We start from the raw sequence: 122191 nt of genomic DNA, 5'->3' as shown, positions 1-122191 counted from the left end.
TGCTCTCTGGGCAGGCCACGCATGGCAGAGGGATGCCAGCAGAGGTTGGGCTTTATGGTCATTGCAGTGCTTTACCACCCTGAGAAACTGCTCTGGCACCGTCATTTCTGGCACGGGCACTGGGTTGTGGCTGGGGGATGGTCCCAGGAAGGAGGGATGGCTGACAATCCTCACTCACCCTCACAGCCAGACCAGAGCAGCAGCCCATGGCAGAGAGCTGGGTCCTGTTGGGATGACACCCAGATGAATTCCAACTTCCATGGAAATCCAGATTCTTTCACACTGCGCATAGTCCCTGCCCAGGGTCCTTGATCCCCTGCAAACACTTCCAACTGCAGCCAGGAGTTCTGCTTTCCCCCCAACTTCTTCCATGCTGCTGGATCGATTCACAGTCCCCATTTCACTAGCTCTTCAATTTCTACCCTGTCCCTTAACCCATCCTTTGGGTTTGTTGTACCTTCCCTTTTGTGTCAGTGATACCTTCCACCACAGAGTGCTTTTCAGCCTTGGGAAAGCAACCCCCTCACAAGCAATGTTTAGCAACTGCTTTTAGATGCAGAGTGGGAGCTGAGATCTGTACATTCCCTGTCACCACAACAGGAAGGGATGAAATCCCTTACGTCCTCCAGTGATTAGATACCAGATATTAGTGCTTAAGTGCTTGTGAAGAGCTCTTTAACAGGGAAGAGAGGATGGTAAGAAGGAAAATAATGTCACCTCTCCAATAACCTTCTCTATATTTGGACTCTGTCTTTTACAGAAGCTGAATCATAAACTACTTCTCCTCTGACTGACAATTCAGAACATGCTAATAATACTATCTGCAGGTGATAATAGTGGATGACTAAATCAGAAAGCATGGAAGGTGCTAGAGAAGAAGGCAGAGGCTATAAAAAGTTTGTTTGCTATCACATTGTCAAGTGAATCCACAGAATGCAGAATTCTGCTTTCTTGCCACATCCAAAACCAGAAAGAAAATGCTTAAAAGATTTGTATGCATAATGGGCATGGGCCAAGTTTTCTCACAAAGGTCACTGGGACTGAAAGCCAGTGATTCCTTCTCACAAAAGAAAGACAAGAGAAGGGTGGACCTGGGACCTGGGTTCCCAGCCCTACACATGCACATACAGTAAAGAACTATAGCACCAAGGGTTGCAGCACAGGATGCCAGTCCCACCCAAACAATAATTTATCATTATTATTTATCTGTATTACTTCAGAGTCCCAGCTGGACACAAAACCTACATTGCCCTCTTCATGAAAGCCTTACACTTTAGGGGGGCTTAGCTTGTAAACTAGGTCAGGGATAAGGAAAATTTTGGATGGGGGTCTGGAGGCTGTCTCTCCCTGAGTCATCCACCACCATTTTTTGGCCTCCTGTGGGCAAAATGCTGTGTTTTTCTGCCATGTGGGTGCACAGATGCTCCCACAGCATGACAGGAATTACCTGCATTTTGGTCAGAGTAAGGGCATATCTGGTCTTATTACAGGGTGGCAATGGGCTGTGCCTGCAACTTTCATCACATACAATTGCTCATAAATATAGTCCATGAGGGAGAATGATTGCACTTGGTCACACCATAGACACAGGTCTGCTGAGGCCAGGCCCTGGGACTCCTGTCAGGTATACAGGATACCATATGGAGAAAAAGGGTAACATGAAACAACACTCAGGAGTACGATGGCTTCCGGTAACTGTCAGCTGTATTTTGTCAAAGTTTTGGAAACTTTGTGGCAGAATAGAATGTTAAGAAAGGATATGATTTATTTTTTATTTATTTTCTTTATTATTTTGTACTTTAGGGCTTTTTTAGTTTCTTGGAGAAAATGGGTGTCTAAAGGCTGACAAAGCAAATGTCAGACCTAAAACACAGAAAAAAGTTAATGGACACCTGGTATAAGTTGTTTAAATATTTGGTTACAGGAAAGGAAATTTCAACTCACTGTCTTTCAATTTGAGTTCTTTCAAAAATCCTTATACTTTTGAGGCTGTGTTATGATGTAGGCCATTAAGAAGTCCTGTATTTTCTCTTGATCAGTTCAGGTCATTCCTTAATTATATTAACTCCTTTCAGCCAGTGCTTTCCCTCTGTTTTTTTCCACTACAAACGTGTGTGTACTTATTGGCCCAGTACATAACCAAGACAGGTGTCCATGCAGCATGAACTTTATTTATAAAGACATAAATGTCACACTTCCTTAAAAAAAAGTTTAAATTAACTAATCAACTGATGAAAACTGAACAGTAATACTATTTACATAGGCCAATGCTCACCTTCCTTCACAAAACTTAAAGTGAATTCTCACTCGGAAACACAAACAATGAAATATAGAAGCACACTGATTGCCAGCAGTTTCCTTGTAGATAGCAATCCACATCTCTTACAGAATTCACAACTTACAGAACTTATATTTCTTCTGTAAATTAACCTAAATTATCTCTTTGGCACAGTCATAGGGATGCCTGCATTTCAAGGCCAGCACTGTAACAGACTTAGACACTAATGGCATTTCATCTGTATAAAGCAAATGATCCCCTCATTGGTGTATCCAGCAAGAAAGGCCTGCCCAAATATTAGATATCCTCTGACAATGTCTATACTCATCCTTCCTACACCTTGACTGAGTGACATTAACACTGATTCCATAAAGACAAACAGGAAGTTGCAGCTTCGACAGCATTCCCAAACACCGAGACAAGGACAGTGACCACTGATTTAACATCTACAGCGTACGAAATACCACAATGCCCGGTGCTGCTCAAAAACATGGGTTTAGATTTTCACCTGAATTTCTCAGCATTGTAATCTCCATTTCTCACTCCTTTGAAGCACCTTGGCAAGAAAATATCCCCAGAAAGTGTATTGGGAGTGTTTTAGAACCATTTCATAGGCTTTCCTGAGTGCACTTGCCTCAGCTTGAAGTCTACAGCCAGTCTACAATTTAGTCACAAAACGTCACTGTTCTAGAAATAAATCACTTGCAGGTCAGTCCCATCATTTGATCTCTTCAGTTATTCAAGTTAATATCAGTTTCACGTTTAAATGTTCAGATCTCATTTTACCATCTTATTAACTCTCTTCCTTATGCTAATAAAACCAGAGATATAATTAGTCTTCTACTCCAACAGTCCTGCACAGTAAAACTATCCAGTGTGGCACTTATTCCAAAAATTAAAGCTTCAACTGAGTTCCTGCTGTTAAAGAAATACACTTTACAAATCTTCATGAAAAAAGCCTATCTGGATCAATCAGAAGCAGTATACTACTGAACTGTACCAACTCCTGTTGCCCTATGCTGACTGTTTGATAAATAGGACTTGTAAACCAGAACCTGCTTCTAAATTTACATTTCCTATTTCTGGTATGTACAAAAAGATTCTTTATGAACTTGCATGTGGTCTTCTTTGTCACAGAAGTGCACTCTTTGACCTCTCTTCTGCTATGAAATTCTTTCCACCATGTAAGTCTCTGTGTCTCTATCAAGAATTAGGGATGACTTCCATCAGAACATTAAATTAGAAAAGTCACTTCAATGTTTGTAAATATGATCTTAAGCTGTCTGATTAGATATCATTCTAATAAACAACAGGAAACAGTCCTGTTTCTGTTTTGAAAGCAGAGTGCCTCAAAAGTAATTTCATGAGATGGTGGCAATTAGTGTCTTGTGTCATTGGGGAAATGTGTCTCTTTTCAATTAAATATGTCGTCCAGTCAGGAAGAACAGTGGTCGGTCCTCTTTGGCGTTGGCAGTCTGGAATTCGTCCCGCAGGCGGAACTGCCACTCATCTTCCAGCTCCAGCCGGACGACAGTCTGGCGGAGAGAATTGCGGTCCTGGCAAATCACACACAGCGTGGCACCTGGGCAAACAGTTCAAAAGGAACTCTCATGAGTATCCCCTTTGTTCTCAGATCACCCATCTCCCACCCCCCTACATGGAGAACTCCACTCATTTCACATCAGGAGAAAATTTCACATCAGGAGCTTGGGAGAAAATTAAACGGCTCAGGTAGGACTTGAGGAGAGCTATGTTCAGCTACCTATTTGTCAGGATCTTCTTGTGTAACTTGAGACACCTCATAATCACCTAGTAAACAGGACTAGAAGCACTTTTCAGGATCCCTAGGGTAGGAAAAGTAAAACTGGCAGGTCTAAGGAGGTCTGGCAGCAAACCAGATAAAAGCCCTACATCCATTCCTGTTGTAGCCCTCCTGATCATTACCTTTGTTGCGTGAAACCCTCACTCAGCAAAACCCACATGGCAATCACTGTGATGGCTGACTAAGCTCTTTGTGCTTTGCTGCCCAGAAATGTTCTAAACATGTCTTTAAAACTAATCACAAATTTTAGTGGCTTTTGGATTGGTAAACTCATGTCCTGGCAAGAAAGAATCTGGTTTGTGTGGCTACAGTCACAAGCAAACCCAGAATGCCAAACTAAAAAAATGATACTTCAGTAACCAATGCCAACTGTCCAGTCTGGCATGCTGATAACCACTTTAACTTGCATGCATGGCTTCATGGCTGCTGAGAAAAGTCCTCCTTTAAGAGAAAATATTTACCTCACCAGCATTCAGTAATCTAAATGAGAAATGGTGAGGTAAGTGGTAATGCCCGAGACAAAAAAAATCCTGTGAATATAATAAAAAGAAACAAGACAGAGAGTCACATGGTGTTTAATTCTTATGTGACCCATTAGAAAATCAAGCAGACTGCCAGGGGAGATGGAGAAATCCCAAAGCAAACATACTTTACGCTACATGATATAAAAATTGACTGGTTTATGCAAAATGAGACTGACTGGTAGCCTCTGTTTTAGCTGCAACGAAGAACACAGCAGTCTGTAACAACTCTGCCAGTTTCAAGAGGCACTAACCACGGTGCTCTTCCCCCAGTGACAGCTGAGAGAAACAAAGCCCCAGAGCACCAAATGCCCAGGACAGCAGCAGGAGGATCCAAAGGAAGTTTGCAATGGGACTGTCTGCAACACAAGTGGAAGTTACTTGTCTCCACTGCTGCACAGCATCATAAGGTTTGCATGGAGAAACTGGGTATCAGGAATAAATCGTAAATGAGCCACTTTCTATTTCTAAAAATAGGAAATAGATTTTGATAGATGCTTGTCAATCACCTATTTTCCATCAACATTTTAAAAAGCTGTAAGATCACAGTAGGTAAATGCTTCATGCATAAATACTCAGTTTTCAAACAGAGTAAGGAGTTGTGCACATACTCTAGGCATGATGATATGGATCCAATATTCCTTCTCACTTAGAAATCTGCAGAACTTATAGCACTGCTATATACCAGTTTACTACAGTGCAGAGCCAGCATGATCAAGTATCAAAGTTGGGACATATAAAGAAGAATATCAATACATGCATGAATAAATGCATATATATTAAATAAATATAATAGATTTAAAACACAGATAAAATAGATTTTCCCCACATTCTCAGAGACCATGTCACCTAATTCTCTGTAATAAAATTATTGCAGCTCACCTTTAAGAAAATGAAACTTCTTCAAGAAGCTAGCCACAACAAAGGAGTCACAGAGGTACAGCAGGAGACCACTGAATGTCAAACCAGAGGAACTGATATTCAGAGAATGAGGCCGAGAACTCACGTAGCAAACTGCAATCTGATTGGGAGAGAGTGGAAAAACATTAACATCTTTAGAGCTTCCATATGAAGCTTCCAGTATCTGCACTTGATTCAAATTCAGACTTTCTTTCCAACTCCAAATATTGTGAGCTTTATAGTTCCTTCCAAAACATAGCACTACTTATTAATAATATACATAAGCACAATTCATCATCACAATTGTTATTGTTATTGTTAATGTTGTTGTTATTGTCATTGTCATTGTTATTGTTGTTATGTTCAGATGTGATAGAGTTTGAAAGCTGCAGTAACAATTGCTCTCCACAACCATAATGCTGTGACCTGCCCTGCACATTTTATTTACATGTGAGTAAATACAATAACTCTACATTCAGACATGAAATGAACCCCTAGAAATTCCAAATTTCATTTACATTATGATTACTCAAGGGTTACTCAAGTCAGTAGAGTTATTCATATACATGAATTTATGAGGTTTCCTCTTGCCTAGTTTGTTTTTATGGCTACTCCTGAAATCTACTAGGAACAGGAATATTTACAGCACTCCTTCAGGATTTATAAATTCAGATTAAGGGTATCTTCCACACATGGCTTAGTTTCAAAAGTGCCACTGTACTACTTAGCCGGGATACATCCTCATCTGGCATGGATCAGCATGACTGAGTGGAGGAGGAAGGCTGAACTTCAGCAACTAAGACTCTGTACCAGTATTCCTATTCCATATTCCTTCAATCCTGCTGTATCATATTACAATTCAGGCAGCAATTCCAAATGAAAGTGAAATAATTTCCTGTGCTGAATGGGTTAGAGCTGAAAGGATGCAATGGATGAAGACAGTAACAGTACAATGCCCTCCCACAAAGCTTGTTTTTCCAAACATGGTGGAAACAAAAGCCTAAGAACTCAAAATGTTGTGGGAGCAGCATACATGGGAAGGTTATTACACAGCTCTTTGGAGGAGAAGTTCAGGAAACCCAGAAAGACTGAATTTCATTTAGTATTCAGTGAAGAGATAAAAACAGTCCTATTTTATTATGCAGGGTGTCCCCGACAAAGGAAATTATCCACATCTGAGTCTATTGATTCAGAAGGCTGAACAATTGTTTTATTAAACTATATATTACATTAATAGTATATTATAACTATACTAAAGAGATACTATACTGTACTATACTATACAAAGATACATACTAAAGGAAAACCTGTGACTGTCTCCAGACAGCCAGGACACAGATTTGACCTAATAGACCAATTAACATAAGCAACCATCACTAGAATCTAATTACTAAATCTCTTCAGGTAAACAATCTTCCTAACACATTCCACATGTGCTAAAACAAGACCAGAGAATAGAGATAAGAATTGTTTTCTCTTTCTCTGAGGTTCCTCACTGCGATTTCCAGGAAAAACCTGAGAGATAAAATTATGTCTCTTACTGTTCAAATAATGTAAATTCCACGCAGTTCCTCTCCCCTGAACCACACCACCTTAGCACCAAATTTCTATTGACATATTTGAGCTGAATTACGACCTTGGCTTTAGATCCAGACTCATCAGAGAGAGCCAACAGCTCCTGAGACTTAATGTCAGCATCTCCCATTCCCACTGGTTGTTTAATATTTGATTCTCTGCCTCAGCTTATCAGTCTGAAGTGAACTAAAACATCTGTATATTTGAAGTGCTTTCTAAGGGTTATCTAGTATTTGTAAGACCCTCTTGTGGAAATAATTTTCTGTAGGAAGAGCCAAATTATAGCAGATTGAGAAAGCACTTCACAGACTATATTAGTGTTTAGGACAATTCTGGGATTTCTCTCCATGTACTTTAGTTGAAGCCTCTGACAATATCTCTACAAGACTAAGAATTCGATTGTAACATTATAGAAATGTGCCTCATTCTTCAAAGGAATACATCAATAACCCATCCAAAACAGAGCCTACACATTTCTAGAGCTGCTTGGAGATTGTTTTGTTCAGTACCTGTGGTCCTAAGTTAAGGTAGCAGTCCACAGACAGCACTGGATGGCTATAGTTCTTCAGTGAGAGAGGGAAGAAGCGATGGCTGTGGTACTGGAGATACTTTTCAAGGAGCAACTGAGCAGGTGCTGCCAAGAAGGTGTTCTTGCTGTCAGGAGCACAAATGTACTGAGCAGGGGAGATTGAAACTGGATTGTCAGACACCTGTGAGGAAAAAATATTTCTTGTACAGATCAATCTTAATCCATCAAGCTGTGTGAATTCTGGTTTGTATGAAATACATTTCTACCCTACAAATCTAAGTTTTACTTAAGAAGAAAAGTTATTCAGCAAAAAATATCTGCTACCAAAACAGTTTCAGTTTCATAAAATTATATTTGTGTTTATAGACTTTGAGGTTCCTTCTTTGAACTCAAAGTACTCCTACCTATGAAGTCACATGAAGTTGCACAATTCTATAGCTGTAGATAAAATCCACATACTGAATGGGTACTTGGATTGCAAAGAGACACTTTATGTGTTTTTCAAGGTTTTGAAGGAAAACTAGTAAGGAAAATTGTATTTATGGGAAGAATATTGTGGATTTCAGAAAAAAAATACTGAAAAAAGCCCCACATGGCAGACATACCCCATTACAGGCAACAGATGATGCACCAAAATACCTCAGGTGTCCTAGTTAAAAAAGACAAGAAAGGAAAACACAATTTTAACAACAGTGCAACAGAGGTCTCAGTGCCCACCTTAGACTTTATGTGGAAGGATCGCTGTCCTCCAACTGCAATTTGCTTTTTCATGACACTGAAGTGGTTGAACCGACAGATGAGGAGGCCAGCACTGTGGACACGCAAGTTGAAGTCAACATCATCACATGTAAATCTGGAAAGAAAAAATCATAGCAGGTCCGAGGAATGTTCCTCATCACACACTGACCAATACAAGCACTCAGAGCCTTTGATCAGCACCACAGAAAGGACAGGTATCAAACATACTGACCCTCCACCAGTGCCTATCAGTCAGGGAAAGGGGATTCAGTTATCTAGTAATAAACTAGGCTAACATCAGTTTGAGAAGACCAGATTGAGGGAGGAAAGCACTTAGGGAGGGAAAGGATCAAAAGCATAAAGTGGAAAGGCAGTAAATTGCTAAGGAAAATACCCAGGAGTTAAAACATTTTTTTGCCTTTTACTACAATAATGGAGTCATAAGAAATTGCTACATACATTACTACTTCAAATAAAGTCAAGGAAATTATTTCCTTTGACTTCCAAGGAAAGGGATCAAGCCTTATGTTTGATTTATCAAATGCACAGAAGTATCTGACTACTCATTTTCCCCTCAGAATATGAATAGCTAGCAAGTTTTTCAATGTTCCTCTGCAGAACTAATGTAATTGTATTTTAGAAACAAAAACTATTTGAAGGCAGGTAGTCTTTATACAAGAGAACTGCTGAGACACAGGAAAAGATTAAGCAGAATGAGGGCAAACATCCCTCAGCTAAATTTGACCCATTTAAAAATATGAGGGAACAGAATAAAAGGTAAACTCCTAAAGCTGACTAAATTCAAATACTCTGATCTCTGGAAAATTCAGGATCAGTTCTTCAATTTGAATATATTTCTTACAAAGGAAACAAGATGATGTACAGAACGATTGGATTGACATCCAGAGCTTGAATTTAAGCTAACTGAGCAACCAGTGCAACAGCCAACACCAGTGAGAAACATGGCATTCAGTTATAAGTTTTTTAAGTTTTTTCTTTGATCTTAGCAATATCTACATGGTTATTTGATATCCCTGACTGTCACTGCCTCTGGGTTTTAAAATGTACCTTTTTCCTTGCCCAGGCCTGGAATGCCATACAATACTTCACAGTCAGCAGTACCCACACAGGATTACCCTGAGCCTCCTGAGGTTCAAAGACAGAGGCAGGAAATGGGTGGTGTGATGTGGCATTCCTGACATTTTAACATTGTTGCTTGTACTCATATCATTTTGCTTTATTGTCATTGTCTCCATATGCCCTTCATGCATAATGCTTCACAAGGTAACACACTTAGGCAGCCTGGGAGCACAGTTCTCTAATAGGAGATGCACAGGGGCAAATTTGTTCTTTAAAGATGTCAGGCTGGTGACAATAGAAATATAGAACATCTGTTTATTCAGAGAATAATGAATGCAGAATGCTTCTCTGCAGTTAGAAGTAAGCTTGGGCCTCAAAAGATATCTTCCTGAGTTAGCAGAGCTCTGAAAAGCACAGTGACTGATGTTCAGTTACCCAAGTGTAACTTACAGCCATTTTAATTACCTGGGCTGTCCCACACAGCTTACAGAAAACCACACATTTCATGTCATACCTGCCAGCCCCATATGGATGTCTTCCATTTTCTAAGGCACTGAAAGACCAGTTTTGGACAAGTGAATCCCACCTCTAGTGATATATATACACTTCATTCTGTTGTTATAAATGCATGTCCCTCAGAAATGGGAGGAAACACATAGTTTATTTCACACAGATCAGTGAAATTCTGTGAGACTATGAACCTAGTGAATACAGTTCTGTCAACTGTGGTAATGCTGTACATGACAAAACTAAAATCTGATATGTCCTCAGTGGCACAATAACTGAAAAAGTGGAATTTCTGAGACAGCTGAATGTGAGAAACAACCACCAATGTGAACAAGACTTATTTATTCTTTTCTTCTGATTGTCCTGATGAGCACTTATATGGTATGCTGCACTGTTGTGCTACTCAGGGTAAAAAGCCCAGATATATATATCTGAATGAGATTTGGTTATGCACCAATCATCCATATATTCCTGTTGCCTTTGGAAGGGAGAGCAGTTAGGCAGACAAGAAGAGAAGTACATTATTGACCAAAGGCCACTTGGAGTAGACCAATACTGCAGAGTACACTGCTTTCTATGTCTATCCTGTCACTTTGTTATCACTGTTTTACTTGGAACTATAGAAATTAATGTCTTTTTCCAACTTCTGGCAGCCTGGGAAGGATTTGAATCACCAGTAAGAAAACAAAAACTGTCTGTATGCCATTCACAACTTCCCTAAAAAAACAAGAGCTTTGTTTAAGCTTTGCTGCTGAAAAGTGCTACTGATTCACTTACCTGTTCTGATTGTACTGTACATTCTGTGTCAGATCCACATTCAGCATGATGAAGTCATGCACGTGGCAGCAGGAGAATGGTTCCTTGATCTCAGCACTGTTTGTTTTACTGGACCATTTCCTCATTCCAATTAGGGCATAATGAGTGACATTGGGAGTTGCTTCAATGTGTTGCAGAATTTGCTTCAGGGAAACATTCCTTTCAGTCCATGTATAGTCACTACAATAATTATGAAAATGTGTTAATTTTAAAATATATAGAGAACATTCGGAATCTCTTTCTGCTGAAGAGCAATTCTTAACAGCTGGAAGTTGTTATGACTTTCAGGTAGATATCTTCAGTGTTGTCTTACTTGACTGTATTTTTTTGTCTCTCACTATAGTTAAAATTACTAGTGCTTAGGTGGTAGGGACTGGTATGACAGATCTGTAATTTAGTCTACATCTCTCAAAATATTCACTCAGATATGTAAACTTTTTAAGTTACCTAGATAATATTCCAATGAATCTTGGAGAGTTGCTGACTTGTGCCATAACTTGAGCACAAAGTATTAAGATCCTTCTAGCCCACCCCTGGAGTCCATAAATGTCAGTTTTCATCGAGTGTCATTCTCTCTGAAAGTCTGCTGTAAATTCTGCATAGTCTATTCATGGAATAGATAAAAAAATCTAGCACAAACATTATTCTAAAGCAATGAAAACAAAAATGCTAGTTCAGGAATTTGGGGAACTCATAAAGGAGACAGACTGGGACTGACAGAAGAGCCAAAGGAAATCAGTTGCACAACTTGCACAGAACTGTCATTTAGCTTTCCTAGAAAAATCTGGTGAAAAATTGACATGTTGTCCAGTGTATCAGGGAGTGTTTACAGAGTCTGAAATCTGCATTCCAAGTAACTCTAGCTTGAACAGCAACGGTTGCAGGGCACATAAATCCTCAGGGGACAGGAATAAACAACACGCACTACACTACGTGCTGTGCAAAGACAGATACCTAGGAAAGTGCTCTCCTTGGGCAAACAATTCTCTGCTTGTACAGGGTAGAAGTTGTAGTGTAGCAAACATAATTTCAAAATTACATGCAGAGAAAGGTTAAAAGAGATCAGATGAAAAAGCATATATTTCACTATTTACCTTCTCCTGTCTCCTGAACAATCAACTTCTACTGCGTTCCACATAACACAGGAGTCATCTGAAATGACAATGAAAGGCCAAATATCCTGGGGCTTTATCCCCAGCTCTTCCTGCCGATTCCGTTCGAGCTCCAGGTTATGATAGGACAACTCCTTAATCAGGAAGTGTGCAGCACCTGAAACCATGGGCATAAACCACCAGATTAAAAATAGGGGCAGAAACTGTTTGCTTTTAACTCAGAAGCCTTTTGAAGTGAATATTTCTGCACAGACAAGGGTATAAATCACTCTGAAGATTTTAACCCCATCACCACCCACAGCCAGCTTGCCAAGCAAGTGACTTAAAGAACCACATTGGCAAGGATGAAAAATGATGCCTGACTTCTGTGGTAAAGATTTTCTAGTGTCTTAAGGATTTAGTGACTACTTCTTTTCACATGACAATATTTGTGTTCATTAGCATCTCTAGGTGCAAAGAGTTAGAGATGCTGACTGACCAGCTTTCCAGTAAATGACATTGGAAATTGTCCCTGATGATCTACTCTGAATGTTTGTCACTACTGCTGTATATAAGGTGTTCCAGCAGCACAAGAAAAGGGTTGAATATTTCACAGATGTTATATTAGCAGAACCTTCCTGAGGGACGGACCCAACCAGAGCATCACTGCCCATGCAAGTAGCACGCAACTTATTTCCACAAGTGAAATTGTGGAAATTGTGGAAATTGTGGAACTCCATCTGAGTTTTAACACCCTCAGCTTCTTTCAAAGACAATAGAAGAGTTAAGTATTTCTAGGGTGCAACTCACTGAGCTTGCTCTAGGTGTCCTGGATTAAGAGAAGTGTATCTTCAACTGTGACACTTTGTCTTCAGAGGGAATGCAGATCACCAGCTCAGACATCCTAGCTGCAAGCTGTGGGTCTACATTTCACTGTCAAATAGCAACACCTAAGGACCCAAGTTGTGTGTCCACATTTTTTAGAACCTCTTGTTACACTTACCTACTCCTGCACTGTTGAAAATGCTTGGAAGAACGAGCATGATGTGGTTGGGCCAATACTTCTTATATATGGCCATTTCGTACTCCTTGACAACTAAAACATGCAAATGACTGGCTCCATCCATTGCATGATATAAATTGAAAAGTCCATGTTCATGACGGCCAGTGGTGGGAGTGAAAGTGGGGCTTTTTATGTAATCTTCACTCTGTAAGTAAAAAGAAGTGTGAGTTTCTGTATTAATCTGGACAGAAAAAGGAGAAATAGATTCTTCAGGACAACAATTCAGATACACTAACACTAGACAAACTGACACATTTTAAAATTCCTTGACAGGAAAATAAACAATTTTTATAAGAATTGGAAAAAAGAAAACTATCATTTAGCTTAATTGACCAATGAGAGTGTGGTGGGATGGACAGGACTGCTAACCTTGGCCTGCCAAGTGCAGAGGTACCTTGAGGATAGATCTGCAAGAAGATTTAGGTCCCTATGATATAGGACTGCAAGAAACACCTTACTCCAAAACTACAGTACAACTCTTCTGACTGGAGCAAGAAAATAGAAAAAGAAGCAGAGGAAGAATCGTCCTTAAATGTCAAAGCCTCAACCAGGCCAATGGCAGAAGCAAGAAAAGAATCCACAAGGACCCAGCACACAGCTCTGACCATGTAGCCAAGCACAAGTTTACTGGGTGTGGGAGAGCAGGAGATGTCATTCTTACATTGCTGTTGTGTTACTGTCTTGGTTCTTCTATTTAAAACTTGAACTGGAGGGTGATATTGATTTATTAGTGTTTATTGGAAGCAGCTTATTTTCTCCAGGATAGAAGTGCTATACTGCTTACTGCTGCTCCATAAATTGCTTCAGTACTCCAAGCAGTGTGGCCTGAGCAAGGCACAGCTTCACCTTAGATGTGAGCATCAGGAATATCTGTAAAGATCAACATCTCTGCACCTGTGTGGCCTCACCTTGAATATTCTGTGCAGTTTTGGGCACCCCAAGATACGAAAAATATTAGACTATTAGAGAGTGTCCAAAGGAGGGCAGCAAAGACGGTGAAGGGCCTGGAGGAGAAGCTGTGTGAGGAGTAGCTGAGGTCACTTTTTCTCTTCAGCCTGGAGGAGACTGAGGGGAGACCTTACTGCAGTTACAACTTTCTCATGAGGGGAAGAGGAGGGGCAGGACCTCTTTGTGGTGAGCAGGGATGGACTTGAGGGAATGGCCTGAAGTTGTGTCAGGGGAAATTTAGGTTGGATATCAGGAAAAGATTCTTCTCCCAGAGCGTGGTTGGGCACTGGAAGAGGCTCCCCAGGGAAGTGGTCACAGCAGCAGCCTGCCAGAGCTCAAGAAGTGTTTGGACAGTGCTCTCAGGCACATGGTGGGACTCCTGGGGATGGTGCAGTGCAGGACCAGGAGTTGGACTCAATGATCCTTGTGGGTCCCTTCCAACTCATTTATTCTGTGATTCTGTGGTTGGAGCTTGTCAAACAGATACCTTTCTACAAGCATGACATGTAATTCTTTATACAGTCTTGAAGCTAAGATTCTTTAAAAGCATTATTTTTATATGAAAGTAACTAAGCATTTATGCAGCATAAAACAGGATATTCCACTGCTTTTTCTCTACAGAAAAAAATGCTTCCTCTTACTAATGGTATGATAAATGAAATCATATCTTTGAGTTTCTTTGCAGAAACTATTCTCACTTTAACATCTTAAACCCATAACCAAAGACCTTTTGTCACAGATAAGACTGTTGATACCAAAGGATCAACCTTGACTATGACCAAAAGATGGAGCTTTTTGGTGTCTCAAAATTTTTTTTCACGTATCCCTTTCTGGGAGAAAATACAAGCTTAGCATAAGGACAAACTTATTGTCTCTTGACAGTAGGAACAGTAGTACAGAGAATACTAATTCAACAGACTTTGAAATTGGTGGTGTCTCTCTCCCATATATGGCCACAAATAAAAATAATCCAGCTACCTTATCTGTGACTAGTGGTAGCCTCATACTTTCCAGCTGTCTTCCTGGTTGGCTAAAGACAAAATGATGCTCCTTGGATTTTGGAATGATAAAATGCAGCTGTATTTCTTCTCCCAGCATAGAATAGGAAAAGGCAAATGCATGCAGAGTCGACTCATAAATCTAAGGATGAGAAAAAATATGATAATTCCATTTAAAGTCAAACCACAAGGTCCCAGTGCAGTTTATATACATTTACAACATTGCTGAACAGATTACAGTCACTTACTGTATGACATTAGATTTAGCTTCATTATTCATAAGTGTTAAGCAATAATCCCTAGGCTAGAGCTTACACTAAAAAATACAGATTAAAGTGTTCCCTCTTTTGAAACTGTTGTTTCAGTTTCATCTTACAGATGGCACCAATACTTACAGGCCCCTCCTGGCTTTCACAGTAATACTGGCACATAAAAAACAGTATTTGCATTGCTGACACTTTCTTCCTCACATTAAAACAGGCAAGAAATTAGAGGGTCATTCTGAGTAAAAGCAAATTGTATACAACACACAGACTACTCTGTGCTGGACTACTCCTGTGTCAGAAGTAGCACCTGTTGCAGTCAGGTGCAAACTTTTCCACTTAAACAAAGCCCAGTGGAAATCTTACTGGGAAAGTAGTTTTACTTGGTAGTATATATGCAGATCACAGCACCAAATAAACTAGCATGAATGACACAAGGGTCGGTCCTCTGAGCCCCCCAAACTGCAGCCTAGCCAAGGCAGGCAAACCTCAAGAAATAACGAAATCTGTAAATCGGCTGTATTTGTACACATAGACAACTTCTAAGCCAATCAAAATACAGTGAATGTACACAAACTGTGTTTGGGTTGTGAATGCTTCAGCTTCTCATCTGCAGAGTAACTCCTGGAAATCCTCACCTGGTACCTGGGATTGAACCCCATGTACTGATGGCACTGCTCACAGTGATGGTAGGTGTTGTACGCTGCATACTTGGACAGTCTCATCCTGGTTGTCTGCCGGCACGTGTACATATCTTCCTGCCTCCTGCTCACTGATCTGTCTATAGAGAAAAGAAACAAATTAAATGTAACATATATTCAAGGATAGAAGGTATTCTCTTGTGACAGATTGTTTCTGTCACCGAAAGCAGCTTCTGGGAAAATGGCAATATAAAACACTTACAAAACAAACCATGAATTCATTCCGAGCACAGAATAATTTATAAATAACTACGTACAGCAAAGACATCTACAAGGAATTATCTACAAATTCATGATTATGGTAATTCACTACAGATTTCTCATAAGGCTGAGATGTAAGCAATGCCTGACCATTAAAAATTTCATTGTTGCTATTATTGGTAGAATGTTTACAAAAGCAATAAATAGTAATAAAGACCCTTACGACATTTGCCATTCTGTGACAGACATCACAGTAGATTATGTGAAATTAATTTGGCAATTTAGTGATGTTGCTCCTTCATGTATATCCATATTTTTCAAAGGATCCTCTTTGTGAGAGACTGAGAGAAGATGAGGTATATTTTCTGCTGAAAAGGACTTTTTTATTTAATCTTCCACTCAGATTTTCAGCATCAGATCAGGTTGCTCAAAGCTTTTCCTTGTCATGTTAAGTTTCAAAAATCACCAAGAGTGGAGCTTTCATAATCTCTCTGGGCAACCTGCTCCATAGTTTGACTACTTTTTATTCTGCAAATATTTTTCATACAATCTAATTGTAATTTCCCATGTTGCAATTTGTGTCTGTTGTCTCTTGTCCTTATGCTATGTATCTATAATAGTTTATTTCTATAAATTCCCATTAGGAAATTGAAGACAGCATTCAGATGCACCTGCTTGACGTCCCTAGATGAAACTAACCCAATTCACTCCAATTTTCTCCATATCTTAGTGGCTGCTCACTGGCCTCACTTCTCGATGTCAACGTCTTTCTCATATTGGGAAGCCTAAAACTTGACAGAATACCCAGATGTGGCCTTAGAGTTGCCATCACAGAAGAATAACCACTTCCCTTGACCTGTTGCTAGGTTATTAGTAAGCCATTGACCCAGTGGAGAACTGGTGACTCATGTTTAATTGTTGTCAACCAGCACCATCAAGTCACCTTTATCAAAGCTGCTGTCTCTAGTGCTGGCCCCAAACTTGTACAGCTGAATAAAGTTATTCTATCCCAAGTGCAAGGGGCATGTGGGATGAACTGTTCTTGAGGCTCCACTTCTCCAGCCTGCCAAGGCCTTTCTGAACAGCAGGGTTTCCTCCCTGCCACCCACTCCCACAGGCCTGTGCATGTCCAGCTGGCTAATTCAGAGCATCAATTCTCACACCAATACTCCAGGAATCTAGGTCTGAGCATGTTCATCTCAAGCTTTCCAAACCTAACCTAAAATCTAAAAAATAAACCTATAGATACTTTTAAATACAAAGCTAACTTTATGCACAGAAATCATTGCACTGCTACAGAGCAGGGCAATGCTACTTTATAAAATCATTCAAATGCACAAACTCATTGAGGAATTAGAGCTTTTTTAATGAAAGACTATCCATATACCTTAAGTAATTTATATGGGTCATACTCTGGTACTTCATCTGGAAAACTTGAAATCTTTTTTCACTATTACTTAATCAAAAGCATTTCTGGTATTTTAACTCTGCTTAAAAGTTTAACAGGATTCTCACATTAAAACCAAATAAATACATAAATGTGTACCAATCAGATTTTTAAAATTCTAACCTTCACTGTCTATAGCCTGAAGCTTTGAACAAATCAGACTCGCATCTTCATATTTTGGGTCATGGATGGTGTAGTCAAAAGGCATCTTCTTAAATGTCTCCAAATCTGGCCACATATCTCCAGGCTGATGGTAGTATTGATCAGATTCTTCTTTTATGTCTATGATATATCGAAAAATAAGAATTCAGAATTTTTTAAAGCTCTTTATATTACTATAGATGGTTTTGCTGTACCTATTATTCCTGGTCCATTTTTTCTTTCATTAGTCTGATGGCACAATATCATTATGCACCAAGAGGTAAACTTTTGCATAAATGAACCTTGCACCTCAATGCAACTCTGCCTTTTAAAATTATCTTCATGTCGTGTCTGACAGAAATACATCTGGGAACACAAAGCAGTAATACACTGTAAATAAAGCAAGTTTGGACTAAAATTAGATATTAGAGAGCAGAAACTCCCTTCCCTCGGGTAATCTTGTGTAATACGAAAACATGACATTGCTCCTCAGGGTATAAATCTGGCAAAATTTCAATGATTCCTTTTATGCTTTACCACAGAAGTTAATTCCAATTCTACACTGAAGACCAATGGTTGGATATCATTTAATATACATAAATGCTGTCGATCTCTTTCCACAAAAACCAGAGGTATATTCTTTGTTTAAATTCTAAACAATAGTAATATAAATAAAACAATAAAATATTTTATTTAATATTTTATTCTAAAATATTTTATTTAATATTATATTCTAAACAATAGTAATATAAATAAAATAATAAAATATTCTTAAGTATCAGTTGAAGATCTCAGAAAATTTTTCTTAAAGTATTTATATAATGTAAAGCAATTGCAAAGGTGATGAGGATAGAATAGGCATAGAATATACAGACAACTATATTTCAATTTAGCATAACAATTTTCTATTGTCTCCAGAATATTTTTATACCAGGAACTTACTGATGTTGATTTCTTCCTCATCATAAACATCCACTTCTGTCAGTCTAATCAGCATTCGGGACAAAATACTGAGGAACTGCAGGTAGGCACCTGTTTTCCCTATCTGTAAACATATAAATTAGAAAAAAAAAAAGTAAAATTTTGCTTTTCATCATGTTAGTTTTCCATATATCTGGAAATTGCAGCTGTGGTGAAACTGAATGTTAATATTCAGGACTTGGATATCTTTGTTATTTGTATATTCCTTGGCATAAATGAAGAGCAAAATGTTCAACAGTTTTATTCTCTCTGTGCAGGAGCTTAGCTGGAAAACACATTTTATATCAGAGGTCTAATTACAGGCCCAGAGACAAGAATTTTCTCTCCTGATGTTATAGGTTCTACACAGGCAATGAACATTTAAAAATCACATAGGCTCATAAAATGTACAAAGAACCCTCGAATTACAAGATAACTAAAGAATTATCCCAAGCCTTTCATTTCTATATGATTCACCAGTACACTGCCCGCTACTGAATTCAGTCACTCTCCTGAGGAGTAAAAGTGGCAACACATCCCTGGGAGAGCTCCTGCTGGCCACTTCCACTCCTGAAGGACATGGTATGTGCAAAAAATGTCCTGTTTTCATGCTGAAAATACAATATTTCCTTTCCAATCTTTTAAAATTATCGTTTAAAAGTCCATTTTAAAATTATCTTAAAATACAACTTTCTCCTTTCTTTTTCACCCCATCAACACAGTGTATAAATTTTCCCTTCACTACATCAAGAGTATTGCTGAAAGGTTTAAGCCACAGCCAGTGATTTATTCAGTGGGTTGTTCTGTCTTTCGCAGGTAGTTTGCTGGTGATAGCATCAAGTAAATAAGGCCATATCCAAGCAGGCCCCTTTAAAAACCATGATGTTGTGTGTGAGCAGGATGTACAGGGGAGGTTAGCACGTAGATCAGTTACAACACATTGGACAGCAAATGTGTGATTTCACAAAGGGACATCAGATTTTGGATTAGGTCTATATTACTACTGAATTGAAAACCCAGCTTCACTTCCATTACTGCTAGGACACGTCAGAAGCATAGGGTGTTGGAATTGCTAAACGGAGTATTTAAGTTACTGTTTTCCATCTATGACAAGAAAAATTTTCATTTTCTCTCAACACTTGAGGAAGGGAGGCTTTAAATTCAAAGCAAGAGGCATTTGCTTATTATCTGTTTCTCCTATCAGACTGCAGTTTGAACAGTTGCTTGCACAGGGTGGATAAGGGTCTCATTATCCCTGTTCTCTGTTGAGAATCAGATGTGAGCACACAACTCTGTCATCCTGGAGTAACACAGAAAAAAAGAGTAACTTCGAGTAGAGGAAATGACAGCATGGACTATAGTCAGGCCATGGACCAGATGTTTCTAACTCCCAGTTTTGTTTTTTATCTAAACTCCATTGAAACTGATGAGAATTTCTTACTCTGACCCTGGAACAAGGTTCTAAATTTGGAAGCAATAGCTACTCATTGAGGAGCTAAAACAAAACCATCTTATTTTCCCACATCTAAGGCAAACAAAGAAAATACTTTCATTTGTTTTCCTCATGTCTGAGATTACCTTTTTATTCTGTTATGAACATACTCTTTTAAAGTGCCTCTAATCATCTTTTCATTAAACACAGGGTAGCCTGACATATTAAGTTTCCAAATTTCAAACAAGAGATCATTTATCAAAAGCACACCTGTCTCCTTGATATTAGATATCTATATAAAAATTAATTCTTAATCTGTTTGAAGTATATACTTAGAATTGTCAACAGAACAACATGTTGAAAGCCTTACTTTTTCTTTTTGGTATGCATTAAAAAAGTTCTATCAAACTCATGTATTTCAGAATGTGTGTGGGAGTGATGAGGCTACTGCTGCGTGGTGCTGAGATGAAAAGCACCAGTTACCAGGCTCAAGGGTACACAAACTGCAGGGTCACGACTCAAAAATGCTGGAAACCACAGGATGACAAGTGCTACACCGCTAATCTAATACATGCACTTAGGCCACTGCATGCATTAGATCTTACCCAATCTCTATCTGTCACATTAAAAGCTTCCAATTCAGTACTGTGAGTTTTATGAACTGCTAGATATGAGCAATGCTGTGTGTAAAAAGCTGTTGGGAGCTTTCAGGAATATCTCCATGTTATTAGAATGTTTCCCTGCAGAGACTGGGCTGAGCACATGCAGCATTCATATTTGGACTCCATTCACTAGCACATTTTCCTGCATTTACTGCTCAAGAAATGAACTGGTGAAAGAGAGAACACCTTTTTCAGGTAATTTTGAGATTTTCAAAAAGAAAATGAGAAATTAATGACATCTCATTTACAATCAGCATTTACTCCAGAAGGGAAGAATCTTGAACAAGTGAACTTGTAACATCCCGAGATAGCTAAATGCACCTCTAAAACTAATTGTACTGTTTTATATGTGTACCATCTCCAGGCAAAATGGAATAGCACAGAGACTTTTTCTTTGTTTGAAAATAAAATGTGAAAATAAACTGAATAACAATCGGAAACCACAACTTCTTCATCTCCCCATCTTGCCCCATCTGTCACTACACCTTTTTCCAAGAGTTTGTGCACTGTAAGTAGCTACAAAGAGATCCTGCAAGCAAGGTATGCACACCTTTGAAGCATAATGCTCTGCATAAGGGGATCCTGCCCATCCCCTGTCTCCTAACTGCAATAAACAGGAGATCTGAAAAGAAAATTTAAAGTGGATACCTGATTGGTCTGCAGCTTTACATGGCTTTAGGAAAGTCAAGCACAATGCTGTGCTGATCCCAACTAGTGACTCTGGGCTAAGCATGATATATTAGTAATGACAAAAACTGGTAAGGAAGCACTCTGAGCAAGATGTTTTTCCCCATATCCTGTCTTTGCTCTGGATACCAAAGTTGCAAACAGATTAAAAGACTGAAGGAACCTAGAACTGGGGTGTATTTTTACAATTTCTGAAACAAAATGTACATGAGAGGGGCCACTATGACAAACAGCTCTGCTTTCCAGAAAAAAGGTTCCTCAAACATGTGGCAGTGCTCAGTGTTTTGTAAGATAAGGCACTTGGGGGGCAATATGCCCAAATAATGGAAGTATTACTCAATTGGTTCCTGTCTATCTGAGTTTGGAAGACATAAGTCTGAAGAATCAGACTTGGAAGAAGAAAATCCCAGAAGACTAAGAAATGAAAATCTCAAATCTTTTGAAAACTGATGATAACTAGGGAATTTGGGGCCTGATGAGATTTAGGGGGTTTGTTTCTATTTTCATCCTTAATGTCATGGATTATTTAGCCCTTAAAATACTAAGAATATGTTTACTCTGAAGCTCTTCATTTATGAGGAAGAGGAAGGAATATGAATTCAAATTTTTTCCTAAAGAAAATGTGACATATATATGAAGGTCTAGTTTTTATATGAAAGACATATATTACCAAAGAGAAGGGGAAAACTCTCCAAAGATTTTGACCACTGAACTCTGCTTGCCATAGATATCAAGCATAGGCTGCAAACCAACCAAAAATCTGAGAGAGAGCATTCCAGTGAGATAAACTGCATGTGTCCCTCCATGCATCCAGGGAATTACATTCAAAAGTGCTGTTGTAGAACAAGCAACAGTAATGAGCTTCCTTTTTAAACTTGTTCCAGATGCTGGACACCAGGACCACTAGAAGTATTTGATTATTCTTACATGTTGGTATAAAGCATCATCTGATTTCAGGCCTCACATTTGGAGAAATATGGCAAAAGGGGAAATAATTCCATAAGGGGAATTTTTCTATTCTAATTTCCAGGTAAGACGGTTCTTCACATACCATGACAGTGGTTTTCAAACTGAGGCCTGTGAATCAATGATGATTTGCAGAAAACATGCTGATGATCCACAGACAGTTGGTCAAATGTTGATGGCTCTTCTCCATGTTTCCACATGCTACATTCTTCTAAAATACAGCTAATAATAGATATATTAAATATTTCCCTAATATTTTTCTTATATAAGCTGAATGGTGTATACATTCATTGTAATGAGTTTTTAATAAAGTTAGAGTAATAAAATGGGCAGTAGTTTTCTTCTTCAGGAAGTGTCTTAAGACATGCTTGCTCCATTCCCTGGATGTGGTGCCACAGGACTGAGTTGTGCTCACCAGCAGCTTCCACACTTCAGGAAAATGCCAGTTCTAAATTGTAAAATCCAGTTAAAAACTGAACATACAAAACCCTGAATTGCAGTTTGGGGAACTTTAAGATGAATTTTCTGAGGAAAAAATACTTGAGGGAATTTAGAACTCCAGATAGGCATTTGCATGGGGGTACCAGGGAGCAGACGTTGAGCCGTAGATACGATACGTATTGCTCATGCTGATGTATATTAAATTATACTCACTAACCAATGGCTTCACTTTGATCATATGAGCTAATTACAGATAAATTAGTCCATACCTATCCAGTTTTTACTGCATTTCCTAAAGCCTATTGTAAAAATAAGACATTTCTTGCCTTCTAATGTACATAACTGTCCTTGTAAAAATCTGACAAGTCTTCCAGTAAAATATTTTGACCAGTACATAGGGTAAAATATCTCCATGAGAGAAGGGTGAGTATATTTTGTTTCTAATTTCCCTGACAGTGAGAACTGTCATTTTGATTCTCTAATGTTTTCTTGCTCTGTTGATTTAGCATTTTTCATTTTAATCAGAAAATTGCTTCCTGATTTAAATTTTAGTAAAGGAATCACTGCCTGATAAAGAAAACAAGTAATTACTAATTTTTGGGAAGATACTACTCTGGAAATCTTATACTTTGGCTGAGATGTTATCAACATTTAGATATGAGCTGTCTAATAATTGTTTTCATTTCTGCCTATACCTCTTGATGGAGTAAGTATTAAGTCCACGTGAAATGTTAATATTATCAAAAAAAAGATTAAAACCTACTTCAGGAAGGAAAATTATTTCTTTTCAAAAGAGAAAAGCAATTCTAATTACTGCATATTTTATTGCTACTATTCCCTTCAAAAACACTGCATTGTTATACCTTAAATTAACCCACATACTTTTAAAGCAGTTTGTTTGGTTTACGGGTGTTTTAAGTACTTTGGGAGGTTAAAATAGTAAAGGTAGAAAAGTTGCTGGATTTTTCCATGAAGATAGAAATAAATTAAGAAATTTCCATGGAATAATAAGTAGAAAATTCTATTAAATTAATATATAATGCTACGTTTTTTTATTTAGGAAGAAGATATGATACTCCTGATTTGATGAGTATGAATTTGAGAGAAGATATGATATACTCCTGATTTGATGAGCATGAATTTGTTCTATGTGAAACAGGTATATTCTTCAGAAAGAACTGAGGAATATAAAATGAATAAACATATAAAAAGCATCCTTTAGGAACTAAGCCAACTGTAGGACCCCATACAACACTAGGAAATAACCTACATTGTGAAGACAGCTGAAAAAGAGATGGAGTTTCAAGTAAAAGAATCGTTACCAAGGCTGAAATTCACAGCTGTACAGAGGTGAGCAAGATCCTATTCCATACTTGGAAAAAAAACCAGAGAGATTTGATAGTGAAGAGTGGGCTGACAAATAAACAAGCTATCTGTTTGATAACAGTTAGTTAAATTGCAAATATCAGGTGTTTGAACTATCAAAGCCTTCTCACCATGTGTAGTATGCTGCCAGAAGTCTCTGAATGACTCTTCTGAGATTCACAATTTACATTTGGGACTCAAATACCAAGGAAAAAACTTCTTATTGGTTAATCTGAATGTTTAGGATGGCTTTCAGAATCATATCTTTATGGGGTTTGATGTGAACGCAATATAAAATTCTAACAGAAGTTAGAGCCTGTCCTTTTGTTACAGCCTGTCATTTTGGGTTTTTTTGGGGATGAAAACGAACATCTCTCTCCACATTGTATTTATTTTTACGCTGCAGCTGAGTGTGAAATTCAGTTTCTTGATCACTTAACACCTCAATATTTGGCAAACACAAACTATTTAGATCAAAGGAATGGACAGTGAAAAACTGATCCTCAGTTTCTGGAATCCTTTGTGACTCAGAGTAACATCTGTGAGAATTCCCAATATGAAGAGTTCATTTATGCTCCTTCTGCCCCATATATTTGCGTATACAATGGAAAACAATAATGTTACAAATAGCAATATGGAGTTGCTTTTTGCCACGGATGGGCATAGAAGAGTGTATCATGTGGCAATCTAATTCAGTAACTGTCTTTGGATTAATTATTTGGGTTGATGTTACAGTAACTGGAAACACCTTTGCCTTGGTTTGCATTTATCCTGTTTGACTGTGAGGTTGACAGGAAATGCATCTGCTCTCAGCAGGCACAGTGCCTCTTCCTATCTTGTTGCTTCATACTGCAGTAAAACATGAGGCACAATTCTACCTTTAGCCTGTAACATGTGCACTTAACTAGGAGATACCTTGCTCAGAAATAAGTGCTAAACATTCCTGGAGAATTTACACAAGAATTAACTTCTTAGAACTAGATCCATTTTCACACATATTTTCAGAGTAATGTAAAACCTCCCGGGTAAGCTACTCATCTTTTAAATATGGCTCTGCTAATTTGAACTGGCCTTCTTGCATGTATTATTTACAACAGCTTTTATTTCTGTCTGCTGTGCAAAGGAAACAAAATAATTTCATTACAAACTCAGCTGCTTTCACATTGAAAGCATAAGAAAGTGGCTTTGTCAAGATCTTTGATCTTTATTTAAAACATAAATGCATATGCAACTTTAACAACTGAAATTATACATGAAATCTATCTTGCGAGCAAACTGTCTTTAAAACATTTTAATGGAGAGAGACTGACAAAGTGAATATTGCTGCAGCGTCTCTGTATTGAAACTCAGACTAACAGTAAAGCAAGGAAGATATTTTTTATTAGAAGGGATTAAGAAATAAAATATAAGTAATTCACTCTCCACAAAAAACCCCACCCCTGCAAGTATGAATAATAATGACTAAATATTTTTTCTGAGATTATGATAAACTTAAACAAAATGAATCAGTGATAATACCTTGTTCTTTTTACACACCTGTGGTGGCCCACTCAGCAGCAGTCTCCTTGGGTGGAAGGTGTCCATTCTGCCCTCATTCCTGTTGTTGTAGTCCATGTGGATTGGCTTGGGAACCGTCCACTGGCGGTAGTACAGGGACTGCTCCGTGCACGTCATCATCTTGCTCATAAGGGGACGGAAAGAACTTGCCCACATAACAGAATGGTAAGGCAAGAGGGAAGAGGATTTGGGAAGTCCACTGCTGTCTGTTGAAGTAATAATGTCATAAACCAGTTTGGGCAGGAAAACTATGGGAGGCTGTTTAGATGCCTTGGTCATGGAGCACTGAGACGTCTGTAGGATGAAGGAGTTATGAGTAGGTGCAGAGGAGGAAGAAGAGGAGGAGAAAGGTGGGGAGGATGATGAGGTGATGGAGACTTGGGTACTTTTTATGTTTTGTTTCATATCCAGTTGTTCAGTTACTGGTGGCAAGTGTTTGCTGATTGTTGTTTGTGCCCCCTTGTCTACTTTCTGCTTCTGCCTTTCACAGTTATTTGTAGTTTCTTCAGTGCTGTTACTTAGGGCTTGGGGAGGGGATGACTCAGTGCAGAATGCTGTAATTAAAAGAAAAATTGTATTTTAACACAGTGCAACTATCTCTTCTAGTCAATGCCACAGTTAAACAAAACACAACAAATAATCCTCTTGATACATTGTCCAGCAAACATTGCTCCTCCTCTTGCTTTGACCTTCCTCGTACAGGAAGCCATAATGGGACAAGTTTGTAGTATTTGTTTCAAAGCAGAAAGTGGCTTTTAAAGTCCTGAAGTGCATAGGAAAGATGTCAGTGATTGCTCTGTCCTCTATTTCCCTCATACACTTCTTGCTGAAGGTGCTCACCTGATACTTTATTCACTCAAGACAAATACAAAATTACTAAAACCATTGTTTAAATACATTGAAGGAAATAAGTATTTCCAGGCTATTACCCCACCACACTACAGAAATGTCTACTCAGACTGACATCTAAAAACAGTCCTCTGAGTCAGCTCTGCTCTGACACCCATGTCTGGGTCACTGCAGCACTTAGGCTGATCTAATGAAACCTGGCAGCCCTCAAGCACCTGGTGCTACAGAATGCATTAGTGCATTCACAGAGCTTTGGGTCAGCTCAGAGAACATACTGAACTCATGAATATTGGCTGGGAATATGTGATGTAGATACACCCTGCAGGTAACTGTGCATTTTCTGAAAGCTATATATTTTTACGCTATATATATTTTAACTATTAAGATTTCTTGAAAGTTTAACACATGTTAAATGGTTCTGAGCATCTTTAATGCTTAGTGAAAGAGGGCATGCAAATATGTCACAGTCTTTAAAGTAGACAGAGAACTGCTTGTGGAATCAGTCTACACAAGGTATAAGAAATATCTACCTAAGGCTGAACATAGATTAAATCAGATTTCCCCTCATGGTGAAAACAATCATGCTGGTTCTCAAAAACCCCCACATTTTGAACAAACAAAAGTCAGTAGAAAGAAGAATGCTGATTTCAAGAAATGCTATCCTCTGTCTATTAATCTGAAGTAGTCAGTAATAGCCATTAGCAACAAACACAAAAGTGTCACCAGCACTGTGAATGGCTGCAAGTAAGACCAGTGTGACATCCCTCAAAATACCAGTATCCAGGAGCACAGAAAATAGTGAAATAAAAATATTTCTTTGACCACAGATGTACTGAGGGCACAGAGCTATGGGCAGACCACATGGAAGCACCTAATTTAAGCACCCCATGGCATGTTAATTTTTCAAGAAAGAAAAGATCCTATTTTCTATATTTCAGAAGTCTAATCCCTATATTTTCTAGTCATCTTAAGCGATCCCATTAAAATAGGCTTGATCAAAACCTTAGTGATTTATGCCTTATACTATTTATCAAATAAGCCAAGGTCTCTTTAATGTCCTAAATTTAACAGAGATGATCTTATGGTCTTACTGGAAGCTTTTGAAGAGAGAGATGAAGATGCAGAGTCATGGGAACATGATCTTTCTCTTTTCATAGGACTTCTCTTTTCTGAAGTAGAACCTGTTTCATGAATGATAGTAAGGGAAAACAAAATCAAAATATAATTTAGGTAAGCCTCTAAGTGACAGCTATATTGTCAAAGTAAGGAGAAGTACAGAAGGGTTTGTGTGGGATTTGGCCTCATCCTGACACTGTTTCCAATATGGAGAGTATCTGTTCCCACCACAGAATATCGGATCAGCCTATGGTCTAATTTACCTGTGCTGAGCTGCAATAGCTTCACAAAAATCAGTGCTGCAACCAGGAGCTGGTAATATCTAGGCCTGTCTCAACCATGGTTTCTCTTCCAACCCATGTCTTACATTCCCAACTAATCCAGTGTCCGGGAAAGCAGCAGGCAACAAGCTCTATTTTATCAGTATGTTATGAAATTACCTCCTACCCCACACAGCTTTATGGCCAGATTATATCTCAGCTTTCAGAGATGAAAATCCTCAGCTGGATGGCCATCATTCACTTGAGATTCCTAGCTGAGGCTCCTAAGTTAAAATGCTTGTTTCTGTACAGTATTAACGTGATAAACTGAGATAAGCACTGCCATCAGCAAACTTAGACTGTAAGCCTATCTCACATGTTCTGAGTTGGACTCTGGATGATCACACCATACTTCATGGACCAGGAGAGCAGCCTTAGACATCACAGGAGCTCATTTGACTCAGATCACATACAATCTCAGCATACTTCAACTAAATGGACAGAACTGCTCATTGCAAGGAGTACCCATCACATCTGAAGCAGGCATCTCTTGAACACAGTTTGAGTATGACCTCAGGCATTTCATTCCTCTATGAAGAGTCCATATTGGATTAAAGAAAGTATTTTTGTTTAGCTTGTTCTGCTGTCATTTTCAGTGAGTAGGAACTTCCTAGGTGAACTTGGAAGGTAATTGGGTTTCTTCCTCCTCATAGTATAGAAAAAGAAATGAAGGCAAGTTGTTTGAGATTTAAAATACTTTACAGGGATAAAAATCCTTTGTTTTCCATAGGCACCATAGATAGTAAAGAAAAGTGTAAAGAACTAATAAATAACTGATAATGTCCATCAATTATAACTCAAACAATGCAGAAAGTAATTGTTCCTGGGTAAATTATTGTTGGGTTTTGCATATTTGTATGTGCTCAATTGGTTTTTTAAGAAATTATGAATTCACCAACTCTACACTGTTAATTTGATTTCATGGGCATTTTCAAGGAGAACTCAGAAGTTTCTATGTTGAGATATATTTTCTATCCATACTATTTAATCCCTTACAAGGTAGGGACTACTCAGCTGTTTCCTTGAAAGGAATCTTTATCACTGACATCATTGTAAGGATAGGTTCAGTAGCACCAGGAACAGTTTAGTTGGAGCTGCCAGTGAGGGGAGGGATGCAGTCACTGCTGCTGCTTCTCAGAGAGCAAATCTCACCCTTCCCTGCTGGGGAGGGAGATGCAGAGGGTCCTGGAACAGTGAGTGTCACCTGAACAGTGAGTGTCACCTGAACAGTGAGTGTCACCTGGTGCTCCTACTCGAGCTCCACTTGGTGGCTGTCAGAACACACAGGGCAAAGGAGGAACACAGAAGGAAGCCAGAAAACAGAGAGAAACAGAAACAGCAGTAGAACTGCAAGAAGTTAAAATGCATCAGCAGCAGGTGAGGAAACAGAGGTTCAATGAGATGAAACAAAACTAAGGAGCAGAGCTCACTCAGTAAGACTAAAGTGAGAAAACCTCACCCATAAATTGCTGTTTTGATAATCATTTTCACTCATTTTACAGCTCATTTTATTACCAGTAATAAAAAATACCTTCTGTTGCTATTTCTTCATCTTCATTGTCAGTACTGCTTAGTTTCTCTGGGTCACTTTCTAACACATCATTCACAACTGGTTTCTCTGTGTGAATTTCTGAGCTCACAAAGTATGCTGCCAAACCAAGTTCTTGCTCCAGGCTTGTCCGTACCAAGGAAGAAGAATTTATTAAACGTAGGTCACAGTATCTCAGTGATCTGGAGAGAAACAGGAGGAGCTACTATGAAAACTCACTGTAATCTACTGCCTTATCTCTTTGAGAAACACAGCCAAAGGGGAATTTTTTCACAATTAGCTTCAATGAGGGATGAGATAGAACACAGTATTTTGTGCTTAATAAGTTTACCACTGTGATGCATACACTTTTCTTTCTCTTAACCCAATTACACAACTTGATTTACTGCACTGAACATTAGCATCAGCATAAGAATAATCATTTGGATTCTAAACCTAACACACACAGAACAGGACTCAGTTGAACATACAAAGGCATTTAGTGCCCCAGGGCATCCTGTCTCTCTTCCAGCTGCCATTCCAGAAGGCACTCCACACATCCTGGGGCACACATACAACCATCATCAGCAGATTTCTCAGCTACCCTAAAGAAACCTAAGCAGCTATACTTAAGCAGCTATACTTATTTTTTTTTAACATACCCATTCTCTCCTCTAAACTGGGATAACTTTTATAATATTTTTGAAGCTATTTATGTCTTTGTATAAACAGAAGTTTATTATCAATAACATGGAGTTTGCATTTATGATACAAAAACTGCCCCAAAAATGGCAAAGAAACACCTTGACACTGAAATCTGTTCTCCTCTCACACAAGTAATCACACAGTTAATCTTTAGCTATTTGATAAGCAATGGATAAAACACTGCCACTGAAAAAAGAGTGGATCTTCTTACCGTGGCAAAGACTCCCCTTGTGGATCCATCCCACTGAAAATCAATATGCAAGGCAAACCTTCCAATTCCAAATAGGTCTGTGGCCTCCAATCTACATCCTCAATTTTCTGCCAGATCTGTACAAGGTAGAGAAACCCTGTTGGACATATCTATATGTTGGACTTATCTGTAACTATATAAGAAGTTTATTTATACATATATTTGAGGTATATCTATATCAAATAAAAAGACAGTAAGACATACTTTATCATCCATTATAATAACCCACTTGTACAGTGGAAGAGAAGCCACACTGCAGAGCCCAATTCCAAATAGATAGCTCTCACAGCTTCTAGAGCATTACAGGCAGTTCCAAAGAGATAGCTCTCACAGCTTCTAGAGCATTACAGGCAATTGCAAATAGATAGCTCTCACAGCTTCTAGAGCATTACAGGCAGCAGTCTGCCTGCTGTTAGTCTGAGCACATTGGGACAGTATGTTCCAGCCTGCATAGATAGCACTGAGACCAGGGCATAAGGCAAACATGGCACAATGGAGAGTAAAGCTGAGCAGGAGTTTTGGGGAAGAGAATACAGAGGCTTCTTGAGGCAGATAATATATGGAGTCTGAGTCCAAGGAAGAAACTAAGCTAGAAATGAGACTTTTTCACCTTAAGAGGAACAGGAGAAAGTTGGAAGTGTTCAACACACACCACTGTCCCTATTTACAACCCCCTGGAGTCTCCCACTCTCCCCTAAAGCTATCAGTTTTCCTGGTAGCTTTATGAGAAATCTGACATGTCCATATTTTGTTTGGCTGCTCAGCCTCAGGCTGTATTGCTTTACTCACCAGTCAGTCCTTTCTGCTGTGAGACTGATCTACAGATAAGGAGCATCTATGGTGTGAGCAACAGTACAACAACTCACCTCTGACATGTGCTTATGTTCCCCTCTATACATGTCAGAGAACATAATCAGGATGTGACTCAGAACTAATTCTGATTTTTCAGGGTAAGTGGTGTCTAATTAATAGCAGAATGAGATCAGCATTAGGCTCTGGATCTCAAATGACTTAATCTAATGTATTGGATCAAACAGAGTAAACAGTATAACATATAGATATTACAACATTCTAGAGGAAATACATTTTTGCCTTGGAGATCAGAAGATGGTAATTTTATGAAGAGCAAAGGACACTTTTTTTAAACAGATGACCCACAATTCTGGACTTAAAGGATATAAATTAATCCATAAACCAAAACATGATTCAGAAAGCATAAAATCCCAAACTGTGAACACCAGGCTGCTCTAGGATCCATAACTACAGTCATTGATCAAGCAAATTGGTCTTTCAGTCCCCTGCTGGTGACAAGAATAATTTAACTATCAGCTAGTCACTGATTAAAACCCTTTGGCACTGTGATGCTTTTGCGAGAAAATTCAACTAAAACTGAACATTTTATTTGGCTTTTTAATGTATTTCTCATAGTCCCTTTAGATAAAAGCATTTCAGCTGTTTCTGAGGGTTGCTACTGGAAGTCAAGTGCTAACTGTATTAGTTAATATTTCACTGAGCATTAACCACAGGCAGGACAGGAGAGGTGTCACAGAGAGTATGTGTAAAAGGTAAAAGTCATGCTCCTCATTGCAGTTTTTGGTTTTACTTTAGGACTGCACACTTCAGTTCATGGCTATAACTGTCACCAGTAAAGTCTCCCCACCTACCCATCTAAGGAAGCTTCCCAGCACATGCCATTCTGCAATTTACCTTCAATTGTTCCACAAAATGCTTCCCAATGGTGATTCCAGAATTAGGATTTCCCAGGATTATTTCAAAGTTATCTTCAAGGGCTAGTCTTTCCCTTACATTATAGAGACGTTCATATGCCACTGCAGCCAGAGGGACACATGGAATTCTCAACACGACCATGAGGCCATGGCCACTAGGACATTGCCTTGAAGAGTTTATTAGATTTTGGGTGATTTCCAGAGTTTCAACTGAGGTGTAATTCTTCATCTGAGAAAGACCACACACTGCCATCATAGCTGCAGAGTAGTGTTGGATGAGGACAAAAGTCCTTATCACTGCACTGTGTAATCTGGGGAACCTGAAATAAATGGTGAATTAAAGAGCATTAAAGGGTGATGTGAAAAAGCTATTTTTTACAAAATATAGTAAACTCAGGATTTTCTCCTGTAATGAATCCTTTGTATCGACTATACATCAGAATCTCATCAATTTCAGTTGTAGAGTATTTGCAAGGCACCATTTCACAATCAGAACTAATGTTGTCTCATCATTTCTCCTCGTAAAAGTTTACAAAGCAAGTAGTCCAGTAAAGTTACATCACTTTAGTTTATCCATACCTTACTGTTGTTACAAAATTTATCACACAATATTAGCGGAGGCACTCAGCAATAGCATCAAACAAAATTACATTTTCTTATCAATAAGAATAGTATTCTTCATTGTGTGCCATTCTTAAGGGGCAGAGAAAGATTGGGTGTTTCTCTTGTTTTATTACTGAAGCCCTGAACCAATTTACTCTTGTGTTCAAGAGGACTGAATATGTAGGCAGCAATAGCTTGCTCAGAATTGTGACTATGGCTTGCTGTGAAGATTTTATTTCTGATTTATGTGTACCTGGCACAGTGATATATCTGACTTCTCTTTGTCTTCCAAGTGCATTATACTCAAAATCAAAATCAGCCAGGGCCAGCAAGTGATAATATTGGACAAAAGTAATAACACATTTAAAATTATGTGGTGATAAAATGGTAGATTATTACAATATAGAGGAGTTACAGGTCACAACAAGAACACATTGTAAATTGGGTTAAGCAGTGTGCATGCTCATAGTAAGAGACAGCCTCCACTGATGACACTGCAGGCCCAGTATATACTAAATACATAGGAGAAAATTAGAGCAGGTGAAACGTCTTGCATATGTAAATGATCTGTAAGACAGAGAGAAGTAAAATAAATAAATAAATAAAATGGTCTTCTAGCTAATAACTCAAGGCCATAAAAAGGACTTCCTAAGTTTCCCATGTGAAGCAAAGGAGGGCCCCATACCTCTTTCCCAAAGCCATGACCATTGCTTCAAAAGAGCTGTCGTACCGGAGCAGTGGAATGCTATGTCCAGAGAGGGTGGACTCAATGAACTCTGACAGTCCAAAGTATTTCTTGTTTTCATGGTATAAATCTACACCCTAGAGCAAATGAAGCAATAAAAATACAAGGATAAAGACTAGAAATAATTAATTTATGAGTGATTAACCATTGGTATCTTGATATACTTACAATCACATTCTCTAATAAACATACATCTACTCAGACATATTAAAACAAGAAGAGAAAGAAACAGAACTAGCCATTTTGAGAGAATGAAAATTTGACCCAATTTTTCCTCATTTCTTTCTCTCTCCCCATAAATCCAAACACACAGACGGACCAGGTATATAGACTAAATATGCACATATATGAATAAAATCCATGTATGTACATATATTTATGCAGTAATGCACTAGAGACAGAACTGAAGATGATTTCCATTTATGTAGCTCAAAAATATTTAGCAGAGCTACTAAAGTTTATGGAAAATACAAAAGGAATAAAGAAAAAGAAAGCTAGAAAGGATAAAAAAGGAAAAACAAACTTGCCACAGACTGAACAGGATGTCATGCAAACTTCACTCTTGTTTACAAAAATCATGGGGACTTCACTGTTTTATTAAGTACATAAATGGAAAATAAATCATGAAAAGCTCAGAAAAGCACCTCAAAGCATCCATCTTACATTGCTGTATGAAGAAGGCCAGTGGATCTCATTGTAAGGGCTGATATGAGTGTGCTGTGTCTGCAGCGCGTAGGGGAAGGAAGTCACATGGAGGGTCACAATATTTGGTGCCTCTTTCACCTCCCTGCAGTTCAACAGTCTATCAACAAGTCCCGTCGACAGCTCTGTTTGAGGATAAAGACTATGCATAGCACTGCAAAAAAAGAAACCCAAAAGTCTCCAAAGTGATCAGCAAAAGGCAATATTTGTGTCTGTGTAATAGCTTAAACCTGGATGTGAAATCAAAGTTACAGGAATTTAGGACTCTTCTTTGACCCTGAAATTGTTGCAGAGAAGAAAATGCAAATTATTTCACTGCAAGTAAAAATTTTGGTGAGTCTGATAAGCTCTCTAACTAGCAAATTACCAATCCCTTGCAGCTACCAGAATATGAGAGATAAAGTAGGAAAGGAAGCTAACATGGCAGTTACCAATAGACACATAGTCCTGTAGTAACTTTGGTCAGATTGTTAGTGCTGCCCTTAAAAAAGTATAATTCTAACCTACAAAATCAAGATAGAAAAGTACAGATGATAAGTCAGTATGATAGAACAAGAGAAAAAATGAATAGTTATTCTTAGAGCAAATCACAGTATCATGGAATACTGACAGTCAATTCCTTGCTCCTGAGCAAAATTTCAGTCCAAATTAATGCTATTGAATTTTTGGCATTTACCTGCCTATTTATCTTTATTAGGCAGAAAACAGAGTTGAGCAGCAACATAGGTACTTCCCTACCACTCAAGGAATAAATGAATAAATGCCTCAAAGGCTGGGACAGCTGTAAAAGTCCATGTAAGTTCCCAAGACAGGGGAGCTGAACAGGAAACCCTCAGATGCAGTTTCATTGAAAGTTATCATTGTTAACCTGCATTCACAAGTAAGATTCCAGTGTTTGGTTTCAGAAACACTACCACTATCCCAAAGTTGGAATATGTTGGTGTTTCTGGAGTTCTGAGTGTTTTCCAACCTCCCCAAGAGCCTCAGAACCAGACAGCAAAAGCAGCCCCACTTGTCAGCAGGCAGGTTGTTGAGAATCTATGGAAACAGAGCTCTGTGAGGGAAGAGGGAAGCAATGAGTTACATGAGTGAGCTGATGGGAAACTTGGTAAACACTGGACAGGAACCATTCTCTTTCCCTTCAAACTCTACCTGGCATCACTAAGAATCCACAGAAGCTTTCAATTCTTACAAGTCACTGCTTTTGGATAGAAAAGAACTGCAAAACTTCCAGTCAGTTAAAAACATAGGCAGCAGTGTTGGGTCACTAGTTTTCTACTCACTGGGTTGAGGTTTTGCAAATTTTACAGCCCAGAGGACAGTAACAGAGGATGAGGAGCTCTGTGTACTTTCACAGGAAGCTTCCCCCTGAACAAAGGACAAACAGCCAAAAAAATAATAGCTGTGCTGAAGGTAGATAAGAATGGGGAGCAAAAAAAGCTGAAATGTTCCACTGAGGCACAATACAATAAGCAGGGTAAGACTAAATCATGAACGACCTTAAAACATATTTATTCAATGCATGGGGAAGCAGAGTTAGCAGAAAGTTGCAAACAAATATTAAGGCAAGGATAAATCTGAAAACTAATCTTGAGAGATAATGCAGATAATAATAATTTCTCTAAAAACAAGTTGCAGTTTTCTTACCTCATTAGATCCCAGTGTGCATGATCATGGATTAGGACAAACAGTGTGTGTGGATTCTGCATAGAGTTTTGTAAAAAAATTTTGAATTTTATTTGGGCTTCTGCATCTAGTTTCATAACATACTGCTCCACTCTCTGCTTTGTAAGGTGTTCCTTTTCTAATCCAAGTTCTAATAATATACCTAAAAGAACAGAACAAGTGTCAGTATTTCTGGATATGACTACATCTAAGAATATTGTGTAAATCTAAAATAAAGCTAACTAATGAGCACCTGAGTGCCAGAGATGAAACAAAGTCTGTTGGTAAGTCACTTCGGAGGGTGGGACACAAATCAAGAAATCAATTTTCTCGAAGGAGCCCAAATCAAGATTTTGAGTACTGGAGTCAGCAATTGAGCAAATATGAGACAGCAATTTCTGAGCCACTGCCAGCTGGAATGGACGGATTTGATGTCGTTCAATCTCATAACCTGGAAAAAGGCAAAATTCTGTTTAGAAATATGCCCAAAGTCTAATCTAATGTAAAATGTTAAGAGTCTGGCAAAGAATAACTTATCTACTCTTTAAAGTACTTTGCTTATTTACAGGAGTACATTTATGAAAATCTATAGAGAATATGCAAAGAAATCTTTCTGCATTTGGACATACTGGTCCTATAAAGTGTCTGAGACCTGAAAGTGAATTGAAACAATAGTATTCTGGTACCAAAGAAGTAAAACTTACAGCTTCAAACACTGTAACACCCAGTGGAATGAAGCAGAACATCCATCAGTGTAAATCTCAATATTCCAAGACATGAGTTGCAGTTTGCCTCAGGACCTCTCCTTTCTGGGCTCTGCCCAGAGGGATCTCACTGTGCACCCAGAACTTGGTGTCCAGTGCCCTACTCTGTTACCTCTTTAGAACATCCTCCTTACTCACTTGTACACACAGCTGTTCCAGCTCCATTCACTGCTGTTGGTTTATTCGCTGAAGCAGAAAGTGATGAAGAGATGTGCCCTTGGTTTTCTTGATAAAATTTTTCCAGCAAAAGATCAATGTCACCCTCTGTCAAAGGGAAGGGATAGTGGAATAAACATCCGTGTTAATAAGATCTGCATTTCATATTGATTTTGTTTTGTAAATCTTAAAAACTTTATATATAGATATATTTGCTAGCTATCCTGCCCTTGGCTTATTGGCTGTTTTATACAGGAACCCTCTTGTTATTTTCTATTGCATCTCTTTTTACAGAGTATCACTAGTAAAATGAAAACCAGACCAGAGAATGACAAACCCTCTCTGCAGACCAGCTAGGACATTTATGGAATGTGGTAGAAAACTAACCTTAGGACATTGATGCAAACCAGCAACAACAATGACATGAAACTGCCTTAGTTTATGTTCAGACCATGGATCCACACTGTTCATTAACAAGGATTACAAGGAAGTTGAGAAACATCTGATAAACATTTTTAAAACTCTAACATTTTTGAGAGACAGAAAGAAAAAAAACTTCTAATACAGCCAAAAGAAAAACACGAGTCAATGCTGAAGCAAGCAAGGTGTATTTTATTGAAGAATTTAATATCTGCAAACATACCCATTTCTATAGAGCAAGGGCCTTACTTAGAGATGAAAGCTATGCAGAGAGTACAATCTGCCTGATCCAGGCATTAGTATTTTCTCAGCAGTTGAAAAGATGTTTGAGCATGTCTGCAGTGAGCTCAGAAAGACAGGGCCTGTTCTGTGCAGAGCAGTTCAGTGAATATGGGTGGCAACTATTTTTAGGATGCTCATTTACTTGTTCTGCTACACAACAGCTAAACAATAACAACTAAACAATAATATTGCTAAACAATAGCAGCTGCAGAGAGCTCTATATCTCTCTGTGGTTCTCTGATTTTGAGAACCATGCTTTGAAGATACTAAGATAAACAATACATGACTGCAAGATGATTTAAGGAAAATTAGATTCCCTTAAGTGACCACTCAAAAGATCATGACGCATTCAGAAGGGTTCTTGTGATCTATTTACCAACATGATGTGAAAGGCAAAGAAGACTGTGACATCTCATTAATCCTGACAAATATGCTGCATTTGCCCTAGTTGTGGTTTAACCTTCCACACAGATTGATCTATCCCCAGATAATTCTGCCTGTTTTAATTCTCAGTACACTCACTTAACAAATGATCCAGTCTGTCTGCAATTTTCCTCTGTCCCAAGCATCACAATCAGGTTTTAAGTATGGTATGTTGAAGGGGCAAATCCCACCTTTCATGAAATAGCTCTTATCTATTCTGCTCTAAATGCTTAGGGTAAAAGAACTTACACATTCATATGCATATGGACTTATGTAATGTAAGGATGGATTTGCATAGCTAAGAATAATATGCTCAGCTGTTTGCTGGCCTATTTTTATGAAACCAATGGATTTTAGAAACTGACGCTTTTAGGAGGAATTTCAATTCAACTATACTTTCAAACTTTATCTTGCATTTTTCATGTACTTCTAAGAGTGTCTTCCTTCTGGTAAGGAAATGAGCACAGATGTTTTCTCTGATTTAAGAGTTTCAGGGATTTGGAAACATGCCTCTTTACAATTTGTTAGGTACCTGGGCAGAGTGTGCTAAAGAAGGACCCCAGAGTTTCCACCTTCCCTGTGACCAGCTGATAGTTAACTTCTTTCTGGTAGTCTGAAGGACTGAGCATGCTCTCAGACAGAACTCTTGCCTGATACTTTCCTAAAAGACAAAAAAATAAAAAATAAAAAAAAGTAATTTTGAAAACTCTTCAAACTAGTTAAGAATGTTCCTCTAAGTCATAATAAAAATACTCTACAACTAAATGAATACCACACATACAAAAATGGCAGAGATGAGTCTTTTATATCTCCAACATATGTATGCACCAGACACATGTAAAATAGATTCATATTTTACAATTCTTTGTATTTCATTCCCAGTTTGGAAAGTATTTGTTGATACAGGATATCAAAAGACCATATAATATTGGAAGGAATTTCTAATTATCTTACAATCACATTGAATCTTTGAATGGCCATTCAGATAATTTATTTAATTGTGAGCAGGTTGTTGAAGGGAATGACATTGCAAGACCATCTTTTAGAAGCTAAGGAAAGGTTCCCTGCAGCAATATCCCAGTTGCACAGAGCAGGAGAGCCATATGCACTGTGTGTGCTGTAACTCACTATTTCTTGTCTGCAGCCTTGTTGGCTGAGATGCTTTGGTGAGAAAATGGGCAACGCAGGCAGAAGGTGGCTGGGGAGAGACCCAGCTGTGCAGGGTCAGCTTGGCTTCATCAAAGCCCACTAATGGTTGGCCAAAGCTCTGCTTTGTGAGGCAGCTCACTGGAACTGCAACCAAACCCCTCACAGCACTGAACTGCTCTGGTTTGCAAGGAGATGGATCCTTGGGATATTACCTGTAATCACAATGCAGGAGTCAATGGCTCGGTTCCTACTGGCACATATGATCACCACATAGTTTGTCTTTGTTAGCTTTCCTTCCATGAGGAGCTTAAACATTTCTGAGAGCCCTTCAGCCAGGGAGTAGCTGCACTCAATGATGTGGACGCTGTCGTTGCAGGAGCTGGCTGCCAGCCCTGCCAGCCAGGGCAGCTGGGCTGAGCTCACCGGGGCGATGGGGCCGGGCAGCTGCGGGAAGGGCTGGGGAGCAGCCGGCTGGTACTGGCGGATTTCACACAGGTGCGACTCCCGCCACGAGCGCATGAATATCTGCTCCAGATCCTCAATCAACGGCACCTGGTCTGCAGCTAAAAGAAAAAATAATAATAAGAGGGAAAGATTATGAAACAATTAAACAGAACTGTTGAGTTAAAAACTTCTTTTTTTTTTTAAACCATGCTTCAGATTTCTGCATGCATGACTCTGTTGCCCTAAGTAGGTGAAAAGCAAATTTTTCATTTTGAAATGCCTTTGTGATACTCAGATAAAGCTGCCCTAATTTGAACCTGAGCACCAGTAATTAAAAATATTTAAGAGGTTGAGTGCTGCCTGTCTCAGCATAATTCTAAACCACAGATTGTCTGCTAGAACAGTGAATTACAGCTCTTTTCCTTTAATTTTCATTGCTGAGGTCCCAGATGCAGAAAATAAACTTTGTATTTTTATAACTCAATCTGTCTGGCCTTCAAAACATAGTCATTTCATTTTGTTCCATAACCATGAATGAAATAGTTTAATATCATATTATCAAACAAACATATTTAGTACTGTCCTGCCCTAATATTCCCCTTCTCATTTGCCTGCATGTAAAACATTCAATGTAGTCTGCCTGGATGTAGAACAATCTTACCTAGTTGAACAAGGTAGTAGACAGTCAGTAACAGCTGCATTTCCTCAGAAATAGGCTGCATTGTGGATGCACCATATTGTTCATATGCTCTAGATAAAGACTGTGAATTTCTGTAACAGGTGTACAGCAAAGGACTCACTATCACATCATTAATGTTCCCACAAAGATATGGGAAGTTTCCATGACCTACAAAATAAATGTATGTACATATCACATTAATTTTGTCATTTTTCATATGTGCATTAAACAGTTTTAATAGTCACCCTCTTGAAATGGACAGTGTTTAGGAGTGGGATATATCTTTACATCTCTTGCAAAAAATAGAGGCCTTGTTGTGGGATTGGGGGATTTACCTTTAAAAATAACTGGTTTTGCTTTACAGATTTTCAGCAAGTTGTCAGGAACTGAGACTGGTTCTCCCGAGCCCACCATTGGAGAGGAGGCTGGTCCCACCAAAGCAGAATGTGGTAAAGACGACAGGCTTCCTCCATCTGAGATTTTAGACAAATTATTACTGGGGTTAGGTCTGGTAAGGATTTCCTCAAAGACAAGTTATTCAGCATCATCTCATATCCACATTTGCTATCAGCATTAACTGTTTTTGTGGCTCCATCAAACAGCTCATGACCTGTTACTACAACCCACACTATTGTGCTCAGTGTCTTGGAGGACTAATTATGTCACTGCAACACTGGACAACATATATGCATCTAAAGATTTTGAAATGTTTATAAATAAACACTTCCAGGTATGAATGCATAAATAGAGAGACCTATGTGATATTGTGTAGCTGTGACTACATGTATAGTTATGATTTGTGAGTTCTATGTGATATATTTAGTTTCACTCATTCTAAACAGTTTTTATTGCTATAAGAAGAAAGAAAAAAACATGATTAAATATTTTTTCAGGCATAACTTCTTTATGGTAATTTTAATATAAAAAATAGTACATTAAAAGAAAATACTTTGGGGAAACTGGGTTTATTTCACTGCATGTCACTCTTGTCTGTATCTAGACTTTAAAATCCAAGTGCCACAAATATTTTGACAAATAATTGAAACAATGAACAGTACTGCTATCATGGACTTGAGTTATTATACTAATTTTAATATTCCAAAGGTGTTTTGGTGTCTAAAAATGGATCCAGGCATCTGTTGGGATTTGTTAATGACTCAGTGACTGGAACCTAAGGAGAGTTAGGCTCAGAGCCTCAAAACCAATAAAGCATCTAAGTAAGCACAGAGAAATCTCTCATATGAATCTGCATGTGTCTTTAAAATAATGCCTCTCTCCCCCCATTATTTTCTGAATAATGAGACAAAATCATTACTTTGGGTATAGCTTACCATTTTTAATTCTGTTTGAAGCCTGTGGATTGGGCTGCAAGTTCCAGGACTCAGTGGATGATGGAGATTCTGGTGACCAACCTTTATGGCGCTTTTTTGGAGGCCCTGAATTTGTTAATGTGCCTAAATGTTTCAGAGAAATATTAGAATAAAATATATACAGGTTTGTGCATGGTAATTCAATATTTTTTGATAAACTGAATGTATTCAATGAGTATGGTAGTACAAAAGGTCAAGTCTATGAACATAATAATTTTGTGTGGTTTATTTTACTTTGTTGTGTCCTGATTAAATTTCTTGGAAATTTCTGGAGCAGAGAACTCCTAATTATCCAGATTTTCCTTATCTTATACCATTGCTTTCTCTCTACTAAGAAAAATACATTATAAGTACAGTAAGAGACATACTAAGAATCCTTAAAAGTACTAATATTTTGAAGTCAAGACTGTGGGCATTTTGCTCCTTTTATTTCTGAACACATGACACAGTGTTACATGGAACTGAAAAGTAATATTCCCAAGGGTTTCAGAGTAATAGTAATAAACATCTGAACTCTTTTCAACAATTTCCCCATTTATAGGATTTTTGCCACTTCTTGCTGATTCCACCTTTGGTTTTTTGTTGTTCCATATTAACTCCTATCAAACTACTTCTACACCTTCCTCCTATGGATGAATAGCTTCAATTTTTTTTTTTCTGTGAAAGCAATTTTCTCACAGTTTCTCTAGGACATCCTGATGACTAACTTCTTTAATTTTCTTCCATCATTTTCTTGAGTCTCCTTGTGCACTCCTGCAAACTCCTAGAATGATGAGCCTCCACTAACATCAAGTATTTACAATTATTGGGAGTCAATGGTCCTCCAGGAATTGCTCAGAAACTCACAGGATTAAGCTATTTCTGTTTCTGGACATGACTACCAAAGGTCATAGCACTGCTTCACCCTGCCAAGGCTGCACCTCCTGGCAGAACAGTTAGTCCTACATAAAATGCAAGGCAACATAAGAATTTAATATAAAAAGTGCGGGTTTAATTTTTAAAAATTTATTAAAATTTAAAAAACACTCGAGGCCTTCAGATCTAGAAGAAGACGGTTCTCTTGCAGACCCTCAGACACAGATTTCCAGCGAGTTTGTCCCTGACACTTTTGCCACGCGAGGGCAGCCTTTGGCCATTTTGCTGCTCATCCTTTCACTTGCATTCCTGGCATTGCCTGGGACAAAGTCACAAGACACTGAGGGCAATACAAAGGATTTTTTATTTGACAGTGCTGTGCTCTTTTGTGCAGATATCTTGATATGTGAAATAAATCCTTCTGAAATTAATTAGCAATAATGTGCTGCTGCATGGAAAAAAGAGATTAAGAGCCTGAATGGGCAGAGAATTTGTCTGTGATGTCAGCAGGGAATCTTGGGAAGACTTTTCCTAAAATAGGGCTATAGTTTGTTTCTAGCCATAGTGAAAACTAATTTTCTTCCTTATACAAGCCAGTGACACAGTTTGCGACAGAAAACAATTAACAACAATCCTAATAATAATGCTATAGTGAGGACAATTGATTGAATTTGGAGCTGGTTGACAAAGTCTAGCTCTCCATCCCAAAGTGAGGTGCAACAGTTCAATAGGAACTGCAATAGGAATCATCCTACGAGTAATTACTAATAAATATTCCTTAATTCCCTTCACAAAATCTGTTGGTGAAATCGATGCAAACTGACACATTCCTTAAGAACCTGGATTCAGAATCTGGTCTCTATGAAATTAATGAACTGTAAATATGAGGAAAACATCCAGCTAATATTATGAACTGTTACAAAACTGTGGCTGAAAACATCTAAAGAAAATTTTTCCCTGGAAATTAATACAGAAAATGGTATTGTGGTCAGAAAGGACTTGGAAGGGAATGGTAATTTCTATTCATTCAGGAAATTACAATCATGATATCATTTGTTCAATGCTTCTGTTATACACATAGAGTTTAGGGTTATTAAACAGCAAATCCATACAAATACCTAGCACTGAAGGTCTTGTCAGAGCAGAGAGGTTATTTTTCATCAACTGTTGTTTAGGTGATTCCTTGCCATTGTAAACTGCTGAGCTGAACGCAGCTGTTGAAGGGATGTGATCTACAGCTGCAGCTGAAAAGGAAAAAAACCCAAAGTGTTCACATTAAACATTTCTAAGTCAAGATCCTCAGCTGATACAACAAACCAATCATTTCATCATTTACTTTACTTTAATAGAGCCATTGGGTTCTGCTCAAGAGTGAATACAATGCTGAATGAAACAATCCACTTCTGACCTCCTACTCCCAATTAAGTGCCTGGGCAAAATCTGATTCTTCAATTAAATGCATATGTCAGGAGCTGTAGCTTCTTTGCATGACCCTGGCTCTTACATAAAGTTTACTCAAGAACGAGGCAAAAGAGACATGTTTAAAATTTACTAAGCCTCCATCCCAATCCTTCTCTAAGATTTTTGAACTGTGCTGCATTAAGAAAAAAAAAGGGGGGGAGGCATTCTCAAGACTAATATATTTGATATGTTTGTAATTAATGTAGCTTTTTTTGTAAAATCTGAGAAAAAAAAAAAAAAAAGGCAATCTGTCATTGTAGATTGATGATTTGTTCTGGAAGGGCACCAGTATTCCAGATCACAACTATTTTATAACAGGCTTCTATCTCACACAGAGAATACAGAATATAACCACCACAGATGCCCTGCTCAGCTCCCCTGTGTAAAAACCAGGAAAAACCTGTAATAGTCACAAGACACTAAAGAGCTGTTTTCATTATAAGAAGCTCAGAGAGATCACTCTAGCCTCTGTCATCTATCACGTTTCATTTATGTCAAGTTAATGGAAAAGTAAAGGTCACAAAAAGAATTTGTAATACAAAAAAAGTTAAGATACTGACCATTAGTTTGTTTTTTAATATTAAAGTCACTTTTCTCAGCAGAAGAAAAAATCCAGAAGCTTTCAAGCTGATGCCCATATACTGTCTGTTTTGAAAAGGATTCTGGTCATAGCATAAAATAAACTGGATCAGACACAAAAAGCTAAGATTACACAGGATCCTGTAACAGTTGTCATCTGTGACCAGACAAGTGACAGCTGGAAAAACACTTCAGAAATAAAGCCTTTTTAAAACATTCTGGTTTGGTTCACCTGCGAGTGAACTGCAGAACACCTATTTACTATTTGCTAACCTTTTATACACAAACCTGATGTGAGAAAATGGACAGCGAGAAGCCTTCAAAGAATAATTGCTTTCTTTGTTTGTAATAGATCTCTGATTCTATTCAGCTTGTTTTATTAGGCAATGTGCTCACTTGTTTGTTTGTCTTTGCTTTCACACAAGTACAAGCACCCAAATACACAAGCACAGAAGAGTTAAGTGGAAGTGGAACCCCAGCATGTTTTCCCTCCAAGAGGTACCTGTTGGCTGAGTCCCAGCTGGAGCACTGGGATTTGCAGGTGGGAGAGGCTCACTGGAGGTGCTTCCTGAGAGGCCTGAGCTTTCTGGCAATTGGAACAAGGTGCTTGAGCAGGTACTGGTTGAAGACTGCCGGCCTCTGAACTCTTAACAAAAAAAAAAAAAAAAAAAGAACTTTCTTTATCTCTCTGATAATTTCACACATGAATTGCTTAGAGGTTACAGCACTTGAAATGAAGGAACCAATGTCTTCAGACATGCCAGGCTCATATTAGGTCAGACAATGGCTTTTACAGCTGCTCCAGCAGTCACCTGGCTTTAGAGAGTCTTTCAAAGGATCTCTTAGGCTTTACACAGACACCAGACCCCATAATAGCTAAGCTTGGATGATGAAAACCAGAGCTCGAGGAAGACAGCTTCATTATCTTACCTGCCCCTTTCCAGCAGATTACAGATCCTTTGGTCAGAGCTCCCTGTGCATTCCTGACCAGATAATACTTTAAGTGTTTCTGTTTCTTGGGCTGAGTGGTCAGTTTAAGATTAATGTGATTTGAGAATTCTGTAAAGTAGCAGAAACCCTTCTTGCCACAGCCAACGCAATTGCCAGAGAAGCCTGATAAAATAAACAATACACATAATCCAATGAGATAGGTGGGTCACTATTAATAACATTCAAACATGACTCTTTCCAGAGGAAAGGCTGTATTTAGGTTTGGGGTTTTGGGTTGGTTTTTTCAGAAAGTGAAATTTTTATTACTGTTTTCCTCAAAAAAGTATTTGCACTTTGTACACAAAGTGTATTGCACTTCAGATTACAGACTGCAAAAATACAGCCCCACATTTAAAAAACAAATAAAATGGGCCATATTTTTCATTTTCTCCCATATAAAAATATCACAATTCCTATTTATTACCTACCTGTGAAAAGTGTCTGACTGAAGAGCTCTGAGTCAATTGCTTAACCCCAGCCCTATTCAGCACCACAGCACGTACATGCTTCACTTCTCTTTCAGTTTTCATTGACATATCATTCAATTTCACTGAATTTCATTTCACTCAATTCAATGAAACATGCAATTAAGTCTCAAGAAATTAAGTATATATAACCTACTATATTTAGATAGATCTAAACATATTTCAGTACCAAGTTCCTACTACAGACACTGTTTTAGAGAGGAGAAACTACTAAAGGATTCCTGGGCTATTAAATTAAAATAGCTTTGTCAAATTATGGCTGGACTGTGTCAGCACTTCACAGCAGTTGAAACTATTTATGATTACAGGAACAAAGTGTCTGCAACTTTATAGACACAACAGAGACACAATCCTTCCCCGGAAAGCTTTTTGTACTCGGGCTTGATGGGGCATTTCCAGGGATACTGCCATTTCCTCTCATTCTGAGATACACAGCCTGGGCCTCAGCAAGGGGCTCATGTGCTGATGTCATTAGCGTCGTAAATAAAGGGCTCTGCTCACGCAGCTGCCTCAAGATTCTTCTTTCTTTTGCCCATTTTACAAAGTATTTCTTAAGACATTTTCATCTTCAGCAGACTAATGCAACTATCTGAAAATACTTATTAGTATTAGTATTAGTATTAGTATTAGTATTAGTATTAGTATTAGTATTAGTATTAGTATTAGTATTAGTATTAGTATCGTCATCGTCCTCCTATACTGAGCAATTAAAAGATAATCTACCCCATGGAAATATTCTCTCTGTTCCCTACACATGACCTGAAGTATGAACTTTTCTTTAATTTTAATCATATGTAATGTACGTTTTTATGTGTAATAACAGGAATTGAAAAGGGTCTATTTAGGTTCTATTCCTCCATCTAGGCATTCCTTTCTATTCAGTGAATTGAAACATGGTAAAAATAAAGGAAATGTATTACACATAAGGTGGACAATACCATTGTCCAAGAAACAAAGTGGAATAAAGGATCAATAATATGGTAAATCAAATTAAGAGACATTGATGAAATTTATTATTTATATCACATAACTCAACCAATTAAATTTACAAACTAATGGTCAACGTTTTTTTTCTTTTTGGAAAGTACAAACACTGAAACATAATTCTCTGTAAACACCTGTTGTTTGGTTTTCAACCCAAGCACTTTCATTAATTTTCAAAAGGTTCAGAAGAATTTATTAAAAACTAAAGTTGATGTGGAGATTGGTCTAGTATCCATGGGAACAAGTGGCTAACAACCATTGAAAGCTGCCTATTATCTCTCTGATCCTAGTCAGTAGGACGATAAAAGTCATTGTGACTCATAAAATCAGGACAAGTCATGACTCTGCAGAATCCTCTGTGTTATATCAGTCAGCACAAAAGCATCTGTCTAACATCAGAGAGCCTTGAGTAGCTGCAATAAAAGCAACAACAAAAGGAAACAAAATTAGAACGGATGTGGCAAAAGCTGTAGAGTTTGCATGCATTTTATGCAGATTAAGAAATCATCAAAAATGCTTTTGCTGGTAAATGAAAACTTCCCATCTATTTGGCAGCACACAGAGCATCACAGCAGCAGCACTGCAATTTTTGCCTGGTGGCCACCTGCAAGATTCAGCATGTTTTCAAATTTACTCTTTTTTTTTTCCCAAAAGTACACTTTTTAGGTTTTACCATTTTGCTAGCAGTGTCTTGAAAAAGCAACTTGACAAAGCCATATATTAAAGTATTTGTTCAATCCAAGTTGGATAGCAGACACAAAATCTTGTCATTTGGACTTCAGATTTTCAGATTACTTCTGTAAATTACATCTGCCCAAACTAGATTTAGCAATAACTTTTACCTGAAAAAACCTTTTGCCCTTATCACCTATTCTTAACTCTGCAGCATCTACAGGAAAATTAGTTTACATTCTATATAGCATAAGGTGAAGCTAGTAAGGATTAAACAGATCTAAACTGTCCACTTGTTTTGAAAAACCCTTGAAGGACATTTTAAAAGTTTATTTGTTTAATTTTCCTTTAAGTTAAATTATCATCTTTCATGTCAAGTTTCTCCAGCCCTCTGAGTGTGACCCATTCCTTTCTTGGAAGCTCTTGTTAACATCCTTTTCCATCCTTTCCCTCTGACTGACACTCTTTGGGCACAGCCATTGCTTCATTAATGCAGCTCAGCCTGAAACCACAGATAGAACACAGCATGCTCTTACAGCTCCAGTGCAATAAAATGCTGTTCAGTCATTTCTCATTGCTGGGCTCTGCCACCCCTGCTCAGAGCATTTCATGTGGCAGATTGAGTAACACTGAGAACCCAAACATTTCATCATCCTCCTCTGAATGCCCTGCTCATGCCATGGCCCAAGCCAGCAGCTGACAGAGGGGACAGCTTGTTTCATAAACAAGCTGCATTAAATATTCTTCCATACATTACAGAGAGCACAAAGGTCAGGGGACTTGGGTCAGCCATAAGGTGACCCAATATATCTATGTCATGGGATTGATTTCACAGGAGAATTAGAAATCAATGCCTGGAGTTTAGGGGCTAAAAGCCTTTCACCTTTCGGTCATTGGTTCATACTGAGCTTGGCTCAGTTGTGACTAAAGGCTGTTCCCCTCTGAAGTTTGTTTAATCAGAAGGGGCTTGATTGCATCTGTGATTTGTCATATGCATTTGCTTGAATTTGCTCACATCACAATAATCAATTGTCCATAATTTAAAAAGCTCTTCCACAGCAGGGACCTTGTGCTCTGAAGAAGGACCTTGCACCAAAAGGTTATGAAACCTGAGCTACCTTCTCACTGATGAAATGGTTCCTTTGGATCAACAGTGAGCTTGTGTAGGGATAAAGAGAGGAGTTCAGAATGGAAGGACATCCACTTGATATTTCATAGTCAAATCTTTCACAAAGTAGTAGAAAATTTCCTTCTTGTTTTTCTTTTAAATGAGTAATAGGCTTTTAATTAACATTAGTATTTTGGTGGAAAGTTTGCAGCTTGCTTAAACAAAGAATAATTGTATTTTCAACTTTTCACCACAAGTATTTCTTCTTTTCAGTTCTACTCATAGAAAAAGGCACTCAAACACTGACAATGCTCAATGGTTTTCCCACCTACTCAGTACCACTCCATTTGAAGACTGAAGTCCTAAGTTTAAAAAATGAATAAAATCAATATGGTCAGGGCAGAGAGCTCCATTGTATGGCAACTCAGTACTGCTACAAAAGCCCAACAGATCATTGCATATTTATAAGAAGCAGTCACAGTATTTTATACTACAATGTTTTCCTCTTACATACAGCTTACAATGCAAGCAAACTAATCTTTTCCTCTGTCCTTCTGACCTCAAGGTCCTACAGAAAAAAAAAAAAAAACACCAAACATTTCTTGTTTCCTGATAGGAAAGTAGGCAGCTGTTTGGTCTTTTGGAAGATGATAGGTGAATAGCTGCTTTGTTTATCATGAGAGACACTCCTGAATAGCAAGAACTAGGGAAGAAAAATAAAACAAGAAGAGAAAAAAAAACCTTGGGGAGTGATACATGTTTGCTGCTTTAATTAGGAAATAATAAATATCTCACTATCACAGATCACTTCCTCCATCTAAGCATTCCTTTAGACTGCATAAAACCCGAGAAACAGCTTCCTAAAGGCAAAAACCTGCATCTGTTTTGCAAAGCAGTTAAATCTGTGATCTAACATGATTAACAGAATCAGATGAGGAACATGCCTAGAGACATTTTCCTTATCAAAAATACAGTCTTTTCCAGAAACTGCTGAGTTTGTATTCCTATGGAACAATACATTAATTGTAAAAACTAAAAAACAAAACAACCTCCAACAGAAATTACTTTCAAATCAGAAGCACATCTGCCTTGATTGGTGGGACAACTTGGTAGCATTATCAATAAAATGGCACATGCCTCAGAGGAATATCAACATTCCCAAATGGGAACAAGATCTGAAGTCAAAATCTGGCCCTGAAACTACTAAGATATTTCCTGCTTTCTTCTGGTCTTTTTATACAATCCACAGGCAGCCTCACAAACACCCATAAGAAACCAGGACACTATTGGGTGACTCATTGGTGACTTCTGTATTTAAATAAACTCTTCTGAAAAAGTCGACAGTACTGAGGAACAGCTGCCTTACAAAAATACAGTATATTAAGAGGAAAAACATGAAATTAGGTAAAAAAAAAAAAACAGTGAGGCTGAAGGGTTACAAATCCTGTGTCTATATCACCAACAAGCCTTACTAAAAGTGTGGGATATATACTCTGACCCATGACAGCTAATTTCAATTCAAAATGAATCCAATTAAATTTCCCTCTAAACTTAAAAAGGCTTGAAGGGAACACTTTCCATGCTGTTTCAAAAGGCCAACATGTTTGACAGAACTCAGAATACCAAAAATAAGGCTTCTATGCTGTCTTGACAGCAAGACACTAAATCGTTTCCCTTCTTCATATGGTGTGTTTTCAATTTAAATCTACTGCCAGACAGAGATCACTGTGCTACATTAGGAGACTATTTACAGCAATGATGGTTCTGGTTTATATCCCACTATGTGTCCAAAACCATCAGACTACTCATGTCTACTTCTAATTTTACTTCCCCTGATTTGACTTGTACTGGGATATGAACACCTGAATCAAACAATCATTTCTATCCACAGTGTGACCTATTGTACAAACGGTGTACTATCCTCATGTTAGCATGATATTTTTTTTTATTAAATTATATATTATGATACATAATTTTTTCATTAGATTAGGGACCAGAAACATTATTTTATCTCCACCTTCCAGATGAAGACCTCAGATCTTAAAGCATGTAAGCTCTTTTGTATTTGAGCTTGTTGTAGAACACATAAAAGTCATACTACAGAGTTACTAGAATTCTCTGCAAAAGAATATGGTTAACTGGGGTTTAAGTGTATAACAACAGTCAAAAATAAGCATTTAAATGGTTTCAGGAAACTAAAATGTATTAAATAAGCAAACTGAGGATGGAAGTAGCATAAAACCCTCCCAATTATGTTCCTGTTGCCTTTTTCTGTTCTTTTTTAGCACGCAATTAACAAATACACTACTTCCTCTCTGCTAACAGCCTAAGGAGCTTAAGCTGTTAATAGTGCTAGCACTGAATGACTTGAGTGGTACAACATTCCTGTCTTTATCTTTAAAATGACAACACGTGGGTGATTTACAACCCTCCTAATTCTTTTACAATCACTGGTCAAATGCACTGTGACCAATCCAACTCTACAAGATCACATAGGAAAAGAAATTACTGTACATAGGATCACATTATACACCTTCACACTCCACTGTCAACCCAAATGCCTTGGAGACTTGCTCAAACTGAGATAACAATTGAGCTCATGTCATATCCCTCAATGTTTGTGAAAGAAACATCTTAAAATTCTTGGGAAATATTTCCCTTTTGCTATTCAAAGCTCAGGCTGGTGCACAAATATATGATGCATCTTTTTTTGTGAACTCTGAAAACAATATACACATACCTGAGAGTGTCTGATTGAAAAATGAGTTCCCCCTCCAATTATGCACCACCTTTTCCAATATAAAAAATATTCCATTTTAATAACATTAATATTCATTTAAGTAATTCACATGATTGCAGATTTTCCTTATTTGGCTTGATTTGGACAAATTTAATGGCAATCAGAATGACTATAATAAAAATAGATAGAAGGATCTCTTTTTATGTCAGAAATTAAACTTTTAAGTAGATTAAACACAATAAATTGAAGCATCCTCCTAAGAGTATTTTTCCAACACACAGTGTTAACTGATTGCACATATGGAGAAAATTTCAACTTATAATCACTCATTTATTTATATTATGGTGATAGCAAGAAGTCATAGGTTAGGAACAGAACCCAGGCTATTGTTCAAACACAGGGGAGAATGTTATCCCTATCTCAAAGAGGTAAATTGAAAGGGTCATTATTTTCTGTCGTCTAAACTATCATTAAACTGTTTATATGTATATAAGAGCCTGAAATTTCCACTTGACAGGCCTACAGTATGTATACATCCATATTTGGAAAGCCACAATAGACACAGGCAGCAGTTTAACTAGTCCAGTTACCAGATGTGCAGTTCCAGCAACTCAGACATGCACCAGCCAAATAATGACTTTAGCCTTGGACTGATGGACAGAAGGTGATGAAGCATCTCTAATGAAGTGCTCACTCTGCATCTTCCCAAAGCAAATACAGCCAGCTCTGACCTGTTACCTTCTTGTGCATGACCTGTGAGCACTGCTGTAGATGTGGAACAGAAATAAGACCTGCTGAACTCAAAACCACAAGTAGCTATTAATTGAAGCCACAGAAGAACCCAGTTACTGCAGTCAGACACTCACCCAGCAGGGCATTGCGCCCGTTGTCATCTGGCAGGAATCTTTTATCCACAGCACACACTAACAGGTGATCAGGTAAATTTGGTGACTTTGCACCAACAAGTAAAAATCCGGATGGCACCTCAATATGTTCATTAGAAATTGAAACCAGTCTCAAATCTTTACCAGCCTGGCAGAAACCTAGAAAAAAAATTCAACTTATTTTAATTTTTTGTTTCCTGCTCACAGTTGTCTTTGTTAAAGAACTTCCTATATTTTTAATGAAAGCCAAAGTCCTACCCTCTAAGATCAAGGGCATGCTAAAAGAGAATTTTCTTTCCTCGTTTTGGTCAGCCATAAACAAAACGCACAATGAAGTTTCTCTTGGTGGTAGTTTGTAACCAACATATTTATAGGACTACTGTCATCACTAACACCATAACTTAGGTCAGACATTCAAAAAGGGAGAAAACAGGTCTCAAAATCTGGTCAATTTCACCAGCCTTTCCTGGGTTTTCAAATATTTTTGACACTTAATACACTTTAAACAGGAAAGAGTGGTGATAAAGCAATAAGAATTATCACAGTCATTTTAGCAAATGCTATACCTGCAAACTTTGCAATTTAAAGGCTATGCTGCCTAAGAGAACCGAAGTTCTGTCCTTGTGCCAGGCATTCCAACACAAATGCTTATCTGACACTGAACAAAGACCCTGTCAAACAGAAGAGCAACTGAGAGCCATCCAGCCTTGTCAGGCAGGTAATGAACACTGACATTTTTAGGATTTTTGTATCATATAGATTATGTCATTCTGACAAATTATAGGAGAAATAGCCCAAATTCTACCCTTTTCAGTAGGGCAATTGCTTCTGACAGCACAGTTGGTATTCTTACCATCAGTAGTGCAACATCCTTCTGGGGGAGGCTTCACCTGGTAAGAAACAGGAGGACTACTTGATTCTGAGCCTTCTTCTTCCTCCTCCTCTTCTTCTTCTTCCTCATTATCTGCTCTGCTGCCTGCTGCAAATTATTATAGCATAAATTACTTGGACACCAGAAAATGCTGGCAACAAACCAGTGAGTGAACAGGGTGACCCAGTTACAGAAAGTATTACAGCAAACTGGATTCTCTTCTCTTGACAATGACTTTACTGTTGCCAACTCTTGATAATTGTTATTCCTTAAAGCTCCAACTTCCAGTCATGCTTATAATAGAATGTCTTTAACCAAGAAAATAAAGATGTTAGTTCCTGTGCAAAACAAGTTAAAAAACGTGACTCAGCTGCACCTGAGAAACTAAAACACCTTAAAGTACAGATAAGAAGTAGTCTCAACGTATTAATTCTTAAATCATGTTATTTTAATATAAGTGCACAATTTTTAGGGGACTAGCTTCTAATGCTTGATCTCTTGCTGATCAAAACAGTGTAACTGTATCCTTTGTTTAGAATATTAACAGCCAATAAAACCCAAAGTCATTACTTGGCACTTTAGAATGTCCTGGCTACAGTCCAAGTACAGAATTTATTAATTAGGCATTGACCATGTCCTTGGTTTTGTACAGGACAGTGAAAAAACAGTTCCTGCTAGAAACTAGTTTCACCACAGATGATGCCATGACAAGAACACCTAATTCTCAGCCCGTCTGTCTCCTACCAGAATCCAGAGCTCCAAGTAATGCACCAACACTCTCTGTACAGTGTCAAGGGAAGGCAGATGTTCAGGAAGATGATTCACTCCAGCCTGCTCTTGGACCTGGACCATGCTAGTCCAGGAGGCACTATGGAGGTAGTACTAAAAGCTGGAGAGGAATACATGATGTAAGCTTCAATTTTTAGAATGTGTTAGGTGTTTTCAGAGGGCTTTATTGCTGTGTGTTTCACCCCTTCAACTAGAGACTGCCTCGTCACTCCACCCAAAGAGTTTTTTTCATGAATGATTCAACAGCTCCAGCAAAACTGACCATACTGACCAATGGCTCCATCCCCTCTTCTGGCTCAGACATGCTCCTGGAAAACGGGACAAATGTTGCAAGAAGAGGAGAGCAATTAACTGGAGAAGGGGAAAACACTTCCACAGACAGGACTGAGGAACATTTTTACACACAAGAGGGACAGCGCACAAGTACTAAGTGAACCCAGTGGGGTTTGTGTCTTAGGCTTGTAGGCTTCTAGGGGTCAGTATGGACATGCCGGCAGCAAACACAGCAAGATTGGGCACTGGCAAAATTGGGTCATGAAGGGCTACAGGTACTTGAGGACCAGCAGGAAGCTGAATAGCTGCTTGTACTTGGGCAAGTAAAAGAGCAGTTAGGCACTGAAATTACACCATTGATCCAGGTTTTAGTCTTGAAACAGAAAAAAAGAGAAGCAGAGCAGTCATCCTCCAAAGCCCAGTGACAACTGGACGGACTCTGTTTGCTTCAATTGACTTCGGATCAGGTACTCAGAATCCCATAGGATATCATCAAGGAGTTCTCTTTCCTTTCCTATGACTCTCCTCAGAATATCCTTTTATTTTATTGACAAATTATTGCGCAATCATCTAAATAACTACTATAGGATAAATGAGAGCTAGAGAAGAAAAAGTAAATCTGGAGTGTAAAGATTTATCTGTCAAGGTCATTCAGATTTACAGTCCAATCTAGAAGAGGATTTGAAGGGTACATTTACTCTGAACATTAAGCTCCAGTTCTGTGGTGCACACAACTAAGAACAGAACACTAAACACAACTATTTAAAGGGTATGGTCTAAAGACAAAAATGCTGCAATTGAATGAAGGGAAGAATGAAACTCTTCATCTATGCTACTAAAGTAAAGGGTAAGTTATGTGTTATGACATAACCTTGACTAATATCCCAATGCAATGCAAAAGGGCTGAATTCCTTCCTTCCTTCCTTCCTTCCGCCACTTCCTTCCTTCCTTCCGCCACTTACTTCCTTCCTTCCTTCCTTCCTTCCTTCCTTCCTTCCTTCCTTCCTTCCTTCCTTCCTTCCTTCCTTCCTTCCTTCCTTCCTTCCTTCCTTCCTTCCTTCCTTCCTTCCGCCACTTCCTTCCTTCCGCCACTTCCTTCCTTCCGCCACTTCCTTCCTTCCTTCCGCCACTTCCTTCCTTCCGCCACTTCCTTCCTTCCTTCCGCCACTTCCTTCCTTCCTTCCTTCCTTCCTTCCTTCCTTCCTTCCTTCCTTCCTTCCTTCCTTCCTTCCTTCCTTCCTTCCTTCCTTCCTTCCTTCCTTCCTTCCTTCCTTCCTTCCTTCCTTCCGCCACTTCCTTCCGCCACTTCCTTCCGCCACTTCCTTCCGCCACTTCCTTCCTTCCGCCACTTCCTTCCTTCCGCCACTTCCTTCCTTCCGCCACTTCCTTCCTTCCGCCACTTCCTTCCGCCACTTCCTTCCTTCCTCTTTGTACCAGCTCTGACATTTAATGTAGCCTTTCCTGAGCCATCCCAGCTTGCTAACCAGCAAAAAATCCAGCTAAGGAAATGTGACCAATTTCCTCTTTGCTTTCTGCTGGGTTTATGTATTAAATTAGCAGAATGGAATATCCAAAAGATGGCAAAATTCATGAAAAGGGAGAAAACGGGCATGTATGGATAGATGGAGAGAACAGAACAGGATATGTTTTATTTCCCTTTTGGATAGAGTTAAACTGTGAGGTTTGTTAACCATAACAGGTGATTTAAGAAAGAAATGGAAAATGGAAGTGGAGACTAAGAAAGGAGACCTACAGCATTTTCAGTTCAAAAGTGGAAAGAGTAAAAGAGAAAGCACTCAAGCATGAGCTGCTGCCACCTGTAAAGGGTTTCATTAGCATTGCCCAAGCCCCCTAGGATGTCTCTCTCATTCAGGAGCCTCCTGGCCCTCAGAGCAGAGGGATTCATGTAGCTAGAAGTGGAAGATTCAATTTCTGACAAGGCTACAGTACGTAAGAGCAGCCTGAAGACCTCTTCCACCTGAGGAACAACCTAGGAGGCACTCTATTATAGGTCACTTCAGAGTTCCCCTTGTCTGAAACTTTCATGAAAGGAATGCTCTCTGCCAGGCTGTTATGAGACTTTTAATTACACTTCAACTCTGTTTCCATTAACTACAACGAATACAGAATCAGCCCCTCAAGGTTTGCAAAGTTCTTTGAAAGTCTTGAAAGAAAGAAAGAAACTACAGAAGTGTGAAATTGCACTTTTGTTCCTGAACAATGCATCTGCTCCTGTGCTATCTTTCCCAAATGATGTCATAATCAATTTTGTGACATCACAGCTACCACGGAACTTTTTAAAATTCTTTGGGAAGGGTTTGATAGAAGGATCATTTTGTGCGGGGAATAAACAGCAAATATATTTAAACAATTATTGTATATTCATTATTTTGTCCTGTATTAGCAAAAAAAAAAAAAAAAAGAAGAAAAGAGGAAATTTCTAATGATGTGCAAGCAGATTTTATTTTTCAAGAAATATTCACAGCTTTCACTGTGTGGCAATAGCAAAGACTTTAATCTGTGCAAAATACTGTTATCTGTTACTACTCCTTGGCCTGATTTTGTGTGCGTGTGTGTTACTGTGGACCTTCATGCATTTCTCACTAACAGCAGCTAAGTATGACAGGCAAAGTAGGTGTGGACAAAAGATGTGAAACTCCATTCTCTTTACAGAAATGACTAAATAAATCATATTATTAAACATAACCTTACACCACCATGCCAGTGTTATGCATACACCAGAAAACTCACTGGAAACCATGAGACCACTACAAGTAACAGACACCAAACACCAAACTGCATCATGAGTTTGTTTAGCAGATCCATACAGTTCATTACTGAGAAAGTAGCCTTCTGTAAACACACCCACAAATTCAGTGAGAAATCCTATTCGTTAAACATCAACTTGTGCAGAGTTTGTGAGAGTACATATCCTAAATTTTACATTTGCAACCACACAATAACTACAAATATTATGCCTGAAGTAATTATAAACCATCTCAAAAGCTAAAAAAATTTCTGCTGTATTTATGCACATTGAAAATCAGTCTTAGCATACATGTTTTACAAATCTGTTATGGGTTTTCTACCACTAACTGTGTGACTTTGAGCAGTATATAATAAATTATAGGATAACATTTATTTTCCAAATCTCCAAAGACTTCTCACAAATGTAATGGAACAATTCCTAGAACTTCAATTTATGTGTATAGATGAATCTGAGCAAGTGGCTTAATTTTGTCAAAATAAAAGACAGTGCATTTTGTATTTTTAATCCAATTCTAATGCATATATATTTGCAGATAATAAAAATATCCAAATAAAAACTTATGCTTATCCATATTATGATTTAAAATGGGCTTGGCCATGGCTGAGTAAATAGCAGAATTGCCTTTGACAGAAATAGAAATTCCATTTTTTCCTACCTTCCAGCGATGATAGTTGCTGTTCAGCTTCCAAATACAACTGAGAAAAGATTGGTCTGGGAACCAAGTTGTTTGAGCGGAGAGAGGCCTCGATGGAATTATGCAACACTTCTTCAAACCGTGTTGTCTTGAGTTGGCCAGCGTAAGAATTTCCCATCTTCTCCAAAAACAAACAAACAAACAAAAAAAAAAAGGCAAAAGAGACAGGAAGAGGGAAAAAAAAAAAAAAAAAAAAGAAAGATATTACAATTTAAGCACTCAGAACTCCATCACTGCATGCTGACGCCAGGCTCAACATTTCTCATGAAAGAGAAATGCTCCATTGTCCACAAAGGCAAAGAACACTGACTGCAGCAGTCACTGAGCAGATCCTGCTGGTAAATTACAGGAAGTTATCTAAAAGTAACAGCTTTCTCTAATTCAGCAGAAAGGCAGCAAGCTTTGGCACCTTCTTGAAAAAGTGACTAGAAATCTGATTCAAGTAATTCCTTGATTTATATAGCAATTGAGGAGAGGTACTTTCAATAGTCATCAGTCTATTGTTAAACAGCCTTTCTATTTCAAGCAATTTGAGCAGAATAAATTATCTGGGCAATAGCACAGTTTTGTGTACTTTTCTTTGCACGGCCCATCATGGCTGAACCTGGCTAAAGCAGTTCAACATTTCTTTCAGAGGTGCTGTCTCATAAATAATGTAGCACTGCTGTAATCCACAGAGGGTGAAACATAACTTTTACTTTTCACTCTAAACAGTATTTTTCCTTGTAAAAAACAGTGCTTTTATTGCCTTTTTTTTTAATGAAACAGTATCCATCCACATGCATTGATATTGCATTCACTTATTTATTAGGACTTTACTTTTAGTGAAACCATGTAATTTATTCAATCTGTCACTGAGCAGGCAGTCTATTCCAGCTGAATATTCCGTGGAATTAACTGACACCTACTTTCTACAGGGAACACAATGAACTGGCGTAACCAAAAGCCATGTCAGCTTTCTTTCCCTATTACAAAGTAGCTCTTGCCCTGGGCCCCATGTCCTTCCCCTCCTCAAGTAACTGTGAATAGAAAGCATGAAACGCTTCCTGTTTGCGGCAGTAATTCCTAAACCCTGAACAGCCCCTCCTCAGCCCTGGATGCCGCTTGGGAAATTCCCCTGTTGAGAAGCATCCCGTAGGAATCAGTCAGGCAAAAGGAAAACCACTGTGAAACCACATACTGCTTGTCATGGGAAAAGGGCTTTGAAGGGAACAACATACAAACTTGTTGATTTGGATATCCTTTTATGACCTTGTAAAGCATATTTTACATATAAAATCATATTTGAGTGTACTTGCTTGAATCATGTTAATACGGTATAGAGAGTATAGCTAGTACTACATGATATAAAATTGCTATAATAGATATATACAGTATTAACAGAACCATCATGAGAAAAATAAAACAATGGAGGCAGTATTGAAGGAAATTATTTAGACTAAAAGAAGGCACTACCAACAAAATATTCATGTATATACACAAAATCAGAGGAGTTGCACTGAATAGCACTGATATTTATATTTGGTAAGGGGCAAACAGGAAGCTGCAAAGCCTATTAGAGATGTTCACTGCTGGTATGGAAATCAGGCTGCATCTTCTCCAACACAGAAAGCTTCTCACAGTTCCCATCCCACACTGGTAGGAACCCCTGGCTCCTTTTGAGTATTGCTTCCCCCTACACCAAAGGCAGCTGAAGAGAATGAGAAAAGCCTGACATCAGAAATGTCCTTAACAAGCTTTATCAAAGGTATATGCAGGAAACCCCAGGTCAGCTCTGAAATTAATTCTATCCAATGCTGAATGCTTGCTCAGGATTTACAGAGCCCACAAGCGGTCAGAAGAGAAACTCTGTATTTAATCCTGAGGATGGCAGAAACCAGCATCTTATCAATGTGATGTTACAGATAAGGAATCAGTTAAGATTATATTATTTGTGAAAGAGGCAGGTTTTGGAATTCTTTGCAACACAAGCATGTTTGTTTGCTTATTAGGCAGCTAATTTAATTTTGTGAATGGGTTGTTAAAAAGAAACAAAAATACACTTCCTGGATTTGTAAGATTTCATGTGTTTGTGTGATCTTAAATCACAATGTAAACACAATCATATACCCAGCGACCTATTTTGGAAGATGTGATAAATAATTTTTAGCCATTTTTATCATCAAACACACACCACTGGAACCAGAAAATGGGCATCACAGCAGCTTTTTTGCCAGCACTAGTCTCTGCTGTTCAGAGCCCCACTGACTCTCAACTGCAAAAGAAATTACTTCTCCAAAACAAGCAAGGGAGAAACCATTTCCCACTAGCTATAAGACAGTTGTCACCCCTCTTTTCTTCAGAGCTGCTCAGACTGTGGTATCTGAACTGACAATTGCTGACTCCATGGAAGCAAAAACTGAGTCCTGTGTCCCTGCTGCAATGACCTCATCACTCCCAGCCTTGATTTATGTTTCTCTTGGATACAACTGGGTGCCACAGGCTAAACTTTCAAACACTTGTGAAAGTCCAAGCCATGCACATAGATGGTCACCAGACCTACTAAAAAACCCCCATACACTGACACAGAAGGATGGCCCTCGACCCCATCTACTGATAAATCAAAGGGCATCTCGCTGTCATATGGCCAGTTTCCATGGAGAGCAGGCAGAGGAAAATAATTGCCAATATAAGGAGGAGAAAAAAAGGCAAAGAGCTGGACCAGGAAGAGCCTCATAAAAGCATGATAAAAAGACAAAAAACACTCTGAGCCACTAGGGAGCCTAAGAAAAAATTGCAGACACAAATGAAGCTGGTCAGGACAATGCCTTAGAAATCCATGGATAATGCTGGTAAAGAGAGATGCTAAGTCCAGGCATCTGAAAATGTGAGCAAAATTTTGTTAGTCACTTAAAGAAGCATCTCAAATTCCAAATAAAGAACCATCAGCATTTCAGTGGTAAGCAGGGACTGTGTAATTAAGAAAAATTGGGACCTTCTTAAGGGTGAATGTCAGTCAGAGTCAACTTCAAGTTCAACTGCAGTTGAACCAGTCAGGGCTTAAGAAAACCTGCTATGGGCCTGCCCTCCCGTGCTGTGATTTCAGTAAGGAGCTCCCTCAGCCACGAGGGCAATCCCTTCCAGGAGGGCCATGACAGTGACTGGCCAGCAGCAGGAGGACACTCAGTGCCAGCACCCAGATCACACAGGGAGATCTTGTGCACAGTGGAACAGACAGCAACATTTTACTGACTTTTTGCCATGAGGAGCACTAGGGTTTTGTGAAGACTGAAGGTCTAGCACAGCAATTCTGGACAAAATTAATCCTACACCTAGGACAGACTGAGCATCCTAAGGAATTCTATGGACTTTAAAGCATGGCAAATAATCCAGGGCTTTTAACAACTCCCATTGAAACAGACTGATAAATAAAGCCTGCCCTCAGCAGAAACTGAGGAAACTAAAGAGTATATGTGGGCTGTGTTATGTTGACTTAAAACAATAATCAAGGTAATTAAGTGGGAAATTAGGAAGACCTGGTTGATTACTAAGAAATTCAGCCTTAGATACAAGTTACAAATTGTTACAGGTGGGAATGTTTCATATTAAGTTGCAAGATTTTTGCATTATGCAACATAATTTACACTGCTACTTTACTATATTAATCCTTTCATTATTGCTTATAGCAGTGAATATGTTTTCCAAGTTTCAGCAACCAGCTTTCATTCTTTTGAAATAGTTTAAAGGAGTAATTTCTATTGTATCATTTCTAAGAGGAGAATAGCAAGATGTTCTCATGCTCTCCAACAGAATTTGCTATCACTATGGCAAAAGGCAGTTTTTTGCTTGCATAGAAAGAAAGGTTTTGTTTTCAAGGACATGGGATTTAGGTATCTAAAAGGCTATCTATCAATTTTTTTCTGTAAGGAGGAGAAAGTGTTATTTACTGCAGGTTAACAATTTGTTAACAGAATAGTACCAAAAAAGTTCTGTGATCCTTTTGCCCTTTGGATATAATTATATTTATCAAGTAATACCCAAAATCCATCAATATTTGTAAAATCCAGTAAAGTCTCTACTGATGTATTAAAAACATCAGTCTAACAAAAAAGAAACCTTAGGGTAGGGACTCATATGTAAATATAACTATAAGAAGAAAAATAAATTTGGAGACAGCACAAAACTGATTCTCTTCAATGGTAGCAATACATCCTGCAAAATCCTCCTCGTGGATTCAGTCCAGCCATGAAAAATCACAATTTACTCCTTTATTTTCATGAAGCTATCTGTAATTACAGTGTTATCTCTAGCTTTGGATTTGGAAGGATAAATTATTTATAATCTCCTATATTAATGTATGTCACATGTAGAAGTGATACTGTGTGGTATTTATTTCCCATAGGTTACATAAAATCTATTCCCACAGGATATTTAGAATTCTTGATTCAGGAGAATTAAAGACACTCTGATTTTTAGCCCCCACAAGACACAATAAAGTATTATATTTTATGTCTTTACTACTAGTCTCAAAATAAGGCTACCCCATCCAAAATGCCCTTCAGGAACAGTCACTGGTCCATCGTGACTCCTGAAGTGTGTCTGGGAACCACTGAAGAGAGGGAGTACAAGCACCAGAGCTATGCCAAGACATTACAACAGAAAATTGATTTCTGGCACACAGAAATATCTCCTTCAATTGTTTCATTTAGTAATACAGCTGCAGACCATATGGGCAAAGAGAAATTAAAAGTTATTCTTCCAGAAATCAACCTAGTTGTTCATGGACCACAAAATTATCCCTTGTAGAAGCAATTTACAAAGCTTTTTCTCTGTCAGTATAAAACCACCTAAAAGCATTGTAAAGAGGTGGATTATTGCCAGTTTCTGAGAAAAATGTTAGTTTCTGGAAGTCAAATCTGTTTCCTCACTATTCTGCCAGACTGACTTGGCAGTAAGAGAGAGGGGGGGAAAAGGGCTCATAAGACTGATGTTTATAATATAACACTGGAGCATGGGAACCATCACCTCATTTGAGATTACTTCCAGACCAACACTTTACCAAAATGATTTTCACCAAAATCTTCAAGAATGGTTTGATTTTTATCTGTTAGTATTAACCTGAAAGAGAAATTTTCAAGCTTCAAAACATGCTAAGAAATGAAATTACAATTCTTTCCTGAGCCCAACTCTACCAATATCAACAAGAATAAAATCAGTAGTCACTTATGGATCTGTTGATTGAAATCCAGTTCTTCAGGGAAGTAATTTATTCCTCAGCAGTAAAGCTGTCAAATGAATAAGTCTCTAGTCATTCCATGTTTCATATATGACAAAAGTTTGGTAGTTCAGTAGACCCCATTTAGCCCATTACATTTTAAATGCAACATAAAACCTTTCAATAAAACCACAGTTACCTTTGCCAGAAATTCTAGCGCATTCTCTGTTACCAAATCTTAGAACTTCCATATGAATGTGGACTTACATGAGAAATGTTATCTAAACACCAGTCCAGATTAAACTTAATGGTTTCCAAAATATTTGGTTAGAAGCTCATGATGAAACACAGAGACTCTGATTGAGGTTGATGACAGGTCACAGAGAACTTAATCCTGCCACCTTCACACAGCCAAGAACAATTCTGCTGCTGCTTCCATAAAACAAATATACTGTAACAAGACTAGTCAGATCTCTCTACCACTTCTTTTTACCTTCTGTTTGCTTTTAACTTTTATCTGAGTTCTTCTTTGATTTTGAAAATCAGGCTGACTGCAGACAGGGATTTTCTCCCGCACCAACAGTGAGATGATTTCCTCCCCTGACTCATGTTTCCAAGCAACAGGATGTTGGAACAAGAACACAGATTGAAAGGTGTCAAGCCTTTTTTTTTTTTTTTGGCAACTCTAGATTCCAAGCCACATTCCTTATATTCATCACTGAAATCAGTTCTCTCACTCACTGCACAAGTAAATAACTGGGAAATGTCTTTATTCTCAGGAGATTGTTGCAGAGATTAATACAGACACTTTTGCAATGAAATTCAATACAGGAAAATTCCCCTACCTATTGAAAAATCAAGTCCATTTCCTAACTGATCAATACAAAAAAAGGATGAAAACAAACTTGGACAAATCAGTGTTAAACCACCTCAATAAAATACTATAAAAAAGCTATTGCTTTCTTTTTTCTTCAGGCAGGAAGTAAATAATTTTTTTTAATGGATCATTCTTATTATGGATTTATTTCACATCCATTTTGGCCATAGTAAAGACAGCTTTAAAAAAAAGTGTTTTCTTTTTTTTTTTTTTGCTGAAATTTTTCAACTGCATATCTAATAAGCATTATTTCTGAGTGTTCATTTTTTCAATTTAAATACCATAATTCATGCAGGGAACATATGAATGAAATGAAATTAATAATTTCTATAGAAAAAGGAAAAATAATTTCCTGATATGTCTGGGAAAAAATCCAAGAAAAAACAAAATGAAACAACAAAAAAACTTCTCATATAAATTCAACTTTACATTGAACCAAAAAAAAAAAAAAAACAGCCTGACGAAATCCAGAGCAATCTAAGTTGTCATAAACTCATTTAAATATACAGCTATGCTGGGGGATCTGGACTAAGGCATGTTGGCAATTTAATGACAAGGAATCCAAGCTGTGAAGCTGTGACAGCCTACACTGTAGATTTCTGGCGAAACAGAAAACTCCAATTGCAATCAGATTCCTGTAATTAATTAAGGATGAAAGATTGTTTTGGTTTTAACACAAAGTTTGGTCTTTCTTTATGGTGACAGAAAACTTAAGCTTCCTTCACCCTAGTAACATTTACGCCTACTCTCAAACCAGAGCTGATTTTTTTTTTGAGACATTTAAAGTACTGTTTTGTGCTAAAATGACACTATATTTTAATTTATTTTAAAGAGAAGAAAAAATGCCAAAGCTCAAATTGCTCATAACAGAAATCCTTTGTTAAAAGCTATATATTGGATTACTCTTCAAGTTTTAAAAAAATCATAATTATAAGCACTATTGGGACTGATGCCTGATAAAAATCTGTACCTGCAAAAAGAATTCAGAAGAAATCTTAGACTTTTTAAAAGTGACTTAGCATCTACTATTGATATATTTTAATTTCCACTGGAAGTCTATTTTAGATATAATGATGACACTGGTTTTCATTTATTTGTTTCTTGTTTTAGCACGAACCTTCTTTTCAAAGACTTGTCATTCCTTTATATCCTGACAACTGGGCCAAGGGGCCACTTGATAAAAATAAATGTGAGCTGGGTGATAGTCCAGTGTTGTATTCATAATGCAGACTGAGCCTAACACATGATATGGCAATAAATACATTTAGGCTGTGGCACTTCATCCTGTAAATGCTTTCACATTCCTCTCTGCAAGAAACAATGTATTCTGATACAGATTTCCTTGATTTTCTTACAGGATCTAATAAACTGCAGGTGTTACTGGAGAGAAAATCTCTTATCAGCAGCTTCCAGTATAGTGCAGGTGATTTGCTTCCCTATTTCTCCAGCACAGATCCCTGATCCTGTGGCTGGTCAGACAGCACTGCCTCGGCTCCCATTTGCCTTTTGTGCATTGCTTTGATCAGCTCCTGGCTGTGGATGAAAGAAATTCTTTCAGAGGCCACCTTCAAACTCTCTTAAAAAAAAAGAATTACATACATAAAACCAATTGAGCTTGTTAAGCAACAGGAAGAAGTCAAGTAGAGGGAGGAGAAAGGGAGGGAAGGAGGTGCCACAAATCAGGGCTAGGAAGCAATGATCAAAGTGGTGACTGGGAAATTAGTAAAAATTATCTCCAAGTTGTACAGGTCTGAGGCCTTGCTGTAAGTGCAAAGGCTCTCTCACTATTACCTAAGGAGACACAACTCCCTCTCCAAGAACTGTCTCAGACAGATCCTCCTGTGCTTTGAGAAGAGCCACTTGAGATCTCAGAGTAAAGCAGCAGGCAGCAGATTGGCAAGTCAGGAGAGAGATAATCTTGAAATGCATATTTTCTGAAGAAAATTCTAGGAACCCAATACTACTCTTTCTTTTGGTTACTGGTGCTATAGAGTGTTTCCAAGAATCTTTTCCAAGTCCAAAAGGAGTGTACAAAGAGCAATGCTGTACTGATTGTACAGGTTAGCTTTTTGAGCCATGCTCAAAACCAGACTTTTGCTTTTCCTTCCCCAAAGCCTCCAGACTCATTCCTATCCCCACCCCTCCAGGCTCACCCCTGGAAGCAGCGCAGCAGCCACATGCACACAGAGATACCAGAATGGACAGCTTAAACACACCCTGGAGCTGTCTGCCAGGGCAGCAGGGGCAGAGCCAGTGCCTGTGGCAGTTCTCCAAGGATGCACACACAGTGCCCAGGTTCAGGGGCTCCACCTCATTCACAGCAAATGGCCCCACTGCTTGAAAGAGAGCCTCACTGATTTCTACTAGCAGAGCACACTCTACTGTATCTAGGTCATATTTTCCATCTAATGAACAAAGATTGGACACAAATACAATGGGAGCAGTTTAAAATGTACCTCACCATCTGTGGATAGCAAATACATCTGTAGATGAGTGTACCACATTACAAATAGCTCTGAACCTCAAGGTTTACTCAATCAGGAGATTGATTGCACCACTATTATATGTTGAAAATACATTAAATAAGAAACATTTGCAAACAAAAATATGCAATCCAAAGCATTAATCAAATATCTTTAGTTAAAAGTATCAGTAGAATCCTCAAATTTAATTCACTCAAGAAAGTGAACTTAGCAGTTTTATATATGAGTTGTCTACTTTGAGGGTTTAAAAATTTAAGTTGTCTGAACTTTTAGTATTTCAAAGTTTTCCTAAGAGGAAATCACTCAAACCAAGAACAGCAAAGAAGAGACAAAAAATGCAGAAAAATTCATATAGTTAAAGCATTAACATTAGCTGTAAAATGTCCCACAAATATTATATTTGAACAGCAATCAATATAAGACGGTATACGTTATGATATATTAATATTTTTATTAAACAGTAACAGTATTTTTCAGCACGGAAATATACAATAGAAAATATACTGTACCGTACTGAAAGCGTGTGCTCCTCAGCGACTTCCAGTAAATGACTCCTGAAGTTTCAGGTCCTGAGTGCAGTGCTGAATACCTTACACCTGTGCTAACTGCCAGTGATTAGGTCTTTGTGGAATTTTCTTTTTTGTTTCATTTAGGAGAGTCTGCTGCTTGGCAAACTGGTGAGCACACTTAAGGCTCCTGAGTCAGCACAGTGCGCAAGTGAACAACCCAGTCGGGTCACCATGACACGAACACTCTCCTGTCACAGTAGAGCACAAGAAGATTTCAAAGCTATCTATTCTGCAACTGTGGCAAAAACTAAGTAATGAGACCACAATATACCCTGGCAAGCTGTTCTCTAATTTGTGTACTGGCTATACTAAATGATAAATGGTCTGACTTTATGTCTTATTAACACAAAAGTGCTGTGCTGGGTCATGGTGCTCCCAGCCAGGCACACAGGAATCTATCAGTCTGAAACATTATTAAAATCAACAGTTTTGTTGGAGGCTTTTGGAAGGACTGAAACAGTTTGGGGTTTTTAAGAAATAAGTGAGTCCTTCTGTACTATATAGATATGAAAATCACTAAAGAAAGCATGAAGTATGCACTGTAGGTTTTTTTTTTTTTTTGCTAAGAGAAGAAAAGATTAACAGGAGAATGAAATCAGGTATGTAGCAATATTATCTTTGTGTTGGTACTGTGCCCATATCTCCTGTATAAAAGGATAGGAAGTCAAAACAATATTTGAAAGAACATGTTCAATACAACACTGGATATACAAAGAAACAGCTGTTGCATCATATTTAAACAAACACTGCATCTTTTCAAGATACAGCTAAAGTACATGTACAGAGAATGTTTCTCGGAAAAACATATTTATCAAACATTTCTTTAGGTAACAAAATAATTTCAGAAGATAAAAGCAATAATTCTTCTTTTTCTTGCATCTCCAAGTCATGCAAGGTTCAGATCCATGCTTGATTTTTAACTCAGGTAAATATTACTGAAATTAGTAAAAATCAAAGGCTTGATTTTACTTGAATCAAGCACTGGGAGTCTTGGCTCCCAGTTGAATTAAATTTCTGTGTAACCTTATATGCAGAGTATTTTTGGTACAGCTTGTGAAACTTGATTTTCACCCTTCACTCTCAGGACATGGTTTCATGACCGGCTCAAGCTACTCTGTACTCAGGTTACTGCTGAAAAGCAACATCTCTCCCTGCTGATTGTATATTCCCTCTGTTGTTCAGTGGCATTGATGTCAGCTGATATAATTGAAGACTTGTAGTTTTTGTAGGGTCATGTTTTGCTGGATCAGATCCCTCATCTAGCTATGCATAAAGTATATGGCCATTAATATGTGCAAAAGGAAAGTACCAGTACATGGCTAGAGAGGGTAGTGAGAACAGTATCTTTTTCTATAAAAATGCTTTAAGTAACACTTTAAAATTTGAAAGATACAATTTCCGATTCTTCTGTAACAAAAGAGGGAAAAACCTGAATTTTAAAGCTCCTTGAAGCTTTAAAATGTTAGGAACTTTGATGATTTAATGCTTTCACTGAAAGCAATTTTCATATTAATTGCAAGTTTTCATTGTTTCTTTAGTAATTTTTTTTAATATATGCTCTCTCTATATACTCAACATGCTTTAATTTTCGATTGGCCCTGAATGGGTCAGGTAGTTGTACTGGATGATCACTGTGGGTCTCTTTCAACTGACAGACTCTAGTCTAGTCAATTCTATTCTTAGATTTTAGATAAAAGCACTCCATTGAAGAACCTGAAAGAGAAGCTGTCCAGAAAGTAGTAAATAATTATTTAGGAGAGTGATTGGTATTTTTTTCTGTTTCTATGGAAGGGAAATAGAAGCTTTATAAATGTTCTATATTTGACAGCAGAGAGAGGAGACCTCAGCCATGCATTTGCAAGTAGGGTACAAATTCTTTCAGCCAAGAAATGCAGGAATGACTGACTGGTTTCCTACCAGCACTGTACAACTGTGTATCTTCAATATATTAGCTTGACCAAACTGGCACTTGAAGTATTATATTGATAGCCAAAGTTTAGAGAAATCCAAAAGGAAAACAAACATTGCAAGAAATAGATATGTGTGTGAGAGGTGATTTTTGAAAGTCACTTTTAATAATTTACCAGGCCAACCGAAACAAAAGCCAGGAAATTCACCTTTTAAAGAAGTATAACTTGACTAATGCCAGCCTAACATATTTGCCCCATAGCTGTAGTGCATTAATGAGCAAAATTTCTCTAGGATGCACTGCCCAGGATGTTTTTTTGGAATGACATCTAGAATGCTGCAGTGTCTGCCTCTGACTTTGCTTTGTGTCTGGAAACACCACAGCAGTGTTTAGGAATATTAGCATAGGGGAGATGTTAAAGAAGAACATGCTAACCTGATCTCCAGGAATGGAATGCAGAAAGGAAGCCTGCCTGCTTTGGATATAAGCATGGAAAAGAAGTTCCAGAGGAGAAGAAAGGGCAAGAGGGCACAAAGGGCTCTATTGTGTTTGATTAGTAGCCAGAGCAGGAATTCCAGGAATGGGCAATGAGCATGGAGTTTATGTATGAGAGATTTTGTATACAGAAGCAGTGAAGAGTCAGTCACAATGCAGCTGCTGATACCACATTGACTGGAAAAGACGGGCTCTGCCTGCTGAAATGAGCTGCTGAATCTGTGTGAAATGAGTCAGTAATGTAAGTAAGTGATGAATTGACAGAACAGTTGTTAGGGGAAAGCTGATCATATAATTATCCCAACAAAAGGTATGTAAAATTGTAACCTTGTACCCTAGGCATTAAAGAAGAGAATAATATTTTACAGGACTCTATAAGACATGTTTTTCACATATTGAGAACACTGGAATAGAAGTGAAACACAGCATGTATCTTGAGGTTATAACCTCAAGGTTACAAGATTTTCAAAAGTCTAAAGCACATGAGCACAAAAATGATAAATGGCATCATAAAAACAATTTACCAGGACATGCATTTATAAGGCAGAATGAGGAAAGAGATGTCCCCTGTGCAATCAGAAAGGAAAATTAAGATATGATTTTAAAGTTTAATGTTTTGGGGTTTTTTTTCCCCAAGAAAATGAGAGGTTATTTATGAACAAATGACTGGTTTAGCCAGCAGCTTTAACAGGTAAAGTGGAGACTGTTACTTGAAAAGTCCCCAAGAACTTAGTATTTAAAGCATGCTGCATGCAGACTGTGCATGAAAGAACTAAAACTGGGTCCTGCCAATCAGAATGACTGGTTTAATTGTGAGACAACTATTTTTTTTCTCAAAATGTTTTTAAAATGGCTGTAGGCATACCTGCCTTTTGTGTTTATACAGAAATAATACTGAAGTGTGTATAAAATGTTACATAAAATACATCATCTATATAAGCTAAAAATACATACCACACTGGTATGGAGGGTACTTATGTGGAGCCCAGACTGTATCCTCCAGGAGAAACACGCTCAGTCTTGTACTTAGAAGATGCACAAAAGGAGACCTTCAAGATCACCTAGAAATACAGACTGCAATTCAGCTGCCTAACCACAGGCATTGTCTAACTTTGAGATGTTCTGGGCAGTTCTGTCTGCATTCTGACTGCTGCTCCAAAGAAGCAGAGCTCTGCAGCAAGTCCTCTGTCATTTGTGCCAGTCCTTTACCAACACCTCAGGTAAACCAGCGGGCAAACCATGAAACCAGGCACCTACATGTGAATGAGACTCCAGATATGTACTGTTTCACTAGGCAGAAATTTCCATTATAACCAATAAAACCAAGGGATCTGATAGAGATCTGAGAGATGATTCAGCTGACCAGCTGCCAGTGTCTATTTAGCTCAACATGAGCTCCCTCCCCCAGCTCCACTGACCACTCTTGGCTTCACTGGCCACAAGGCACTGCAGCTGTAGCTGCACGAAGACCTCTACATTGAGGAGCCTTGGGGCTCAATTCAGTTGCTTACACAAAGATGTTTAGTGCTCTTTGATATGCTCCAGGATACCTGAGGCAGCAATACACCTGTAGGAGACTATGCCAGGCAGGATACCTGAGGGCATCTCAAATTGCAAAAGAAGCACATAAACAAGACACAGAATCACATTCTCCATCTCAAAAACCTATTCTCAAAGTCAGAAACTGGCACGACTATGGCTACATCTGCATTGTTAAGAGACTCAGCTTCCAGTTTGCTTCCAGCTCCCCATCAGCTGATCACACTGTGTACACACTGGTTTACATCCAGGCACTGTGCACTCAACTTCAGTTCCACAAGTAGTTAAATAAGGCCCTCCTTTCCCCAGAAACTGAAAAATTAAAATAAACAGGGTCATGCTGACCTCAAGGCAAGCAACAGACTTAATTAATGCAATAGACAACAATGAATCATATCTCAGCAAACCTCCCATTCCTTTTCAACAGAATTTATTATTAATCAGACACATTGTTTTACAACTAGTACAACCTACACCAGAAAAATCTTTCCTTTCTTCAGGGCACAAAAGGAATATTTCAGAATGTCACACCTGTTTCTTCATCACTCTTAGCAGTCACAAATTGTTGCTGCTTTCATGTCTCACCCACATTTAATTTTTATTCCCACACTGCACAAAAGCATCCACCACATATTCAGTCATGCTGTATCTGTGTAAAAATCTTAAATGACTTTTCACAGACCATTTTTCAAAAACTTGAAAGCTACAGCCTGACCCATACTTCTGCAGCTATTAAAGACTCTAACTGTTCAAAACAGTTCTTTAAGAGTGTTCCTTCATCTGTAGTAATTGTTGTAATGGGCAAAAAAGCCTCTGAACCTCCAGGCTGAGTAACATCCCTTTGAGTGCTTAGAAAAACAGCTCTTAAGAACTCTCAACTTTCTGCGCTCTCTTTGTGAAAGACCTCGTATGCCAAGCCATGTGATGGAGGATGCTGTACAGTACATTGGGTCAGGAGATGAGACGTGGCACCATCTCATACCTGGGGAACAGGCACATGGCATTCTGCTGCGAACGTGAACTGAAACTAATTGAACAGATCCTGTGCTCAGGGTGTGGGATTTGATATGCCTGTGCTAACCCACTGCCTCTCTCCAGCGACTGAGCCAGCCAGGAGGCTGTTCCACTGCAAACTACTGAAGATACTCATACCATCCCCACTCATTGCCTTGCTTTGTACCTGTGACCGTGGTCACAGGGGTTTTCAGGTGAAGGAAGAGACGAGAATGTTGACTCCATATTCAGAAGGCTTGATTTATTATTTTATGATATATATATTACATTATAACCATACTAAAAAGAAATAGAAGGGAAAGGGTTCCTCAGAAGGCTAAGCTAAGAATAGAAAAGAATTAATAACAAAGGCAGCTCTCTCGGTCTCTGTCTGAGATAGCTCTGTCTTGATTGGCCATTAATTATAAACATTCAAGATGACCCAATCAAAAATCCACCTGTTGAATTCCACAGCAGCAGATAACCATTGTTCACATTTTGTCTCTGAGGCCCCAGCTTCTCAGAAGGGAAAAAAATCCCAAGAAAAGATTTTTCACAAAAGACGTCTACGTCATGTACCTATTTCCCAATTTGCCATTTATGTATATTTCCAAGCCCCACATATTCTTTGGAAGGAATCACTATGAATCATTAGAGTTTTAATCTCTTTAGTTCACCTTGGATTTGTATATTTTTTCTTAATAATTCTACCATCTGGTCACTTATAAATACTAAAGACCTTAGTGCTGCATATTGGATGCATTAATTGAGAATGCTCACAACAGTATAGTTCTCAATCTCACTTAAACACTGTACCATGTTACTTTTGAGAGCCACCACAACCTCCAATTTCTCTTCTTTCAGATCATGGATTATGCATCACAATTCCTGAATACTTCAGTGATTACTTAATATCACCCCCAGAGAGCAACAGGGAAGTAAGGATATCTTCTTCCTCCATGTTACTGACTTACACTCAGATTTACAGTCTGAAGTGAAATTAGTGTAGCTTCTATGAGCATCTGAATCTCTAATTACAAATTAAATCCATGCCAGGTAATATTATCTAAATAATTTTAAGAGTCTGAGTTCAAAAATTTCAATCAGTGTCAAACCGTGCAAAAGTGCAGATCTGAATGCAACTCATTTATTATTTAATTTAAATGTTGAAATACATATGGAGTTTAGAGAAATAAATCCTTCTATTTCTGTTATTCTACTTGGAAAGCCTAACTGTATGGTCACATAAAAACAATCTTCAAAGTAAGTTTTCTGATAAAAAATAGATATTTTTTCCTTATTTGGGTAGTGCTAGAAATTCCCTGTCACTTTTGAAAAACTATAAGCCATAGATGAGGGAAAATAAAGCATAAAGTTTTCACATCTCCTGTTGTGTTTCTCTACTGCTCCTTAATTGCGCTGCAGTAACAAAATCAACATGGCCCAGCCACGTGCCCTTGCATCACAGAAAGTCAAACGTGTCCTGGGCTGCATCCAGAGCAGTGTGGGCAGCAGGGGAGGGAGGGGATTCTGCCCCTCTGCTCTGCCCTGCCCTGGTGAGACCCCACCTGCAGGGCTGCACCCAGCCCTGGGGTTCCTGCACAAGAAGGACATGGCCCTGTTGGAGTGAGCCCACAGGAGGTCACAAAGGTGCTCAGAGGGATGGAGCACCTCTGCCATGCAGACAGGCTGGGAGTGTTCACGTTGTGCAGCCCAGGAGAGGAGAAGGCTCTGGGGAAACCTCAGAATACCTTCCAGTGCCTAAAGGGGCATTAGAAGAAAGCTGGAAGAGGGACTCAAACATAGGGATTTTTCTAACATTAAGAACCGAAATTTTAACAGGTCTAGTATTTGCAAATAGAATAAATAGCACTAAGGACTGGGAAGTCAGCTGCCCCTATTTTTCCATACATAAAAACAACAGGCATTTATTTGGAGGACCTATAGACATTATTTTGCAAACTCTGTATCCTTTTTCTCATTCTGTTCTTAAGAATCAATTCATCTTTACTTTAAGTTTTATTATACCTAATTCAAAACAGCACAGCCATGTAAACAAGTTTAGTCTATCGATTCACCCCAAGCAAAAAATATAAAGGGATAAATTTTTCACCATTTTCTCATATATTAAAATAATTGCACTTTTCAACTGATATTTTTAAACTAACATTAATGTTACCTACTGTGAACATATTACAGTGTGAAAATACTTTCATTGTGCTACCACCATGTAAAATTCATTGCAGTTTCCAAGGTCTCAAAACTTCACTTTAAACAGAATACTGAGTGTCAAATTGCAAATGCAAAGGTGCTACAAAATCTACTTTAGTTTAGCACTCTGAACAGCCAAAATATGGTGCTGCAATAGCATAGTGACTATATATGCTGCTGCTGACCTTTGGAAAAAGTAGTAAAAAGTTTTAAAAGCAAGTATTCTTTACATAATTACATAATCAAGTATAATGCTTGCTCTTTTATTCTAAGTATTTATCAAAAAGCCATTCTGGACCCAAGTCTGCCAGAATGATAAAATTTTCAACAAAATTAGGACTCAGTTTGACAGATGTGTGATTTCTGAAATTATGCTAAGCAATGTTAAAATCTATAGCATTTTTGACACACCGTACTACAGAAAAGAAGCTGGAGGGCAAACACTGTCATTATGACATTTTTGTCTCGTTTGACATTTTGCCTTGTCCTTTTTTGAAATCATGATTTTATGTTCTGCAACACATACACAAGAAGTATTAGTAGGAAAGGCAATCCAGAGGAATAGATCTATTTAAAAAAGCAGTACAAATTGTACACAGTATTAGTTCAGTTGGTTGATAGTGTCTCACATTTTTCAGAAATGCTGGGCATTTGCTCTCACATTTGAGTATTACCCATTGTACATGGTCCCTGCAGCAGAGAACAGTCTCTCACGATCGAGAGAGACTTAAAGAACAGAGTTCATGTGACTGGATGAAAGAATGGAACAGCACTCTAAACAGACAGCAGGAACAGTACAAAATGGTATGTCTGAAACACCACAGCTGGACAGACTGCACCAACTGACATGCTAGGAACAAGTTTTATGTAACAGCAAATTTCTTGGCTTTAATGAATGGCTCTTACACAAGTGCCAGCATCTATTTTCCCCATAATTATATATCCAGGATATTTTACACACACATATCATTTTTCCAATAGCAGTAATCATTTCACATAAAGGACAGTCTTTTTTCTAAACATTTGATAAAGGCTCTTTCAGAAAAATATCACAATCTACGGTATAATTTGAAAGCGTGAAGATGATGCATTCAGAAATGTTAGCACAAGATCAGCTGGAAACAAATTTAAACTTCTAATAAAAACTTTGAAAGCTTCAACTGTCTTTGATTCTGAGTAGTTCACCTGCCTGAAGAATAAAGAAAAACATCCTATCAAAGCTACCCAAACACTACCGCTATGACAGAATATGGGATGAACTGTAAATGAAGTGTTCTCAAGAATTTATCCTATGCAGGGAAATATGTGAAAAATTACTGGGGAATAATCATAACTATTGCTTGTTTACAAGCTGTCTTAGACTCAGGAACATCATCTCTGCCTAAAGAAAAGTATGAATCAAGCCCATAGGAGGGCCCAGGTCACTTTCAGATTGAAATATTATCCTTTTTCACTGTCTCCTGTGCTAAAACTTCTGAAGAAGAAAATTTAGGAATAACTGGCTCACAGAATATAACCCTACCTCTTCTAGAATTCTGTTATCTAAGTCACTCTTCCTAACACTCTGACTGATGACTTCTTTCAGTACTTAACATTATGAACTTGGCATTTGCACATAATTATCTTGGCCTCGTCATCTCCTGCATTCAATTACCAGTCCATATACTACATGAATAGCCTCTTCCCATTAAGGTGATATCCTTTACCAAAGCAGAGCTTTACAGAACTTTTTCTGACTAAATAGGTTTTTACTTTATAAGCAGTTTTGAAGTTTTTGCTTACTTCAAATAAATTCTATGTATGACTTTGGTTTGTTTTTTTCACACAACAGTGTCCCAGTATGCTGCTAAGAAGTTCTTTTTGAGCAATAGCTACATCCCAGTGATGGATAAAAATAAATCAGGTGGGTAGGAAATACATGTGCATACATACCTATTAATACCTACACACACACACACACACAAACACAGAATCTTATGTGTTCTCAGGCTGAGGTTCAGCTATCAATGCATACCACTTAGTTGTGTATATACTGTTGCTTCCTTCATTAACTGACATTCATCACTCTACTTGCATGACCTCACAAGAATTTTGCATAAAAGGCAAAGGCAAAATATGACCCTCATGCAGAAATGTAACTTTTAGATATTGCTGTTAGTGACTTCTCTGTATGCCCCATTCAACAGCCCTTAGCAACAGACTCCAGAGAAATGAGTTTATCAGAAGGCACATACAAATGAAGCCCCTGCCATTACCACTACTCAAAAAGGCAACCACTCCCACTCAGGTGAGGTTGCAGCTTCTCAGGAACCCCATCCACTTATCAGGTTCATACAAACAGGGAATGTTGCTCCTTTGCCATGTCTATACTGCTAGATAAAACCAGGCCACTGCTGCTGGCCCAGTTATGCCCACTCCCCTGAAAACATGTAGTGCCCTGTGGCTTTATGGGCATACTGAGTGTGGTTTGAGTCAGAACTTTGACCAGTGCCAGGGCTGTGCTGCAAGTCATCGCATTGGAGCTTTCTCAGTGTGGAAGGGAATGGCTGTGGAAATGCTTTTGTGGGGAGAGGCTGCTGGGACAGCATGTGAGGTCCATGTGCTCTGGGAGCAGTCCCTGGTGCATGCCGTTCCCAGCCCAAGCACTGCCTGGAAGACTATTGAGTGCCACAGGCCAAAACTGTACCAGGAACCACTCTGACTGGGAGTTCCAGCTCAGGCCCACCACAAACTGCCTCCTTTAGCTTTTCAGACTCTGCCTTCAAGTCTATGTGCACTCTGGTCACAGTTTTCCCTCCTTTGTCCTCCTTTCTCTGACTTCTTTTTTACTCACTGTCTTTTTAAAACTTTTTACTCTCAATGCCCTCCCCAAAAACTATATACATACTCCACTTACCTACCTCTCCTTTCCAAGAATTGGAATATTCAACAATGAAACAATTAATGCTGACACTTGGGCACCACTAGGCTTTAAAATTATCATTGTTAAAAAGATGAAGAGGTTGAAGAGATGAAGAGTGTCTAAAAAGAAACTGTTGCAAACCTGTAGACACTATCATGGTATTGCAGCTGCACATATACACATGTAAGAGACAATAAGAGACATTGTTTTCTTTACCTTTAAACTTCATAGATTAAGTAAATACAGGAGCAAGCTGAATATCTGGTTCATTATAATAGTAAAGCTTCTACATCAGCTCCTGATTTGCTGTGGGTAGATTGTTTAAGCCTTGTGTTTGCTCCCTGCCTTTGGTTACACACAACACTATTGAAGGTAATGCTGCTCATGCCACTCAGCAGCAAATTTCTTTAGGCTATTCCCATTCTCTTCATAAATAGGTTCACATTTTTTATGTGTATCCTTATTAGTTTATATGTTTTAAATTGTTTTTACTTCCTCTCTCTTACTCTGTCCCATCACTGCGCAGTGTCAATGAGCACTGACTGTACTCTTCATTTTCTGAGGCAAGTCAGACTAAACATGTGTTTCAGCACACATTAAAGGGAAGAACTAAGTAATAATGAGCCTTAATTTAAAATACAGAAATTAAAGACAGGAACTTCATCTTGATTGGGAGGTGATACTGTTTGTTGCACTGTCATCCAAACATAGGCTGCAACTTCTCCAAACACAAAACGTGTGTTATCCAGCAACACTTGCTTTTCACTTTCTTTCATATTACCCAAATTCTCATGCATTTTCCCATGGTACGTAACAGGTTTCTTATAGGATTCTTTCTTATAAATTTGTGACAGAATTCAAAGATATTAGTAATCAATACCTCTCTAGATATCCACAATCAAACTCTTCTGAAAAACTGTTAGATCAAAACAGGAGACCATAGAAGACCACTTCCTCAGAAATTATAATAAAATTCAAATTTAACTATTTAATCTAATTGTACCATATCAAAAATGAAGAAAAACAAAATGCCAGAAGATAAGCAGTAATAACAGCAAGTTTCAGTTCTGTTTCATGATAATTCCTGATAATTCCAGAAGCATGATATCCTGTTTCTTTCACGAAGAAAAACATTGAACTATGGAATCACAGAAAGTTTTGCTTTGGAAACAAACTTTTAAGGTCATCTAGTCCAACCTCCCTGCCACGAGCAGGAATATCTCCAACCTGACCATGTCACTTAGAGTACCATCCAACCTGACTTTGAATGTTTCCAGAGACAGGCTACTACCATCTCTCTGGACAATTTATGCTGGTGTTTCACCACTTCTATTAAAAAAAAAACTCTTCCTTATATATCTAATCTTAATCAAGCCTCTTTTTTTTAAAACTATTGCTCCTTGCCCTATCACAACAGATCCTACTAACATTTCATGCATTGAACACTCCATCCACCAAATCTGTACCTCTCCAATTAACAGAGAAGGATGTTCTTCACTCACTGAGAATATTCTCTTGTGAAAAGTTAAGGACAGAGAAGTTTGCAAAATCAGGATGCAACTATGACAAGGAAAAAAACCACAGATGTAGTAAGAAAAAGGTTAAAATGCTATAGGAGATGCAATACTTTGTTTTCCATGTTTTTTTCCAGAGGCAGCACTATATGAACTATTATAAAATATACTAACTATGGAATACATAGTATCTGTGTTCAAGATCCGTACTCTGAAAGTAAAAAGCATTTGGACTCTCTTTCCAGAGCAAGGAAAATGAGTATGACCACATAGCCTCTCTACAGTCACTCAAGTGCACAAGCAAGTCTGCAGCTCTTCATCTTCTTTACTAAATGAGGGTTCAGGAAGATAGTAATGATGAGTCATATTAGCAGCCCCAAATGCCAGGTTTCAAGTGCAATATCCATCCAAATAAAAAACAATTATCCCAGCACACCTGTTGCTTGTTATAAACTTTAATGCAGCAACAATGATATTATTATCCATGTTCTCCTAGTTAAACTTAACTCATAGGTTTATATAAAAGTTTTCTCTTCACTCCTAAATTACAGTAAAATGAAGTATGGCAGAGAAACACATGCTCCTTAAACAGTTTCATTTTAGACTTTCAAAAGCACATTGCACTTACACTTTGAGCTGTATTTAAAGATGTCACATAACCACGTGCTGAAAAGTCACAGCTCCAATTTCCTCTATTTAGGTGTGCTGTCAATTCAACCACAGTTTTAAATTGAATATTTACATTACCATCTTAATTATATTTAATATTTACATTACTGATATTTACATTACTATCTTCATATTGACTTCATGTAGTTTTCTTATGACAATAATGCAATTATGTGTATTCATGTGGTCTAATTTTATTAAAGATTTCAAGTACATTTTAATTAACAATATACTCTTAGCAAAATGTGCGCAGCAGTGAATCCTAAAAACTGAGTTTATCAAATATTTATAGAGACTGATCCATAGTCACAAATTTTTCTCAGCCCTCAGTCCTGTGAAGAATATATTTTACATGGTGTCTACTTAGTTCAAGCATGGCAGCAGCACTGCATAATGACAAAGGCACTTTCACTGGCTCTGAATCAGCTAAAAAACCCAGAGTTTGGTTCACAGGAATCACCAGCACAAGCCCATTTCTAGGCTGCCTTCCTCTCTGTTAGTCCCTATTTTAGGCTTAATAAGCTGTTACATGGTTCAGGACCAGATTACCACCCCAGCGTCCACTAAAATTTGCAATATTTCTTTTCAAAACTGAGGGTTTAAAAAGCTCTGATCTCTAAAAAGAAATACAAAATTACAAGAAGTAAACAGTTGGGTTTTGTTGTTTTTTTTTCTCATAACATTTTATTGCATTTAGCACAAACAATAGCTGTTCCTTCATCAGTATATTAAAAGGTTGAATGGATTTGAAACATATAATTTTAAAAATGTTGGCATAACTCTTCCAGGCATCAAAGTCAATATTTCAAGCATGAATTGCATTAAATACTGGCTCCTTTTTATTTTAAACAATACCTCAGTACATATTAATAAAACCAACCAAACAAAACAACCCACAAATCAAACCTCTTTGCAAGTGTTAAAGGAAGACAGGGGATTTGTTTTGTTTCATTTTCTCAGACCAGTTCTCCATAATATTTCCAAGAAGGCAAAAAATTCTTTGAAACTAAGGTCTCATTACAAACACATTATGAAAAATTGATTTTTGGATGTGCAGTGTCTAATTTATAAGCTTGACTAATCTGCATTTTTAGAAACTAACTGATTGTTTTACTGGTTGGTGCAAATGTTATTGATCCGCTTTCTTGCTGAATTAATAGCACTACGATAGGACAGCTTGCTTTCTCAGCTTTCCCAATGTTTTCCTGAAAAGAGGCCCATTACATGGCAGGGGGCAAAGGACAGGCCTTGATAACACTGTACATTTCTTTGATGTCCACAGGCATCATCCTCAACAACCGACCACCAGAGACAAAAGAGCACTCTCAGGCTGCTGGAAATCCCAGCCATTCTTCTCACCACCTTTTGATATCCCAAGGCTTCTATACCCTGACCTCTGCACTCTGACATCCTTATTTGAAGGATGGTCAGAAATGTCAAAAAAATTGTTTCCAAATTTACCCAATAAACTAAGGATTTATTTTGCTTTTCATAATTGCTTTGTATCCTAATGTACCTGTGGGAACACCAAAGATTTTACAAAAAGAGTAGAAGGAAAAGCATCAACAAGAAAAAAAAAAAAAACCTTTGATTTTCTGGTTTTGAAACCATTCTCAAACATCTGCCTTCTAAAAGCCAACCACTCTGTCTAAAGTGCCTCAACATTGTCATCATAATGTGCACATGCACCCAGAGTATTTCTACCTAGCCAGTGTCACACAGATTTCTACTTCTAACATGCAGATGTTGCTTGCAGACATAACTTCACTCAATTAACTTATACATTTTAAATGGTGCGCATGCCATATGTTAAGGATCGATATAATTTTCTATTCATTCATATTTTAAAAAGAAAGGTGATTTTAACATTTTTTCAAATTGTTTTGCTCCCTACACACCTATGTGATTTATAATTGAATCAGTTTTCCCCTGTTTTCCAGAATATTTAAAGAATAATTTTCCACGAAACTACCAGAGATTATCATGGGTGCTTTTAGACAACTTCATTTTTCACCTTTCTGAGGGACTGAAATTGAACAAAATGGTCAAACAGAAATAGTACACATCCAGCTAAAACACTGGAAGTCAAGCAAACATCTAGAGAAACACCCTTCTCTCCTTTACTCTTCTGGGAGGTCCTGCTGAAAACCCACTCCAAATATGTAAGTGAAATCACATATACATGTAAAACCTCTTAACAAGACCAACCTGCTGACAATCCATATGTATGCACAAATTTGGAGTTCAGCCAAACTAGTATTTATATTCGGTCTCTTGTGCTTTGACAACAATTTTTTGTAACACAGTGCTAAAATATTATCCTGCCATGAAATTCTTTAGCTTGAAATGAGGACAAAGTCTGGTCCAAAATGTGATGGATTTCACAGTATACAAGCTTTTAAAATATCTTTAGTTTAATAAACTATGCCCAAATGATAAATTGTTTTGCATTGATTTTTTTTTCAAACTGGCATCAATACCACTGTTTTCTACACTGACAATATTCCTCATAATTTAAAAGTCAATGATGTACCAGTGTTAATGCAACAGATAGAGAAAAACAGATAAATGTCAACATTTTAAAAACCAAACTATTCATCATTTATTATGCAAACACTGGGATTAATAATGCTTGTTTCAAAGCCAGCTCTAAATCACCTAATATTATCTACTCAGCTCAGCCAATGTTTATTTATTTTAATGTCTGCCAGAAAAGAGTGAAACTGAATTCACAAAGGAATTGTATGGTATTCAAACAGCCAAGAATCTTGAGATCTTCAAAAACTCTCTTCTCTGTATTAGTTTACTACCATAAAAATAGGGCATAAACCAACAAGAAAAAAAAAGTAGCAAAGAGGGGGAAAAAGTTGTTTTTAAGGAGTTTAGGAATTCATAAAGTTCTCAGACAAAATGCTGATAATAGCCACATAAGGGCTGTTCTAATGGATCTTTCTGACTTTGGTGGGTTTTGAATTAAACCAGACCCCAAGGATTTCTGTTCAGTGATAGATCCTGATGATTTATTTTCAATGTTTAATCTCATTATTTTTAAAATAAATTGCATGTGTTTAAACAGAACAGGAGCTCGGATTCTGAATCAGTACAGAGCCCTCAGAGCAGCTGTGGCAAGAATGTAAAACAGATAAAGTTAACACAGGGGGGAAAAAAACCTAATGAACCCCAAGTCTATAAATATTATCATTTAACTGAATCCTGACCATGGCTAACACAAATTACCTGTGAATAAGCAACATGTATACAAACCTAAGGTCATACCTATATAGCAAGAGGAAAATACTGAAAAATCAGTGACATAAATTAAATGGCAATCAACAAATCTTCCACTTCTGGCAGCGCCCACTGAAGATTACAATCTATTTTATAGAGGCTCATTACTGCTCTGATGTTGGAAATTATTGCCCTGCCAGTGTTATATATATATAATATACATTGTTTTCCTTGCGAGCAATCTCTGACCCTCTTTAGTAACAAAAAGTTAACACTGTTACAGTAATAGATCTTCAGCAGCTCTATTCAATTCAAGAGGAATGGATTAGGAGCCGTGCACAGGAGCAGCTCTGCTGGCACAGTCACCTCTCTGGCAGAAGTGCAGTAAGGAGTTATTAGGGGCAGAGTTTACAGAACTGTGGTTATTAGGAACCATCTCAGCCAGCACAGTTGCAGTCCAAAGAAGATGTGTGAATAAAGCCTTAGTAAAACACACTAGCTTTCCATGTGCATGCATTTATACACAGCCCTGAGTGCTGGCAAATTCTGTGGCTGCAGCTACGCTTAATTCTGATCTAGGCAGAAGATACAAGAAATAGATTATTCCTTTGAAGTTCTGCTGTTTGTCAGACTATTCTTTCTCCATTGTGACATCATCTTTAGAAGTTTCCAGACTCTTACTACATAACCTAAAAAAATACAACTGTGAAAGAAATTTCTAATTGGATGTATCAAAAATTGCATCTTAAAAAGAAAACTTTATTTCATCCTGGACCCACAGAAGCACACAATGAAAAACAAACAAACCAACCTACCTCAGAAAGTTTTCCCTATAGATTAAGATCTCATCTGCAAGGTTTAAAGGGATCATTCCAACTGAGTAAGATTTAGCTTGAATTCAAGACAGCCTTTTGTCTTTAGAAAGTGAGCACAATTCCAAAGAAACCAAATTACAGGCAAAAGCAATGCCACCTAGCAGTGAAAATACAGTGAAGCAGTATAGCTAATTTGAAATGGGAATAGCTTCCATCCATGAAGCTTTGTTTTCTTGCTGCCATCCTATACACCATGACTTCCCACCCAGACTGACCTGTCAGCATGACCTTACACCTCTACTGCTGCAAGCATCTGGCTCAGGAAAAGATGCCAGGTCCTTATGTCCAGAGCTGGAGAACTGCCTGCATTCACAACGCAGGACCATGTTCACATCACCTGATGCTGGGCCAAAGTGTCTCTGGGCCTCAGCTGGGCCTCCATGGCCCTGACATTGTATTTCTGTGTGGTCTTTCCCCCAGTCAGTTTAATTTCATTATTATGCAGGCTGTATGGAAGCTTTTATCAGAGCAGCATTTTTTGGCATAGAACTAAAAGCTTGTGATACATGAATGGGGATGTTGCATCACATCACACACAAGATACAAGACCTACTTCAACAGTATTAGAAAATCACGTGGGATTAGGAGAGTCATAGGTAATTGTGTCATCCACTTTGCTGAGTGGGAGCAGCCTTTGAAATAAATTAGCTCCAGAACAATGCTTAAGTTTTGCCTCAGAGGGAAATCATTGGATTTCCCTTAAAGAGAACCCAAGAGAGAACACAATTCACACAGTGAACATTGTCAGTGGGCTGAAACCTGGGAATGAACTCAATCCAAGTCACCTTCCCCCCTTGCTGCACTCTTTTTCACACCTCTCAATTGGATCCCTCAGCTGCCTTTGTCTTTCCCTTAATAAAATAAAATAAAATAAAATAAATAAAATAAAATAAAATAATAAAATAAAATAAAGCATCAGAACATATTGGGAAACTTCATTGAATAAAACAAGACATACACACAAGGAAAGACATATGAAAATCTATAGAAGACTATGCACAATCACTGCCTGAAATGTACAGATGTTGGTATTTTAACTGAAAAATGTGACCTGATCTTTGGAGATTGTAGGGATCCTTTATGGCACAGTAATAACTAAATGCTAGAAATGCACAGGTATAATGAAGGATTTGCCTTTTCTGAGTATTTTAAAGTCATTATCTCAGTCTTTATTAGGGGCATCTATTTTATAACATATGCAGTGAGAAATTCAGAAGACCTGCATTGTAGCTGGAGAATACTGTAATTTTCTAAGCTCTCTAGTAATCAACCAAACTACAAATAAAGACATGTATCTACTTTGATATGTACAGTACCTGGAATCATTGGCTTCCCCATATGGGAAGGCAGTCCATTAGATAGACTGAGCCTCCATACAAAAACATCCATATGCATAGTGATGTTATGGCGTCATGACTTCGATGGATGGGAGCACAAAATTAACCAGATGAAGCAATCTTTTAGATCATACAAAACATATGTGAATTAAGCTACAGAAATATATGGCAAGAACATATCAGAAACAAATGAATAATCAGTGGAAGAGCAAAGTCAGGTCCATTAACCAAAGAAATTCATTAACACAGCTATCTGAACTGGTATGAGTAATACTAATTTTTGCATCAGCAAACACAATGTCTGCTTAATAATCCCAAGGAAAAGACAGTATTTCCCTTTTATTCTGTCACCAGTGCTAAGCACATCTCCCCAGAAAACAGCAACACTACCTGATTTTCTAGTTGTTCCTCCTATTACTTCTCTGAGCAGGAGCTTTTTTCCCTTCTGTGTTAAACCTCCCCATGTCACAGCTGAACTGGTAGATGTAGGATTGTAGACCAGTACATTAAATTAACAGCTTTGCAAAAATTCCACTTCCACCTTCCCACCCTCTAAAAGAAAATAAGACTATGATTAGGTTTGATGAAAGAGGAAGTAAATGGCAGAAAAATTAAAGATATGTTGAGCACGAAACTGGAAATTCAGCTCTCAAAACAGAAGTGGTTTAGTGCAAAGTAACTGAAGGTCTCCGTGTTTCTTAAGGCCTCAAAGACAAAAGCTTTTAGCCATGAGTAGCTATGATGGAGCAGCTGAAGAGGCATGGATGCACTTAGGCCAGGGTAATTTATATAAGTTAAAACACATGTTGTCTGTCTAGGCTGTAAACTGTTGCTTATGCACAAATTACAAAAGAAACAGTGTATAGATCAAGTTGAGGCCACATGAACATATAGGTAATAATGTTCATCAGTGGGCTAGTGTAGGCAAAGAGGTGATACTCTAAAAATTGAAGTTGTTATAATTCTGATTTCATGCCTTTCTTGATTTCCTTGCTGCCTTAGGCATGGAGAAAAAGGCAGGTTGTCTGCTCTAAGTTACAATACTGTGCAATTCCCAGATGATACTTCAAATATGCTCAAGACAGTTACATAACTTCTATTTCATACAGAACAAAAGTCACTGTCATTTTGAAGACAAATGTCTCTTGAAGATCCTTGTAAGATCACATCTTTTTCTAGGAGGACATAATGAAGGCTCAAAGAGTTATAGTACATGGGGCATCATCAGGCTGGCAGCCAGTCAACTGCAGGGTTCAACAGGGCTCAATTTTAGGGCCAGTGTTATTTAACATTTGTATAAATTATCTAACACAGGAGTACGTTTGCTGAAAAACACAGGAGGAGCTGTGGAATCAGTCAAGGGTCAAGAGGCCTAATATAGAAAGACACCTGCAGAGATTAGGAAGCAGCACAGTCACCAACTTAGGGAAATTTAATAAGAGCAAGTGCTGGATTCTCCATCTAGGATGGGGCAATCCTGGTTAAACATACAAACTGGGCTGGAGAGCAGCCCCACAGAAAGAGATCTGAGGGTTTGGATCAATGGAAATGTGAATCTGGGTGTGCTCTGGCAGCCACAGGGGCCAGTCATGTCCTACAAGCCATAGCAAGCCTGTCGAGGGCAGTGATTGTCCCTCTGGGCACTGCATCAGTGCAGCCCCACCTCCAATGCTGTGTGCAATTCTGGGTGCCTCAACTCGGGAAAGACATCAAACTACTAGAGTCTGTCCAGAGGAGGGTGACAAGATGGTGTCAAAGACAAGAACTGAGGGCAGTGGCTGAAGGAATGGAATGAAGCTAACCAGGGAAAGACAGCATCATGTTGGACATCAGGAAAAAGTTTCTCACTGAGAGGATGGTTGGACACTGGCACAGAGTCACAGCACCAAGCCTGACAGAGTTCAAGGAGTGTCTGGATGACATTCTTACTTAAGTGGTTTAGCTTTAGGTTGTCCTGCAAGGAGCAGGGAGTTAGACCTGATGATTTATATGAGTGTCTTCTCCACTGAGATATCCTATGATTCTATGTTTTTACTATACATCTTTCCTGTGATGTTAATAAACTTTCTACAAATATTTTTTTCATTTTTATTTGCTGCATAATTATATAAATATGCCATCAACATAATTATAGATTGCTTTTAGTACATGAAGTACTGCTGTGCTATTCAACTAGAAAAAAAAAGGTATTTTCTTCATATAACACTAGATCAGTATTTATATTTTACAACATTTTTTCTGCAGTATACAATGTAGGCAAATGGCAATCTTCTTTTACTGTTTCTTCAGAGATACCCCAGTGCCAATGTTACTTCTTAGATTTCCTTTATTCCTCACATAAATATTTAAACATGAAAGGCAGCACATGGGCAATGGCAAATAAAGACAAACTGAAAACAAACCAACAATCTTTGGAATCCTTAAGTATAATTATAAAGTTACAGCTACAAATATCTATAACATGAGCATTAGGGATACATTTCAATTTCCTTAGTAAATTATAGTGTTTCCTGCCACAATCTGTATAAAAGAAGTTTTCAAGATTTAGTCAGATTTCCCAACTGACTGAAACACGAACCATAGTCTGTGTGGGGAAAAAAGCAAAGAACTATTCAGCTGTACTTCAGGAAGCAATACTTTCCCTGTGCACACGTGGAAATACAAATGCAGGCATGTTTTTGTAAAAGTAGGAATGTTTTCATGTCGATTTTCTATGATTGTAGTTCCACTAGCCTTTTATAGCTTTCACTCACATGAAATAAATCTCTGGCTCTGCCTGATCTGAGTAAGTAAATGCTTTATTTTGTATGAAGGAGAAAAAAAAGGAGTGAGAGATCACTTATCATTCACCTTGCAGGCTTTGTATTCATTAGAAAAACCACAATCAATAAGAATCAAAGGCACTTTTCCCCCAAAGATAACTATGTCCAGCATCACTAGAGAGTCTGGGAGTCTCACAGGCTCTTTGATTTATTAGTAAGAATCACCTTTTAAAGTTTACAACTTCCTAATTCAAATGCCACTTTACTTAACTCTGCTGTAAAATGCCCTTCTTTTTATTTTGTTAAACAAAATTCTGCTGTTTTTCTCATGGTGACTTTTACAGAGTGCAAGCTCCACAAGCTTCAAATGAAGAAAAATTGTAAATGTCTTGCTTTGTCACTTTTCACATTTTATAGAGCAGTATCTTCTGGGTTTTGGGGACAGGTGTTGTTTTATTAAAAGAGAAACTATGGAAGCCAGTAATTTCTCATACAGAATACATTCTTTTGGTTTAACAAGGAAACACAGAATTCAATCCATTGTTTTTAACTTGGTATTTCACATTAGAAAACTCTTTCCTTAACTTTGTGCATATTATGCATAGTTTTATTGAGTAACACGAAATCTCATCTGAGAGATTCAGAGCTATTGTATCCAAAGACAGACTACCCTAACAAGGAATTTAAATACAGACACAAACAGACAACAGACTTGAGGCATAAGTGAGAAGGAAAACCCTATATTCCAGATACCAAGGAAAAACAGAAAATAAAAACATTGTGACTAAGAGATATTCACAACACAAAGATGATCACAGCCTGAGTGAAATTCCATCCCTAAATCATTCCTTTCTGGGCTTGTGCTTATTACATCTTCTGTCAGGAGCTAATCTCACGTGACAGGCCTGATCCAAAGCCATTTGAAGTCTATGGAATGTCTCTTCCTGACTTCAGGGAGCTTTGCATCCAGCCCTTATAAACTTCAAGAACAATACAATTCATGGAAAGTTGTTTTAAGAGAACAGTAGCTAATTATTGTCTAAGTAGAAAAGAATGTTAACTTCAAATGAAATTTACCTGCAATGGTAGATTTGCATTTGGGTTCTTTTTTACTGTTTCTTTATGCATCTAACACAGCTAAAACTTTCCAAAGTGAGTTTTTAACAGAAGCCACTGAAAATCAAAACTGTAGTCAAAACCAAAAAGAAACGTAAAAATAAAACTATCATTTTGTACACAGTAAATTTAGGTTTTCTAAGGAAACAAAAGATCACTTTTAAAGCCTCAATTAATTCAATATTTTCTTAAACAGCTGTACATTGAGGACAAAACAGAACAAGAGGTTTCAAAAATGTATCAGTTGTTCCTAAGTCAGAAAATCAAAAGACAGAATAAAAAATTTTTTAAAATCCCCCAAACAAAGCCAAATTAGTTGTATAAGCAAGGGGGTGGGCAGACAGGAAAGCAAGTTATTTTGTTTTTCTTTTATAATAAAACTCTGATTGTCTACTAACTTAAGTAAATTTCAAAGCCAGAGGTGACAACTACCACACCAGACATGGTGAGCAATGTCAGACTCCTATTGATATTTTGAAAATAATAATATAAATGAAATAAGCCCTGAAACAGCAATTAAGATCATTGTAAAAACTGGTGGAAGAGAAGTCTCATTGCTGTGATGTGGCTTTTCTCTCATGTATAAGAAAAATGAGGCAATGTAGACCAGTACAGACCCTGATGGTGATCTGATGTGCACATGTAGCCGTAAATTTACACTGACAAAAAAGCAAATCAAATGTAGCTCTACCACCTCCAAGTTCCCAATGCACCAGAGAGGTGGCTCCAATTTCCTCCCTCAAACAACAAATCAACTCACCACAGCTATTTTAGTTACCTAATGTTGAGATGAAAACACAGAAACTTCCAATTAAGCACAAATATTGCAGAATGTCCAGCTTCCGAGAATGAATCTATGTTTTACAGAAAAAAACTCCAATAAAACAAAACCAAAAACAAACAAAAAACCAAACAAAACAAAACCCAACATTAGGTCCTAAAGACTCTCATCCATAAGACATACTAACCACTGGTGGTTAGTGTGGTTCTACATGTTTAACTACAAACACTGACACTATAACTTTTATTAATTAATAATTTCAGAAGGGTCTATGAAATATTAGATCAAAACCAATGTAGCCCATACCTCAAAAAGTAAAGTAAATGAGACAAAGCACAAGAAAAAACCAAACATCAATCTTTGCAATGTAGAGATGCTATAGATTCTGTCTCCTTCATTTAAGATGCCAGTATCCACAAGTAAAATAAACATTTCACTTTACAAATACACCTAAACTAATTGCTGATTTTTTAGTCTGAACACAAAACTAGAAATCTCATTTCAGACAAGTATAAAATTGTGGTTTGATTTTTTCCTAAATGAAATGAAACAGTATTTCTCTAGTCAAACACCATACCTTGTTTCGGTATCACAGATATTTTCTTAAAATAATTGTCAAATACCCCATTTTGTTTGACTTTAAAAGCACATTTATTTTTGGAATGTTGTCTTTTTTCCTTGTTGTTGCTATTAAGTGCATTTTTGATCTGAAACGTTGTCCTAAAATGAAAAATCAAACTTTCAGGTAAAAAAAAAAAAAAAGTCAAAACAATTTGCAGACTTTAACTTCACTTTTTTGTTTTTTTCGGACACGCACAAAGTAATGGATTGTTTTGTTCACTCCAAAACTATATTTTGGGTAAATAAAAAACAAATTATTTCTAGCCCTTGCTAAGTGCCGTTTATCCATGTACCAGTTATACCCATTCCCTGCTCTTCCCACCGGGCAGCTGGGCTGGTGCTGTCCCGATCCCCCCGGACCTGCCCTGCTCCCCTCTGGCTCCGCTGCTGCTGCTGGGACTAACACTGCCCTAACCTTCAGGAGCCCTGCGCTTCCCCTTACCCCCCTGCCGTCTCGGAGCATTCCCAGGTGCTGATAAGCTTTTCTCTCTATTGTTGCTGCTGCTTCCCCTTATTTTGGCAGAAGCTGCAGCTTTGCAGGTTGCACGGCTCTTACCTCTGAGACTCTCTTTGTTGCTCTGCGTGCGACCACGCTGGAAGCAGGGAGTGATGAACATTAGGGAAGCATGAGCCTCCCCTCGCTGTTTAGCAGCGTGGTCTGCAAAGAAAGATAGAGATGCTGCTCCCTCCTCCTCCTCCTCCCCCCTCGCTGTCCCAGCTTCCTCCTCCCTCCTCCTCGCTCCCTCCTTCCCATCCCCAGAGAGCTGCAGCTCTCTGTGCGCTCCCACACAATGCGCTACCTCTCAGCACCAGCTACCTAAGGTCAAGAATACAAGCCCTCACCCTTCCCCCGCCTTTTCCTCTCCGCCCAGGCATCCCCACCCCTGCCTCCCACGGAATATGGTATCTTCCCTCCCAGACGTGCCTCAGTCGGCTCTGGGATCTAAAGTGCACACAATTTCACCAGCCCCGGGGAAAAAAGAGTTATAAAATAGAAAATGCATAGGGAAGACCGGGGATACAAAGGGAAAGTGGAAGCGTTTTGGGGAAACTGGAAACTTTGGGGGTTTATCTGTGAGTTAAAAAAATAAAAAAATTAAAAAATCAAGTCACAGTAGCCAAAGCCTGCCACTTGGAGATTAGTTTAAGAGATCTATACAGATAAAGAAAAGTGCCCCGGATGGCTAGTTGTCTCCCAAATCCAGTTTACCTATTGTTTATGCTCTTTGTTTCTCAAGCTTTATGCTAAATAGCTTTTTTGTAAAGAAACTTTTCCCCTGCAAAGCCAGACTTAAATAGCAGCATACTCTCATGATGCAATGGAGAACGAAAGGGAAAAAGTAATCAGTAATATTTTTTAAGGTTATGAGCTATGAAATAACCCCTTTAAGATCACAGAAAACACCAGAACAAGTACTCTGACTTTTCAGCTTGAATGACAAATGCGTTCAAGGGGTCTTTTTTCACTTTGAGCAGTTATGGTGATTAGGAGCTCTTTCAGGCAATCAGTACATGGCTCCCAAAAGTCACATATAATTACAGCTAACCAGAATATTTTTCTTAAGGACCTAATTTTAGACACATGACAAAACAGTCCTTATAAAGTGTTTATGTTTGTTAAAAAGACTGTGGAGAGAGGTAAGTGATGCTGAAGACTTCTAAAAAATCTTGACTGCTTAAGGTTGCACACCTTATTTAGCTGGACAGGGTCTCCCTCTGGAGGTCTCGAGATGCTTCTGGCTCTCGCCAGTGATGTATGGCCACCAAACCATAGCACTCCTAATATGTACTAAGTCAGAGGTTTTCTTTTAAGAACAGATAAACTTCAAAAGTAAAAAAAGTTAAAACAAGGAGAGAGAATAAAATTTCTAACCATTTTGGTACTAAAAAATATCTCTATAAAATCATCTATGTTCTTTTCTAGAACACTCCAGAGATGTCACATTTGTCAGCACAATTTCTGAAGGTCAGAACTTCTTTCTAAAGCAAAGGAAGCTTTAGAATGGACAGATCACTAGGAAGTAATGTATCATCAGGACCAGAGGTTTTTTACACAAAATACAAAACTGCTGAACTACCAGCTATAAGATTAAGACCTATATATATATGTACCTTAAACCAACTTCAGTAGTAGAAGTATGCTATATAAGAGTGGATCACCACTGGCTGACTGATGAGGTGAACACGACTTTAATGAAGCTTGATACCTTGTACAGCACAGAACACTGAAGTGACAGAAAACTATTCAAGCTACACAAACACAGACAGTGAAATGTTGCAGGCATATCTCACAACAGTGGATTATTGAAAGGCCAGGTTCAATTAAGTACTAATAAATGAAAAACAATGGGTGTCCAAGAAAATATCTGCCTTGTGGCTCTAACAAGCCACCATGGCACTCAGAGCCAACATGCTGACAGTCTGGGTACTCTACAGAGATTTGGAGATCAGTGGAAGAACAAAAGCAGCTCGCCAGAAGAGTCACCTATCCAGAGAGCAGAAGAAGAATGGTCAGGGAGCTACTGGCTCCAATTCTGCTGAGTCTCTCCAGTGCAGGAGCTAACCAGGGGCAATAGACACGCCAGAGGCACGAAGTGCAGTCCCTTTCCCCTGCAGCAGACAACTCCCTCTCTTTGAACCAATGTTTCTGCCACTGCTTCATCCAACAGCAGCAGCCACAGATCCAGGCAATCCCAAACATACTTTCTCCTTACTATCTGCTTTTGTCCACATTCAGCGAAGTAACTTGGCACAGAGAGATGGGAAGGATGTTGCTCCCAAAGCCACACTTCACAATACTACCCTTTGATGCTTTTTTTCCCTGCTCTGGATACAACTGCCAACTATGTGCATAATAATGGTCTCCTACCCACTTAGTAAAGAGGGGCTTGAGCACCACAGACAGTTTTCTCTAAACAATGCTCACCCATTGGCAAAAAGGCACACACGATGTTTTAGGGAAAGAATAGAGAATAAAGAAGCAAACATCAGTTTGACATTGCATTAAGTCTACATTTAAGACTTCTGGTACCCTGACTGGGTATCTGATCATGGGATCATAGGTAGCCTTTTGGAAGGGACCACTGGCTGTGTCTAACCCAGTCTCACAGTCAAAGACAAGTCAGCTGTGCAGTGAGGTTACTGAGGGCTTTACCCAGTTGTGTCTTGGAAACTTCCAAGGATCAAGACTATACAACATTTCTAGACAATATGATCCACAGCTTTATTGTTCTCATGCTGGGGAAAAAAAATTTCTTTTCTCACCCTCCTTTTTTTTTTCCCTTTCAGATTACCATTTTATTCCTTTCAAATGTCACATTTGAAAAGGCTACAGCAGAACAGAAAAGCAACATACAAGAGTGACTAGAGATTTGAAATAACTTCCACACAAAACAGATTACATAGGTTAAGAGTCTTCAAATTGGAAAACTGGTGACTGAGCTGATAAATATCTATTGAGATATTTAGTTGAGAATAATATGGAAAAAGCACACTGAAAAGAAATTCTTCCAGTTTCCCATAACACAGGAATTGCAGAGTACCAAATTACATGATTAGGGAACATATTTGAAAAAAGAATTCCTTCATTTTTTCTAACAAGTTAAAATTATAGAAGTCACTGCTGTAAAAACCTGATCATTTTTGCTTTCCTGTAGTTATATAAATTGTTGTTTGCAGGGGGATAGAATATAAGTAAATAAAGGTAGTATAGCAGGTAATCTTACCCCCTAAAGAGATGCAGCTGAGCCAATTATTAAGGATTAGGTGCAGGCCTGATGTTAACAGGCCACAGCTGTAGCCAATCTGAAGAGTGTTATAAAAGAGTGGATTGGTTGGCTGAGGGGAACTGGAGTTATTTGGTTGCTGTGAGGACAAGGAAGAGTCAGTGCATGGAGGAGCTGCCTACAAGAAACATCAAGGAGGTGTGAAACTCTGGCAATGTGGAACCCTTGCAATGTAATGACAATAGAACTCTTGCACTATAATGACAACAGTTGTTTACAATTAATAATTTATTATTACTTATTAGAATTTGCCTTCTGATCAGAACCAACTCTAGGTGAAGAAAAGGAGGCTCAAGGAGACCATATCACTCTCTACAAACACCTGTAAGGAGGTTGTAGTGAGGGGAGTGTTGGCCTCTTTTTCCAAATAATAAGAGAGAAGATGAGAGGAAACAGCCTCAAGTGGCACCAGAGGAAGTTTAAATTGGATATTAGGGGAAACTTCTGCACCAAAAGGGTTGTCAAGCAAGGTTGGCCGCCTTTGGAACAGGCTGTCAAAGGCAGTGGTTAAGTTGCCATTCCTGGAGATATTTAGAAGATGTGCCAATGTGGCACACAGAGACATGGTTTAGTGGTGGACTTGGCAATGCTGAGTTAATGGTTGGACTTGATGATCTTAAAGGTCTTTTCCAACCTAACTGAATCTCTAAGGTTCCTCAGTATTGTAGGCAAAACTGCATTTTGCCATTCCTCAATGGTAAAACAATGGTATTACCATTCAGTGGTAACACCTACATTCCATTTTGCTTGTGGTGGAAATGTGAGAGGAAGGGAAGGATGAGAAGAGAGGCAGAAAAGTCTGCTCGGCTTTACTCCTCTGGGGCTGGAGGCGATCTCATCTTGCTGGAGGCCTGGGGTCTGTTCACAAGGGGTGTTGCTCCCTGATGGTAAGACATGGAAGCACTGGGGCTGGACTAGCACACCATGGAGGAATGCAGATGCCTCAAAAATGGAAACAAGTACCTGAGGTTTTCCAGTGGTTTCTGTTTTTCCAGTACCTGTCTACAGCTTGCCTCGCAGTAGCAGGTAACCCACTTTCTCAGAATCTCCTTCTCCTACACCTTCCCTCAGCACAAACAGGTGCCCCAACATTTCTCATCCATTTCAAGTTCTCACTGCTATTAGAGAGTGAGAAACTGGAGGAAAGGATGGAAGTGGCCAATGTGTGAGGCTTGAATTACTTTTATGCTTTTTGTGCTAAATCACAAATCTCACTGCACATGTAACAGCAAGCTACTCTTATTTCAAGTAGGTACTGTATAACACTTTTTCACATTATAAGGTAAAATTAAATAATAAAATAAATTTTAAAAAACCCATCCAAAAATCCCAAAAAAGTGGAACTGAACCAAAAAAAAAAAAAAAAAAAAAAAAAAAAACAAACACAAAAAACCCCAAACAAACCCCCAAAATTAAAACAAAAACCCAGACAAAACCACACAAAAAAACCCCAAAACAATAACAACAAAAAAATCCAATTAATTTCAAGGATATTTTTAAACTCATTATATGAAAATAACTGTCTTACAAGAACATACTTCAACTTTTCCATATGTTTAGAGTTGACAAAATTAAATATACCGGGGAATTTTGCACCTCTTCTGCCACAGAAAAGATACAAACCAAAAAATATAATAATGACCTTTTGCAACAGGAATCTTCTCCTGTTGATAAATTCCTTAGCATGGATGAAAACATCCAGCAGGCTCTGTGAAGACCTTTGCCTAGAAACCCCCAGGCTCTGTCAGACCATGGCAGATGGCTTACTGCCAAATTTCCAAACCTTCCTAAGAACACAATATCCTCTGAACTTTTTCAGTAAGACACCAGTGTTCATATACAGCAAGGACTTGCTATTTACACAACCCTAATGTCACCTTAAGGGTCCTTTTTCCATCTATATACTCTTTTTTCTGAATACAGGCAGAAGAAGCAGGAGCTTCAGTTTATATCATGAACTAAACCCTATTCCCCAATGTGATACCACATCCATGACTCTTAAGTGTCATTCAGGACATAAAAAAAACAAATGCTGTTTAGCACTGTGCTGCTCTGATTAACTGACTCAATCTTCCTCATACTCACACAACAAAGTGAAGAAATAGGAGATCTGCCTTCTTAGACTAAAGGGTGACTATTTGCCATGTGTACAGGAAGAATTTTTTCAGGCAAATTAAGCTGAGCGCATGAAGAAAAATTCTACTATTGCCAGAAACAGATTTAAGTCATTACATTTTACAGCATAAAATGTACACCTTTATGCCTAATGGTTATGCAGTGGTGAGGACCCTAGGGAGGCCTGGAAGCTTCTACAGACTGACACACAAATATACTAAAATTAGATAACTCTATAGCCCCATGTAGTTAAAGCAGATATTTACAGAAATTGCTGTCTTTCATGACATTTTACTTTTGCACTTTTGCAGGAATGTATTTCCTCTGGCTCATCTTTTCAGGAACACATGTGCACATAATGTAAGATCCAATTACAAGATTATTGTCTTGAAAGGAAAGATTGCATTGGATACAGAGCTGTGGGGTTTTACAGAAGGCAGCCTTGGCTTTACCTGCAGAATGCTGTAACCACTGTGTACACAAAGAAAGAAAAAATCATATAAGGATATAAGGTACTTTTTAATGGATGTATTTTCAACTTCAGGATCACATATATGAGCTAATAAATATTAATAGTATATTAGTGCAGCAAAAAGTAAAAGAATGGGAAAATAATATGATTTAAACAAATTTTGAATTTTACAATGGCAATAGAAAAAATACCAAAAAAATCCCACACTGCATGAAATACAAACCATTCATCATTTCAGTGCTGCATGAAGTTCACTAGTAAAAACTTTTACAAAGCAGTCAAATTTCAGCTGCTCAAAATAAAAGTAAAAGCTAAGTAGTACATGGTAAAATATTAAATTACACAAGTCATTTAAGAATCATTTAAAGAAACTCATGTTTTGCCTTTGACATACAGTCATTAAGAAATGTTAGTAAATCCACTCACTATTCTGGCAGGTTTTGATGGTAAAAGATCAGATTTAGGAAATGAATTATTGCCCCCTGGTGGCACACTAAGAATCAGTGTAATGAAAAATAAACCAATTACAGATAAATAATCAAATATTTTATTTGAAGAATCATGTCTTGTACAATTAATGTCTGGAGGTGTTAAAAGAATGCACAGTCATTTTAATATGCATTAAGATAAGAGTAAATGGGGTATAATTTATATTTTCATCTCCAAGATGGTTCTAATAAAGAATGTGTGATGTTTAATGATCAGCTTTGTAAAATGTAAGCAATAACATACTAGAATAAAACTCTTTAACAGTAGAACACCACAGCAAAAACTCCTGATAGTCAAGCAAGTTACTTCAACATCTGATTTTCATTTAAAAGAATAATAACTCTTATTAATTTTCATATAAATACAGAAAACACTTTCTGAACCTGAATCCCTGTGGGGCTCTTCTTCGCTCTGAGATAACGTCAGCAGGCAAGGACAGAGAAGCACGGGAACAACAGGATTTGATCTTATGACTGGCTAGAACAACAGCATAGTTAAATGTTGATGCAATGTTTTCCACATGGGTTAATACAGGAATTCATGTATCCTAATCCTCAAATGATGAGCTGTTAACATCCTCCTAGTGTCTGAGCAGCCAACAGCCACCAATTCCTGTTCAGCGACTTTAACACTGCTCAGCACATTCCTCACATCACCTCAAACTAACATGGCTCTAAATATCTACTCCAAACTGTTTTGCTGTTCCAGGTGGAACAAACCTGCTCTATCACAGTGGGTTTATACAATCTGGAACTGCAATGATAAAATACATCTTCCAGAATACAAAAAAAGAGTGAGTAATATTCATTCCTTGTGGAATTACATATATGACCACAGAGAAATTAGCAATTAGGTTATGTTGCACACACAGTAAAAATGAGCATTTTTACATTTTGGTGTAATCATGTGCCCCTTCCATGATAGGAAAACCTGCACCTGCAGTAGTCTAACCTTGCCTCACAATACTGACAACCAGCATTTGCATTATGTCATTAAATGCACAACTCCAAATCTCCTGAACCACATTTTGCCTTTGAGGAGCTGTAATATATTTTTCCCTCTTTTATTCTGATTGATTCATTAGAGCACAAGAACAACTCACCTTAGTTCTACACTTCTCTACAAGGTCAATTATTACCATGCAAGTACTTGACTGAAAATTGGTTGCTATGAAGAAAACTCCATCCTCTATCAAGGCATCTGATACATCATTGGTGATACCATAAGCTACCCTAAAGAAATGTCTAACTGGAAGGGCTATGAAACACATGGCAAATGAAAATTAATTCAGTATTTATTCAAGATAATAGAGTGTTAGTTGACTTGTTTAGTCTGGCAGAATATGAACAAAGTTCTTAATGGCTTTGAATTCCTCATATCAGACTAGCAGTTTTACATGTCTGATGAAACCAGGACTAGAAATTTCACCTGAAATGTGGGTGGGAGAAGCAAAAAAGTTCATAATTCTTGAAGCAAAAGAATTCCACGACAAACTTACCTGCTGTAGAAGAGAGTAGAAGAGAGTTAATTGCCATGAAGAGCAATCAAGCAACAAATGGACTACCTAACAGGGAGCTGTGTTTTAAAGAAAAGTTTTTGTCTGACAAACAAAAGTTATGTAAGCAATTGGAAATTTTGAGAGTACTGCTGAGGCTGGCAAATGACAAGGCATCAGTGCTTGTAAAATGTTATCAGAAGTATGGAGGAAAGGGCAGGAGCAATGGAACTGGGACTTGGGAAAGGATGTTGCTGCACAGTAAATGAACAGGATTAGTTTGGACATGCCACATTTGATGGTTCCAGTCTGGCCCTAGAGGAATACACCTTGCCCTTCACTCGCAAACCTCTTGTAATTAACTTATCCCTGACATGGGCATTCTATCCATGTCTCCCCTGTGAGTGACACACATCGCTTTGGCTGCCTCATACCAGCAAGTATTGACAAAACCAGATAATTTGGCAGGGACTCAATACTAATTACTCTCACACACGCTTGCATGGCAATGCTCAGCCAGAATGCTCTGTCCTAGCTCATGGTGTTATCTGGAGGAAAGAGAAGTCTCCCTCCTCGCAGTAACCAGTGAGGCCCCTGTCCTTGAGGGGAGCCGTGTGCCGGGGGTCACCTGGCCCGGAGGCGACGGAGGGGAGGCCTCACCGCGGTTACAGCGGCTCGTGAGGGGCACAGGAGGGGCCGACACTTGTGTTCAGTGGCCGGGACAGGACCTGAGGGAATGGCCTGAAGTTGTGCCAGGGGAGGTTTAGGTTGGATATTAGAAAATGCTTCTTCACCCAGAGAACCAGTGGTTGGGCACTGGAACAGGCTCCTCAGGGAAATAGTCACAGCACCAGCGTGCCAGAGCTCAAGAAGCACTTGGACAACATTGTCAGGCGCATGGTGTGATTCTTGAGGTGTCCTGTGCAGAGCCAGGAGCTGGACTCGACGATCCATGTGGGTCCCTTCGAACTCAGCATAATCTGTGACTCCTCCCTTTATCCACGCTGGCCGCTGCAGCGTTCAGTGCGCTCCCGCGGTCGCAAAGGCGAGGTCGGGGGCGACGGGACCGTTCCCTGCGCCGGTCCGGCAGGCCGACGGGAGGGGAGGGGAGGAAAGGAGCGGATTTGGCGCATTCCTGCCGGCGCTGGGAGAGGCGGGGGCAGTCCCGGGGGGCGGGAGAAACCGGGAGAAGCCGGGCAGGGCGGGAAGGCGCCGCGGGGGCCGATGGGTAACAGAGGGAGAAGGCGCCGGCGCCGCGCGCGCGCCCCGGCGGCGGAGGGGAGGGCGCGTGCGCGGCTCCCGCCCGTTCCCGCCCCAGGCGCGCGCGGGAGCCGCGGCCATGACGGGCAGCGATGAGGGCGGGAGCGGCCCCGCGGCGCCCCGCGCCCCGCCGCGGCTCGGAGCCTCGGCATGAGGGCGTCTGTGCGCTCCGCCTCCTCCAGCGCCTCGCCGCGGGGCCGCGCCGACATGGCCAGCCCCGAGCAGTGGGAGAGCCTGCAGCCGCTGCAGCCGGACGCGTTGCATGTAAGTGAGGTACATGGCTGGAGGCGCTGCCCGGGGATGCGGAGAGGGCGGGACGGCGCTGCAGCTGCGCTCCTGCCGCGGAGCTTGTGAGGGGGCGGCCGAAAGCCCGGCCTACGTCTCTGGGCGGGAAAGATGCGACGGGCCGGGCAGCGTGGTAGCCGGGAGGAGCATTGGGGTGCTTCCCTCCCTCGTGGCGTTGGGGCAGGCTTCCCGGAATAGGTGCTGGAACGCTAAAGGATGGTTTTTCTCGCCTGTGTCACTTACAGCCTCTTAATTGAGCTAAGTATGGTGTAGCTAAGTATGAGAAAAGGGGACACAATGTGTTTTCTCCTCTTAAAGTCTGTGATCGTCTTACATGCAGCTGCCACCGTTACCTTTAGCAATGCTATGGTTTGCAAAAAAGTCTATTTTGTAAAACTTTAAAAAAAAGTTACATATTTTTTAGTTTATCGTGACGGTGCATGCTTTTAATTTTGTGACATATTTTAAATACATTGCATTTTTCCTTAAATTAATCTTGTTAGTTGGGCTAAAGGTTACTTGGTAGTATTTTCTTAAAGCCGTGAAAGAGTTCACGGAAGTTTTTTGGTGGGTAATTGAAGTGATGATTGTAAGAAGCAAATAGTATTTGGCACAGCTTCTTTATGTAGATACTTAGATGAGTTTACAGTGGGTGATACTTTCCTGAATCAGCTTCTTATAAACAGGGAGGTCAAAGATGTGGTAATCATTAACAGCCTTGCCTGTGATGGCCATGGAATAGTGGGTGGGAATTACATCTCTGCAGGTAGCTCGGTTTGCAGGCAGCAGATGGGTGGGATCCCTGGACAAGAGGCCATGAACTGCCCAACCTTTGGGATGACAAAGGGCAGGCAGGAAGAAGGTGGCACTGACCAGGTGAGTGGAAACTGAGGGACGCAGCAGAAGCCATGAACTGCCAACCCTTTAGGTAACAAAAGCACACAGAGGTGGTGGCACTGCCAGGGTGGATGAAGAGAGATGCATGAGGAGACACAGCAGGAGCAGAGAACTCAGGGCAAGATTTACCTGAGTAGACTATGAGGTATAAAAACTTAGAGCTTCCTTTATTGTGAATCTCTCTTTGGAGGTACCAGCTTGGGCTGTTTATTCACCGTGAATAAATTGCTTTATGGAGAGACATCTGAGACTCTGCAGTGGGAAACCTGGGGTTGAGCCAATGAGGAGTAGCTCACTGAAGCAGTCCACCATGAAGGTGCTTCAGTCCCAGCAGTGACAGCATGAGACTTACAGGGAATCTCATGAATGGTCAGACTGGGAAGTTTTCTTAACAGTGGGATATTCAAGGAAGGTTCGTAGTAAAGTGCAGAACCTGGATTCCAGCTTACTCAGTCTTCAAGACTCCAGCTTATTCTGCCAAGAGGTAGGTTGAAATTTCTGGGAAGGCAGCTTTGGAAGCTGGAGGAGCTGAAGAGATTGGGATCAGTAAGGAGAAACACGTTTCATCATGACACTCATGGCAAAAAGAGCAGGACAGACTTGAAGGACAGCCTAACGAACAAGGATAAAAAGTGCCTGGACACGCAGATGTGATGCTTGGAAAGCCAAAGTTGTAGCGTTGAAACTAGCAAGGAATGTCAAAGGTCACAACACTGAAGAAATTTTCCTGTCTGACCATTCAAGAGCCACTCTTGTCAGTCACTCTCACACCACCTGAGCTGGGACTGAGGCCCCTTTGCAGCTGCACCCCCACACTCACACACCCAAGGTCCCCTCAGCAGATTAACCCCAGGTTTCCCATAGCAGAGCCTCAGACATTTGGACCCTTAAAATAACTTAGTCTTGGTACAACAGCTGGAACAGGGACCCCAAACAAAGGAAACCTTGGGCTTGTATAAACCTATATTGGGTTTTTGTGGTCAGGTTTTGATAGCAGGTGGGGGGCTGCAGGGTGGCTTCTGTGAGAAGCTGCCAGAAGTTTCCCCCATGTCCTGCAGAGCTAATTCCAGGCAGGTCCAGGATGGATCTCTCACTGGCCAAGGCAGAGTTTATCAGAGACAGTAATAGTGCCTCTGTGATAACATTTTTAAGAAGGGGGAAAAAAAGTTATTATACAGTAGTAATTACAGCCAGAGAAGAATGAAGTGAGAATATATGAGACAACAACTCTGCAGACACCAAGGTGAGTGGAGAAAAAGGAGGAGGAGGTGCTCTGGGTGCAGGAGCAGAGACTCCCTGCAGCCTCAGCTGCAGCCCATGGAGATGCAGAGATTCAGCTGCAGCCCATGGAGGAGAGCCAGGCTGGAGCAGGTGGATGCCTGAAAGGAGTGCCCACTGTGAACTTGTGGGCAGCCCATGCTGGAGCAGGTTCCTTGGAGGGATCTGTGGAGCCCATGCTGGAGCAGGCTTTCTGGTAGAACTTGTGAGCCTTGAGCCCTGCTGGAGCAGGCTGTGCCTGAAGGGATGCACGCTGAGGGAAACTGATGGATGTTGGAGCAGTGGGTGAACTGTTGCTGTGGCATGGGCTCATATTGGAGAAGTTCATGGGGGGCTTTCTTCTGTGGGAGGGAACTCCACACTGAAGTAGAGGAAGGATTCTCCACCCTGAGCAGCAGCAGGAACAGCATTTGATAAACTGGCATAACCCCCATTCCCCTCTCCCTGTGCTGCTGGTGTGCATGGGGTAGAGCTTGGGGAGGGATGGGGGAATTGTGTTTTCTTAAGATATGTTTTATTTCTCATTATTCTGCTCTGATTTTATTGGTAATAAATTTAATTAATATTCCCAAGCTGAGTCTGTTTTGCCCATGATGGTATCTGGGGAGTGATCTCTTCTGGTCCGTAGCTCAGCTCATGAACTTCTTGTTACATCTCTCCCCTGACCACTTGGGGAGGGGAGTGATAGAGCAGCTTTGGTGGGTGCCTGGCAGGGTCTGTCCTAGGGCCTGGTGTTAGGTGGAGGATGTGAGGTTTATGGGCTGGAGGAAGGGGTCATCTAACACCTCATAAACCCAGGAAGTTGAAAATCAAGAGTTAAAGCCTTGCCTTTACCCTGCAGTGGTACAGGCTGGGGATTACCCTGCTGAAAGGACCTGGGGGTCCTTATGGACAGTGGGCTAAATGTGCACCTGCATTGTGTCCTGACATTGAGACATATGAGGCTGTCTTAGCAGGAGAACAGTAAATTGAGGGAAATTATTGTTTTTCTTTCCTTGGCATATGTTAGATTGCCCTTGGAATGCTTTTCCTGTTTTAGGCCCACTAGGACCAGAAGGCTGTTATTAAACTCCTGAGAGAACTTGTTAAGCTACTGCAGCCCTTCAGTAAAATCACAGCATATCCTGAGTTGGAAGGGACCCATAAGGATCATCAAGTCCAATTCTTGTCCCAGCACAGGACAATCCCAAGAGTCACACCATGTTCCTGAGAGCATTGTCCAAGAGCTTCTTGAACTCTTGGTGCTGTGACTTCTTCCCTTGGGGAGCCTGTTCCAGTACCCAACCACCCTCTGAGTGAAGATCCATTTTTCTAATATCTAATTTCCAAGTTTCCCCAGGCAAGTTTCATTCCATATTTGCAAGCACGTTAAGAACTTCAAAGGTTACCAGGTATTTTACAGTTGTACACGATGGGCAGCTGAAAGGAAATGGCCGTGAATTGAAGCAGAAGAAGCAAGAGAGGTTGCAGCTTGCCTGGGCATCAGCGAGTTCAATGGTGTTTCCTGTTTTTGAAAACAGAGTGAGTTGTGCTGAGATGAAGGGCTTAAAGTTCTGGCAGGAATTAAAAAACATTTATTCCTTTTATCTAATGACACTTCACAGTAATAGCTGTTGAGTTGTCAGAACTGTGATGGCTGTAACATCTAAAGATTTGAGGATTTCTGCTAAAGAAGCTCCCTCTGTAGAAAGCATTTTATGACAGTTGGTTTTTTTTCCCTTTTTATTTCCTCAGGCACCAATGATTGACCTGAATGTGCACAAGGACACACAGCTTGTGAAAAGTAAGTTGCTCTGTGTCATGGATAAAAATTAATCTTACAGTATGTCATGCCTTTTTACAATGTGACTACAACGCTGTAGACAAATGAAAAATCATATTTAATATTAGCAGAGCAGGAAGAATGCTGAACACTGACTGATGTGAAGCTGTACGTTCTTTATAGTTTTTTCTCTTCAGATCTGTTGCAAGTATGCCTTCCCATTGTTATATAGAAAATAGTGCACAGGAAAAGTGAGGGAAAACTGGAACAACATACTGCCAAATGTTGCATTTCAACTGGTGTTAATAAATGTGGAAATAAACTTGAGTGAATTTCTGGGTGTTGGGTTTTTTGGGGGTTTTTTTATTTATTTTCTCACCAGCTAAATTGCTTCACACCTTTGACAGTACACAGTCCAAAACTGAGTTGTTGAGCCTGTCACTTTGTGTTAAGGAGTGCACAAACTTGCAGCCATGGAATGGGTGTGATATGTTACGAGTAAAAGTGTGTATCTCATTCATCTTGGGAAAAATACTGATGGTTGAAGTAAAAGTGTTGTCTAGGGTACTTTGTTTACACACTCACCTTTTCTTGAAGTATTTGACTGGAATATTGCTGGGGACACAGGTTGATCAGATTAAATACTGGGTTTGCTTTACAGGAGAAAAGACAAATAACAGCTGAATTTGACAGTCTTTTATTTGCTAGTATCAAATAAGCGTGTGCATACCATGACTTTTTCACTCAGAAGTGGGTGCTTTTTTGTGCTTTTTGCATACATAAATAACAATCTCAAGTTATTCATCAGGGATTTCTGCTCTTTCTGCAAATCTGGTGGTAATGAATACACATAGCACAGGGATCTCTTAAACCAGGGTGTCAGGGTAGCTGTAGATCTTTGTTGTATTAGTAAATCAAGCAATGGAATGACTAGTTCTTTTGCCCTGAGAACAGATAGTGCAAACAGTTTGTCTGCATACTGAATTCTTCAGTTCCAGAGCAGATAGGTCCTGTGCAGGCTGAAACAGTCCCGAAGCCAAGCTGACTTGTGAACCATGCCTAATGGTTACATGTGAGGTCTGCTGGTTAAACTGGACCAAAAACATGTGAAAAAATACTCTAATAGTGTCATGCAGCAGAGATAGAGCTGTGTTTCTCTGGCTGCACCTCAGCACTGTCTATAGTTAACCAAAGGTTTCATTGGTGTTTGGTCAGTGATCTGATCCCATGTCCTGTAGAGCATACAGTTACTCAGTTATTAATATCCATACTAGCAGTGTGGAGTCATGAATGTTGAAAGCACAAAAATGTATGCTTGCTATTTAGATAAAATCATTGCAAACAAATGAAGGTATGTGTAGTTAATATGCTTTATATTGTGCCATTGCAATGTAAGCATTAAAAACTGCAGTGCTTCCAGACTTCTACCTTCATTGTTACTTCATCACTATCATATTTTTTACTTCATGCTTATGTAGTAGCTTACCCTAATATATTCTAAAATATTCTACCAAATCTTTACAGAAACTGTGGACATCAAAAGGCCTCGATTTGATGCATCCTTGGTGCTTTTGACACGAAAATTTATGGCTCTTCTCAGAAAAGCTCCAGACGGTGTCCTTGATTTAAATGAAGTAGCAAAAACACTAGGAGTACGAAAACGGAGAGTGTATGACATCACCAATGTGTTGGATGGCATCGACTTGATTCAGAAAAGATCTAAGAATCATATCCAGTGGATGTGAGTTGGCTTTGAAGCTTCTAGTTTCTGAAACAGTAAATCCCAACAGTCTTGAGTAATGTTTATAACTTTGAGAGTATCTTTAAGCATATTCAATTACTTCTCATAGATAGTATTTTAAGTTCTGTTTCCTTCCTTATGCTATGTGAATTACCTAATACATTAACAAGTAGCAAGTGTGTAAGTACATGGAAGCATATTTCAGCAGAAAAAAGGATGCCAGGCTTTCTTACTGTTTGCTGTTAGTATACTTGATGTTTGATAAATGTGCTTTTATTTATACAAACATGCTAGACAATTTTCATATTCTTCTAGAGGTAACAGTCTTGACCAACTTATTGGAAGAGCACCAGAGCCACAGAACCTTAAAGAGGAACTTTCTGACTTATCAATCATGGAAGAAGCTCTGGATGAATTAATCAAGAATTGTGCTCATCAGATATTTGAACTAATAGATGACAAAGAAAATGCAAAATATCCTTTCAACTCTTGCATTATTTTAACACATGATTTTGGTTGCACATACATGTCTAGTAAGAAGTGTAGGCTGATACCACAGGTATGCAGTACTGCTTGATAATGAGTTTTATAATAGCAGACTTTTGATTATTTTGCATTTGAGAAGGCCTGTCCTGTGCCTTGCTTTTCAGTATCATGGAGAGTCTAAGTCTAGCCTGTCCTCAGAGGAGTGTTGCTTGTGTGTCCTTTCCACTGCAGAAGAATGAAGTGGGGAATAGTCTTAGTACCCTGACCATCACCCTGTTCTCTCCATTTGAGTCACCTCAGGGGCAGGTTTTGACCCACCAGTGAGCTCAAGATGCTTAGTGAGATGACAGAGAGGACTCAGAATGGAATCCCAGTGGCCTGTTGCCAAGGAGATATAATGGTATGTTGGTTATATCCTAATACTCTTCTCTCTTGAAAGAGATTCCAGTGCAGTTCTGACTTCCAGATGGGTTTTGACAATAGAAAAGAGATTCATTTTAATATATGGCATAAAGATTGAATTTTGGCTTTGAGTTACAATAAAATATTATTTCACTCCCTTGTTTGGCAAGATGTTAAGGGGTGTGCACAAATGAAATGTGCTCATATTCTTTATACCTTACTGCTTAAGAAAATAGTTGTACAGTGTCTTAGGAAATTATTTTCATGCCATTAGAAAACAGATTGTAATTTCTGAAGAACGGTATTCCTTCGGCTTTGTAGACTTATGACAACATCTGTGAAGACTGGGGTTTTTTTATAACATTGAATATATTTCTAAAAGCCTTTTTTCCTTCCTGGAAATACAGAAAGGTATTTTTCTACCATTAGCTGATACTTCATTTTGAAAAGCTAATATTAACCTCTGCTGAATCAATTTTCTGAAGTTGGTATTCTGCCTCAACATATCTTGATGTGTTCATATCATATACTCTTGCTTGTGGCCATTAGCAAACGACTTTACATAATCCTTGACCAATGTATACACTAGCTTATGTGACGTACCAGGATATCCGAAGCATTCAGGCTTTTCAGGAACAGATTGTGATTGCAATCAAAGCTCCAGAGGAAACCAAATTGGAAATACCAGTTCCTAAGGACGTAAGTTTTATGCATTTCTCCTAAAGAAACAAAAGTTTATAAATTTGATTTTTTTGCAGCAGCAGTCAGTAATTGATTTCCAGTTACTCTGTCATGCAGATAGTGGTAGTTAAATGTTCTTGTGTTCCACTGAACAGTGCTGCAGGGATAATAGTCTTAGAAGCTTAGTTACTGTATTTTTCTTTTTGCCTAAATTACTAAGCCATAAATGTATCTGAGCTTTAGTTACCTGGTTTTGTTCAGAGAATGGAAAAGCTGTAATAAAGTATGCAATGTACAGTATGGTTGGAAAAAGAAAACCCTTTTGTCACTCTAGTAGATGATATCTAGAGGGATTTTTCATGGAGTGGGACTGTGCCCTGTCCTCACCCCACGGTGCAATACACAGGCTCCATTCTTGTCTCACAGAGGAGCCAGACCTTTGCCCCCTGCACCCAGCAGTGCTGCAGCTGCTAGTGGGGCCTGTGTACTGGGAGCCCACTGTTGGTAGTGCTCTGAGAGGGCAAATCCTGGAAGACAGCCTAAGATAACAAACAGAGCTTTAATTCCATTTTCTTTTTTGCTTGAGCAGTTTTGATAATCTTCCCAATTGCATAGTCATTGAAGTTGCCTTGCTATGTGGATAGAAAGGTGGGGATATCTTAGGAAAAGGAAATTAATCAGTAGAACCAAAGAGTTAGATCCACTATATAGATCTCCAGTAGTTTCCCTGGTCAAAGGAGCTATTGTCATCCAGTGGAGATGAAGATACAATTCCAGATGCCTCCTGAAGCAATAAAAAGGCAGAATTTCAAAAGTTGTACATTGGCACTGAATATTTTCTCCATTGTGCATTAAGATTTATTTGCTCTGTCTCTTGCCACACGGTGTCTGTGGAAGGAAAGCAGTAGAAGTGATAAGGATTAGTTGCTTTACTGTTTTGTTAAAGCTTTGGGCTCCAGTTTGTTGTCGGATTCATGGCAATGTTTTGTCAAGTTTTTAAATTTTGTTACTCTTCCTAAACATAAGTAAGTCTTGGTCATATATCTGAAGGTTGATAGAAAGACTAAACAAATACTTAAATGCACATTCATTAAAAATGAAAGCTTGTTAGCTTAATTCTGCATAATACTTGTCCTACAAATGTATGTAATGTCATAATTTGTGTGGAAGCAGTAGCAATTTTAAATAGCTGTATTTGTTCTGTTTTTAATCTATTGTCTTTAAAATAAGTGCAAAAATAAATGTATAAGCTTTATTCTTTGAATTACATACAAGTTGCTGTTTTATAGGATCACATAGAAGTACATGTGAAGAGCACGAAAGGACCCATTGACGTGTATCTATGTGAGGTGGAAAAAGAGAATCCAGGTGCTGAAACTTGTGAAGATATGGATGCTGTCCATATCTAGTGAAACTGAGACATCATTTTATCCTGATGAAGGTAACATCCTCCTTTTCCATTTTTATCCACATGTATTTTTTTTGTTTTCTTAAGATTATCATATCATTCTGATAAAGCTGTAAACTGTGCTGTTGAACGAGTGTAATTTTCAGAGCATAGATTGTGGGCCAAGGTGTGTGGGAGTATAGGAAATGCCTGGAAGAGAAGTCTGTGCTGTTGTGTTACCTCACAGCAGCAGGATGTCAGAGAGTCAGGCACGTGCACACAGAGCAAGGCACTCTTGTTCCCTGGCCTTTTCCTTCCTTTGCTCCTTGCTGGTTTCCTGTCAGAGCCCGTGGATGGAGCTCTCAGCTGCTGCACTGCAGAGTCCTGCTCAGCTCAGATTGTTGCCATGAGAGTTATGATGCTGTTTTAAACAAGACTCTGCTGCTGCTCATTCCTGCCCTAAGGGAGGGCAGACAGAAGAGGGGACGTTGTATTTCAGTCTCCTAAAACAGGACTGGATGGGATAGAGATTCTGAAGAAGCCTAGTGCTGCTGCAGGATGTTGTGGCGTAAAAATAAATCTGGCAGGAATTGCAGTAGCTCAGAACACAGCGAAAGAAATTATCTTTAAAGTGCTGCTTTATAGGTGAAGGGGAGAGTTGTCCTTTCATCCCAGGTATTTTTTAAATTAATTTTGCTTGTGGAATAACTCAAAATTGTATTTTCTACAATTAGAGTAATCATATTCCTTTTTTACTTTCCTTTTAAAGTGAGCTCTCCGATGGAAGAAAAAAAACCCATTTGAGATGCCAGATTAATTACAACACAAGAATCTAATATAGAATGTAAATATCTGTATTATAGGGCTTTTCCAAACTGCTTGGATCTGCAAACTTCCTAACCTGAAATGTTCCAAAGTGTTTTAAAAATCCAGCAGTGGATTAGTTTAGTGTTTTCACAGGATTGCTTATCCTCCCAAGTCAAAAGACAACAGTTTCTGGAGTTGCATTTAGGAGCTTTGTTTTCTTAATTGCATATGACCTACAGAGCTTTGGTAAAATGGTTTTTTACCTTAAAATTTTAATTGACAGAAAACAAAGATAATCAATTACTTCCAAAAATTAAGGTTGGAGAACAATTTCTGGAGCGGTTCACCATCTGCATGAGAATGTATAAAATGAAGAAATGCACTTTTCAGTTCTGAGGCAGCACTACTAAGCAGGATTGTCAAACACAAGTGTAACAAAGAACTGGTGTATTGGAAGCCTTTGATATGAAGAACAAGATGTAAATATCCCAAGAGCTATGCTTTACACTGTGTAAGTGCTGTTTGTATCCACCTCTACATGAACTATGGTATCAACACTGAAGTGAAATAATTGGGCTTTGTGTACATACTTGTATCATTTCTGGGTAGTTACTGATGTACATTTATTGAGATGGTTTGCATTTCTGCCTCTGTACAGCAAAGAAATAAAATAAGCTTACAAAAATATGAAATATTTTCTATTTCTATGAAATATTTTCTAATGAAACATGTTGGGTTGCCTTTGCTGCAATTCACTGAGTGACTACAAGCATTTAAAACTATGTGAAAATCTAAAATCTGTTTTACATGGTACTGTCAGATAACACTTAGATCTGGATCTAGTGATGCCACAGTACTTTAGCAATTTTCAGAAGAATGATCAATAACTACTTAAGCTGGTCCATTCCAGTTTCTGGAGTTTACATACAGCAGAACCCTAGCTGAGTATCGTGATCTCTTTGTGTCTCAGCTTGCAAAAATATGTAAAATACTTAAGGACTATGTGTGTATTATCCATCTTTCATATCCATAAAATAAAGCTGTTGAATTTATATGCTGGATTTTCTAAGGGAGTGAACTGTCACTGTACAAATGCTGTGCATGGGCTCACTTCATCCCAGTATGGTTTCTGTAGGGGTGAGTTGGCAGGTTTGGTTTTAAATAGGAAGTCCAAGTCCTTGGGTCACACAGTATTGACAACTATGCATCTCCTCACAAGTGAGACCAACAAAGCTAATTAAACCCTGCGTGTTCTAGCCAGCAGCTCTACAGCTATTTTAGACAGGTGCAGTGAAATTAAAAGCCCTGTGTTCTACAATACAAGTAAGTTGGCACAGGTGACACTGATGAGCATAAATATACCTAAATACAGAATGGAGAACTAACTCAAGTTTTCCACAAGGTTCCCTAGTTCTGCAAAATGCATAGCAGTATACTTTGCAAATTGGGGAAAAAACACCAAGTGCAATCTTGTGTCAGAAAAGTAATCTTGAATTTTTATATCTGTCCTCTCAACTTCAGGCTCCAGAATACAGGACTTCTGGGAAAAATAGGATACTATTTTTTTGTCTGTGAAATTCAAACTACAGGCTAAGCTGTAATAATAATAAATAAAAGCAAAGTTGACAGCACAATGAATACATAGAACAGGGTAAAAATGAGCAAGGTGCTCCTCCAGTGAAGCTGGGAATGAGGGTTAAAACTAAGAAAGCATTTTTTGCACAGGAAAATTGTCCTTTTCCTTCAGTGGCCGGTTTCTGTTCAGATGGCAAACTCTATTTGATGTTTTACATTGCTGTTCTGTTTTGGTGGAGTTTGAGCAAAAGAGAAGCATTGATTCCCCCTACACTAGTTCAGCAACTCAGGACAATGTTTCCCATAAAACCTATAAAAATTTCCAACACTAACTAATTCTGAATGCTGTGTATTGGGGTAGGTTTTTGTTCATGATCATAAAATCCTAGAATAGTTAGAGTTGGAAGGGACCTTGAAGGTCACATAATTCCAACGCCCCTGCTTTGGGCAGGGACAGCTTCCCCTACATCACAGAATTATTTAAGTTGGAAAGACCTTCAAGACCATCAACTCCAACCTTTGACCAAACACCACAACGTCAAGTAGTCCATAGCACTGAGATTCAGATCCAGATGTTCCTTGAACTCCCTTAGGGATGGTGGCTCCACCACCTCCCAGTGCTTCACAGTTCTTTCAGTGAAGAAATTCCTCCTGACGCCCAACCTGAATCTCTCTGGTGCAGTTTGAGGCCATTTCCTCTCATCCTGGTTGCTCAAAGCTCCATCCAACCTGGCCTTGAACACTTCCAGAGATGATAGGGCATCCACAGCTTCTGGCAACCTGTTCTAGTGTCTCTCCACCCTCATAATAAAGAATTTCTTCCTAATATTTAATCTAAACCAACTCTCTAACTCTTAGCCATTACCTACCTTATATAAAAAGTAAGGAAGTACATTTTTACAAAATAACCATCTTAAAAATGTTAAGGAAGTTTGTCTTCAACAGTGGAACAATCCATTTAAATGAAACATTAGGATTTTTCATTTTGAATAAATCTCTAGTGATTGTTTTTCCTCACTCATTTGTACAGGTTTTCTAGCAGTATAATTAATGCTTTTAGCCATACAGTTGTCACAGTGAAATGGAAGAAGCTGTAACATGACAATTATACTGCTACTGTTTTGTTTAATACATCTGTTGTTGTAATAGTGCACCTTCAGCAGAACGAATGGACTTTTGAAGATTAAACCACTGCTTTTGCTACTCGGTTATGTACAGTATTAGCCATTGGTGATACTGGAAAGCAATGTACTGTATAAGCTCAATGCACTAATTAGCTGAAAAGATTCAACTTGGACTTGAAAAATTCCTGAGTGAGGCTGAACTTAGACACAAGTTACAAGCTCACTTGTAAATGTGACAGGACCTTACTCTGAATTTGTGTAGTAATGTTTGATTTTTTTTCTGAGAGATTATTATTTTTGCTGAGTCTACATCTGTTCATTTTCAGTACATTTGTATGTGTAAGAAGCTCTCTTGACTATTTGAGGACTCTGATAAATTAGAAGTTTCTAGTACTCTTTCTGCCTTCCCTTCAATAAGAATGGTTAAGAATGTTAAGGCATCAATCAGCAATAGCAACAACCAGGACCCATAATTATTAAATTCCTGGTTTTGCTGATTCTTACTGTAAAAAGCACTGCAGGTTGCCAGTTCAGCCCTTACTTGGTGTGGGAATTCACTTGTCAATTTTCAGATGTGAACTACAGTTTTAAATAATGTGATTTTTTAAGGAGACAGAAGATTCCTGCAAATTGTTGTCTGTTGGAAAGCATTTGAAAGTCAGCAGTTTTCTTCATTTTGAATAATCTTTTTGGTATATGTGAAGAGCCTCATTTTATAAGCATAATTAAGCACTGGTTTCAGAAGTCCTTGTCAGTGGCAAGGTTCATCTGCTGGCCAGGCCACGAGCTGCTCCCAGTGTGCTGGGGCTGGCTGCAAGCTCTAAACCCTTGTGTTCCATGATCCTGGCATGGGCTGGCCCCTGCACCCTGCTGGGACCTCAGTAACTGCTGAAGGGTTTATCAGGAACACCAATCTGCTGGTTTTGGTTCCACTTCTGATCTGCCTGGAGTAACTTGTGAGAAGTGCATTGAGGCTAAAATTACATAAACTACCCTTGGTTGTGTAGGTCACATAAATCTAGACGAGGCTTCTCACTGTTTGTAGATGTTTACTGAAGGACTCAGATACTTGTTAGTCGAAAAGCATGATCTGTGTTTTGAAGAAAATGTAATGTTTGCAGAGAAAGGGCACCCTGGTTCTTCCCTGCCACGCCTGCAGGCAGAGCATGGGTGATCTGAGGGTCTGGAGCTGTGCTCTCCAGACACCCACCATGTGGACGTGGGCTGATGGGAGCTCCTCACCTTGTGATCCATGAATGAAGTGGTGTTTCCAATTGACTCTAGATTAAGGGTTGGGGTTATAGAAGACAATCCTAGAAGCTGTAACAGCAAATTCAAAGATCCAAGCTCAGCACATTGCAACTCTTTTATTGACTTAGCCCACTATGGGGGTGCATCCCCCCCCACCCCAGCCACACTGTGATCCCAAAAATGTTTATCAGGCCTCAGCCTTGACAAACAGCAGCTGGTTGAGCTTCTCTTGAGCTTACCAGAAACACTCTTCTCCCAGGAACTTTTGTTGTCTAACAAGCTCCTGTTTTAATGAACAGCCTTGGAAACTTATTTTTGTTGCCTGAACAACAACCTAAGTGGAATAAAATTTTCGTTATCAAATTTTCAAATAAAGTTACCAGCCTGAATTGTGGCCAGGATGGAAAATTACTGTGACTAAAGCTAGCTCTCTTGTGACCTTATAAACACCAGCCCACAGTGAGACCCTTGGAGCTCTCCTGGACCGCAGTGCACTGTGGCCAATACCAGACACTCTGCTGCTAGCTGGGCATTCAAGGATCAAATCAAGCTTCCCTGTAGTTAGTTGTGATCTTTTCACAATCCCTAAAACACCTACAAAAACAGAACAATAGCCACACAGTGCCTCCATCCTATACACTAAAGCAGGTTGCACAGAATTCAGTCAGGAGCTAGAATTGTAATTTACTTGATAATGCTACTCCCCACAGATTGTCAGAGAACCTTTTTACCAAGCAACATTCTCACCATCGGTGCCAGTAATACTTTGTGTAAGAAACAATTTCTCACGAGAAAAATCTCCCTGGTTTTAGAAACAACTTCACCCTTAAGTGCCTGCTGAGCCATTGTCTTCAGGCTGAAAAGAAGCTATTGGAGGTGATTTCTGTATTTATTCAGCTGAAGAGAAAACAAACACATTTGAAATAATGCAATATATTATCCTATCCTGCGAGAACAGTAGTGGGGGAAATATAGAGATATAGGATTAATTCTTCCTGTGATTAGAGGTTAAAATAAAGTAAAGTAAAAGCAAAATACTGTGAAAGCATTAGCACTGCCTTTCTTTTGTGATAAAAAAGACTTAATTGCAGATTTATCTTAAAGAACTGAATAAAAGGATAGAAGCAAATGCTAGTCTTTCAAATTGCCAAAATTGGCACATTGGCTGTCAGAGTCCATGCAGAGATTAGTAGTTTTGACTCAAAAAACATTGACAAGCCTGGGCCACTGAGCATCAGAAGAGGCAAATTTGGATTAATGTGTATTTCTTGATCAATCATGTGTTTCTCCTGGTCTGAAATACTCTAGACTGTATTAAAAATTTACTGCAAGTTGAAGCTCAGGGATTTTACTTCTTTCAAAAAGACTTTAAATTTGTGACATTAGATGATGATCAGACTCTTTAAAACAAGTATCTTCCAATCAAGATATATTTTATTCCCAATCTGTAAAATACTGTTCCTTTATACATGGAGAAAGTATAAATTGCTTGGAAAGAAGGGATTGGAAAGTTGTCCAGATATTGTTGTCTGTATTCTATGTATGTGTCTCTGAGGATCAGTTGCCTGGAAATGAAAACAAGACAACAGCAATTGTTTACATAGATGTCGCCTAAAAACGTCTCAGGCATTTGTTCTCTCTGCTGACTTTATGCTAATTGTCCATCTCTTAAATTGACACATTGAGCTATTTTTGGGGTGTAAGGAGGAAAGTCAGCAAAGCAGGGTTTATAATTTGGAAGGAAAATTATAGAGAGCTAAAGGGGAAAAAAATTTCCCCTAATGCAACTTGAAAAGTTTTTTACCACCTTTGAAATCAAAACCTGATCAGGATGGTGGTGTGTGTTCAGTTGATTGCTTTCAATCAGTTTAACAAAATCGAGGTTCAACCAGAAATACTCATTCAGCCATGGCTTTATTAACAGCAAATGATGGTTTTGAAATGGGCCTGAGTTCAGCTCTAAGTACAATTTACTTAATTGTTGCACTATGGTATTTTTGTATAGGTAATTCTTATTTAAAAGTAATAATGGATTCACAATGGTAATACTGGTAGTACAGGTGAATTACTGAGATACAGAACTACCATTTTCAGAAGGATGAGATCTGTAGTTTTTGTTTCCATACAGAGAAAATCTCAGGGTGGGCTGTCCTTTAAGGACAGTTTTACTTACGTATGAACCCGTTATCTCCTTTCAACACCACATCCTGCTGCTGTCAGGCAGCTTGCTGCCTCTGGAACAAATCATTCCTCTGTGCTGTGCCCATTTGCAAAAAGGGAGAAGTGTCTTGATCTCCTTTGCAAACTCTGCTCAGTTCTGCTCTGCAGTGACTCCTCAGAGAGTGCCAGCTTCCCCAGACCCGTCATGGGATGCTTGTCCAGCACCAGCAAGGGCAATCCCCAGACTTGCTGTGCTCCATGAAGGAACCACAGTGGGTGCCCCGGGACAGCGCCCTTTCTGAAGACAGTACTGAAGACCTCTTCACTATCTTTAAAGATGCTATCCCAGGGCTCTCATTTCTGCTGCACGTCCTTTAACAAATTAATAAGCAAAATAAATTCAATGTTTCAAACATATAAACATAATTAGCATCTTACTGACAATTTCAGTTGAGAAGCTGAACTGTACAGATGTACAAATTTGTGTTCCTTATATTTAATTTACATATACTTTGGGGTTTTTGGGGGTCCCCCCTCTTTGGTATTCTATCAGTCTTGTGTTAAAGAGACGAGAAGATCTGAAACATTTAATTAATCTTCAAGTATAACTTGCCCCTTTTTTCAATGATGACAAAGTTTTTCCTCACTCTGGGTTAAATAAACTGACATTTAAAAAAAACTTAGAGACAGGATTAACCCTTTCCTCATAACACCTCCCATTACATCTGTTTTTTACAGTGGCCAGTGAAATGGGTTCAGCCTTCAAATATCAAGGCTTGTGTGAAACAAACACTCTAAACACCCCGAACTGGTGCGGAGTTTCCAGGGAAACTTTGGTGAAACGGCAAAAGGGAGACATTATCTGCCAGTTCCCCGCCCCGCAGAGGACCCAGCTGCCCAGAGGAGCACATCTGCCCCTGCTGAGCCCGGGGATGCCAGAGCTGCTCCCGCCGTCCCCGACACCGCGGGGCCACTAGAGGGATGTCTACAACCATCCTTCCACGGCTTCTGAAGCAAGCCACCCCTTCGCATTCCCGGCCAGCTGCAATCGCACACGGCAACCAACAGTCCTAAGAAATGCTGCAAGGGATGCATCAGAGGGCTGCTCGCCGCGGCCCAGGGAGAGAGTTTGGACACTACCAGTTGGAAAGATGAGATGCAATGCTTGGAGTGCTACAAGGTCCAAGAGAGCAGACCAGAAATCATAGAGTCGTGGATTCACAGAATGATTTAGGTTACAAAGGACCTTGATGATAATCTAATTCCAACTCCTCTTGTTCTGGTTGAATAGTTTTAACAATATTAAAAACTACATCTAGTTATATCCTTTTATTTGATTTGTTTCCAGTAGTTTAGCTTGTATCTAGTGGAATGGCATTATCTATTTAAACTATCAACAAGTTAGCATGAGAGTCACACTGCAAAAAGTGTTTTATTTTTCTATTAGTTTAAATTAGTTGACTAGGAAAGCGTGAAAATGTAATAGAGAAGAGTTCTCTCTCCTACAGTGATCAGGTGTTGGAACTGATAGGATGAAAGTGGCTGCAAAAAAAGGAAAATATGAGTAAACTGAAGAAATAAGCATTAGTTGTAAGTGTTATAAAACAGCTTGTGCACTCCAGAACAGCATAAATAAGGAGCCCAAATTTACTACCCCGGCTGGATAGATGGGTCAAACTGTTACATTTAATTACATATACTAATAAAAAAAAAAGTTTCAATTTGTGTGGAAAAGAAGCATCATGGATTTTAAAAGAGTAATACTTAGAGTTGGGTGATTTATTTATTTATTTAATAGTTAATTCCCTGGAAAATGTGGTTTCAGTCATGTCTAAACTATTTGCTTCAAATTTGCTGAATAGTTTTGGCTGGAAAAAAAACAAAGAAGGGGATAAACTGTGTTGGAGGAAAGTCCCCAGTTACCCAACAGCTCAATGATCAGAGCATGTACTTAGGTAGCAGAGACCCCTTAACAGAGGCTCTGTTGAGGTGGACTATGCTCAATCTTTCCTGTGACCACTTAGATTTTGTCCCAGTTGCAAGGGATGGGGACACACCTCCCAAAGGAGCAGGCTGGTTCCCAGAGTAGGAAGCTGTGATTCTCATGCTCCCCCTCACTGACCCAACAAACTTGGTGCCTTTGTGCAGGTCACCAGCTTCATTGAGAGGAAGAATTTCCCCTTTGTCCTGCTTCATGGATACCAAGGCCTTGGACAGCTTTCTAAGAAGTAGAATTCTGCTTCAAGTTCCCTTGGACAAAAGTAGGATTTCCTCATCCTAAGTATATGCATGCTATGACATTCTTTCAAGCATCCAAAACAAATATTCTACATTGGATTAAAACATAACATTTAATGGTTCATGCATAGAAATAACCTTCAGGTTATTTTCTTTCAGCAAAGAAAAGCAGCCAGTTTAGTTATGTCTACACTGTGCTGATTTTTATGACATTCACTGCAGTTCTTGAGCAAAAATGTAACTTCCACCAAGTCTTTAACTGATCATGAAATAGTTTGATAACCTTCATCCAGACTACTCTATGCTTCTTACAAACCCTTATTTCTGCAGCCACATAAGAGCTGAAAATGACATTGAGAGCTCCCAACTCAACACTCCTGACTCCAGTCCCTGTGGTGCCAGACACCATATCTTATGGCCCTGTCAGAGTGCACTGATACACTGCAGGTAGGTATTTTCTGGCTGCCTTTACTTGGATGAAGGTTGTACTAACCCTGCATTGTAAATAGCTAGAAGCAGTCTTATTTCCCATCTGCACTCATCTGTGACCAGTTTACTCACATATGCTCTTCTGCCAGCACTCCTCTGTAGTGCACAGCTCTTAAACTCCTTGGTTGCTGGCTTTGGTGTATCTTTAGACACCACCATATTCTCATTCACTTCTCTGCTGGATCTAGAAAACTGAGTTATTCAAGCTATCTCCATAAAACAGGTTGCTTTGTTCCTTTATTTCTGCCAAATTCCCATTTTCAGTTCCTCTTCTCCAATCAGAGGAATGGAACTATTTATGTCCCAGTGTTCTAACTGGATCTTGCCCTATCCTATCTCACTTAAGTATCTTTGTTAAATTTTACAATACCATTTATACTTTTTAATTCCATGTTTTCATTAGCTAATGTAAGCCTGAAGTAATTCTCCTCAGCTATTTCCAAGTGGTACAGCCCCACATTACATCAGAATTTCTTACTAGTCCCCAAGGGCACTCCCTCTATAGACTCTACCATTTTTAAAATGTCCTGTTTCTACCATTCCCATCATTGAGCTGATCCAGATATTCTGAGCAATATCCCAACCCTCAACTGTCTACTGATGTTGGCTGATGCAAACAGGATCAACAGCATAGTCCTGGATTTCATGCTGGTAAACAAAAAGGTTCCCATGTCAAAAAGTTAAACAAGAGGGACCAGGACTGGTCCTTGTAGTTCCTACCAAAACAAATCCTCAAGGATTCAACTAATACTTACCTCTCTGTTTCACCTCATGAGGCATTGCTATCCTACATGAAGTGAGTTCTTTTAACTTTGGGAATAGCATGATATCCTTCAGAATGTTTTATTCTCCTATAAAAAAGGTCTCCGAATAATTCCCACTAATGTCAGCTTTCTCACATCAAAATCTTCCAAGTTTTCTTCCGATTTGGTTGTAATTACCTCCTGTAATACCTTAATTTTTATTACCCATAAACATGGAAAATTAAAGTATTACAAGATATGTTTTTCTTATCCATGTGTAGTGTTTCATTTTAATATTGTCCTCCCATCACCAAAGACCGGGGCAAAACTGAGATCATCTCTATGTCAGCCCCTTCATACAGTAATCCCATTTATTATTTGACAGCCAAGTCTAGAAATAACAGTAGTTAAACATACTGTCCATGTTTCCTTCCTTCCTTCCTTCCTTCCTTCCTTCCTTCCTTCCTTCCTTCCTTCCTTCCTTCCTTCCTTCCTTCCTTCCTTCCTTCCTTCCTTCCTTCCTTCCTTCCTTCCTTCCTTCCTTCCTTCCTTCCTTCCTTCCTTCCTTCCTTCCTTCCTTCCTTCCTTCCTTCCTTCCTTCCTTCCTTCCTTCCTTCCTTCCTTCCTTCCTTCCTTCCTCCCTCCCTCCCTCCCTCCCTCCCTCCCTCCCTCCCTCCCTCCCTCCCTCCCTCCCTCCCTCCCTCCCTCCCTCCCTCCCTCCCTCCCTCCCTCCCTCCCTCCCTCCCTCCACTTTTATATGCAAAGCTGTGTTTTCACTTGTGCACTCACAACTGTTCTTACAGGTATCTGACAGCCCCTGCAGGTTCCCTGAGAGCAGGCACAGCCACTGTAGTTGTTTACACCCTGGTATCAGCTGGACTGGCTTGGTTTCCCCACAATTAACAGTAGCTAAGTCTTGATGAAAAGCAGATCACAGGAATGACAGTGCTAATGCAGAGACACATAATGTGGGTATTCAGAGATGCACACAGATCCTCTACACTAATCATCTTTTTTTAGCTTGCTCTATCCAAGTCATCGTCTACTGGCATTTCCCCCTAATTGCAGGGAGCATTCAGTGCCTGGGGTTTTACTGTCATTTTCCAAGCCAGTTCCTGCATACTTATGGCAAAAGGCCAGATCAAAAGAAAGATTGATTAGGTGCCTCCAGTGGTTCTTACACCAAAATCCAAGATGACAATTCAAAAAAACTCAATAGCTGTGTAACTGTGAAGGTCGCTAAGTTTGCCACCTACCTCTAAGTTACCACCTGCCTCCATCCTGCTGAGTGTTCTCTTTGAAAGGCTACAAAGCCTTTTCTTCCTGGCATCCCATTTCTTCTTAATGCAATTTTCTGCAAAACCACACACACCAGCCTGTAAGACAGTGTCTAAGAACTTTATTTGAAGGTGTACTGTGTAACATGAATTGCCACAGGATGGAGAAAGGACAATGCATACATGGGTTCTCATTCTGCTAAAGAATTCTGGATCAGATCAGGCTGAAAATGCTGGTTCAGATTATGCCTCATCTAGGAAAACATGGGACTTTGGCCACATTTCTCATAATTCCCATTCAGTATCTAATGTTTAAATGTTTGATCTTAAATACAGAATAAACTATCAGAAAAGCTTTTGTTCTTACAGATTGTTACAGGCATACAAGTGACAGGTCTGAATCAATCTCTAGTCACCTTGTCAAATTAAAAGGAGGCAGAGACAGCTTTGAGAAGCTCTGGCCAGCACTTCCAAAGGACCAGCAGCATTGTACTCCTGCATATTTCCAATATTTCAACCTTTACAATGTGTCATGTAAAGGAAGTGCTGCAGAAAGAAGAGCAGCAAAAACCCTCCTCTGCTCCAAGGTACTGTGAGGTATAAACAGCCTACTGACAGCATAAGAACAAGGATTTCATAAATCACAGCAGTCTCTCAAACTGTGATTTACACCTAGGGCCACAGAGCCCTAAGCTTCACCTATATGCACAAAGCAGCAAAGGAAAACTCGAGGTCACTTTGTCCTTACTCTCCAAGCTACACTTACTGCAAGTTTCCTCCTGAGCCTTACAGCAGAGAATCTGGACATCACCATCATGTAAGCATTTCAATTAACCTAGATTCACAGCTTCACTTCTGTCTTCCCAATGCATCCAAGAAACTATGAAACTACCTTATTAACAAAAGCAATGTTATTTAGCTGGGGAGTTATGTAAGCAATTAAGAGCCAGGCAGAGACCAAGTCCTGCGTTATCAGACACACCCAGACGTTACACAGCCACTTTTGATTCACACCTCCTTTTCTTGATTCCTTGGTATTTGTGCTTAAGATACTGACTTTAACACAGCAACGGACAGTATACCAACTAATAATTCTGTTATTAGTTGGTATTTATTAATATTTATCAGCTATATATGCTGTTTGAAAAAATGGGAAGCAGCTACCTGGCGCACCTTCAGAGACAAAGGTACATGCCTTTCCAAGCAGAACAGTAGATATAGGCCTTTACCTACAAAGCTTACAGATGAAGACATTTTCTTTAGCATTTGCTTGATTACTTTGGTTTGCATTTAATTATACAGATGGCTGAGTGGTTTTGTAATTTTATAGCTGGCCTGTGCTAGTAATTGATGTGGTAGTGTCAGTCTTACTGAGGCTGGTTTGGAAACGCATGGGGTTTGAAAAGCTGCTTGTATTTAAAGCCTCTTGTTACAATGCAAGAGATGAATTAAATGAAAGAATGTTAAACAATGTTGGGGTTTTTTTTTCCTGTGGACTTTACATAACTGTACTATTTGTCCCAAGACAACACTGGAATCAGTATATCAACGATGAAGATTGTGGCTGACTTTGCAAGTCCTTCAAAAATGTAATTCCTATATACACAAGTTGTGTACCTGTCTTCCTGTCTATTTTCGCTAACCTAAAATGAAGAAGTTTATTTTTAATCCAGAAAAAGTAATTTATTAACCATTAGGCTGACTGAACACTATCATGTGAGAAAGGAAAAATAAAACAAACAAACAAAACTGACAATAAACTTATATTCCTTTTCACCTCTAGTTCATATTTATGAATATAAAAGTAAAGAAAACCCTGTACTAATGACATAAATCTATTTTCTGGAAGTAGAATGATGATCTTTAGCTACGCCCTCCAAAGTCTCAAGACCTCATTATCTAAAAAATGACTTGTCCTATTTCCATCACAACAACACTGATCCACGTCAGCGCAGCGTCCTGAGTGAGTGACGATAGTCATGCACCTTTGCCTGTAGCAGTCTGACATGGTTTACTTTTGGCAGCTTTCAAAGACTGTATCTGCTTGGACTACTGACAGGTGTTTTGTCCATCATATTCTGTTGTCACAACTTGCTTCTCATTTGGGATAGAGTTGATTCATGTCACTGAACAGAGATAGTCCATGATATCTCTGGCAACTCACTTAGCTCTTCTA

The 122191-nt window shown here is 38.9% G+C and overlaps 2 protein-coding genes across 5 annotated transcripts; one reads left to right on the top strand and one right to left on the bottom strand.

Annotated features, from left to right (window-relative positions):
* Positions 1 to 2107: 2107 nt before the first annotated feature.
* GREB1 (growth regulating estrogen receptor binding 1) lies at positions 2108 to 90510 on the bottom strand. The gene is made up of 33 exons (XM_063150846.1): positions 90373 to 90510; positions 57703 to 57859; positions 53198 to 53323; positions 52327 to 52503; positions 45412 to 45594; positions 44984 to 45127; positions 43560 to 43685; positions 41548 to 41670; positions 40552 to 40689; positions 40199 to 40384; positions 39306 to 39656; positions 38477 to 38605; positions 36802 to 36927; positions 36153 to 36350; positions 35882 to 36062; positions 34196 to 34388; positions 33473 to 33609; positions 32165 to 32504; positions 30419 to 30534; positions 29506 to 29705; positions 27630 to 27719; positions 25669 to 26243; positions 18562 to 18664; positions 17602 to 17760; positions 15768 to 15910; positions 14847 to 15008; positions 12861 to 13065; positions 11861 to 12035; positions 10728 to 10946; positions 8343 to 8478; positions 7606 to 7806; positions 5504 to 5642; positions 2108 to 3860 (listed from the first exon to the last, which is right to left on the bottom strand). The coding sequence occupies exons 2-33, from the start codon at positions 57857 to 57859 to the stop codon at positions 3697 to 3699; spliced, it is 5802 nt and encodes a 1933-aa protein (XP_063006916.1). The 5' UTR covers positions 90373 to 90510; the 3' UTR covers positions 2108 to 3696.
* Positions 90511 to 99546: 9036 nt separating this feature from the next.
* On the top strand, positions 99547 to 118997 carry E2F6 (E2F transcription factor 6). Of its 4 annotated transcripts, none has more exons than XM_063150842.1 (7): positions 99547 to 99705; positions 103627 to 103675; positions 105179 to 105395; positions 105711 to 105870; positions 106869 to 106982; positions 108254 to 108405; positions 116007 to 118997. In XM_063150842.1, the coding sequence occupies exons 1-6, from the start codon at positions 99583 to 99585 to the stop codon at positions 108371 to 108373; spliced, it is 783 nt and encodes a 260-aa protein (XP_063006912.1). In that variant the 5' UTR covers positions 99547 to 99582; the 3' UTR covers positions 108374 to 108405; positions 116007 to 118997. The 4 variants fall into 4 exon arrangements, with proteins under 4 accessions (XP_063006912.1, XP_063006913.1, XP_063006911.1 ...); XM_063150843.1 differs by lacking the exon at positions 116007 to 118997 and adding an exon at positions 109442 to 110210; XM_063150841.1 differs by lacking the exon at positions 116007 to 118997 and adding an exon at positions 109121 to 110210.
* Positions 118998 to 122191: the final 3194 nt, after the last annotated feature.

This window comes from Melospiza melodia, chromosome 3, assembly GCF_035770615.1.
Source record: "Melospiza melodia melodia isolate bMelMel2 chromosome 3, bMelMel2.pri, whole genome shotgun sequence".
In the NCBI taxonomy this organism is placed as follows: domain Eukaryota; kingdom Metazoa; phylum Chordata; class Aves; order Passeriformes; family Passerellidae; genus Melospiza; species Melospiza melodia.
This window is presented reverse-complemented; position numbering and strand designations above follow the sequence as displayed.

What these genes read in the sequence shown, in the direction of transcription:
- E2F6 (XM_063150842.1), top strand. Translation starts at nt 99,583, where the DNA reads ATGAGGGCGTCTGTGCGCTCCGCCTCCTCCAGCGCCTCGCCGCGGGGC. An exon ending in ACGCGTTGCATGTAAGTGAG is followed by an intron (nt 99,706 to 103,626) that starts GTACATGGCTGG and finishes TTATTTCCTCAG; the next exon opens with GCACCAATGATTGACCTGAA. An exon ending in AAGAATCATATCCAGTGGAT is followed by an intron (nt 105,396 to 105,710) that starts GTGAGTTGGCTT and finishes ATATTCTTCTAG; the next exon opens with AGGTAACAGTCTTGACCAAC.
- GREB1 (XM_063150846.1), bottom strand. Translation starts at nt 57,859, where the DNA reads ATGGGAAATTCTTACGCTGGCCAACTCAAGACAACACGGTTTGAAGAA. An exon ending in TTCAAACAGAATTAAAAATG is followed by an intron (nt 40,690 to 41,547) that starts GTAAGCTATACC and finishes CTAAAATCTCAG; the next exon opens with ATGGAGGAAGCCTGTCGTCT. An exon ending in TGAAGAAATAGCAACAGAAG is followed by an intron (nt 27,720 to 29,505) that starts GTATTTTTTATT and finishes TTCATGAAACAG; the next exon opens with GTTCTACTTCAGAAAAGAGA.